This window comes from Phlebotomus papatasi, chromosome 3 (genome assembly GCF_024763615.1).
Source record: "Phlebotomus papatasi isolate M1 chromosome 3, Ppap_2.1, whole genome shotgun sequence".
Lineage (NCBI taxonomy): Eukaryota > Metazoa > Arthropoda > Insecta > Diptera > Psychodidae > Phlebotomus > Phlebotomus papatasi.
Window position 1 is genome coordinate 85566995 of NC_077224.1, and position 121896 is coordinate 85688890.

Consider the following 121896-nt stretch of genomic DNA (forward strand, 5'->3'; position numbering starts at 1 on the left):
TGAATAGCATTTTTTTTATTTGTGCCTTTCGACGAGGGCTTTTAGGTGGCAAAACTTCAAGTTCAAAACTTTGCCACAGGTGGCGCTGCAATAACGTAAATATTTAAACTACAGTAGACTCTCTCTCAATTGGACATTTGGGGCAAAATGTCATCCAGTTTATCGATAGATTTGGGCGTCAAAGCCTTTGTAAATTCCACAAAAAGTGCTCAATTATAAAGAATCACGATAAAATAGGAAGAAATACAGTGAATTTGAGCAAATTAGCTTCATAATTAAACGTGAAAATTGTCAACAAAATGAAGTCAATGTGGGAAATTCGGTCTTATTTTGTGTTCTTCAATTTGACTTTATTTTGCCAACGTTTGATCCTGGATGGGATCTTCTTCAGGGCCTATTACATACAATAATATAGCACTAGATTGTCAACAAAATTTTTCACCCGATTGAAAAAGAGCCAATTGAGCGAGAGTCTACTGTAATTTTTCTCGAAAACTCGATTGTGCTATTTAATCAAATTTTAGAATGTTTTAGTATATGCTATTAAGTTTACAAAAAATAGCGTGAGTTCGCGGTGGTTACAATAGAACTGGTGATATGTAGGGTCAAAGTTTACGAAATTCAAATCACCACATCTTCGGTGCTCTTTGACCGAATTTGATAAGGCTCAAATGAAAAATCTCACAAAGTGCTACAACTTTCTAGAATATTTGAACTTCGTGGGACCAACACCAGGGGCGCCACAACCGAAAAACCAATTTCAATATCACATAACCTTAATTATCTCGACTGTCGCTTTTTTTTAATAACTCCCTCATTTTTATTACAATCTGTATTATATACAATAAGTAATTTTTTTGACAATATTAGAATGAAATGACATGAAAAGCACATACCCATTGGTATGCCTTCAACAAAAAACGCGACTTTACAAAAAAAAAATCCCACATGTTGGCAAAATCAAGTACTGTCGCTAAACCGATTTTGATGATTACTACGACATAATTGTAGACTACATTTGTGTCTATGCATTTCGTGCATACATTATTTTCCGCTCAGACTACACTATCTCCCCAATTTTGACGTTTTAGTGTAAAAAAAAAGATTCTTTTCAATACAGGTGCTGAGAAAGTACATAGGTACTGTTATGATCGCTTTTATTCAACTATTTCATTTAAAGTGAGGTTAAAATGAAAGGTTTCACAAAATACAATAATTCTCTGACATAATCGAAGTTCGTCGTATGGACACTAGGGGCGCTAGAATCAAAAAATAAGTTCAAACACAAATAACCTTATTTATCTCCGGCAAAATTATAGGGAACATTCCTCTTGTTCAGTAATAACAAGCTTCCCAATTTGAGAACTCTCTCCGGTAGAGGTTTTTCCTTTACCAATTCGAAGATATAACAGATAGAACTTACCTAAAACAGTGTGCAAAAGTTTGCTGCAAAAAGTGAATTTTATGCAGTTTTGTGGAATTTCAGGATGGCAGAACGTTTTAATTACAATTTTATTAAGATAAATGTCCATTTCATGAACTTACTCACTTTTGTGTAACTCGTCGATTTACAACGTGCACGTTCGAACTTTCAACGGGTTTTTAGGTAAGTTCTCTCTGATATACCTTCGAATCGGTAAAGGAAAAACCTCAACCGGAGAGAATTCTCAAATCGGGAAGGTTATTAGATTACTGAACGAGAGGATTCTGGTCTATATTTCACTTATATATCACTTTTCTGTCAGTCCACCTAAATTGTAGATATTTTGGTTTAAATAAAAAAGTATAATTTCACGAATTTGATTCAAGATAACTGAACGGCGTCCCCCAACTTTAGCTCTAAATCGAATTTACATGCATTCTGAGTTAGCTCACGTTAAGAATCTGACCTACAATAAGCTGATCTAGGCTTATCACTAGCTTGGAAGGTTGTTAGAGGATAACGCCAATTGCTAACAAATTGCCAATTGTTACGCCAATTGCTGATCCAACCGACGTAATGTGACTTATCGTACTAATATTTTAAAAACTAAGGGAAAGTGTCAAGTTTTTAAAATATATTGCGGAGTCACATTTATTCAGGAATTATATAGGAAAAATTTAGTCATTACAATGCTTGAGATCGTACGAAGCATGAGCAGGGCCACGGATTACTGTATTCCTGGACAGTAGGTAGACATTTCTGTGTCCCATAGTAGTGCAAACAAAGTGAATAAAAGTACGAATAAAGACGTCGTACCCTTGCTTCTTGATATTCTCGAGACTGAAAGTCACTTAAATCCTATATTTTCATTCCTCAGCATCAAATCGCATCATTCCTGGGTGTACTTTTATTTGGTTTGTTTGCACTACTGTGAGACACGAAAATCTCTACCTACTATCCAGGAATATAGTAATCCGTGGCTTGGAACTTTCCCTATCACTGTTATTTAACATATCACCGTGTTAAATTCATCTAATTTACAACGTCATCGAATAGAGAAAAGCAGAAAGAAGAATAAAATGAAGTGAAAATTTCCATATGGTAATTTTTATTGTAATAACTACCTCATAATAATATAAACATTTTCACCACTTCAAATAATTGTTGTAATAATTGTGGCGCCCAAATAATTACTATAAAGACTATGAATGACCATACGATATAACGTTAAGCTGACTTCACTTTGTTACTCGGTTAGTTAAGACTTTGCAAGCTTATTTAGACAGTATGTATACATGTATAACTACAACTATAAAAAGAAAAATAAAAAAAAATAATTATTATCTTGTGTTTATCTACATATAATAATCATTTCCAGAAACAGTAAAGTTTTACTACACCTATTTTAATGTATTTCGAGCCGGTTCCTATTTCTCGTATTTGCGAAAGTCAATTAAAATAAACTTTCAATATAAACTAAATAGATTAAGTTATATTCTGAGAATAAAATTATTCTCATAATATTATTATTTTTAATTCAATTAATGAGTTGACTACCGTTCCACTAAATAATCAATTCGAACGTCCTGTAATTTCAAAGAAGAGCTTTAAAAATATTTTAAAAATAATAATTACGTCGGATTAGAATTGAGGGGTACGTTGATTAATTGCAAAAGGGTGTTAAGTTAAATAGGTAATGGATGGATAATCCGTTTGATATCAAAGCTATAAAATCAAGATGTTCCATTGTTCATTTTCCAAGAGTTGAAGTAATAGAAAAATCTTGCATCAATGACCATTAGAAAGTCAATTGATATTAAGAAAAATTTATTATGACACAATTAGAGAAAATAAGTGACATATTTGAGTACATTAAATCCGAAGGTGTTTCAACCACGCATTATCTGTCAGGTAGACAAGTCATTCACGTCAATTACCGATATAATATCTGCTCAATGGAACACATTTCTTCACACTTCTAAACCATCTTAAATCGTACAATAAGAATTCTTTCCAATTTATACTTCAACTTCTTTCGCATTTCTTACTCAAAAATTATTAATCACGAAGGCAAATTAAGTTATCATGAAGTTATTCCATTTGCCCAGAGAGACGCTGTTGCAATATATCATCAATTAAAGTGGTGCTTATTGTGAATTTATGGGAATTTTGTAAGATGGTGGATTAAGTTAAATAAAATAGTGAAGTGAGAAATGGGTGAAAATATCTTAGCCTTAATCAGTGCTGAAGATCAGGTGAAAACCGCAACATTGCAATTGAAATGCAAACATCAATTTTGCACATCATCCATTAACATTGCACTTCTTTAGGTGTGAAATTTTACATCTTAAGTGCTTGTTGGAGGTCGCATTGATGCAAAAATTGGAGCATTTCTTTTCATCAAACAACTCGCGATTGAATGCCAAACAAATGTATCAATTGCAAAAAAACACAAGAAGTTAATTAAGGACAAGTCATACATTCATCCGCAGAAGCATAAAACGACGAAAAATATGACTGATATTGGTTAGAAAACAGTTCAATGACTTAATGATATTCGATGACTACATATTTCTCATATTATTTATTCAACAATCATTGAATTTTCTTAAAAGGCACAGCCAGGGAGACCTTTTCTCACCACATTTACTCTCTACACTGATTACGGACAAAAATTCACATGGGACAATTGCGAGAAAAGTACCTTAAAACACGGAAAAATATTTGATAATCATACATAATAGTGCTGTTCCAGAAAATGAACATGTTTTTTAGCACTTCAGCCTTCTCAAGTGCTTCTGCATTATCGACTTTTCGAAAAGTCGATAATGCAGAGGCACTAAATAACAGTCATGTGCAAAAAATGATCAGAAGAAAGATTTCCTCTTTTCATTTTTCATTGGAATAGCACCATGATGGTGCTATTCATGTTTTTTTTTAGAATATAGTCGAATATGGTTTAGAACAGTCGATAATACAGAAGCACTAATGACTGAATTACTAAATTGATGACGTAATGACTAAATTTTTCATATGTTTCTCAATAAATGCGACTCATGGCAGCAATATTTTAAAAACTAGGTGACAGTTCTCAGTTTTTAAAATAAATCGCAATAAATAGAAAAATTTAGTCATTATGAATCTTGAGATCATGCAAAGAACGAGCGATTTCCCCTACTATGTTTTTTAAGGGTCCCGGTCAAAATCCCGAAAACCAAAATCCCGAATTCTTGAAAAATCACCCACGATTGCACCCACAATTGCTGAAGGCAAAGGGAAATGTTCTGTGTCTTGGGAAATTATTCTACACATTTTCCGCCATATAATTTCATCCCTTTCAGGTTTTTGAACATTCGGGATTTTGGCTTTCGGGATTTCCGGGATTTTAGCTTTTCGGGATTTTGGCTATTCGGGATCTTAGCTTTCCGGGATTTTAGGTTTTCGGGATTTAAGCTTGTCGAGATTTTGGTATTTTGACTTTTAGGGATACTAGCTGTTTCAGGTATTTTGATTTCCAGGATTTTAGATATTCGGATTTTCGGGATTTTGGCTTTTCGGAATTTTAGCTTTCCGTGTTTTTGGTTTTTCGGGATTTAAGCTCTTTGGGATTTTGGCTTCAGGATTTTGGCTTTCTGGATTTAGACATTTCGGGATTCTAGCTTTTTTAGGTATTTTGATTTACAGGATTTTAGACGTCGGGATTTGGGTCTTCCGACTTTTTGCTTTTCGGGATTTTGACTTTTCGGAATTTTGGCTTTCGGGTTTTAGCTTTTCGGGATTTTCGCTTTTCGGGATTTAAACTCTCCAGGATTTTGGCTTTGGCGATTTTGGCCCTCGGAATTTAAGTTTTCTGGATTTTGACTTTTCGGGATTCTAGCTTTTTAGGTATTATGATTTCAAGTATTTTAGATATCGGGATTTGGCTCTTCGGAATGTTGATTTTCCGGGATTTTGGCTTTCTGGATTTTTAGCTTGCGGGATTTTCGTTTTTCCGGATTTTGGCTTTTGAGATTTTGGATTTTCGGGATTTTGCTTTTTTGTAATTTTCGTTTTTCTGGATTTTCACTTTTCGAGATATAAGCTTCTCGGGATCTTGGCGTTTAGAGTTTTGATTTACGGGATTTTTGATTTTCGGGACATAAACTGTCGGGATTTTGGATTTCCGAATTTTGAATTTCTGGTTTTAGGTTTCAAGATTTTGGCTTTCAGGATTTGACTTTTAGGGATTTTCATCGGGATCCAATAAAAGTGTTCAACAATTTAGAGTCTTTTATTTATTTTTTTCAAGGTTTATTAAATTAGCGAATTATCAATCAAATAATTTTTCCCGAAATATTGATTGAAATTAAATACCAGATTTACCATTAAACTAGTTAAATAAACTATTAAGTGACAAATTTGTCTATATACATATTTGTAAAATCAACTGTGCAGTGTTCGTTTCAACAAATTTTTTGATAATATAATGTATAAAATTTTAAGAGGGCCGAATTAGTTTTGTTTCTTTTAATTATAGAATCTCTTGATTTTAATAAATACTTTGGTAGAAACAATAATTATTGGATAATTTAAAATTGTAGAATCAAATAGGTTAATTTGTATAAACTATCATCTCAATTTTTTTAGTGCATATTTATGCAATTGAAGTGCAGACAAAACAAGATAAAATTGCATAATGTTTTGCAGATAGAGAGAGGAGAATAAAAGGAAATTCAACAAATTAATGAGAAAGGCCATCCACATAGAATTCCCGATCGATTTGCCATATAATCCAGAAGGATTCTTTTTGCCCTAAACACAACAAAGTATCATTAGACTACCAAGGCAATTAAGAACTATTTGCAATCAGTACGAGATCAAAATCAATTTGTAGCAATGTAACCCAAGCAATAAAGTATTGACTCATTGCCAACGAAGAATAATGTTTTATGAGCGTACGAGAAATTGTCTAAGAAGGTAAAATACGAAAAAGAAACTATTGTATCAATAATCGGGATAAGCACAACAGGTTTCTTATAATGCTGCCTTCTTGCACATTATAGAAAAATCTTCAAAGATGATGATTGCAGATTTTACAACTTTTTTCCACACTCCCTCTGTGCTCTCATCTAACATTGTTGGTGTATAAATTAACCACGCAGAAGACTTAGCTTTTATACCATTTAATCGGTATTTGAATATCACGCGTGAAAATATGAGAAATATCTGATTGAAAAATAATATTTTCAATTGAAGAGAAAATTCCTAACTCATTCCCAGCTCTTTTATCCCTTCATTTCACCTCAATTGACTTGGTGCGAAGAAATTGCTGAAGCACCAAGAGAAAAGAGATTGAAACCCGTGAAGAATACCAATTCAGCATTTAATGCTAATACATAATTTTTTTTTCTACAATCAATCCAATGTGAATTAACACACGCACTACGGTTAAATCTATAACTGTTCGGGGTTAAAAGTCGTGAGGAATTTACCATCTGGACCTTTTTTCAATCTTTGCCATATATTTCATCTCAAATCCAACATTTTCCATCCAATTTCATCCCAGTCTTTCTTGGAAAACAAAAATAAATAAAAGGAGAAGACTTAAAGACTCTGGCAGCAATTATGAGATATTCCAGCAATTTTCACGGCCACTCTGAAATGCACTTAATTTGTCTTGGAACCTACCATCGAGATACAATTATGGACAAACGATTAAATTGATATAGCTCAACGTAGAAATACCACTGCATACACTTTCGATTATTTAAAAGAATATTTCAATTATTTGATGAATGGTTTTTCGCTAAAATTAGCTTTTTTTCATTTTGTTTTAGTCAATAAATAGCATTTCTAAATTATTACACTATCTTGATACTATAAAGTCTATGGAGAGGATAAAGGCATTTACACATTGTGAGCAATTTTCGTAAAAAACTGAATTTTTGACAGCATTTTGACATTTCCACCTACAGAACTGCATGCAATTTCCTTCAAAAGAGCAATTTTGAATAAAAATTGCTCCCAATGTGTAGTTGCCTTAAAGAATTAAGCCAAAGAAAAATTTCTACATGAAAATCATTTAATTATTTAAGATATTTCGAAAACTCAACCTCACATATTCATAACCTCAAATCCTTTCCAGTTATGTAAAACCTATGATATAACTTTCAAAGATTTTTGTTTTGTAACACTGAGAAAAAAAGAGGCTGCAATTAACTTTTTTTCGTCATAACTTTAACACTTTTTAGGTGTAAAAATATATCAACAGTTTTTAATGTTAATGTTACACCTTTCAAGGGTAAAATCAAAATGGAAGAAGGGTAACTTTAACCTATAATACACCTAAAAAGGGTAATATTTACACCGTTTTCGGATCAATACTGCAGGGTAAAATTAACATTTCCGGAATGTTATTTTAACTTTTTCGGATTTCTCTCAGTCAGTGAACATACAAATAAAAAAGGCGACTATGCACATTTTTGTGACCTAAAAAAACCCGCGAAATGGCATTATGCATCGAAAAAATTTGCATACCTGCAGGGGCTTTCTTTTGAATAAAGCGTGTCCACGATAAAATTGTTCCCAAGAATAATGCTTTAAATAAAAAGTCGACATGAATTAAAAAAAAAGAAAAAATATTCTTTGAAACTTTAATTCATTGTAGATTTATTAAATATATTAGTTTTGTTATTCAAGTATTTGATTGACAAAATCTCGAATCTTCTTCTTGAGTCCTCCCATCGGGATATGGCAACTTCATATTTTACATTTCGTATTTTACATGTTCGTATTGCACATTTCGTATTGCGAAAACTTCGTATTCTATTACATTTCGTATTTTACCACTTCGTATTTCACATTTCGTCTTTCATAAATTTTGTACAAAAATTGAATATTCGCTACTGATAACTTTCCAAAGCACAGAAAATTTCCCTTATGCCCTAGACACACTTACGACTTAAGCCGAGAAACGACTTAGTGGAAAATGATGGAAATGCACTTTAACAATTAAGTATATTTCTAATATAATTACGCTAAGCTGTCTCTCAGCTAATTCTCATGTCTGTCAAGGCCCTTAGCCTCAACAGGTGCTACGGATATCTTCCCAAAACACAGAAAATTTCCCTTTGCCAGATTTTTTCCCAATTCCCCTTTGCAGATCTAGAAATTATTCTAGATCCAGAATTTATTCTAGGATTTTTTAGATACGTGTACACGATCAGTTCCCTTCTCTTTTCCATTATTTTTTCGTATCTCAGTGAAAAATGAACAGAATTTGATGAGAGTTATACCAAAAGAAAGGTAAAAACACGTGTTAAAATGATTACATACAACGAAAATGCGGAGCTAGTGACATTTGTCTTAAAAATATCAAATCATTTGGTACAAACTTAACGTGGACACGCTTTCAGCAGCAGTCAGAATTTTTTCTTTTGATCCTAATAGCCAAAATTTTAGCTGAAATTTTGCAATAAGTTGATAGACTCCCTTTGGAAGTTTAGAAAGATACTTTGCAACTTCACAAAAAAAGTAATCTCACTAAAACCTAATTAACTTTTGGGCCAATTTTGATCTGAATTTATTAAGATGGTGTTAATAGTCTAAACTTTAGCTTCAATTCCAATTCCGCCTTCTGGATTAAATTTGTCCCAGAAACCTTCAAAGCATACTAAATGATTTCGGAATAACATTTGACGTTTAACGTAACCTCACTTTGTTGATTTAACGGTGAAATCGGCGAATTGATTAATAGAACCAATAATTTCTGATTTTTTATACCTATTTTGAGAAACCTAAAGGGAAGAACTGCATTTATCTATTTCTGTTGTTAATAAACCGTATTATATAATTACATACGATACCAATTTGAGGTTATAGTAAAACCTAACCTAGAAATTTAATTTCTATAAATTCCCAATTAAAAAACCATTAAAAAATATTATTTTCAATAAAATTCATTTTTTTGCAGAATTCTTATTAATCATTTTCTTTGCTGTCTAATTATCCTTCAAAAAAAAATTTCTAGGAAGTCCCTGCACTAAGAATTTAAGTCTTGCTCAGATAATTCATGTTGTGAATTCCAAGCTCACGCAAAATTCAAATATTCGCACAAGATAAAACTATACAAAAAAATCGACAAAAGAATTCTAACACGGAATTTCTGCAACACACTTAAATTAAGAATGGCAAGAAAAATAGTAAATTAATTTTTTACACGTTGTTTTTTTCTGCTAATTTCCCTCATTTTACATCACTAAAGCGCATTGAAAGTCTACACAATAAATAATGGCAGAGTGTATAATTAAATATTTAAAAAGGTATGTTGGCATAAATGAAAACACAAATGGCTTAATTTTTATTATTCACCCATCATTCACATTTGCGATTATTTCTTTTTCTAATTAAGTTATACTTTTTTTTTGTTGTATTTTGCACTAGCATCCCATTGTCAGATGTTTGATGGGAGAAATTCACATTGTCATCAATCTCTTGGGCTTAGGGATAAGGTGCTAAGCAAAAGAGTATGAATGATACGGTATGAAAATTCCGCAATGTGAAATATTTCTTTAAAGAGGCAACTCATTCACAGATCTGTATGGTTTTTGAGAAGCCTTCAATTGCCTACACAGAAAAACAAATCGTGAAATCGTTCGTAAATGTTTGTAAATTCCAACTGTAGACTTCCGAAATGTCCATAAATCGTACAACCTACACACATGTACGTAATTGTTTGTATTTTTTCGCAAACATTGTTCGTAAAATCATCATTTGGCGAGCATTTTTTGCAGTTCTATAAACATTTATTTCCAAATTTTCGTAAACAAATAGAAAAGGTTTCATAAAATTTTGTCATTTTTTCGTAAAATTTTGCCCAACCAGAAAAACAATAACCTACGAACAAATTTTTGTTAAAGAACAAAAAAATGTGCTTTTAGTAATCAGCCCACGAACAAAGTTTAAAAAAAAGTATAAATATTTACGAACATTTTAATGGATTATATGTAGGATAAGTGTGTCGAATTCCGGCCAGCTTGCAATTCCGGCCACCTTTTATGTTCCTCGAATTTCCATCAATTTTTAGTTATAACAAAAAATGTGGCTTCGACAAACGATATGACGTGAAAAAGATATTGGAAGAATTCCCGAAGGGCAAGGAACTATGAGAATGAAGGTGGCCGAAATAGGGCACCAAAGCTATGTCTATATTTTTATTCATTTTAAAATGTATTAAGAATGATTTTAAAGTAAATAAAAACGATAAACTGTCTACAAGGATCTAAGCAACACTCCTTAAGTAGAAGGAATGAAAAAAATCAATTTCTATTAAAAATATTACATTTCAATCTTGAGACTTTGGCGCTTGCATGCAACTATGTCGAAATTTGGCACACTTACCCTACGCTTTACGAAGCTTTCGTAATGCTCCCGTAAGAGTTCACAAACATTTGACAAACAATTTTTTGAAATATTTTTTCTGTACAAGAAACGTTTTTCGAAACGTTTTCCGAGAATTTCATGAAGTGTTACAAAAAAGAGCCTGAAGGGACGAGCATGAGGGGCGCCCCAGAAAACGATGGAAAGAAGTATTGGACAATGTCCTTAAACAGTTGGGGATGCTGAAGGGAGCTGGCAGAGAGTCGCCAGGACTGGAGGAGATTAGTGCAAGAAGCCCAGTCCCAAGAAAATATTTTGGGTTTCCCGGAAAGCGTTTTCTGAAGGTTTCTTGTGTTTCGCAAAGCGTTCTCAAGGTAGTAATATTTTTTTAGCTCTTCAAAATCTTCCTGAAGTAGGATGATCTGACAAGGGAATACTTAATAGTGAGGTAACTTCTTGGGTTCGGGATTCTGATCCTTTCAGAGACCAAACAATAGTGTTCTCTCGCCAAAGCTTTCTCAGAATATCTTTAAGTCACTGAAGAAGGCGCACCGCGCCGCGCCGAAAGCTCTGGCGAAAAAACTTTGTTGTTTGGTCTCTGAAAGGATCAGCACCTTTGATGGATTCGGAAGGAGATAATCTCCCTATCACACTATCAATATTCCCTTGCTATTTTTCCTATATAGAGGAGACTGGGGCAAAAAGTCACAAATCGAAAAATTCAAAATTCAATATCTTCCAAGGTAAAAAAGATAGCAGCTCAAATTTTTTTCTATAGATAGCCTCCATAGACCTTCTTCAATGTCGTATGTTTCTTAGAATTCGAACAAGGAATTTAGAAATTAAAAAATATCGAAATTTTTTGCCCTATTTTTGAAATACTTTCCTTGCAGAAAATAACAATTATTAGGATCGGAGGAACGTCTATTCGACAGTGAACCCCTACATTTTTGCCAAAATGTTGAAAATTATTTAATGTATCTAGTAAAATATAAGCAATATAATGTTTTTTCTGTAATATACCTTTTACTATAAACAGAGATGTTCAAATTTCATATTCCAAACTGTACAGAGTAGGGTGTCAATAGGTGCTGACACAAGTTCTTAAAGTGTCAATAGACGTTCCTTTCACCCTACCTACTTATTTTTCAAAATTGATGCACTAGTGAATATTTTTTAAATAATTTGGATTTTTTGAATACGCTCTTCAGTTTCTTTCGGTGTTCGTCAGAGGATTGCCTTCTTCTCAAATCAAAGACTAAATGTTTCTCCAAAGCTTTTAACCCTCGGAACCTTTGGAAACTTTGGAACAAAACCACTCTTAACACTACACATAGCCACAAAACTTACTTTTCTTTCTTATATATGGGAAGTTTTGCTATTAATTTTTTATTAATTTAGTTTTATTCTTTGTCTGCTGCTTCCTCTTCAGTGGTTTTGTTCCAAAGTTTCCAAAGGTTCCGAGGGTTGAAAGCTTTGGAGAAACATTTAGTCTTTGTTTTGAGAAGAAGGCAATCCTCTGACGAACACCGAAAGAAACTGAAGAGAATATACAACTGCGTCTATTTTAGAATTTCACAAAAGTTCTTTTCTCCAGAAATCCTTTTATTAAAAATGGCCACTTGGGGTAAAAAGTAACAAAACGTATAGAGCAAAAAGTAACAAAAAAGCGAAGCAATTTCTGATGTTTCACGGCGAAAAGAAACGTCATTATCATGTCTCGCAGATTTTTGTTTGCATTGATCAAACGATTTGCAGTCTTTTGTGTTTTTTTTTCTAAAATAGACTGAAAAGCGCTTTTCTCGTAGAGAAAACGGTGTTTTACAAAGGTGTAGATGAATAAATTTTCTATTAAAATATGTCCTCTAGGTATTTTTTCAAATTTACGGAAGCCCATAATGAAGCGAATCAAAATATGATAATACCCCATGTCTGGTACTATTTGCCCCAGCATTTTTGAGAATAGTCACAAAATTACCTTTTAGAAATTGGTTCGATAAACGTATTTCCTTACAAAATAGGGGAAAATTACTTTCACAAAGTTGTCGAGCGGTAAATTTCCTATAAAACTGCGCTAATTAGAAATTTTTGAAGCGTTCGATTAACTTGTAAAAAAATAAAATATCCGTTTTGTAACTTTTTGTCCCAGTCTCCCCTACTTCAAAAATATTGTTCAGAGCTAAAAAATTTTACTGTCCTTAAACATTTGCCAAGAATTCTTATTAATCCAGATCCTGAATCGCATCCAGTATCCGGAAAATCATCCGAAAGAGGTTACCTCCGTATTGCACCATAAATACATCTGAATACTCTCTCGAGTTTCACGAAAATCTGATACTTCAGTGAAATTTAAATTCTAGTGATATTTTTTGTAGTCCGTTTACTAGGAACCTGAAACCTTAATAAGGATTCTCGGCCAATTTCTTGAGTGTCTATACCTTCATGAAACCTTATTAAGTTTCTTTCCTTCTACTTTTCACTAAATTTTTCTGATTTTTCTTATTTCCTAAAACGATTTTCCATTAATTGTGCCTGGTTTCTATACATGAGTCACCTTTTGATCTCTATTGCAAATAGAATAAACAATTGATGAATAGGTTAGTAATGTAGAGGCAAGAGGAATTTTTTATTTAAGAAAGAAAATTCTGATTCATTTGTTCTCCCTGAAAAGCGTCTGTCTTTGGGGAACGTGAGAAATTGACGAAGAGATAATTTGTAACATTACACACCGCGTTGAGCACATTAATGATACGTATTTTGAGCAAATACTTAGAGGAAGCTTATTATTTAGTGGAGGGCAATTCCCGGACCAGCCCAGCAAATAAATCAGTCTCGTGTTGAAGCCATTGGGCAAATATCCCGGCAGCAAACAAGAGTTGGCACAAGGTGCAATAATGACCAGTAGCTGAGAACGCTGTGACGCTTTGAAATGCGTTGGCAAAGGAGCATCTTGACCACGGTTTAGCGGCAAACTTAAGAAGACACACTTTGCAACACACTCATCAATTAACTCCAATCAACTATAATTATTATTCACTTTATTTCCCATGTGTTCTTGGCCAGGGAATCCAACCAACATTTACCATTTTCAAGTTCTTTCTCCCGCAAAGACTTTCATTTATTGCACCCAACTCCTCCAACGGAGTGAAATTTTCATTCTATAGTACCTCCCACCACCCTCTTGGGATAATCACACCGTACCGCGTGATATTGACTTAATTTTCACGTGAGAGATGGCGAGGGCACGAGATGAAGGTCCATTGAGATCATTGTTGGGGACTATTAAGACGGATTACGGTGCAAAATTGACATGGACATATCTGAAGAAACTTCAGCACCACAGGAGGGAAATGCCAATTCACTCTGGCTCCATTTGATGACCACTGATGAATGGCACATCGTCATCTTCCACCGGCATTTTCATCTTTGGGCCACAGAGCTAGGGAGCTGAGAGAGATTCAAGATTGGAAGCTACGGATGTCAAGAAATATTCATTCAATGAGATCTTCACTGCATTGAAACAGAGTTGAAACTATCAGGTGAATTCGGAAATCTAGTTTACGATAAAATTTCAAACCAATAACTGGGTCTAAATGCAGGTTTTCAGGATCTAAATATCTTTCTTACAGTGCTCGAGACTTACGAGGTCTCGGCATATTCGGGGATCTAGAATTTACAAGATCTCTGGATATTCTGTATTCAGGTATACTCGAACTTCCGGGTTTTACGGGATTTTCAGGATATTTAGGATCCCGGAATTTGAAAGATCCCGAGATTTTCGGGGTCCTGTGATATTCAAGTCATTCAGATACGCGGATTTCCGAAATTTACCGTGTCCGGGACGTACAAGATCTCGGCATATTCGGGGATCTAGAATTTACTAGGAGTCTGGATATTTGATATTCCGGTTTACTCGGAGTTCCGGGTTTTACGGGATTCCCGGGATATTTGATATCTCGGAATTTAAAAGGTCTCGAGATTTTTAGAGTTTTGATATATGTAGAACCTCGGTATACTCAGGTTTCCGGAATTTACAGTGTCATGGGCTTCCGAGATCTTGGCATATTCAGAGATTAGGAATTTCCAAGGTCTAGGATATTCGGTATTCCAGTATTCCGAGATTTCCGAGATATTTGGGATCCCGGAATTTATACTTTCCCGAGATTTTCAGACTACTGGGATTTTCAAGATCTTTGAATTTTCAGGATCTTGGAATATTCAAAATCACGGGATACGCAGAATTCCGGAATTTACTGTAGCAGGGACTTAGGAAGTCTCTGCATATTCGGGGTTCTAAAAATTATGGGGTATAACGATATTTGGTATTCCAGGGTATTCGGAATTCCAGGACTTACTGGACCCGGGACATCTAGGGTTCCGGAATTTATAAGTATATATAGATAAAATTTTATAAAAAAAAACTGTGTTCAATTCAGATGACCACATCTGAATTGAACACATTGGCCGGAATCCTGAAATTTTACTATTGCATAATCCAAGTTTTTTAGATTGAAGCACTAAAAGAAAATGAGAGCCTAAAACCCAGATTTCCAAGATCTTTCGATATCCGGGGTCCTTGGATATTCAGGGCTTCGATATGTGCGATGTTTCAGAATCTACTGTGCCCAGGACTTAAAATATTTGGGGTTCTAGGATTAGCGGGGTCCGAGAGTATTCGTCATTCCGGGATACTCAGATTTTCAAGATCCTGGGACATTCAGAACTTCGGTTTGTGTGATTTTTCAAGATCTACTGTGCCCAGGAATATTCGGGGTTTCTAGGATTAACTGAGTCCGGGGGTATTCGTCATTCCAGGATACTCAGATTTTTGGGGTCCTGGGATATTCAGGACTTCAGTATGTGCGATGTTTCAGGATCTACTGTGCCAGGGCTTGACTTATTCGGGGTTATAATATTAAAGGGGTCCTGGGATATTGGTCATCAAGATCTCGAGATATGCGATGTTTCAGAATTTACTTTGCCCAGGGCTTTTAGGATTAAATTAGGATTAAATAGGATATTTGTCATTCTGGGAAATTCGGAGTTTCTTGATTTACTGGACCCAAAATATTTGGGACCCCGGAATTTATAGGATCTCAGGATTTTCAAAATATCGAAATTTTCAGGATCTCGGGATATTCAGAACCCGGAATTTTTGTAGTCTTAGGATTTTACGAATCCCAGTATATCCCAGATTCCCAGATTTACAAAGTCCCAGGATATTCAGGTTCTCAGGATTTCCAAAATCCTTAAAATCCAAATGGCAAACGACTCGTGCAACCGTTTATACTTTGGATATGGATCATCGACGCTAAGATCACGGTGTCCGATTTTACTCAAACGTGGATTTCTGTAAAACCTCTTGAAGGAGCCAAACCTGATGGGATAAAAAGAAGAACTAATTAGCGATTCGGTGAGGAGTGACCAAAAATGAAGGAGCCAAACCGATCAGCTGATCAATTCTTGAGGGTGGCTGGAGGTCAATAGACGTCGATATGGTCCTCTTCTCCCTTTAGACGCCAAGGGAGTTCGGTGTAATTGCTGGATTGTGGTGGTAAAAGTCTCGTGGGAGTCACAACTAAGGAGGAATTCTCTTTCAGGCGAAAATAAAACCACTGACCACTTCACTAGACTGTTTTCTTATTTAAATATTCTATTTACAAAAATTAGAATCACATTTTTTAAAAAACTTAATTAAATTGACATCTGCTGCTTGTGATAACGAAGGAAATACGACTAAATGATTTGCGCATTGCGCTTATAATGCAAAAAGACCTAACGGGTCCTTGGCTTCGGGAGCCGAAATTGCTCGAATATTGTGCTGCATTATCTGCAGACAGATTGAAAAAACTGAGCAATTATAGATTAAGATAAAGATTTAATTTTAAGATAGCAATGATTTTAAATAAATTGAATTAAATGTTTTTTCGCAACTGAAGGGCTCAACTGATGCGCGAACATCCTCCCCGGGCTGGACTATGATATCTTAAGATGGATATAGTCCAGAAGAAACTTTAAAATTGAAGAATATTTTTTGTTTTTTAAGAATTAAAGATAAGCAAGAATTTTAGTTAGAGGATATTCAGAAATTTTGATACTTAATAGAAATTGAAAGCTTGATAATGCAATTGTTGAAATTCAATATTTTCTAAAGTCAAATTCGATATGATACTCCCCGGATGACCTACTTTTTAATCTCAATTCCGTTTGCTCTACTCTCAAATATAAATAAGACGAAAATATCTTCAAAAATGGTTTCTTTGAGAGTTTAAGTATTGAAGTTAAAAGAATTGAAAAACTGAGATTTGTATGGGCCACGTAATTTTTAAGATTGGACCTAGGTTGGGAATGTGGCATTGTTTGAAAGTTTTAATCCGAGAAATGAAGTCCATAATGGGAGCTGATGGCACTCGAAGATTAATGATAAGATGGAATAAACCGGAACTCCTCTGAAGATGTAGGTAGCAAATTGAAGTCTAATGTGGAGTCCGATGAATATGAAAATCCAATGTATTTGTGATTGATTAATAATGATCCAACGTTGACTGTTTAAGCATTTGAAGAGTTTTAACTGATTATTGAAGACCTCTGATGAATCGATGAATTCAGGAATTTGGCTAAGATGGCAGATCCAAGTGCAAGAAGAGGCTTCAATGCGATGGGTTTGAATAAACCTTGTAATTTTTCGTTGATTAAAAATTCTGGATGCCTTGGTCTCGGAAATTCTATGTCCTTTGAAGCATCCTCGAAAATTGAATTGGAACTCGTGGATACATTGTGTATGAGTTTCTTCCGAGTCCACTTGAAGGTAGAGGACAGCTTCCGGAATTTACAGTTCAAGAAGGCGTGGAACTTCACGAGGTGATTCAGGACTTTGAACAATGGATGCATGAAAATATGTTCCTAAAACTTGTTTTGGAAGATCCAGCAAGGCATGAACGATGTGAAAGCTTTGAAAATATCCGCAGGATCTTGGAAATGGAATTAGCATTCATCAAGTGAAAGGATAAAGGATTTGCAGGGAACAAGAAAAGAGATAGAATGTGTTCTCCAACAGTTTGAAACTCGATGTCTTCCACAAATAAGAAAGATTGTCCAAGATCCATGTGAAGCTTTAAATTTGATGTTTCGTTCCAGAAATCATTCTCTGCAACTGGTTGTTTGGAGTGTCTTTGAATGTCCAAATGACAGTAGGTTAGCTTGACATCAGAGAATGATTGATTGGCATTGGGGTCCAATGTCCCGACAGGAAAATTACCCAGGATTGAGGGTTTCCAATTGTAGTCAAGATTGTAAGTCTTGACAAGAAAACGTTGAAATCTTACGCCCATTAAGATGATCAACTTTTGTAGTAGAATTTCTAGGTCCTGGATCGGATTGACTGAACAGTAATTTAGCTCGTCAAGAAGAAGCGCATTACGCAAGAGATCCTTGGCATTCCCAGTGATGGAGGATACTACCACTGTAGTCCATGAAAGGAAGCATGATGATAAGTGGACCCTGACAGAGGTAGTAGAAGTAAGCATGACAATCAGTGAATGCCGAATCCAAGCGATGAGCGAACCACCAGGAACTAGAGCAGAATTGGCGTTAGCAAGGCGGTTTGGTGATGAAGGAAATGGAGCCTGCAGATAGGCAAGAACATCACCGATGAATTTGGCCAAGTGGTATTGGAATCTGTCACCCATTAAGCAGGTTGGCCTTGAAATCGGAGGCTGCAATTCTTGGATCGGAGTGACGATAAAAACGTCGTAGTATAACGTAGTGCCAATTGGATCCTTTAACAAGTTCCCAGTGAATGAGAATGCTACCAGAGCTATCACCATGAAGAGGCAAGAGGAATAGTGGTGAATAGCAAAGGTAGAAACAGGTAGAAAAGTCACCAGTGAACTCTGATTCCAAATGACTAACGGACCACCAAGAATTGTAGCAGAGTGGGTGTAGATTGAGCAGCTCGATGATGACGAAGAAGGCATATTTAAATTGGATGGAACATCATCGAAGAAATTGGCCAAGCTTGACATCGCGTAGGCAGGAACACTTCCTCGGTCTCCAGTGAAGAAATAGCCCACTACAGCTGTTGCGAGGAACACAAAGCATGTGGATAAAGGATCGCATCTAGCATGTGCGGGAAGGGAGGAAAGAGTCACTGGGAGACTCGGGAATTTAATGGAGGGCGGATTGTCAAAAGCTTGATAAAGTTGATTGTAGTCCACAGGAGTCGTAGATGGCAAAAATGGCGCCGGCAGGTTGGCAAGACCGTCATCCACGAACTTGTGGTAAAAGCAGTTGTGTCGTGCCTGGCATAGTCTGCACATGAGAAGCGTGCAAGTGTCTGATTGGCAAGAGGGTAGGCAATATTGACACAAGTTGAGTATCCTCGAATTTTCATGTGCATAGGATAATGGCGTAAGAGATCTTCTATGCAATGAATGTGTATCTTTGCACCATCGTCCAACTGATGGTGCATTTGAATGGAGAGCAGCAGATGATTTTTTGGAGGTATTGAATTGAATCAATTGAATGGTTTGATATGATTCTGACCGAGGAGTGGATGAGGTATCCAGGTGTGAAGTGTACGCATAAGAGTTGAAGTGGTTTAAGAACCCGTAAGACTTCGCCACGATAAGAAGATTAGAGCCACTATTCTTCCCCCCAGGGACCCTACATTCTGAGTCTAAAAAGTCCACCGTGTAATGCTTGAGGGTATGATAAATTCTAAACACGTGGATAGTATAAGCAAGTTCTTTAGATGACCCAGAAGGGGTATAGTAATGTCGCTTAAGAGCGAGTGGGATGGAAGACGTGACTATCGACAAATATATTTTAGGCAACTCAAACCAAAGGGCAGTAGTGTCAAGTACATTTGTAAAACTACTACTTGCGATTATTGAGAACGTTGGTATTGGCGGATGTACTTGAAGAAGTCTCTGCTGCACGTGGTCATCAATCTCTGGCACAGCATGAGGCATGAAATTGGACTTAGGTGGCGGAAATTGCGCAGGATGGTCGCGATAATCTCCTTGAAGAGCACAATGGGATGCATTCTGAAGATCTTGACTTGACTCGTTGTCATTGGATGCTGCTATTGGTCCCAGAATGGATCTCAAATTGGTGCACATGGTTATCAAAAGATGCATGAGGTTGGAGATATCATAGCCCATAATGCTAAATTCATCGTTGACGACGCCACTGGACAGATAATTGCCCTTTGTCCAGGCTGGCCATTTGATTGCAAAACCCATTGTGTTGAGGAGTTGAGTTGCTGTTGGTACCGTTGCGAGCACCGTTGGAATTGAAGCACTTCGATAAGGACTGAAGCTGAAGATGAAGTACTGGCCCGTCCACTGAGGCTCGAGTGGACCAAAAATGAAGGAGCCAAACCTGATGGGATAAAAAGAAGAACTAATTAGCGATTCGGTGAGGAGTGACCAAAAATGAAGGAGCCAAACCTGATGGGATAAAAAGAAGAACTAATTAGCGATTCGGTGAGGAGTGACCAAAAATGAAGGAGCCAAACCGATCAGCTGATCAATTCTTGAGGGTGGCTGGAGGTCAATAGACGTCGATATGGTCCTCTTCTCCCTTTAGACGCCAAGGGAGTTCGGTGTAATTGCTGGATTGTGGTGGTAAAAGTCTCGTGGGAGTCACAACTAAGGAGGAATTCTCTTTCAGGCGAAAATAAAACCACTGACCACTTCACTAGACTGTTTTCTTATTTAAATATTCTATTTACAAAAATTAGAATCACATTTTTTAAAAAACTTAATTAAATTGACATCTGCTGCTTGTGATAACGAAGGAAATACGACTAAATGATTTGCGCATTGCGCTTATAATGCAAAAAGACCTAACGGGTCCTTGGCTTCGGGAGCCGAAATTGCTCGAATATTGTGCTGCATTATCTGCAGACAGATTGAAAAAACTGAGCAATTATAGATTAAGATAAAGATTTAATTTTAAGATAGCAATGATTTTAAATAAATTGAATTAAATGTTTTTTCGCAACTGAAGGGCTCAACTGATGCGCGAACACCTCTATTTCAAATTTTATTCTTTAATCTATAATTTACGCAACTCAATTAAGTAGGATGAAAAGAGCTTCTGTATCTCTCTTCCCCTGACCTCTGCCTGGTTAATCCATGTTCTAAACAATATAATAAATAGGTATAAGAATAGAGTAAATGACTAAATAGGCGCCTAATTATCGCTGGGGATCAGATTGGATTCCTTTGGGTCCAGATGGCGGAAGATGGACTTTTTCCTCGGCTTTATAGCACGTTCGAATGAAACGACAAAAAAATTGTTTGATTTATAAAGAAAAAAAAAGGTTATTCTCCACCACTGGGAGTGATAATAAAGTGAATAGTGAAAAAAAGGTTAATTAACTTATTTTACACGAAACCTACGGATAATGACGATATATATGGCTTGAAGAGAACTGAAACCACTTGGTGATGTTAATGGTGTATAGAAAAAAGGAAAACGTCGTTTTTCTTTCAACAACCATGGCAAACACAAGAGTTGAGAATGGCATGAGAAGAACAGCAGAATTCTGAACATTCTTCACTTGTTTCGATCGATTCAATTAAGAAGCTGCCAAAGTGAAATACTGATTACACGACACTTTTAACACTTCTTCCACAATTCAATTGCCGCTGTACTTTCCTATATATACCTTTGTGCCCAAGATAACGCAACATCTTACTCCATTTGCCATTGACTTCTTTTCCAATTAGAAAAAATCGACAAAGTGTCTCACCTTTACAGAATGCTCGAATTCGTAAGTACAAACAATTTGAACACATTTTTCCATCTATCGTTACATTTTTTTCCCGCTCAAAATTGAAGAAGAAGCGTTTAAAACAGAAGAATTAGAAGTGGATAAAAAATCGTTATCGGTCCGCAACCAATTGGATTAGATTTAAATTTGTTAGAGTTTCAACGAATTCAAAGACCTTTCAAATGATTCTAAACTTGTATCAATCGGATGAGACATATGAATTAGAAGATTAAAAAAACCCTCTACTTTTTCTTAACCGTTGAAAAGGTATTGGGATTCCTAAGAATCCTGAACCGATCCCAATCGGTTCTGAACCGGTAATGATAGTTTCATAACTAATATCTCATTTTTATCCAAAATTCAATTAACTTACTCCTGAAGTTTATTATAGGCAATGTTTTGAATGACTCATAAATCGGTTCAAATCGGTTGTGAATCGGTAATGACCCGTTATGAACCGATAAATAATTTTTGTCCAAAAATCGATTGTATTACTCCTTAAACAATTTTGTAGGATCTTCTGAGTGATTTATGAATCGGTTCAAATCGAGTTAGAACCGGTAAACGGTAAATGATGCAAAAGTACTTTTGAGTTATAGCATCTACGTCACGAATTCGAACACTTCGGTTAAGCCTGGAACGCTTTACCACCCCGTTTTAAATTTGTTATCGTCCTGAACCGTAAACCGTAAGAGATATCGATTTTCGGTCTTCGGTGACCCTCCCAGAATTGAACATTATCTCCAGGATTTTTAACTTTTTCCTCGCACCATCCCTCTTTCCCCTCAAAAATCATACCTTTATGGTTTATTTCTTAAAAGCGTTTACGTTTATGCAGTATTCATGACATTGTAGACGATTGAACTGTCAAGAATACCGAAATTCGAAATGTCAGAACAATCAGCGCTAAAGCGGCGGATATGTAGATTTTCGAATTGGCTTTGGAGTTCCTTTGTCTCTTCGAAAGATTACTACTGAACGCTGTAAGACTTTTGGATTCTTTAAGTATCCCTAATTTGCTTACCGAGATTGCATTCAAAACATAAATTTTAATGAAAAGTTTTTAGTAGGGGAGACCGGGGCAGATTTAGCCACGCATGGTATTAGACAGTTGAATGTTATAGCCTGCCTTAGAAGGAATATTGAGGGAACCACTGCTTATTCGAAGTAAACAGATCCCTTTCTATTCATTGAAATATTTTTCAGCATGGTACAAACATTTTTTGAACAAATTATACGCAATCAAAAATTTCATTTGATGGCTAATTCTGCCCCGGTGTCGCCTACATTATTATTATGGGGTCAATTAAATTCTAACAAGGAAGTAAATTAAGATATACGAGTGATGATCAAATTAATGTACCCAGCGTACAAGTCCCGATTTTCTCCAATTTGACACTATAAGGGAAAGCTGGGGCACTTTCACGCAACTAAACTTCTTTTCAGAACTCATTTTCAACCGCTTACCCCTATTGACATCTAATTTAGCAGTCTACTTTTAGAAGATGTTCAGGTTCGATCCCAAGGCGCTCTAAGGCAAGATTATGAATTTGATACAGCCACTTTGTTCTAGGTCTGCGTTGAGGTCGATGCCTACTCACAATGGCTTGCATAGCTTTTCCGGGGAATCTTTTTCTTTGCTACAGGAATATAAGTCACATTCAAACTATGTTTATTCAGGTAACTTTTTTTTTGAGTATTTACTATTTGAAAGTATGCAGACCAATGCGAAAGTAATGCATGCGTGAAACTACCTCACCAACGACCTACGACCTTGAAACCGCAAGGTAGTTTGAAAGACATAAGAATTACTTATTCCTTCACACTAAACGGTCAAATTGACCGGTTTAAAATTACCACATATTTAAACGGTACAATGTCGCTATCAAACTTTATGAATTTATTAAAAGATATATGTAATATATTTTTCAGTGTTTCAATTTTAATTTCTTGCTCTTTTCCAAGACAAATTTTTGAGTATCCTACCGATCCTACCCTACCGCGGTTTATCATTTGACCGAAAAATGACCAAAAATGGTCGGTAGGTTTAGTGTTAATTAAATTTTCTAATTTTAACTTAATATTATAATTTCTATTATTAAGAATATTAATAATACGAAGTTCAACTTCAAAGGGGTCCCATGAAGGTCCTAGATGGTTTATACACAGCAACCGTTTGACCTCTCCTTCTTAGTAACGGAAAGATAGACAGAAGTGCATCGCTACTTTATTTCTCGGAATTTCATTTTCTGGATACTTCAAGTTTAGTAAAACGAGGAATAATATATAAATATATAACTCCCCCTCTATGTGGAGTTCGAGCAATGAAAGAAAAGAATGAAGGCTTCCAACTGAGGCAAAGGAGTAATTTGTGACTTAGAACGTCTCTATCGATAATCAGTAAATTCACTGAAAGTACTTTGGTTGTAAATTTAGACCTCCTCAAGGTGTAAATAACAATTAGCACATGGTTTGCACTATGGAAGATCCTGTCGGAGACTTCTGTAGCAACTAATAAATTTTAAATAGACTCAGAAGAATAAAAAATATCTAATTTGTTAATATTGTTTTCCAATGGAATTTTCACGAGATGCTCCCAGCATCGAAATTGCTCACTAAATGCAAATGTACAACAATAAAAAGGTGCAATTAAATTTTAAAATGACGCACACTCACATGGCTTTTTCCCCCCCCGAACTGTTTGGGGTTGTGGACTACAAGAAAAGAGAGAAATTGTTGCTGTTTTCAGAGTTAAGGTCTTCCTGCACATTTAATCGTACAACAACAATCAGCACCCAAGAGCACTGCACTTGTAACTTGAGATGTTATGCTTCTGTTGCAGGGAGTCCTCCTTGTCTTTTTTGTCCACACGCTCATACAACTATTATTGCTTAACATGTGACACTACTGTTAAACTCCTCCAATATACCTTTTGCATATACATTTTCCACATGGGCAACATATAGGGGGAGACTTGGACATTCACTAAACATCAAGTGCGATCCACTTCTCTCTGCTTTGAATTCTTACAATTATGTACAACTGCATTTGGATTTTGTCTACCATGGGATTTATAACACGATTAAATTCTTCACCATTGGACAAAACAACCAAGACTTTGCCAGCAAATGTTTCTAATCACACAAATTCTCCATCCTATTTCACTCACCGGTCGACTTAATCTTAAGTAAAATGACCAAGAAGAATAGAGGCCGTTGCGAATATTACAAAAACGGGTTTGAATACCTCAATCACCTACAACCTACAACTCATTTCTTTCAAAAATCTCAATGTCAAAGCCTTATCTCTATACAGTAGACTCTAGCTAATTCGGTTCTTTCAGGCCGGATTCAGACCTGAGATTCATGTAAGTTCCTCGCTAAGATGGCTCTGTTGGTGACTAAGGCTGAGCCAGAAAACCTTTCAGACCTACATAAATTAAGACGTGCTTAGATTCTGACAACATTGGAATCTGGCGGGCTGTCAAATGGCACTTTCCGAAAACATAAACCAAGTACGTTTTCCGAATTTCTCCGTAATTCAGATGACATTTCGGTCACAAAGGCCTAAATTTGAGAGAGTCTACTGTACTTTAATCTACAAGGTCTTCTCTTTGATAGTAGAGATATACAGAGGTCCCGGGATTATGCACTTAACCCTTTAAGGACGAGAAGGTCAAAAATCGAGGGTCAGAAAAAATCTTTTTTTTTCTAACTTTTTAGAGCAAAATACAGCTTTAGAAGGCAGTAGGAAAAATTTCATTTTTTGGGTCACGAGTGACCCAATCGTCCTTAAAGGATTAAGGATTATGCATATGACGGGTTTTATGCAAGTTTGCCTACCATTGGGAGCTAATTTGTCAAATCATTCTTAAAAGATCCCTAAATGTATGCAATTTGTGAACTTGTGAGAAATCGAGAGAAATCTCGCGAGAATCGATTCGAGAGAAATCTCCTACGCGTATGCAAATTTTCTGTTTATATAACACCATTGCACGAGGTTTTCTTCATTTCCGAAAATGTCCATTATCCCGGGACATCCTGCAAATACGTGTATGCGTTTCGAAACCGATATAAATATAGTCATCTCGCTCATTTTGACAGGCAGTTTCGAAAACATGTTTTCGAAACTAAATATTAGAGTGAGAGAAACAAAAGGAATTATACGGGTTTCATATCATTTGGCTTAACTTTTCTAATTTCTTCTAGAGCAAAGTTTTTGAAAAAAATGACTTAGGATTAAATAGTAAGGACAAATGATAAATTAGATTTTTTTAAAGCCACTAAAATTGTTTATTATTTGGGATTTCGTGATCTTAAGATAGTCCACATCGGGACCGAAAGCTCTGGACAAGACCAAAAAAGTGTTTTTCTCTTAGAGAGACAACTTTTTTTGCTACTTGGGAGCTCTATATGACAACATAAAATAAATAAAGAAGAAAATTGTCCAGTGTGTAGGCAATTATTGCAATATTTGTTTCAATATGGAGCATTTTTTTTCAATATTTCATTTCATTATTTTGAATGACTTCATACTAGGTCAAATAATGTCAATAAAAATTTTGAAAGTCACATTGAAATAAAATTTCAAAGAAATTCTAAATATCAAATTGATTTGGTATTTCCTTCAATATTTTTTAATGGTCAGGAATCTTCTTCGTTCAGAACATCACAGAACTGTGGGAATTTCCTTGTTCATGAATGAAAACTCATGCAAGATTAAAATCCAAGTCAGGACACATCTCTTTCTGTTTCCTCCAGAAAATCCCAGATTATTGGAATTTCGCTGTACATTTTGTCAAATCTTTTCAAAGCTTGAAAAGATTCTCTTCTTTCAGCTTGGTTAGCACGTTTCACCTGTTTCCTCCAGAAATCACAGTTCTTCTGGAATATTGTTGTGCACTTGGTCGAATACACCCGAGATACTCAAGTTTGTCAGAAGATTTCTCATGGTTCCTCGAGAAAATCACAGATCTTCAGGGATTTTCTACTGTGTTTGGTCTAGGACACCCAAAATACCCAACTTGGTCAGAAGATTTCTCCTGGTTTCTCCAAGAAATCACAGATCTTCTGATATTTTCCTATATCTTTTGACAATTACGTCCAGAATGCTCAAGTTGGTCAGAAGATTTCTCTTGGTTCCGTAGATCCCACAAGATCTATGATTTTCTGGAGAAACCAGGAGAAATCTTTCGACCAACTTGGGTATTTTTTGTGTTTTTGACAAAATACAGAAGAAAATCGCAGAAGATCTGTGATTTCCTGGAGGAACCATGAGAAATTTTCTGACCAACATGAGTATTCCGGGCGTACTTGACAAAAGATACAATAAAATCCCATAAGATCTGAGATTTTCTGGAGGAAGTAGAACAAAAATCCTGACAAAGATGAATTTCTGGGAAGAATTGAGCAGGATATACAGCAGAATCTCTGGTCCTGTCTCCGACGATATTCTGAGATGTCTTCCTTGTTCACAAACATGCTAATTCCAAGAGTTGTTCGATGTTTAAAAGGAACTGAATCTCTGATTAGAATGGTATTTTAGTAAGTTGTAATATTGAAGTCAATTTGTTCAGTGTGTAGGCGAATATTGAAATATAGGTTTCAATATTCTCTTCAATATTCAAGTTTTATTTCAATGTCACTTTGAAATTTTATTATTGCAATAATTTGCCTAGTGTGTAGACAGCTTAAGATAAAATTTAAATCAATATTGTGGACGTGAAAAAACGTGAATGTTTTCAGGATGCAGTGTTAACTCATTGAAATCGATGTGTACGTTCCGTTTTATTCCAAACAATATTCGCTTTTAAGAAACTACAAATAGAGTCAAAGCCTTAATTGTTTTTATTAAATTAATTAATGTGCAGATCATATCAATTTGCTATCAATCAACCATAATTTTGTGAAGAATTCATGGATAGTCGTGGACAACTTTATTCCATGGTGAGACGAAAATTAAACATCATGAGAGCCGAATTGGCTTAATACGGCCTTCAGACCTAAGACTTAGCCATCTGGCTTAACTCTTCTAATTCCTAATTAGGCACGATTTTTTAGAAAATTGTTGTTTAGGATTAGATTATAAGGGCAAATGATTCATTAGATTTTGAAAAATCAATAAAATTCCTTGTTATTTAGATTTTTGGGACCTTCGGGAACTGGGCTAAACCTCCAGTCTGAAGCTGGCATAAGCGTTAATGCACTGTTTACATTTACGAAATTTCACGTTGAAGCATTACAAAACGGAAGAGATTATCTACGGATAATCTTTAGGCTTCATCTCAATATTCAGCTAAAATTTCTGCTAAAAAAAGTAAGAGTAAAATTGTCAACTAGACAAATTAACCGTAAAATATTGAGTGTGTAAGTTATTGATTTGACGTATTCGGGCGTCGACTGGGCTAACAAATGTTGAATAGGCCGCACCCTACGAATATCGACGGCTTAGAATATAAAATGCATAAGTTGCGAATGGTCAATTTTGCAAGAGAGCCGATTTGAAGCTAAGAGTTTAAATGCTAAATATAGGATTTTTAAGATTTGAAACCCCTATAACTTTGGAAATAATTAACTTTCCGGTATAATATTCACAAGTACAGTAGAGGGTATCAAGGAGTACCCGAAGAGCAAAAAACGTATTTTGCAAAAAATGGGCTTATGATCAACGCACAATACCTTTTGTTTTGTAAACATGTTTTTCACATTTCGATGGGAGTGAATGAGACCTATATCTAATCATCTCGCTCACTCTCTTTGGAACAGTCGAAAACATGTTTACAAACAAAAGTTATTGTGCGCTGGACATTATTCAACTTATTATTCTGAGAAGCCGATATGATCAAAAAATCATAGCTGTGTTATTTAAGTGAATATAAGATAACTTTTCTTTAAAATCTTCGATTTACCCGAGATACACACCATACAACACTGGTGGTGATGGTTTCACTTTCTTTCTGCACCAATGAGACTTTTCCAGTTGAAAATTGTAAGTTTTAAATAAAAGAATCTTATCAAGTTCTTAGAAAAAATAAAAAAAAAGTATATTAATTAGTATTCCTCCCATCTGGTAATTCGACAGGGGAAGGCTTTTAGGCTTCGCACACACCCTGGCTTCAAATACTTCATATTTTTCAAATATGCTACTTAAGACTACCAACTAAAATATGTTTCCAGATTCATTAAAGGAATATTGGAAAATTATCAGGCGTTCGAAGCCAGAATGTGTGCGAAGCCTAAATTTCCATTTTTGAATTTTTCAAAAATCCACTTGTTTTGTAATTTTCGATAAAGTCTTTGAGTCAACAGAATGCTTTCCATGCAACAATTTCTTCAACTATCCATTTCTACATTTCTTCTTTGGTGTGTCACAGACAAGAAGCCCAGTGAAAAAAATGGGGGTACATTAAAAATTCGACAGTCTTATTAATTATTTAGAACAGTGGGAGCAGAAAAAAACGAGACATCCGAATAAATTAAATACAATGTGTTTGGGGCACAACATAAATTGAGATCACACGTTTAATGATGGAAAAACTTGCTCACCCAAAAATTATACGTTTCGGAAAAGTTTCTCAATTGTCCCCCTGTGGCTCAATTAACACAATATATCTTCTCAACCATTTAGCATCACTACTTCTTTTTTTTTCATCACACAGATCTTCATTAAACACTTGTTGAGACTCTTTTTTTTCTTAAGAACAATTTTCACTGGTGGGATTGTAAAACTATAATTGAGATTTTATTCCACGTGAAGTTTTTGGGAAGTTATCTTCACAAAACACCGCTCTTCTATTTTCTGCTAAGTCACACTGTTAAATCCTCAACACTTGTTTGTTTATCCTGCACTTCTTGCACAATCATCTCCTAAATAACCACAAATTCTGTGAGAAACATCTCTCAAGCACAGTGCCGTGGATTCATTGGAAAATCCTGGGAGATCCTGGAAAAATTGCCACTGCACGGAAGGACTCGTAAAAAAAGCCGCGTGATTCAAAATAACCGACAATAATCCACAAGAAAACCATTGAAGACGTCCAACCAAAGCGGAGTCCGAAGACTGTCTGATTTTATAATTCCTCCTCTTTGATTTCTTCAGTTTGAGTTGAACATTGTGTATTTGTAGGCAGAGAGTCGCACATATATAGTGGTATATCGTATGAAATATAAGTCTTGTTGAAAATGCTTTTCGCTGTATCTTGTGACTTTAGCTTCTTCAGCTGCTTCCAACTTCTTTCCAACTCTTGCCACTTTTTTTTCGGTCTTAAAACTCCTTCTCCCCAGCATAAAAAAAAACTTTTCTTTTTCTACCAATGCCACCAACAATTCACATCAATCCCGCAAACATCATTTCAACAATCGTCAACGAATTTTTCATTGTCTTGTTATTTTTTCCCCGGGCTGGAGATTTTGCCGCGAAGGAAAGCCTTCACAATGAAATTTGAAGTCTTCTTTGACGAAAAATTTTAACAACACTTATTATAATTAAAGTTTTTTTTCACATAATTAAGACATGACAAATAAATAAGTTGAAAGAACTTGTTTATGGAAGCCTATTCGGGTGAATGATATTTGTTCAAAAGTATCAACACATCATTTAGAAAAATATATAATTATTAAATTAAAAAAAATCAAAGTTTGATAAGGATATATGGCAAAGTGCCCAGTTTTCAAAATAAATTACATCTATTAGAAAAAAAAATAATCATTACGAAGCTTGGGATCGCACAAAGGATGAGCACTGAACTGACTGAGAACAATCGCCAGCGCCACTCGTGGGAATAAACAACGCCCTCATGCGGAGAAAAAAGTTGTCAGTTCAAAGTCTTCTCGTAAAATTATCTCTTTTCATTTATGTGTTTGTAATTTTTCTTTTATAAAAAGAAAGCTATTAAATATGTAAGTTTATCTCCCTGAATTCTAATAATGCAGAACGATTTAAAAAAAAAACAAACAAATGTCAGCGATATGTCAAAAAAATCAAAAATTAATTTCTTTTAGAAATCATTTAGAAATTAAGAAGTAGTTAAAACTTTGCCTTGTTGTATATAGAGACGATAAAACAAATAATTGTGAGACAAAAATTAAAAAACGAATCAATAAAGACACTTGATTTCCTGCATTAGTCTGCTCTCATCAGTTAAAATCCTAATGACAACTGGTTTAAAAGAGTTAGCTGTACGTATTTTATAATTTTGAGTAAGTTTCACAAATGTGTCAAGAAAATTTTGACCGATGAAAAATTAACAAACTTTTGGAAAACAATTTTTTTTATATGAAATAAAATTAATTAATTGTTTTGAAACACATAAATACACGACAAGAAAATTATTTGCAAGAAGAAAAATTTAAAAAAAAACTTTTTTCTGTAATTTTTTCCATCTTTTTTCTCGGACGGAAATTTGTCAAGAAATTTTTGGGTTACACTGTGTAATTGCAAAGATACGTGTAACTTAACTTCAAAAATACCAAAAATACGAAACCAGTTCAAAGAAAAAACATCAAAATTTCTTCAAACTTATTGAGTGATTTGTTATAAACATAATTATTGCACTATGAAATGATGGATAAGAAAGAAAGTATCTTAAATGTAACCAAAAATTAATAATTGCCCTGATTTCGTAAGTTAGACGAAATTTTAGAAGTAAAACTATAATTAAAATTATTCTACCTTTAAAGCACTATGAATCCACAAAAAAATTATGAGTAACTCAATCCCTAAGGAGTGATATTTTAGTAAAATTTTGAAAATTTAATGAATTCTCAAAGCTAGAGGCCAAACGGTAACAAATAGCGCCTTGCAGTCTTGAGGGGACCCCTACCCGCAATACCGGCTTAAGACTGGAAGTTTAGCACAGTTCCTGAAGGTCTCAAAAATCTCAATAAGAAGCAATTTTATCGATTTTTCAAAATCTAATGGATCATTTGTCTTTAATATTCATTCCAAAACAACAATTACTCTCTCTTAACACTAAAAGAGACTAACTCTTACTCTTTTTGTCCTAAAATTTACATAAAAAACGAGTTATAACTTCTCTTTTTAAGGGTTAAAACAATTCATTTTAAGGATTAAAATAACACGTTTAAAGTGTTAAATTAATTTTTTTTTAAGAGTTAAAATACCTTTTTTTCAAAATCGCAAAATGTTGATAAACTTTGCTATATTATGTTTATTTTTAGTTTTCTTTTATTTTATTATTTCCTTAATTTTTTTCAATCTCTAGGTTTTTATGATACGAGATACTCGCATATGATGCGCTATACATGTCTTCTTGAGACTCTGTAAAGCATATTTCTATTTGACATTCCATATACCAAAAGAAAATTATCTTGACTGAACTACATTCTTAAATCAAAAACAATTAAAGCATATACTTCAGCCGAGATAAAATTTTCCATTGAAAAAGAGTAATAAGATCATCGATATCCTTACAGTTAATTCAACTCAGCGATAGAATTGTTTCAACTCTGCAGGCTTTTTCTGAGAGTAGATTAATGCCCTTAATACATAGAATATTTAAAATAATTTTGTTTGCAAATGATTTTATTACGGTTTTCAACTGTAAGCACACTGAGAAAAAAACGGGGGTGCGATTAACATTTTTTCCTCATAACTTTAACACTTTTTAGGTGTAAAAATATATCAATATTTTTTAATGTTAATTTTACACCTTTTCTAGGGTAAAATTAACATGAAAAAGGGTAACTTTAACACCTAATACACCTAAAAAACATAATAGGGGAAATTGGGGCACCACCAAACACGGGGTACCACCAAACACTGCAATTTTTTAATAGGATATTCGACTTCAGAGGAAGAGACCTATAGGAATTTATAGGAACTATAGGGATGCTTGTCCACTGAAAGAATGGTCGAGATAGTCCAAGTAGTTTAGAAATAAAAATTAGTGTTTGGTGGTACCCCGTGTTTGGTGGTGCCCCAGTTTCCCCTATATACACCAATTTCGGATCAATACTTCAGGGTTAAATAAACATTTTCGGAGTGTTACTTTAACTTTTTCGGATTTCTCTCAAGTGCACACTGAGGTGGTGGACATAACTAAGCCTTTTCACACAAAATATGATACTTTTATAACAAATATTCTACACTACAAGGTTTTTAAATTGATGAATTTATCAAGTTCAAAAGGTTATTACACCTAATAAACCAATTGACTTCATTTAAATTAACCAATTTATTCTACTTCTGAAGAAGAAATGCAGAACCGTTAAACCTTGTCCTCAGCCGTTTTCGCATGATTGAATTAGAAAACTTAAGATTTTGACTTGAAAGATGCTCCGAAAACATTATCTCGCTATCTCTTACCGTTTATCCTCTATCAATTGATTAGCAATAAAGCTGGACAACAAAACTGTCATCAAAACTTCCAGGCCTAACTAAATATTTTTTTTAATTGGCTAAACCATCGCGTGATTGAGACATTTGTTTGACATTAATTCAGCTCATTTATGCAAATCTCCCTGCTCATTTCGTTCAAGAGATTGTTCCAATATTGATTGACAGCATCTGCCCAGAAATGGTCAAGGAATATTTATCACACCATTCCCATTATTCCACTCATAAAAGACTCTGGCCATTTGCACTAATCACTCTTGGGCCTCTGAATTGGTATAGAAATCGATAAGTCTATACAAAGTTATGATAAAATTTTAATGAATACAATATTGAAGGAATAGTGTGTAAACATCACCCCATAAGTCTAGGATTGCGTGTCCATCCAATCAAGCCCCAAAGTCTCAATCATGGATATTTGGACATTGAGGAGGAAGAGTATCCTAGTTCAATTATATGATTGTTGAATTGTACATAACACAGAAAATCCCAGGGTATATTATTTGACTCTCCCTCCTTTTTTGGAAGTTTCTTGGTGAAGACTTCAAGTGAAATTCACTTTCACCCTCTGTGGTCAGTCACTTCTTCAGTTTCCAACAAGTTTCAATTCAATTCCGTGTTGAACTTGAAAGTTTCAAACTAATCAAAAGCATATACAACTACTTTTCTTCGCCACTTTGACCTCTAACTACTTTCCACCCTTTTTGGTAAGTTAATTGCCTCATTTAATGATCAAAAATTAATCATTTTTCAGCATTGGTGTATACTCTTTAAAAAAAACCAATTCATCTACCAACAAAAAAACACCTCACTTGAATTGAGAAAAAGTTGTCCAAAAGTAAAATTGCGTCTTCAAGAGCTAACCTTCGAGAGGAATGAGAAAATTTTCATAAAAGATTAATGTTGGATCAATTTGTAGTATAACAACTGTCAATCTGTTTTTTTTTTTTGTTTTCAAGAGGCCCTCCAGTGAAAAAGAGATCAGCAAAAATTTCACAGACTTATTTTGTGGGCGATTGCTCAAAGAAAATTTTTAATACTAGGTTATTAAGTCTAAAATGTCGTAAAAGTAGTCCTTTGGCAATGAAAGGTATAATGGAAAGTATTGAGCTAATTCGGTAGTGATGATATCCATAGTTTCTTTATAATTTAAACATCTACTGCAAGATTCAAAATTTCAAATCCTAATGCCCTAGATACACTTACGTCTTAAGCCGAGAGACGGCTTAATGTAATTATAATCAAACTAATTATTTGACTAAATTCAAATCGCTTTATCGCTAATTAAGCCGTTTCTCGGCTTAAGTCGAGAGACAGATTAGTCAGAAACTGATGGGAATTTGGTCAAACGTCAAACCAAAATTTTGATTATACTTACGTTAAGCCGTCTCTCGGCTTAAGTCGTAAGTGTGTCTATCCTAGTTTTCTTATTCTTCCTATCCAGAGCTGAAGTTTCATCAATAGGGTCTCGGATAAAATGTAAAAAGATCTCTATTTGCACAAAAAATCCTTGATATTCGAAAAATCCGAACGCACTTTCGAATTGTTAAACTAAATTTTCGCACATTGTGGTGAAATTTATGAAATATCAAACTAAAGGCCTCTACACATTGAAAACAATTTTTCATCAAAAAATCCATTTTCGATAGAATCCTTGATATTCGAAAAATCTGAACGCACTTTAGAATTGTTAAACTAAATTTTCGCACATTGTGGTAAAATTTTTGAAATATCACACTAAAGCCCTCTAAACATTGAAAGCAATTTTCGTCAAAAATTCCATTTTTAATAGAATTTTGAGGTTTTCACTTGCAGCAGTGCAGGAAAATTTCTTCAAAAAGCATTTTTTGACGAAAATTGCTACCAATACGTAGAGGCCTTAATGATTCTCTTCAATAATAACCTTTCGAATAGACAAAGCCATTTCAAGACAAAACCAAACCTATGCGGAAATCGACGGGAAGTTTAAACTGCAAGTTCACATATTCGCCGCTTCAGCGCTGGCTGTTTTTTCATTTCGAATTTTCGGTATTCTTTACTTTTCAATCGTCAACAAGTTCAATAATATTGTGCAAGTGTAAACTTTTACTGTAAAAATTGAACTCTTTAACTCTTTTGAGGAATTTCAGAATGACAGAACGTTTGAATTGCAATGTCATTAAAATAAATGTCCACTTCATGAGTTTAATCGCTTATGGTGACTACACACTAAAAGCAATTTTCGTCAAAAATAGCCTTTTTAAAAAATTCTGACGTTTCCACCTACAAGGATATGGGAAATTTTCTTAAAAAAGGCATTTTTGAAAATTCGAAAGTGAATTTTGATTTCTTTGAGCATCAGCGACATTTTGTGGAAGAAAGAGCTTTATCTTTCATCTTTTTTCGGTGAATCGAACTCCAGTTGTGAATTTAAAGAGTAACCCTTTACACAATTTAAATTTTTGCAAGTTCGAAATTCAATTTCAATTTTCGAACTTAGGCCATATTTTGTAGAAATAGAGTGCTATTTACCTTATAGCCGATGAACTTTGAGAAGATCAAAACAAAATTAATAATACGAACTTCAGATTTAAAACTTAGCCGTATGACTTAACTTTTCTAATGGTTTCGGCATACCTTTTAGATCAGGAAAACTTCATGAAGTCGAAATTCAATTCCCTTTCTTTCTCACATGTTTTGCATATCTCTGTCTCATTCTTTCGTACACTTCTTCTTCTTCTTCTTTCAAACATCACAAAAAATTAAATTTAGCTCAATCGAATTTCAAGTGCGAAAGAATGAGATAGGCATGTGCAAAAGGTTTGAGAAAGAAAGGGATGTGAATTTTGATTTTATGAAATTCTTTTGATTTGAGGTGTGCCGAACATATAAATTCTCATCAACCAAATTTTTGAAAATTTGGACTTAGGATCAGATATTAAGAACAAATAATCCCCTAGATTCTGAAGAACAGACAGCATTTCTTTTACTCTGAATTTTAAAACCTTCGGAAACTGGGAAAAACCTCTGGTCTGAAGATCGTTTAACATTGACGACATTGACCCTAAAAAATTGATTATTAGGAAACGTTTTAAGACTTAAAATTATCTTCCAAATAGCCTTGAAATTGTAGAAATATTAGACCGAATTTAAAGAAATGGTTGCCTGTACGCCTTACACTTGAAAATTCTGGCATAAGAGTTCAAGGTTATTTTGAGGTCATATATCTTTTAGAACGTTTATACCGAAACGATTTTTGCGAACTTTTGTTTTAGAGTCTTAAGCTCTCAAACAGTTTGAATATCTCTTGAGAATAAATACTTTGTATTCTGTTTATTAGAAACTCGATGCTCGATTAGAACCTTTGTCTTGAAATGCGTTGTTACGACGTTTTGAATTCAATAGCCTACTAGATACAACAAAATTACCTTTCCAATAGCCTTGAAGTTGTAAAAATAGTAGATAGAATTAGAAAAATGGTTGTCTGTACGTGTAACACTTGACAACTATAATCAAAAAGTTCAAGGTTATTTTGATGTCATTTGACACCAAGAACGCTTAAGAATACATATTTCTAAACCAATTTGAGCGAAATTTGGTTTTTGAGAATATAAACATATTGATACGACGAAGTTATCTTTCTAATAAGCTTTAAATTGCAAAAATAAATATTAGACTGAAAGAAGAAATGGTTGTCTGCCCGTTTTACACTTGACAACTTTGACACAAGAGTTCAAGGTTATTTTGAGGTCATTTGTCCTCTAAAACGACTATTTCTAAACCACTTACTGGGTTAAATATTCTGTTTATTAGAACCATTGTTTTGAAATATCTTGTTGCGACATTTTAAGTCCAATAACCTAATAGATACGACAAACAAAAAACATCCACTGAGGATTAACTTTTAATCCAATCTGACACTGTTCGTCTCCACTGGTCCAAAGAAGTAGAAAAAAAAGACAGAGAACTAAATAAGCAACAACCAGAGATGAAAGAGAATCTTCTTATGCGATACAAAATATGTCATACGAGAGACTTTTATCTATAAATTTCATGCTTCGTGTAGGTGAAACACCTGAATTTATCTCTTTCCCTTTTGCTTCACCACATTCTGATTATTATTCAATAATCTCCTGAATATTTTCATTCGTTGTGACAAAGAAGCTTCTGGGTGTCTGTGAAAAATCTTTTCATCTCTTAAATTGTTCCTTCTTGATATTCCAAAACTGATACTAAATCTCATTGATTTAGAAATGCATCTAGTTTAAATGGCAAATCAAAGGGAATATCATAAAAGAATGAGACATTGTCACGCAACTGAGTTGAGATGGGAATTTCTGTAGATTGCAATAACTTGCAAACTTTAAAATTAAATAGGCTCCTCCCCTAAATGATTAGGCCACGCCCATTGGAAGACTTAAAGAAAAACCTCTTTGTTATAATACAATTGATAGAAATTTCAAAAATATTAAATATTGAAAACGAGGCGGAGTATACAATTCGAAAAATTGGCCACGCCCACTTCTTTGAATTGTCTCCGCCCAGAGCTGCTAATTTCCAAAAGAGTGCTAAAATAATTCAAGAAATTCTATGAATATGCATTATTTTCGATATTTATTTAAATTCAATCGAGGGTAGATCACAATTGCCAAAGGGGGCGTGGCTTAAAATGTGTTCAAAAAATCCAAAGCTATTTTCAAGCGAAGTATGACATTCAAATTCATCTTTTGCACTGAATATAATTCATAAAATTCAATCCTTAAATCCATGCTCATCGCAACTCTACCATCAGCACTTTGAGATATCTCCTGAGAATCTTTTCCACATTCTAAAGTCATTTAATATAAATTCGCAGAAAGAGTAAAATTCCAAGCGAATGCAAATTCTCTGTGGTATTTTTTTTTAAAAGATTATGATCAAAATTTTCATCCTCGCGCGCAAATTGATTGATTTAGAAAATCTTTCGCCACACAAACACTGAGATTATTTATCATCTGGGAAGAATTTTTGATTAGTTCAATAGAACAGATCTGGCAACAGGTGCTAAAGACATGAATTTAAATACAATGCAGTGATTAATGATGAATCTAGGTACATTTCTAGACACCTCCCAGAGATTTTTCTTCGCTCTGGTCATCATAATAATTGTCTCTAAGCCCCCACATGGAAGATGCAACTGAGATTATTGTAAAAGTGACTATCTGTAACTTCTTAGACGCATCACCAAGTCTAAAAGAGGAAGTTGTGAGTTGACTGGAAACATTGTTCTCTGCCACTTTCTGGGGCTTCTTTTTTATCGCCATTTCGAACAAGTATTTAGGTGTTCAGCGAAGCGCGAAAAACAAATATAAGACAGTCAAATCGGAACTGAATCTCCATCGAGACCAAATAAACTCCGATGAACAGGCACATCCCACAACATAACTATTTACTCACACGACATACCGATTAATTATCCGCAGGAGAAAAGACCGAATGGAAAAATGCATTTATCGTACAGTTGCTATAGAACGGGCACAACTGAATTTGAAAAAATTTACCACAGACAAAAGATACACAGAATTTAGCAGAAAAAGCGAAATTTATATCGAAAACTAATTTCTTTCTATGAAAATGGCATTTTTCAGAAAATTACCCTTAATGACCTTGAATAATTTGTTCATATAATTTCTCAAGGTCAAAGATACCACTGTTCTGAAATGTATATTTCTCAGTCCATTTTAATCTAAAATACGATTAAAGAGCATAGGGGAAAGCTCTCTCCCTTCGAACGTTTATACCTTCGAATAACGTGAATTGCTTTTGTTTCTCGTAAGAGATTTACACTAAATTATCACAGAATTATCAACAATTGATGATAACCCAACTAATATTTAATAGAAATTTGCCAGTGTCTTAGGAAAAATAAAAGAAAATTCACATTATTCAAAGCATTCGAAGGCATGAACGTTCGAAAGGAGAGTAGTTTCCCCTATTGCAAGTGTAAAATATTTATAGTCAAAAGTAGTTTAGAGCTAAATGAAAGTCAACGGAAATTTCAAGCTTAGACAGTGGAAATGGGTCCTTCTTTTAATATTTAAGACCTTAATATTTAGGACCTTAAATAAGTTTTTCAATATTCCGTGGATTTAAGATAACTGAAGCTTTTTTAACGCGTTATATTTAAATTTGGACAACAAATTAATTGCACATAATACTGCTAAATTAAAAAAAAAACAAAATAACTTAATATTTTAACTTAGTTAAGAGAAAGGTCATGCGAGAATTTGGACATTAGAATAATTACTGTAAGTTTAAAGACCATCGTGTTTTATGCTATGAGCTTTCGTGGTGATAGATTATCGCCTTCCTTTAAAAATTTTGGACTGTGACATCAAAATGAATGGCAATATTCAAATCAATTCAATTCAATTCAAACAACAGTAAAATATTGCAATATGTATCAGAAAATTATCCTGAAAGATATTTTGAAAACTTCAGTAAAAAATATTGGAAATTCCAACAAGGCTCGACGTCGTTTCAAAAATCGTGTGTAAAACAAAATTGGCTAAAAATAACGTTTCTGTTCTTCATTTTGAGAACTCATTGGCTTTTTAAAGATGAATAACTCCTAAAGTAATAGAGATATCGACTTGCGGTTTTCTGCAAAAGTTATCAGGTGAAAATTGCAACTTTGTACATACACCACCCACTCCCTACACTTCCTTCTGCCATTTTTGATACGCCACATTTACTATGTTCTAAATACTTCAGCCCCCATGGCATCGATCGGGCTCAAATTTTAGTATATTATAGCTGGGCCTGAGATCCTTCTATTAAAAAAAAACTCAAGGCCTCCTGACCCAGGCTATAAGAGGTCAAATTTGTTTTTAAATGGATAATTGTCAGTATTTGACAAAATGAGGACGTTTTGGAAAGCTCTCGTAAAATTCCACATTTGCTTGTGCATCGAAAGTTCGTAAAATGCTGCTATTATTAAAAAGAAAATTTCCTAAGTTAATTAGCTGCGGACTTATGGCACGAATCGGGTTGAAATTTTAGTATGTTATAGCTGCACTTTATAACTATCAAACAGAAAAAGGCAAAAAACAAACGAGCAGTAAAAAAATCAAAATGGGCAGTTAAAAAAATTAAAAATGAGCAGTAAAATATCTAATAATGGTCAGTAAAAAACTTAAATCTTTACAAAAATGGGTCTAATTTGTTTGTCTAAAATTTATCTAAAATTGTTGCCGGTAGATTGAAAAGCCTTTTATTTTCTCTTAGCCAAAATTTGGACGATAATATCACTGTCTCAAATATTTTTTGTTACTGCTCAATTTTAACTTTTTACTGATCATTTTTACAATGCCACAGAAAAATACCTTAAGTCACTCGATAACCCCTGACCAGAGATATAAGGAATCAAATTTGAAAAATTTACCGGCCTATATTTTTAGTTCTATAATTATGATTTTGAGCTACTTTGAGCTATTTTGATTTGTGCGTCTTTATGATAACTTTAAGATGAGAGTTCAAAAAGTCACCACATGTGGCGCTGGGATAGCGTCAAAATTCAAACTCATTATTCTCAAAAACGCCATTGGACATTTTGATCAAATTTTAGAGTGTTGTAGCCTAGACTATGAAGTTTCCAAAAGTGGCATAGGTCCGCTGTCGTTACAATAGAATCCCTAGTCAGTTCATTTACATCTTAGATCAGACGCGTGCAAGAACCGTTGAAACCGAATAAACGTCAAATGAAACATGTACGTCAATGCCCGTCAAATAATATCTGCAGATATCTTTAAGATTTCTGTAGAGAAAATCTACACCTCTACAGAATATCTGCAGATAATATCTGTAGATATTCTTACGAATTTTATTTGGGCTTGGGACAAAATTCTTCAGAATATTTCGGCAGATCTTCTGACGAATTTCTGTAGATATTCTGCCGATTTTCTGTAGATTTTTTCTACATTTCAGACTTTCCAGACAAGATGTGTCAGAAGAGATGGAAAAATTTTTCACTGAAGGTTTGCAAAATTCAATAGAGTTATTTTTTGTGATATCACGCCGGTGTTTATATAAAATAAAGAATTCTGCGACGCCGTGTTACAAGTAGAGAAAAGTGAAGTGAAAACTTTAAACAGAGTGTCGACTAAAATTTCGTGTTTTTGTATCATTCGATTGGCGATTTTTAAGAAATTAGTATTTTTGCTCGCAGTTTTTTTACTTATCTAAAATGTGTACTCGGTAATGCTTGTTAAGCAGAGCATACAATTTTCTTTATAACTTCTACAGTTTCTTCATAAATCAACAATATTTTTGTGAAGTAATGGAGGTTATGCAGATTTTCTAGGGAGAAATTCTGCCGAGAATCTGCAGATTTTCTCTGAATGTACTAGAATATACCGTTAAAATTCAAAAAAACCTCCGAGTAAAATCGGCAGGTAGAGCAATGATTTGACGGGTGCTTAAAACGCCAATATAACAAACTTATTTTGACGTTACTTCGGTTTCAACGGTTTTTACACATATCTGTCTTAAGTCTTAGATATTTTGAAGTGAAGTTCAAAATTTGCATTCGTTTCAAAATTTGATTTCAAATTGCTGTATAATATGTACCATCCCAAGTTCTACTCCAAGTTCAATCCAAGTTAGTTCACGTCAAGATGCACGTGAAAGTCTAACCAACCTATAATAAACTGATTTAGGTTTATCTGTCCATTTTTGAAATATGTTCGAATTTAGAAGACTGTATTCAAAATCAACGAATCCACTAAAAAATGTTATGTACCATTTCCATTGCAAATGTACGATATGTAAAATTGTTCACATACCTCAAGAGGATGGTCGATCTGACGATAAGTCCATTCCATCTTAGCTCATCATCTGCGAGAATTGTGGGAGAGATTTCGTGGCTAAACGGTCTCTTTCGCTCTTTAGAAGATTTCCCCATCGTGTTTTTCCTGCATTGAGATTTTAGAATGGTAACATTAATATTCTCGCATTTTGCTGGTGGGATAAGAAACGAAGGAAAAAAGGCAAGTGATAGATGATTCCAATGCAGTCTATGTAAATTTTCTTTCGATCTCTCTTTTGCTTCTAAATTCTATTCCATGGCTCTTCTTCACCTAACGATTCACATCTATCCTCCAACATTTATCTATCGACATGGCGGAAATCACAAAAAGAATTTATTTAAAAAAAAAATCAATATCAGCGAAATCCAAACTCCCTGAGAAATGCCGCGATTAATTCAAAATAATTTTTTTTTTATTATTCCTTCACCCGTCCCATTAACTTCTTAACAACCAAAATCACTCACATGCCATTTAAATCTTCAGTTAAAATCCTTGAAGATAAAGGAGGTTAAAAATACCATAACCATTGGCTATTTTTCTTCTAAAAATTCCCAGTGAAAGTGACTTTTTAGATATTTTTGTTTTGGCTGAAGAATTTTAATGAGTGCCGATTGACAAAGTAGATTTCACGACATATCCATTTGATAATTAATATCTAAATGGAATATATTAATAATGTTGTCAATACTGGTTTACCACCAACATCCAGCAAATATTGCTCGAAATTCAGGTGGAAAAATGCAAAGACAAACTATTGGATATTTTCCGCAAAAAAAAATTGCGGGAAATGTTTCACAACGCTAAGTGCAAAATCATTAGATAATATCGGCACGTTTTAATGCACGATAAATGTGGGGGTCAGGATTAAATTTAATTTGCAGCAACATTGTAGAAAAATTATATGTGACACCGCATAAACATTGCAAGAAATGTTAAGAAAAAATACTTAATAAAAATTAAGAATGCCAATAAAATTCAAGTTATATGAGTGAATTAAGATAAAAATAACTGTTTTAATGAGCTAATTAATTTACTTAAGAAATTTAATGTGATTTTTTTTATATAACCTTCCAGTATTGTCTGTTGCACAAAGTAATAATCAGGCTTTTATGATACAAACAAGTGATTCATTGATAATTATTTTGACTTGGAATTTGTGAAGCGAATTAAACATTGTGGAAGATGGAAATTCTCTGAAAACACCACCAGAGGCGCTCATGTCACAGTATGGAAATTATTCGACTTCAACAATTTCCAAAGTACACTCGACTCTTCGTTATCCGGCTGACTGGGGGACAAAATGGCATTTAGGTTTTTTGAATGATCAACGGTTTTTCTATTTTGTGCTGTGTGAATTTATTTTCTGTCTGACAAATAACAAGAGAATTTTCTTCATGGTATGCTTGTGTTTAATTTTTTATCACAATTATGTATTAAAAACTTCGATACAATGATAATAATACTTTAATTCAACTTTATGTTTAGTAAAAATAATTTTGAATACATCAACCGCCAGTGTTTGGCAGCTGTCACCCGGATAACGAAGTGCCGGATAACGAAGAGCTGAGTGTAATATTTTGGCGACGTAACGAAAATTTAACAAACTTCCATGTCAATGGTAGTGATTCCAAATAACCGGGTTTTTAGGATTGACGGTTAACCGGTTTTGGATGGCTCTGAAACCGGTTAACCGGTTTTAAACCGGTTTCAAATTCAGAATTAGATTGTGGAATTTTGAGCAAATTTTTCTCAGTTTATTATAGTTCTCTATTCTTTTCTCAGATAGTTTAGAACGTATTAATTTTATTGCTTTATTTTATATTTAAAATAATTCAAAAAATTTCAGAATGCCGGAAAATTACTGGGAGTTTTTGCAATAATATTATACTCTAAAGAAGCTAATGAAAAGTAGATTTCCGTAAAAATAACTATTTTTTCATACAATTTAATTTTCTAATAAATTGGTTATAAACGTTGTCATGTTTGACAACCTTTAATTATGTCTAAGCACTAGAAGCAATTTTCGTCAAATATTGCCTTTTTTTTTTTAAAAAATTCTGACGTTTCTGCCTACAATGATAGGGGAAATTTTCTTTGAAAAGGCATTTTTTTAAAGAAATTTCTACTAGTGTGTAGAGGCCATAATAAGGAAGTACTTAAAAAATTTATTATTAGATCTTTATTTTTGAAATCCTATAACTTATTAAATGACTTATTAAATTTAAGCTTAGAAAATTTGGATCATGAAAGAAAAATAATATTCGCAAAAATATAAAAAAAAGAATATTGGAAAGAATATCAAAATTTATCGCTACTTTATATTCGCTATAGTTTTTTTTTTGTAATATTTATTTATATTTTTGTAACATTTACGAACAAATGACAAAATTTTACGAACATTTTTTTGTGTTTACGAACATTTACGAACAAATGTTTGTAGAAGTACAAAAAATACTCATCAAGTGATCATGTTACGAACAATGTTTGTGAAAAAAGTAAAAACTTTTACGAACTTGTTTGTGAGTTATACGATTCACGAACATTTCGTAACTCCCCAATAGGAATTCACAAACATTTACGAACATTTTTACGAAATATTTTTTCTGTGTAGTCAAAACTTCCTTTTAGCTCTTGATTCCTGAATTTAATCTAAGAGTTTTATTTTTAAATTTCAATAAATCCCCTTCAGTCCCACCAAAGCATAATCCTGGAGTATAAAGTGCCCCAAAGAGTATCGAACTCTAATATTTCTTCCCTCAAGCCCCATACAGTTGTATTTCTGGAGTATAATGTTATTAGTTTTCCATATTATTTTTTAATCTATAATATCTTATTGATTTTCTTGTTCCAGAGACGTCTGAAATGTCTGCAGAGAAATTTTAGAAGCTCATCCGGAACCAGTTGAAGGTACCTCAAACAGAGTGTGCGTCTGATCCAACAGAACTTAGAGAATCATGTTGATTATGACAAGGAGACAAGTGTATGAAAGCGCTTTTTCTAAAAATAAACTAAAAGTAAGTACACTTTGAGAGAAATCCGAAAAAGTTAAAATAACATTCCGAAAATGTTTATTTAACCCTGCAGTATTGATCGGAAATCGGTGTAAATATTACGCTTTCTAGGTATATTAGGTGTTAAAGTAACCCTTTTCATGTTATTTTTACCCTTAACACTTGGAAGGACCCTAGTGACAGCCGCTGCCAATTTAGTTTTCAATTTAATTTTTTATAGTGAATAATATATCATTTCGCCTGGACACCTGATTGAATGCGTGCAGAATTTATCTGGCTATCTTTTCGTTATAAAATTTTTAATAAAAATTAAATATTAATGTAAATATTTAGCAAAAACAAAAAACTGCACTCGGAAGGACCAAGTGGCAGTTGCTGCCATTTGCATTTTATATGGGAGTTTGACGTTCTGCAGATGTAATTTTCTTGATTGTTAGTGTATAAAAGCCTTAAAAGAACAAATTGAAAGTGTTTTTGCAAATTATTGAGAAGAATTATGGGAGAAAATGACATGTCTTTGAATGCGTCAGTTTTTGAATACCTCAATTTTTCTCTTATTTCCCAAAGCTAAAAATCCATTTTGTTAAGCGAAGTTAATAGAAAATAGTTAATAGTATTAACTATTGTTCATAAAGTAGAATTTTTGCTTTGAAAAATAAGAGAAAAATTGAAACATTCAAAGGCTGCCGCATTCAAAGGCAGACCACTTTCCCTTACTCCATGATTCTGATAAAGATGAAAACATCGAATGGTTAAAAATCTTTAGATACAGTACCCAAGGAGGTGAAATTTCTGATTCAGACAACAGAAAAGAACTGACTAAAGCTCCGAATGTTTAAATATAAGTAAAAATATCAAAATATTATGTAAAATTCGATAAATGGCAGCGGCTGCCACTTGGTCCTTCCGTGACACTTTTAGTTAGGGTTCTACGAAGTGTTAATAAGGTGTAAAATTAATATTAAAAAATGGTGATAATTTTTTACACCTAAAAAGTCTTAAAGTAGATGAGAAAAAAAGTTAATCGCACCCCCTTTTTTTCTCAGTGTATAAATTAAGTACTTAAAAAGTGATTAATCGAAAGTCCTTAATTAAGTACTTAGTATTAAGGCTAAGTCATGCTATATTATTTTCGCTATTCGCGAACAAGACCTATCGTTTTTCATTTATTTTTTTTAATAATTGAATGTTCAACAACGCCTTAAAATTAAGTCATAAATTAAGGACTTATTAAATACTTAGCGAGGTACTGACTAATTTTTCATACACTGTAAAAGTGATAGATGTGGTGCACAGATTTATAAGCATGATATCTCCCCCTTGTTTTTTTATCAATTTCCCAACAGAAATTGCTGTTTGAAATCGATAAGCCAGCTGTTGAGCTTTGAAAGTCACAGCTATTGCCTAACATAGGGCGTTAAACTTACGTTGATGTCGATAAAGCAGAATTCACCTGTTTGCTACGCATTTATATGTATTTGTGAGGGGCTTTAGAGTGGGGATTGAGCTTCAGAGCCCCAACAAAATCCTCTCCAACACTCTCATTCAGTTCAAGTTGATCCTTAGTCGTGTGAGTGTGAAACTTTGAGTTAAATTCTTCTTTCGCATCGAATATCTCACATGTTTTGGCGCCTAAACTGTCATCTGTGGTGGTGATTGATATAGCGTGCGTTACCCAAAAAAAAAACATCTTGCAGAAAATCTCTTATGTGTTTTCCACGATTATTTTTCGGAAAAAAAATAAATAAATAAAAGAAAAACAGTGGCAAAAATATCCCGGTGATTGTGAAAATTCTAGGCCTTTCGATTCCTTCAGAATTATCTATCGGTTCGGTTGAAAATTTCGTATTAGTCATCATTCCTTTTTGTGTGTCCACCAAAACTGGATCAATCATTTTTCTTGGCGTTCAATCTGTGCGACTTTTTGGCGCACATCCGTTTCAAGTCACACACATTTTTAGTGCTCTAAATTATAGCATTTTGATCAAGTGATGTATTAAACTGTTGTGGAGTATTACCTACATCATATGGATTTAATTGCGGAAAATATGGTGAAATCTGTATGTTTTCTTTTTATTCTCTCTCCTTCTTTTGCTTTTCACCCCATAAAATATAGTCACAAAATATTTCATGTTTATTTGGTCTCTAACATATCCCTCTCGACTTAATTGCCCCCCTTCAAAAAAAAAAGTCAATAACACTGGATATAATAGCTTTTGTCTTCATGTGGTCAAAGTACCGAAAATTTTTCTCCGGTCCAAATTGAAATAGGGTAAGTGTGCCAAATTTCGGCATAGTTGCATGCAAGCGTCGAAGTCTCAAGTTTGAAATGTAATATTTTAAATACAAATTGATTTGTTTTTATTTTTTCTTCTGAAAGAGTGTTTCTTGGAACCTTGTAAAGAGTTTACCGTCTCGATTTACTCTAAAATCATTCTTAATACATTTTAAAATGAATAAAAATATAGACATAGCTTTGGTGCCCTATTTCGGCCACCTTCATTCCCATAGTTCCTTGCCCTTCGGGAATTCTTCCAATATCTTTTTCACGTCATCTCGTTTGTCGAAGCTGCATTTTTTGTTATTCTTTTGCATTGTATAATCTCTAGAGTACGTAAAATCGAAAAGTTCATGGAAATTCGGGGAAGAAATAAGGTGGCCGAAATTGCAAGCTGGCCGGAATTTGACACACTTACCCTAATTCCAGAAATTGAATTTGCTGAACAACAGAGAATATTCCTTAAACCCGTTTTTTTTCTTAAAGGATTAATAATATTTTCTGACCTACAAAATGTAATTTTTGCATGTGAATAATTGAGGACTAAGAAAAGTCCAATTAATTTTCATTTGTGGCATTATTTTGAGGGTCGTGCTCACGTCACAATCACATTTTCCAACCATAGAATTTTCTGCGTTGGTACAAATTGAATTAAATTCGCGAAATAACCTATGGAGATGGGTTAGAACAAGAAAATGAGGAGTGCCTTTTCCGTTTTTCTCATACAGTTTTTTTTTTGTTCTTCATTGGGTTTGTAACGGAAAATGGGGAAAAATAACCACAAGAGACAGAAAAGGATGGGTGTTTAGTCCATTTTCGTGCAAGTCTTTTTGCTATTTAAGATGGAAAAACTCAATACAAGTAACATACTACACTGCCCTAATTTAATACGTCAAGGTTTTCCCACCTATTGACTCCTTTTTCTCCAGCAAAATCACCCATTCGCACGCCCCATGTCAACCCCCTCACTGAAAATTTTCTCCGTCAAATGAGGGAGACTCCACAGCTTTGAATTCAGCCGCCGCGACGTCGTTTTTCCACCCATTTTTCCCACCCACAAGAGAGGAAAACCAATAACACTTCACACAAACAATCCACATTTTCTCTAACACAATCTCACCACATTTTTCCTCATCCCTCTTCCCATTTTCCATCTTCCATAACTCACCATACCAGACAATAGAACCATACTATCTTCTTTAATTCACTTTTTCCCATCCATGATATTTTCCAGCTAAAGCGTCGTCGTAAGAACCAATATGAAATTATTCGTTTTGTTAACACACCCAAAATCCTAATACAAAATCCCAAGAAATGCTATCAAAATAACGATGATTTACCGACTAGAACACACAATATCCAATATCATAAATGGAAATTTTCTGTCGTGGCAAAATTCTGGGAAAACTAAAGGGATTGCATAACACTAAAGTAGATCTTCAAATAATGATAAGAGTGCATTTTCCCACGCGTAGTATTTTCTTGAAAAATTGTATTACATGTTTATGCTTATAGTGCTATCATAAAACCTTGTGGGAATATTATTAGACAATGAACTGAAAATCTGTTATTCAAAGTTTTAAAAGTGACATCTGTCAAAATGACAGTTAAATGACAATGCTACCTAAATGTCAGAATTGATTGCAGGCTGTGTCACTTACCCAAATCTCTCAAGTTCGAACAAGAGACTGTAAGTCCAATAGGAGAATTCTATAACAATATGATAATGTCATATGACAAATTCTTGTACTTAAGTTCAGCAGGACAAAATTAAAGGCCGTTAGTATCGAACGGCTTTACAAGTAGCTCTTTGAACTTCTCAATCATTCATATGAGTCACATTTTCTCACATTTTCGCCGATTTTATAACATAAAAAATTCAAAATTTGTCATATGACATTGTCATACTGTTACAGAATTCCCCAACAGATGGAGCTTACCTAAATAATATTATAAACATGTACAGTAGACTCTCTCAAATGCGGGCATTTAGGACCAAAATGTCACCCGAATTAGAGAGAAATTCGGGCGACAATTTTATTGAAATGCAACGATTTTTTATTCATCTGCATACACATACACAGTAAAAAAATTTTTGGCTGCTTTACCATGATTTTCATTGTAAATTTTACATTAAACATGTAATCGTGTGTACTAATACACATTTGTGTAATTTGTACACATTTTGTCTGAAAACTGTGTAATTTGTACACCTTTTATTTGAAAACTATGTAATTTTACACAAAATATGTAAGAAAATATACAAAACTGTGTAATCATTTCCAGTTGATTACACGGTTTACAATTACATAAAATTTAAATTACACATTTTCAGATTACACGTTTTGTTGAAATACATAATTTGTGTAACTTTACAAGAATAATCATGGTAAGAAAGCAAACCAACGATTATCCTTGTAATTTTTTTTAATGTGTAGGGTAAGTGTGGCAAATTTCGGCCAGCTTGCAATTTCGGCCACCTTTTTTGTTCCTCGAATTTCCACGAATTTTTAGTTTTTACACACTCTAGAGATTATACAATGCAAATTAATAACAAAAAATGTGGCTCCGGGAATAATTCCTGGAGAGCAAGGAACTATGAGAATGAAGGTGGCCGAAATAGGGGACCAAAGATATGTTTACATTTTTATTTATTTTAAGAAGAATTAAAAATGGTTTTAGAGTAAATAATGACGATAAACTGTATACAAAGTTCCAAGCAATACTCCTTAAGAAGGAATAAAAAAATCAATTTGTTTTAAAAATATTACATTTCAAACTTGAGACTTTGGCGCTTGCATGCAACTATGCCGAAATTTGACACATTTACCCTATTGAGTTTACATACTCATATTTATGGTAAACTTCATGAAAATCCCTGAATTATGCAAAAACACATCAGAACTAAGACAAACCATGGCAAATTTGAGCATATTTGCTTGATTTGATAATCATAATAATTAAACCTGAAAAATGTCAACAAACTTTTTTCAAATTTAACTGCTGCCCGAAATGAAAAGTACAGTAGAGTCCCGCTATAGGCCATCGCTCTATAGTCCACAATTTATCGACCGTTGATTTCAAAACACTGATTTTAAGTTAGGTTATGTTTTTTAGTATGCGACATGCATAATTATTTTAATATTTTGGCAAACTTTATTGAGTAGTTGTGATAATTGTGATCCATAATGAAGAGAGAGAGGACAAGTACCACAATCGCAAAGAAAATGGAAGCCGTCAAACAATTTCTATACTAAAAGTCGTTGATAATTTAAAAAAAAATTACATGGACTATAGTGCGACCCACCCAAGAAACAATTTTTTCTTAATATAGTCTTGTAGAATACCATAAGTGAGGCACTATAGAACAAAAAATCTTTTTATTTACTTATAACGCTCTTGGTTTCATCACTGAGATGACTATAAGTAAAGTGCCGCACTCTTAAGGATCTTAAAGGCTTCTACAGGAATTTCAATAGAAAATTCGCTCTTTAAGTCTTTTAAAAGTGCACTAAAAGACTTGTTTAATACTTGGTTCTATAAGGCAGCTATTTTGCTTCTTGGGCAAGTGTCAAATCCGGAACCAAATATGGACTATAGCGAGACTCTACTGTATAGTGTCAGTCATAATTTTCTTGACAAATCTATGTTCGGGAAACCAAGTGGAAAATATTTTAGAAAAAATACATTGACCCTTAATACTGAAAATTATTCTTATTTAGACTTCACGCCAAACTTTCTTGACATAACCCCAAATTTTACATTTTAAATCCAATCGTCGGCGATTAATATTTAAGAGTGAAACAGGACTGTATAATCTAATTTCAGATCACAATCTACAGGTGCTATTAATTTTATTAAAAAGCTCGCATGCTGATACCTTAAATTGACAATTAAAATAAACACCTGTCAATGTACTAAATTAATTAAATGAAAGTTTTTACAATTTTTGTTTACTCTCTTAAGATTAATAGAATCTAAATCTAATTTTATCTTTGATAAAATGTCACCTTAATTTTTATGACGACAGTTTCGCATCATTGTTTTTATTTAGCAACAGTAATAAAATTGTACAATAAAATTCTTTAGACTTTTTATAAGCATAGTCGGAGTGTAAAACTTTTTTTTCCCAGCTTACATAAAAATAATGAACAAAAGAAAGAATAAAAAATTGCGCAAACTTTAATTTTAATATTTTAATCAGGGGGGTGACATTAGCTCTCAAAAATGCGACCGGTTTTAGGGTTAATTTTTCCCTGTTTTTGTACACATTTCACGAGATATCTCAAAAACTACGTAGTTTGCTAATTTAGGGTTTTTGGTTGCATTTTCGTTATTAAATTGGCTTTTATTTTGTATTTTAGCAGTTTTTGCCAATTCATTCTACAATGACAGAAAACAGCTAATAAACTCAGAAGCTTTTTCGGCTCGCTAGAAACATATGGGAAACATAGGAAATGTCATAATATTTCTATTGTCTTATACTTAGTTTTTCTTTAATTAAAAAAAAATTATAAAGGTGTTAAAGAACTTAATGTACTTCCTAGATCTCGGGATTTTTGAAATCGTAAAGACCTATACATGATGATTTATTCAGAAATTATAACTTCACAAACCAAGAACAACCAAATTACTAAGAGAAATAAGCGTATAATTTAATTTAAGAGTGACAGCTGTCAGAATTATCTGTAAACTTGACAGATATGTCAAATTCAAAAGCTTTTTAGATACTTTTTTCTTATTTAAATCATCTTCTCATGAATTTTTCAAAGTGTCAAAAGCAATTATCCCACATTTAGGATGAAGATCAAGTGCAAGCAAGCTGGTGTAAATTATTTTGTGGTCTCACTTTCATTCCCTGGCTCCATGATTATGTAATCATGAGGAAAGAGAAAGAAGGAATGGCTGAAAGTAATAACGTCACGCAATTTTCATTACGTGTTGCCTCGCGAGACACAGAAAAATGTGGGTGGCTTTTCACCATGGTGTCTCTATGTAATTGTGTGGTGTCCATTTCCACCCTGTTGCGTGTGCAAAAATAAGGAAAATATGAGAGAGAGAGAGGAAGAGAGAGTAAAATGGAACAAAGGAGAACATAAAAACTCCATGCGTAATGTCATTTTCCTTGGACAAATTTTCTCTTGGTAATTTCAAACTCACCCTCAATAAACTTGTATATTTGTCTCTCAATGTCACACCAAATTTTATTGGTGGAAATTACTTCTTTTTTTTTGTACTATTTCCACATCATAAATTTATTATTGACTATGATAAGTCATTCATATATCCTATTGCTTATTCTATATTATCATTGAAGCCCATAGTGCTTAATCACACGTGTTAGTCATTCTTTATTTTTATTTATGTCTACCCTCTTTAACAATACTCAAGTATTATTTTTATAGGAAACTATAGAAAGCCATTCAGACTCTTATACACTTATTATTGCTCGGACTTCACGGGCCAGCAATATATAAAATCCCACTGTCAAAAATGTCATGACATATTTCAATAAATACGTAACGTTATTTAGAAGAGTTGGAGATAGCGGTTTAGGGTTTTTAAAGGACCCCCTCATAAGTCGATTCTAGATCCAGTAATTATTTTTCTAAACCAAGTTTTTCGCGATCATAATAGCTCCGGTACACCTTTTAGATCAGGAAAATTACATTAAATCGAAATTCGAGTCCCTTTCTCACACGCTTTGCATAAGTATATCCCACTCTTTCCCACTCTTTCGGAATCAAAATTGGATTGAACTAAATTGAATTTGCTATGACATTCAAAACAAGAAGAACAAGAAACAGTGGGATAGCCAAAATACGAAGAAATGGGAATTTCGTTAAGTCGAAATTCGAATCCTTATCTTTCTCATACGCTTTGCATATGTCCATCTCATTCTTTTGCACTCTTCTTCTTTTGACCATCACTCCAAATTCAATTCAGCTCAATCGAATTTGGTATGCAAAAATTGAAATAGACTTATGCAAAGCATGTGAGAAAGAAATGAATTCGAACTTCGGCTTCATGAAATTTTCCTGATCTAAAAGGTGTACCGGAGCCATAAGAAAACGATTCCAACAAAAGAAATACCTGTTAGACCTATTACTTAAATTGATGTAACTGTCATTTTGACAGGTGTCTCTTTTACCTGTCAATTAAAATGTTGACTTACAAATTCTACTGTCATTTTAATTATAGTGAAAATTTTATAACCTTAAATTTTTGGCTATGGACTCAAGTGAATCCGACAGCCAGAACATAATATAGAAGAAGAAGAAGAAGAATTCAAATTTTAACTGTTTTCCGCAACATTTTGGCAAACTTTAGTAATAAAAATTTAAAAAGTCAATAAATAATGGTCATTTGAATTGTTTTAATTCTCTAATAGAATAAGACCTGATAGGGCTTAGTTAAATAATGTTATAAACGGCGATTTATGCTCACTCACTGAAGACTCATGATAATTAACCTAAAAAATAAGAGTCCAAAAGCAACCTTTCAGCAACCCAGGAACTAAGTTAGGAACTAAGTTTTCTCACTATTGTCCTCAAAAAACCTTTTGAGTGATTGATATTTTGCCCATATAGCCCAAGAATACTGAATACAGTAGAACAGTGATGAGCAAGAACCGTTTCAAATCGAATAAACGTCAAAATAAATTCGTCCAGATTGCGTTTTAACCATTGACGTAGAATTTTCATTTGACGTTTGTTCGGTTTCAAACAGTTCTTGTTCACTTCTGCGGTACAGTCTATTAAATCGGAATATCTCAAATTCCGCTTCCGATTTTCGAAAAAGGGAAATGTCAAATGTTGGAAGATTTTACTGTAATTCCTTAAATCCCTTTGTTTTGTTTTTTGGTTTTTTTTTTCAAGATAAAAGATTATAAAGGCTACACTGGTAAAAATAAAAGGATCAAATTGATCCTTTTGCAAAGGATGGATCAAATTAGTATGTTCCATTATAATAAATGTGCGTGCAGAGTTCGAAATTTGATCCATTTTTTGCAAAAGGATCAAATTTAGATCAATTTGATCCCTTTATTTTTACCAATGTATGGAGACCGTTTTCCTCAACCGATTGGAGCAAATTTTAAATCATTTGAAAGGTCTTTGAATCCTATAAAAACCTGAACTTGTGCTGCATCGGTAATGAACCGATGAATTGATTCTTCGCAGGAAATTTCAAACAGAACCGGTCTAAACCGATTGTGAATCGGTAAGGACTTGGGTAAGGATATAAAGAAATAATTGGCAAATCGATAAGAATTTTACGAAGTACTTGAACTCGTAATTTTTTTTCGAGCATTCCTCAAAGTCGACGATCCTCTACCACCCCTTTTCCTTATCAACAAATTTTTTTTCACCAACGACATTTGTATCTAATTTCTTCGTAAGTGTTGTTTGTGAGTGTATCGTGTAATTTTCACTATTTACCTCCCAATGCAGAGCAATATAAATAACAAACATTAGTATTTTGGGAGAGAGAGAGAAGCATAACGTTAACCTTGTCGTTAAACCTTTCGTGGGCGAAAGTGGCATTTACTCACCGAAATTGACAAGGAAATTTCCTCCAATTTTCCCAATTTATCCCAAGTTGAAGATAAACACCGAAAGGAAACCCAAAAGTTCAAAGGGGTTGAAAATAGAAATCACAGAATTAGACAATCAATGATGGATTTTTCTCTGAGAGCCTCAAAATAATTCATTGATGTTGTAAATTGAATCATACAGTGGTTGACCTTAAGACACTGACTAAGCGCTATTCACTGAAATCACTTAATTCCAATTCGCCCGAAACTCCTGTATATCGTCATTTATTCTTCCATTTGAGAACATCATGAAATAACAAATACCCAAGTATGACTCAGTCTCCCATTTTTGAACTAAACAGTGAGGTCAGAGGTTATTTCGTCAATATAGAAGAGATTCCACTGTCGTTTTCTTTGTACATTTCCACCACTAAATTAAATAAAAGGAAAAAAAACGTCATGAGACAGATGTGGAACAGAGATATTTTATACATTAACAGCATTCACTTTTTGCATCGTTGTTCACGACAATCGAAATCAATTGAAAATTTCTTGTCAGAGTTGATAAACCTCAGTATAATAGTTTGTAATTGAACTCGAAAAGAAATTATAGATCATCTAAGAAGAGTTTGCGTGTAGAGATTGTCCAAAAGCTCTTGGTACTGATTCGGACTCGTCCGGTATTCCAAGACCTTTCAAATGATTCTAAATTTATCCATATCGATTAATAAATACGTTGTCTAGAGCCTTTGAAACCTTTATCCTTAAAATTATGTTTGAAAAAGGCTTTAGTTTACATTTATAATACTTTTTATAATTTTATAAAATTTTAGTTTGCGTTAGCTAGTAACGGTCATGTCATTTTGACATTTGACTTATAGTAGACTCTCGCAAATTCGGCTCTTTTAAGATCGGGCTACTTTTTAATTCGGGCAGCGGTTACATTTGAAAAAAGTTTGTTTTCATTGTTCAAGTTTGATTATGATTATCAAATGAATCAAATATGCTCAAATTTGGCATGGTTTGTCTTAGTTTTGATGTGATTTTGCATTATTGAAGGATTTTTACGCAATTTACGATATATATGAGTGTGTAAACTCAATATCTATATGCACATGAATAAAAAATCGTTGCATTTCAAAATGTTTGTCGCCCGAATTTCTGTCTAATTCGGCTGACATTTCGGTCCCATATGCCCGAATTTGAGAAAGTCTACTGCAATTGATCTTAGCCATTGTCTTTAGATCCAAAGACAATGTCTTAACCAACATTTATAATATTTTGACAGCTTTTAACCGTCATTCATTGTTAGTCTTTTTAATATTTTATTCTGGTTATATGAACCTGATTGAGTCCGACAGCCAAAACGTAGACAGGAAGAAGAAGAAGAAGAATATTTTATTTTGACAAATAAGAACTAGCCACATTATCATATTAGAAGGAAGATATCAGTACTATTTAGTATTATCATATTACCAAGTTTGAATTTCCTATTAGGGGAAAGTGCCCACGCTTTGCACGGTTTTAAGCTGTATAGTGACTACATTTTTCCTATGTTTTTCAGCAAATATGACTCATCGCACCTAAATTTTAAAAACTAGGGGAAAGTGTCCTGTTTTAAAATATATTGCGTAGTCATATTTATTGAGGAACATAGGAAAAATTTAGTCATTATAAAGCTTGGGCACTTTCCCCTACTTTGACAGCTGTCACTGTCAAACAGAACTGTCAGTTGATTTTACCAATACAATCTCTAATTTTAAACTGAGAGGTTAATTCAAATCTAATTAATTTATTTAAGGGGTTGTAAAGTCACTTCAATTGTCATCCAAACCGATAGATTTTATGATTTATCTATGACACTCTCAACTCTGTCAATAAGCGAGACAAATGAAATTATACTGTCGCGTGTGATTTCATTTGAAACTTTTCACTTCAGTCTCGCCATAAAAGACATGGAGTACTTTTCTCTTTATGCCTGGATGTCTGCCAAAGGGGTTGATATCAACATCAATCGTATTACCAATTTTCCATTCATTTTTAATTATGCTTACGTCAGTATCTCTGGAGACGGTGCAAAAAAAGATAATGACGTATCACAGAAAGTAATCCTACAAATGGAATAAAATCGTTACTGAAGTAAAAATCAATAGAATTTTTAATTAATTGACAATTGATTATTAGCCTTATCATATCCAAAGAACATCAAATACCATTATCTCACTATGCACACAATCTATAAAGAAATTTTATCAGTTTGACGACGAAAAAAAAGGAATTCTGATTAAACTTTCTGCACATCGGTAGAATTTCAAGATAACAGACTATCAGTCTCGAATTCAGGAGAAGACTTTAGGGACATTTTTTTAAAAAAAAAATTGAGGAATTATTCAGGGTTAAAACTTCAACATTTAAAATATTGCTGGAAATATTTTCTTGGAAACATTTCCTCCAGGAAATTCTCAAACTTCGCCCTGAATATGTCCAGTTGAGGAAATTCACTAAACCCCAAAATCCGACACTCTCTTCTAAAATTTATTATCTTTTCCACAAAGTGCTTTCGTGTTGGATATTTTACTGCTGATTTCTCGTTTATTTGGTTTAGTATTAACACGAGAATTTATAAAATAACCAACAGTGACATTTTTGCCATAAAAAACTTAAGGAAAACACGAGTTTTCTGCATTAGAACAAATGTGAAAATTCCCAAACACGAATTAAAAGAAAAATTATCTCATATGAAAATTATACATTGTGTTTCCTTAAAGGTATAATTCATCAATATTCCACTCCTCGACTAGTACAGTACTTTGAAAAATTAGACTAGACTTGAAAATTTCCACAAAAAAAATTCTTAAAAAGAAAAGTGAGAGTACCTTCGTGTAAAATCAGCATCACAATGACAATCCAAAACAGAGACAAAGAGGTAAGTCTTTTCTTTCACTAAATAATTCAAACATTTCACTCTGAAAATTCATTAAAATACCAAAAGTTGAATTGTTGGAAGAAAAAATATATTTCACGAAAATTAAAGAGACAGAGAAAACAAACTTTCCCGCCAAGGTCTCATTACTCCAATTACTAACTTTACCTCATACAAAATTCATTGTTAAACTTGAAATGAAAAAAATTAAACTTACAAAAAACTTCCTCCGAAATATTGCAAGACTCTTTACATCAATTTTGTTGATTTATTATTTTGACAATCATATCGGATTATGGCAATTTTCTAACGATAAATCAACTATTCTAAAGACAATTCAGCTTATTGCCAGCAATTATCTAATCGCACCTCTCAAAATATCACCTACAACACTCTCTTATCGATTTACGTGTGATATTTATTGAGGGTAACGATATTGCCAACAATCACAATTATCATTCTTTATTGAACCAAATTGTGATGAGTTCGAATATTGCCCCGAAAAAAAAGTCCAATGCCGTTCTTGTACTTCAAAAAATGTGTCCATATTTGAACTAAGTCAGCTGCGTACTTCAATTTGATAAGAGAAAAATTAATATTACACGGAATACTTGAAAGTTTAACAATGTTCTTTAAAGTGTACAAAGTGGGTTGATAAGAATGTTCGCAACGAAATCTGTGACAATAGTAGTGTTAAAGTTATTTTGCAAAACTTGAATTTAATTTTAGACTAAACTTCAGCATATTTTTGCTGAAACGATCAGCTGACCGGTTAGCAGTTCTCGAACAAAAAGTGCTAACCAAATACAGTACAACTCCAATAGAGTCAACGAATTTGATTTTTATATTTCCGCAATATTCTAGGTTATTATACACAGAAAAAAAAATATTTTGTAAAAATGTTCGTAAATGTTTGTGAACTCCTATGGGGGAGTTACGAAATGCTCGTGAATCGTATAATCCACAAACAAGTTCGTAAAAGTTTATATTTTTTTCACAAACATTGTTCGCAAAATGATCATTTGACGAACATTTTTTGTACTTTTACAAACATTTGTTCGTAAATGTTCGTTAACACACAAAAAATGTTCGTAAAATTTTGTCATTTGTTCGTAAATGTTCGAGAGGAAAACAAACATTTACGAACAAATGTCAAATGATCATGTTACGAACAATGTTTGTGAAAAAAGTAAAAACTTTTACGAACTTGTTTGTGGATTATACGATTCACGAGCATTTCGTAACTCCCCAATGGGAATTCACAAACATTTACAAAATAATTTTTTCTGTGTAGTAAGGTGGGGTAACTGAATCGTTTTCCGTAAAGTGCTACTTAAACGCTTGTTTTTGGACTGATGAAATTCTTTTTCACTTCTTCTAAATCCATAGAATTATTCACTGTTTCATTCAGAAACATAATACAAAAAAAAATTATCAAAAAGATTAAAGAAAATTTGTAAAATAATGATAATTCTGAAATAAGTTAGCATGCACTAAGTGGGTCACCTTTTCGCTAATTGGATGAAATGGTCTTTTAATTGGATCACTCAATTTACAAGGAACAAGTTTGTACAAGTTTGAAATGAGTCGATTGCACACAGTAAAAAATTTTTGGCTGCTTTACCATGATTTTCATTGTAAATTTTACATTAAACATGTAATCGGGTGTACTAATACACATTTATGTAATTTGTACACATTTTGTCTGAAAACTGTGTAATTTGTACACCTTTTACTTGAAAACTGTGTAATTTTACACGAAATATGTAAGACAATATATAAAACTGTGTAATCATTCCCAGATGATTACACGGCTTACAATTACATAAAATTTAAATAACACATTTTCGGATTACACGTTTTGTTGAAATACATAATTTGTGTAACTTTACAAGAATAATCGTGGTAAAAAAGCAAACCAACGATTATCCTTATAATGTTTTTACTGTGTTTTTTTTTTACTTATTTAATGCACAAAAATATTATTTTTGCTTTTTCGCAAAGTTGAATAGTCATTTTATGATACTCTAGTGATTATATTACGGAAATAAAAATAAAAGTATTATTTTAAGTCGATTATCTAGTTAGCGTAGTCATAAACGATCCAGATAGCGAAGCGCTCGGATTAGCACACTTGACTATAATTGTAGTAGTCACTATTTCACTTGTTAAAAATTGACTCAGGTTTTTATTTAAGAAAAGTATAGTTCAAAAATTTGCCAATAAACCTGAAATTTTACATAAATATTCCACGGTCTTTAAACATTTTAGGGATTGACTCTATCGGGGTCGTACTGTATATGGAAATGGCACTGCCTCACGACTGTTATTTTAAGGTTAGCAGAATTTGGTACTCGCTGGGTTATTCAGCATTTCTGACACCAATTCTTAAGAAACAAAAAAATATATTTTAGGGTTAGTTAGGGTACTTAAGAACAATGTTATTTAATATTAGCAAAAATAAATCAGTAAGGGGAGGTGGGGCTACATTGTTATACGATTTTTTCTCATATTTCTAATAACAACTGAGTATTAAGATGATGTAATTTGGATGCACAAAATAATTGTAGTTCTAAATAAAATAATTGTAAGGCCCAGCTTCATTTAGAAGTAGGCGAAAAAGTCGTATAACAATCTAGCCCTACAGCTCAAAGTAGCCCCACCTCCCCCTAATGGTTCAGGCATACCTTTTAGATCAAGAAAATTTCATGAAATCAAAATTCATTTCCTGTTCTTACTCAAATGTTTTGCATCTGTCTTTCCCATTCTTTTGCACTCTTCTTCTTCTTTTGGACATCACAACATATTCAATTTACTTTAATCCAATTTTGAATGAGAAAAAAATGGAATAGACATATACTAAACTTTTAAGAAAAAAAGCTGTGTAAATTTCGATTTCATGAAATTTTCTTGATCTAAAAGGTGTGTCAGAGCAATTACTGAATAAATTTTTTAATGTTTATTTTTACAGGCTCTTTAATATTCTTTTAGAGACTAACTCATGCCAGACAGTTGAAAAATGAGGGGATGTGAATTTTGATCTAATGAAATTTTCCTGATCTAAAAAGTATGCCAAAATTTGGTCATTAAGTGGCGCTGAGACACCTTATCAATTTAGTGAAATTCAATTGATTGAAATCATTTTTCTCTTTCTTTCAAATTGAAATTGAATTTTCACTTTCAATTTCGAATTCAATTTCCATTTGACAGAAAGAGACAATTATACCTGAATTCAGTTTAAAAAAGTAAGAGGTAAAATTTCAATCTATTGAATTTTCCTTAATTGCAGACATGTATCAGTAATATAAAAAATCAAATTTGGTTAACAAAATTAGTAATGGAATTGGCAAACTTTTTCACTTAAGTAAATTCCAATCAATTGAAATGTTATCTGTTACGTTATCTGTTTCTGGCAAATAAAGATTGAAATTGAAAATGAAATTGAATGGCTCCAACACACCTTCAAGATCAGGAAAATTTCGTAAAATCAAAATTCAGTTCTCCTTCTTTCTCTAACGGTGTCATATGTCTATCCCTCTCTTTCACATTCTTAATAAACTCAAATTAGTTTGATAAAATTTTGAGTGCAAAAGAGTTTGACAAATGTATTTAAAATTTGAGAAAGAACGACATGTTAATTTTGATTTTTGTGAAATTTTCTTGATCTGAAAGGTGTGCCAGAAGTAGAATTTTTAAATTGTATTTGACAGAAAGAGACAATTACAGGGAGTTCCGCTTTGAAAAAAATTTTCGAAACTGAAAAAAAATCTGCGGATTACCTTCAGTGACACAGTAAAATTGCATATTTGCAGGATATGCATACTGGCTAACTCTCGATTAAATTGATCCATAAATTAAAAAAAAAAACATTCCGAAATAAAAAAAATGCTTAAGAAAAACGCATTTTATTATCTTTTAGTATGAATAATAAGCTTATGGACAACTAAAAAGGCAAATTCGGGAAAGATACATTAATTACGGGTAATTTACTGATTAAGTCCTATGCAGCCGGATTTGAAATTTCAAGATTATTCAAAAAGAAATCGAAATTCACATTTAGGAAATTTGTTGAAATATAGGCCTTCCAAAAATGATCAATTGGACTCACGAAAATTCTATATCGAAATGATTTTCGAACATGGGCGTCTAAGGACGAAATATTCACCTTGACTAACTCCAACTGGCTATATGGACCCGAATGAGTTCAACAGCCTAACATAAAATAGAAAAGGAAGAAGACTAACTCCAAAAACACACTCGGAAATGAAAAAAAAAACAGGTAAAAAATGAGAAAAACGTCTGGAGATAATGTTTACTGACAGAGGGGGGATCATTGAAGATCAGAAGTCGATATCTCTTACCGTTTGTGCTTCAGGTCAGTAATAAGTTGACAAAAAATGGTTTATATAAGTACTCTCTCTCTCTCTCTCTCTTTTGGAGTTGAAGGATAAGCATATTACGTTCCCTTTGTAAATGACTTCTATGGTTAGAAATTTCCTTCTTTAATTCACTGATTAGAAATTTCTAAATTAAGTAGGGGAAAGTGCCCATGCTTTGAACGGTCACAAGCTTTATAATGACTAACTTTTTCGTATGTTTTTCAATAAATGCGGCTCTGCAATATATTTTAAAAACAAGACACTTTTCCCTAGTTTTTAAAATATGGATGATATGAGTCACATTTATTGAAAAACACACGACAAATTTAGACATTAGCTTGGTACCGTGTAGCTAAAGCATGGGCACTTTCCCCTATTGATCACATTTGATTTTTTGTTGATTATTATTTTTTAATTACTCTTTTTACGGTCTCTTTATTATTCTTTTTAGGATTAATTTATAAGTAGGCGAAGTTCTTCTCAATATCTTGCCAGAAACACTTTTCATAACAATACCTTTTTACATTAGATTACAATATGATGCTCCCTGCTTTTTTTATCAGTGAATAGAATAGAAAGAGAATTACTTACAACTAATATCATCTGAAGACTAAGAATAATACAATTTCCTTTACTTTCGGATTACACTTGATAGTCCCAAAACTTATCCTTGATAAGAACATTCACACACTGATAACACAAAATAAGAATTTTGTTTCAGATATAACTGACCATCTTCTTTAAAGAAAAACTGCTTTCACTTAATTGCTTTTTAGACTTCAAAGAAACTGAAAATTCAAGTAGATAGAAACTTTGTTTGAAAAATTGGCATCTATGATTTCGCTAAATATATTCAATAATTATTTTACACTCGGTTACTAAAACACGAAAATGAAAGTCAAAGTGTGGGAAATAGTGAAGGTTTTCTCTATTTAACACAATGAGTGCTCAAATTTCATTTAGGACACAGCTATCAGGGTCTTAAATGTATATATTAGCCCTATTACACAAAAAAAATTATAAAGAAAACGTAGTTAATAAAATTCCCTCAAAAATTTCCAAAAATTTAAATATAATGCGAATATTTGTTTGCGTTTTCCATATATTTTTACTAAAATTTGCTAAAAAAAAAAAACTGTAATTTTTGTTGTGTTCTGGCATAAATACAAGCCCTACAAGCCTATACAGAACCTCTTATTATAAGAACAAATTGTAATTAAAATAATAAAATAAACATTTCCATAAATAATAGACTTTTTCTATTATTGTACGATAAAAGACTTGCCTACAACTATAACTACAATTAACTTCTCGTGACTGAAGATCTTTTCATTTCTGCGAATATATTTTTTTTGCATACTTCCGGACTAAATTTGATAGTCCTAATAAAATAGCCTTGATAAGAACACTCTCTCATTTCTGACTACAGAAAAATTGCGTCTGAAATAAAACCATGGATAAAACTATCTTCTTGTTTTTAAGAAAAATAAAATGCAATGGAAGAGATTTCAGATGGAAGAAGAATAACAGATAATTTTAGATGAGAATAAATTAAAAATAAATATATCTTAAATGTTTCTTTTGACGATTATAAAAATAAACAAAGATGTAATTTTACGGCGTTGGTACACCTTATCAGTTGAGTGAAATTCAATAGTTTGAAATTTTATCTTTTGCTCTTTCCAACTGAATTCAGATATAACTGTCTCTTTCTGTCAAATGGAAATTTAATTTAAAATAAAAAAATTGAAAATAAAGAATAAGAGTTGGGAAAATCTTAGGCACTTTAAAATTGAATAAAGAAATATACATATTCCTTTGTATCTAACATCGGACACTAAGTTCTTTGACATCCCTTCCCTTTCCGGAACCTTTGAAGGTTTTTTCTATGACATTTCGTTTTTAAAGGTGATGGTTTATTTTGCATATAAAAATCTGCATTCAACATCTAAAAATTTAAAAACTATTAAAAAACTAAGAAAAACTTATTTAAAAACTAAGAAAAAAACATGTCTAATATTGAGAACTGTCCGAAATATGATGCAGTTCTTTCGCTTATATTTCCTTTTTGTTTTAATTTTTTAAATAGGTATAGGAAGTGCAAGAAGTTCAGGAAGTATTGACAGATTTTTTAAGCACTTCCAAAACATTGGAAGTATTATGAATATTTTATACAAATTGTGGAAAGGTTGGAAGTTCTGTGTAGATTTACAACTATACCCACGATCTACGATATAAACTTAGTGTATAAGTAATCATGCAAGAGAGTATAAAAACGTTATCATTTAACAAACTCAGAACTTACTGTATTTAAAATTGCGTATTAAAAGAAGTTCTGGCAGTATTAGGAGTGTGATAAAAATATTTAACCATAATCACTACGTTCAGAAGCAATCATTCGAAGAGACAAAACCACTCCAAAGGCAACCTTAACCTATTCGAAAATCAACCGAAAGTCTAAAGTACAAGTTCACGTACTCACCGCTTTAACGCTGACTGTTTTACTATTTGGAATTTTCGGTGTTCTTGGGACTTCATAGCAAAACATTTAATTTCAATTGCTTTACAATAAATGAACTTGGCACCTGGAAAATTCTGCAGAATTCTGTAGTCAGTCGTTAGATTTAAAAATTTAATTGCCGAAAGTTTTGCAGAATATCTGTAGAAAATTTCATGAATTTTCGGCACTTCTTTCAAGATAACGTTCTGTCAAATGATTTTCTTTAAAGGTTCTTTGGTCACCATGCATACGAGACAAGAATTATAAATGCGGTTCTTTGGTTTTCGAAATAATCGAAACCGATCTTCGAATTTTTTAAATTCTGTCTGTGAACCAGAATGGGTGCAAACATAAATGGATTTTGGTTCTCCAATAGCGTCTTGGATAAAAGATAAATGGGACTCTATTTGCACAAAAAGTCGTTGATGTCCGAAGAATTCAAATTCAATTTCGAATTTTCATACTAAATTTTCGAAGAAGGTGGAGAATATTTATGAAATATTGCACTAAAAAGCTCGCAAAAGAGTTACTCAGTGATTATGAAGTGATTAAATAGTGGGACAGAAACAATAAACGTCGTTGCTTTGAGTATTTCCTCACAACAAAGCAAAACCTTAGACATTTTGAGACTTGAGCACTTCGAAATTCGAACAGGATGTGACTTTCGAATAAATGTTCGAATTTTTCAAGATCTACTTGTGAATGATAAGCCAAACCTTTTCGAAAAATTTGTTGACGATTGAAGTGTCAAGAATACCGAAATTCGAAATTGCAGAGCAATCAGCGCTAAAGCAGCGAGTAGTAGATTTTCGAATGGTTCGGCTTGGCTTTGGAGTGACTTTGCCTCTTCGAAAGGTTCTTACTGAACGAGAACGGAATAAGTTTTTGTGAATGAAGCAAATATCTCCCCCTTTGGTTTACACACATTTCCTGCCTTCACCATGATACCTCTGCACACAATTTTATTTTCTAAATTCTAGATAACGCTCCCTAATCCCAAGAAGTTCAAATGATTTAAGACTCTCGACAGTTTAAATTGGTGTTTAGAGAAATTTGATTACAATTTCCCTCCAAACAGTTCACAATAAAGCTCCCATACTACCAAATGCATTATTGAAGAATCTCTCTCAGCTCCAACATTCCCCGGCAATTGACTGAAGTTTACTCTCTCATCTACGTTAACATTGGAGATACATCAATGTGTTGGTTAGCTCCCCAAACTCCAATACATATTCACATAAAATACATAGAACTCGTGAAAATATTCCCAACACAATTCAGTCAGTTGGAAGACATTGAACGTAACAAACGTATTTTCTAAAGAGCTAGTTTTCCCAACATCTGTAGCATTTGTCAAGTTCTTTTTTTTTGTGTTCGGGAAACATCTGAAAAACGCCCTCGAGACGCAATTTTGTGATGTCAAAATCAAATCTCACATTTCAGAAGTGAGAAAATCAGTTTTTCTTGCCAGAAATTTTGTGCGTAGTGAACAAGAATAATGCATAGGAAAGAGTTAAGACTAGCATAAAAGACTGAGACCAAAGTGACTGACCAGTGTTTGAGTGATCTGACAAGTTCATAGGCAAAAAAAGAAAACGAAAAGCTCACCAAAAGTGTGAGTAAAGTGTCTTTGTTCCGTGGAAAATAGGAGAAACATCTCCAGAAAATTTTGAGAGAGTGGAAAATGGCTGTCAATGGAATGCTATCGCAAGGACTAACCAGACTAAATAAACCTTTCTGCAATTATTCTTCTTGGATGCGAAGAAGACAGTACGAAGTAGGTTTTTTTACGCTCAAATTCTCCGCTGAAAATCACTTTGCAAAAAATAATTAAATCCACCTGATGTTGACTTTCATACTCTCAATACCACAAGCAATTTTTACCTTTTTTTTTTAATTTCATTTTCTACAGTTTGTCTCACTTTTCACACCACATCGTTACAATTTTGCACGGTTAATATCAAGGGGGTGACGTTAGAGCTGTTTTCTATACAAATTGAGCGCGCCGATTTCCTCATATATTTGTCTCGTTCCAACAGTATGTCCCTGTCTCTCCGCGAAATACGGCAAGTCAGTCTTTTTTCAATAGCCAAAAAACAAGTGAATAATTAAATAATTTGTTGTTTTTTTGATAAATATGTTGTCTGTAGTGCCTAAATATGCCTAAATTGCGTTGTGCTGTAAAGGAATGTGGGAGTTTTCCGCATAAAACGGGGGAGAAAGTGAGCTTTCACAGGTGAGTACAATTTTCATGAAATAAGCTCTTTTAAAGTGAATTAGCGAATTTTAGTGCTAAAAGGTGAAAGCTTTGATAAGAACGTATAATCAACCGAAGAGTTTGGAAAGGCAACCGTGCTATTTTAAGAGAAAATGCAAAAAAAAGACAGACAGAAGAAAAAAATTGTATCATGGTGAACTTTTTACTTGATTCCAGACAGTTTACTTAAATTCAAAATGTCCGTTACTACACTCTTTTCAATTTTGGGAAATATATTTTTTCGGTGTATCTTTATCAGATTCCCCGCGAACAGAGGATGTTGTGTATCGTCAGGAAGTATGTGCGTCCTACGTGAAAAGCACTTCGCAAAGAAGATGCAGTTACAATGGTGAGATTAAAATAAGTTACGAGCATTCAAAACATTCCATATTGATTTCTTAATTAATGAAGTTATCTAGGTTATCTATAATATTATTTCAGTTTCACATATATTGTTCTATTTGTTATTAACTTTAATGACTAGATTAATTCATAAATAACGCAAAATGAATGAGATAACATCAAAATTTATAATAATAATAATATTAGACTAACTATACAAAAACTAGACTGTTAATATCTATCTAAAACTAGCAATATTGAATGTTCTCATTTTATAAAATTTACTATTATGTTATTGGAGTTTCCTATACTTATGATTCTATTCTTAGAGTAAAATTATTCAAAGTAGATTTGCAATATGGAATAAAGAAGTTTATAAAATGTGCTATAATAAGATTTTTTATAAATAAATTCATGTTTATCTCAATTATATTTATAATGTATACCTCTGTAATAAAAATTATGTCTTGTTTAATTAACTATTAGTTAAATAATAAGGGAAGTCTACCACGGATCGGAATGTTAAGAGTCATGCTTCATATTTAGCTGAAAATATGAGCCCCAAAACACTATTTGGTAGTTTTTCGTATGCCAAATTGATACATTAGTTATCCATTTAACTATTTCCGTATATTTACGCTTTTATTATTTGCGGAAATTAATAATATATAGGTTTGTTTAAATGCAAGGATGCAGTGTGTTCCGCGGATCGGAAGGGACTTAATCAGGTGTTCCACGGATTGGAAGGGAGTGAGCCAAGGATCGGCAGACGTTTTTGATGAGGATTCATCTGCTTTCTTGGCATTCAAATCACTCTACAAGGCTTCATTGAACTTTTTCGTCACTATTGCACTGTGTACTGTATATTCACACGAAAAAACTTCTAAAATTGTTAAATTGAATACAGAAGACTCTCGCTAATTCGGCTCTTTTAACATCGGGCTACTTTTTAATTCGAGTTTTCAAGTTTGATTATGATTATCAAATGAAGCAAATACAGTAGGCTCTCGCTCAATCAGCTCTTTTTCAATCGGCCGACAAATTTTGTTGACAATTTTCACGTTTAATTTTAAAGCTAATTTGCTCAAATTCGCTGCATGATCTTCCTATTTTATCGTTATTCTTTATAATTGAGCGTTTTTTGTAGAATTTACAAAGGCTTTGACGCCCAAATCTATCGATAAACCGGATGACATTTCGCCCCATATTTCCGATTGAGAGAGAGTCTACTGTATTTTAATAGTTAATCTTAAGTTACACATTTCCTGAAAAACTTAGGTCAGATTTATTAAAGAAATATGGGAAAAGTAAGAAAAGAAGTGTTCGAAACCAGACCATGTTTGAAATTATGTTTTCACACTGTGCACTCAATCCCGGGATTATGCACATTTTCGGGACCGAAGAAAAAGCGCGAATTTGTGATTTTACATTATTTAAGAATTTTCATGATATTTACAATATATTTGAGTACGTAAACTCAATATATCTAGGCAGATGAATTTAAAATCGATGTATTTCAAAAAGTTTGTCGCCCGAATTTCTTTCTAATTCGGGTGACATTTTGGTCCCAAATGCCCAAATTTGAGAGAGTCTACTGTAACACTTTCACTGGTAAAGTGTCTCTTCACAACAAAAACATCCTATAATGGCCGTGATGATGACAGTTGAGTGCAATTTTCCACGAAAACACGTGTGCCGATCTGAGAAACAAGTGAAGCAGAATGTACTTGTTTGCAAAAAATAATTTATTTTAAATATTTCTTGTCGAAACAATTAAAATAGTGCATCGATATTGAAATTAGAATCACTGAGTATTCATTTTTCAATTAACATAGATTTGTAAATCATTTTAATCCGTCATAATTCCTCATATTCTGTCAGACAAATTCTCGTGTAAAATTTTAAGAAAGTGATGAATGGCGGTTGTCTGGCTAAGACGTTGATACAGTGATTCAAAAATGAGGTAAATAATAACAATTTTGTTAGAAACTCAACGCGAAAATCGTTTCTATAGATTGAATGTGAACCAATATAATCCATTTAGCTAAAAGGCATTGCTAAAATACAGCGAGTAATTTACAAAAATACATTTTATTTTGGGGTTCCGATACGCGGAACAATCTTCCGATCCGAGGAACACTGACGATCTCTGGTACATTTCCCTTATATATTCTGAAGTACAACACATTTTTTAATACAATAAAATCAAAATATATTGGTTGAATAAGTTTGTTTTTTTTACCACTAGTACCATTTTAATCTCTATGCGTTTACTTTTACACCAGTATTGAAAAAACTATGAATTTCTCATAAACTAATCAGTATATAATATTTACGACGATTTTTTTCATCCTACTGTGTTTTACCATTCCGTTTTTTTCAGTGTACTTTGGTAAAATTTTTTCAAGTAATTACTTTTTGTTGCACGAAATAATTAGAATCGACGTGAAAGAGACAGAAAATAAGTGGGAGAGAGTACACTATATCAAAAGTAGTCGCACTGATAACAGCTAATGTCACCCCCTAGGTTAATATCCACAAGAAATGCCCTCTAGAATCACATGATATTCCCCCCCAAGTGAGACATTTTATGCATGGAAATTAAATGCAAAAACGGACAAGTGTTTTTTGGTGACCTGGGTTTTCTGATGAACCACCAGAAACTTGTTTTTTTCTACTGCCAAACATGATACAAAGTTTCTTGCCAAATTTTCAAGAATTCAAATAAAAAATCCCGCCAATTTTCACACGAAATTTTCCCTTTTACACCCAGCTCAATGAAAGTGCAATTTGGAGTGAAAATAGTATAGAAAGAAAAAGTGATAGCCAAGTAAATAAGACTTTGCGGAATACTTGAACTTTTGTGTTGGAATGCATGAAGAAAATAAATTGTGAAAATTTTACTTTGGAAGGCTTTCAGGCTTCGCACTGTACTCTGGCTTCGAACACTTCATATTTTTCTCACATTCCCTTAAGGCAGATGTGAGCAAGAACCGTTTGAAAACGGACAAACGTCAAATGAAAATTTTACGTCAATTGTCAATTGTCAAAATAAGTTTGTCACCTGGACAAACTTATTTTGACATTTATTCGGTTTGAAACCGTTCTTGCTCACCACTGCTTTAAGGAATCTCACATATTTTTTTCAGGATACGTGACTTAAGACTGACCATTAAAATGTTGCTATTAGATCAGATTAATTGAAGGAATATGTGAAAAATATCAAATGTTCAAAACCAGAGTCTGTGCGAAGCCTAAAAGCCTTCTTTTACATAATTTAAGAACTAAATCCTCTCGTTCAGTAATAACCTTCCCAATTTGAGAGCTCTCTCCGGTTGAAGTTTTTTCCTTACCGATTCAAAGGTACATCAGAGAGAACTCTGAAAAAAATATCTCGTAAACAATCTCGTAAAAAATTTGTAAAATAAGTCAATTTATATGGAAAAGTAACAAGATTTTTGGTTACCCCTGTCGCCATAGGGATTCTCGTAAAATCTTTTCATTTTCAACAAGATTTCTTGTTAAAACCGAATCCACCAAAATTAATTAACAAAATTCTTGTAAAAGTTTTGTCAAAATCTGGTTTTCATGGGAATTTCTCAATAGATGGCGTTGCAAAATATATCGTTTTCTCTTTCATTTTTATCCCTTTCATTAAAATGTGTCATTCTGAAATACTTCAATACTACACAGTACACAAGTATTCACATTTACCGCAAACGGTTATGCACTGTTATTGACGATTGAAGTATCAGGAATACCGAAATTCGAAATTTCTGCGTCAAACCGTCCAAATGATGACATCGTCCCAGAAAGTGTTTTATGAAGTCCAAGTGTATGTAATTGTTCAAGTGATTCCCCAGAAACCTGATAAGAGCTTCCCCATACCTGAGGAAGGAGACAACCAATCTCCGAAACGTCGTAGCAGGAGGAAATAGAGAAGTTTTTAAAAAGGTCTATACCGTGTTTCTTGACTCAAAATTATCCACAAAAGTCCGAGAATACAATTCGAAATTCGAAACGCTCGATTTTCCAGACGATTTTCGAATAGACTGGGCTTGAACAATTGACCATCAAACATTCAAAAATTAAACTGATCGACTTGAGGGCACTTTACCTTATCAAAATACATAAAATATTTTTAATTTTGAAATTTCTCAGAAACATTTTGAGGCCAAAACATAAGTTTTTCCAAGGAGCCCATAAATAAATACAGGCCACAAGTAAATGCCGCCACACTATTCCCTTCAATAAAAATCAAATTTACTTAACAAGTCACTGCGATACCGCGGATACCGCATTTTTCAAGTATTATCAAGGATAATTTACGAGAGAAAGAGATATTTTTCGCAAACCAAGAATGGTAGGCTGATTTAAAATAGCTTGACTGTCAAAAAATTCGAACAAGGATATTTAATACGTCGAAAGATAGACAAAAATGCCCCAGGAGGGGAATTCTGTAACGCTCTGGCAATGCCATATGACAAATTGAGTTTGAATCTAAGGAGAGCTTTTTCGAAAATTCGAACACGTTTTCGAAACCAATCTTCGAATGCATTTGTGTTCGTAAAAAGTTTATTAATACTTTCCAAGCTTAATTATGACTCAAATGATGAAAATTCTGAAATTTACCAATAGTTTTTCGTAATAATGTTGTGATTTTTCATTATTGAGTGTTTTTCGAAGAATTTTAAAATTTATGAGCAGGAACAAGTGCGATACCTTCAGACGACTCGAATTTCGAACAACTATTTTTTTCAATATATTTTTAATAAATTTTAACCATTATAATAAGGGAAAGCACGCTGCCTTCGGACGACTCAAGCTTCGGACAATTCATTTTTTTTTCTCTATGTTCCTTATAGATTTCATTCATAGCTCTTTTCTGAAAATTTGACGCATTGGACTAGCTATTAAGATACTGCTATTAAGATATTGTGTGAATCATAAATGATTCGAAGGTAGCACGCTTTCTCCTATTACATTTTAAAGGCTAGTCCTATGCCTCAAATTTTCAGAAAAGAACTACGGGTGAAATCCATTTAATAACATAGAAAAAATGTCTTGTCCGGAGCTTAAGTCGTCCGAAGGTAGCGTAAATTTAATAAAAGGTTTGACGACCAAGTTTTTCTGTAATTCGGATGACATTTCGGTTGAAAATGCACAAATTTGAAGGAGTCTACTGTAATACCGAAACAGTGTGAGACTTGTCAAAAATTTCGAAGCTAGTACAAAGGCTCTCATGCGGCTGATCTGTGAACTTCTGTTTAATTTTCGAACGCATTTTGATTTCGAATAAATACTTGTGACCGTGAATATAAAAAATTTAATCTTTTAGTTGTTGACCTTGAATATTCTCAAGTATAATCAAATGAGAGATGTCGATATGTACATGAATGAAAAATATATACTGCTATCACTGCAGAGTTAGAGCAATAAACAGCATGACTGTGAGAGTAACGCAATCAAAACTTCCGCCTTCTTCAGGTACTTGATCATGTGGAAATATGCAGACAATTTAACAATAATGAAATGAGGATAGAAAACTAGCTGTAAGATTAATCATGACACAATTACATAATGCAAAATGCAATTTATATTGATCATTAGACTAATCTTTTTCCCATACGTTAAACTTCTTATCAACATCTCCCTGACACTCTTTCACAAAGATATAACCCCAAAGAAAAAAAACCACAAAATAAAATTTTCCTCAAGCTAATTTAAGCATTTTATCTCAATTGCTCATACGATGGTGTTTCAAGCTTCACATCTCAGTTTTTGTATTTTTTCTTCTTCTATCTAAAATGATCTGCGTCTTTCGCAAATTGATATTAAAGAAGTGGGGAGACAAACAAGTCACATAGACTCTTACATACCATCAACCTCGTAGCATAAGCGAGTGCACGTGAACCTAAAATACTTCTTTTTTTTTTAATTCCCAGATAGGTATTTACACAAAAATCTCCTTACAACCACATCGCATCGTTATGAATTCCAATGTAAATACTTTTCTGTTGGTATAGTATTTCGATATCAAGATTTTGTCATTGGATGCACAACTACATAATCAGACAAATTTACATTTAAAAATACACCTGACGCCGAAATTATTGCAAAATGCAATAATTTGATAATTTTACTTAATAAAGTGGTTTAGTGTTGATCAATTTGAAGTTAGATGGCGCTTGATGTAATGTACTAAAAGTTTGTAGAACATTTACACAGATCATAACAAAGTGCGAGGTTATGTTATTGTTTTAGAATATAACCTACAATAATGGTGCTATTCCAATGAAAAAATGAGCATGTTTTTTTTAGCACATTACTGTTCTCAAGTACTAAAATAGACCATGACTGTTCCCACATGTTATTTCACAAAGAAAAATTGGTGCTAAAAGTGTTTTCAATAAAAATGAATAGAAATATGCAGACAAAAGACGAGGACTTGGGAAAATATGAAGATTTTGTACGGAGAGAAGAACCTATCATCATGTCTTTCATAATAAAGAAAATGTAAAAAACACTATGAGAATAAAAATATTAAATTAATGTTGATGATTAATGCCATTTAACATTCATTGAAATAACATGGGAACAGTCATGATCTTTTTTAGTACTTGAAAACAGAAATGTGCTAAAAAAAACATGCTCATTTTTCATTGGAATAGCATCATAATTCATGCTCAAAATTTTCGTTCAAGTGTACTAAGAAATTATAAAAGTTCTTAGCTCCATCGGGGAGTAAAGTACAAGTACCAGAAGCTTTGTAGCATAACCTCAAAAATTCTGTTCTCTTTAATTGTATTCATTGCTAAAGTTAAAGCATTTGTGCTTTTCTGAAAGCCTTCAAAACATTCACATTTCGAAAAAGTAGCATCAGAAGCACAAAAGTTGTCTAAACTTAACCTCAAAAGAACATTTCCTAATTCGAACCAGTTTTAAATACTTGATTTTATTCCTTTTATTCGAAAAGTAGAAAAAGTCGTGCTTGGTTAAAAAATTTCATAGTGTTTAAAGTTTTTCAGAGATGCTTTAGATTCGCAATCATTAGCAAAACATAACCTAAACAAAAAAGAATAACCTAAAAACCCAACACAGTTTTTTGCATAACTTTTTTATTCTGTTCTGTTTCTTTTTATTTGTTAAAAAAATAGAGCATCTGTACTTGTCTAAAAGCTTTCAAAACGTTCGGATTTTAGAAAAGTAGCATCAGAAGCACAAAAGTTGTCTAAATATAACCTCAAAAGAATATTTCCTTTCGAATTCGAAACAGTTTCAAATGCTTGATTTTGCTCTTTTTATACGAAAATTAAAAAAAAAATAGTTGTGCTTGGTTAAAAACTTTCATAGTATTCAGGTTTTGTCAGAGAAGCTCTAGAAGTGCAATCATCACTAAAACATAACCTAAGCAAAAAAATAACCTAAAACCCCAACTTGGCTTTCTAGATAACTGTTTTATAATCTACCATATTTTATTAATTTTCAAGTAAGAAGTTGAAGTTTTTATGTAATTCTGAGTCAATATAAAACATTGATAGTCTTTCATTAGAAAAACATAACCTAAACAAGAAAAATAACCTAAAAACCCAACTTGTTGTTTTGCAAAAGTCTTTTATTATCAATTTCATTTCATTTCATTTCATTTCAAGTAAAGTAAAAGATTTTATGGTATTCTGATTACTTATAAAATATTGATAATCTTTCATTAGAAAAACATAACCTTTAAAAACATAACTTGGCTTTTTGGATAATTTTTTTTATTATCTATCATATTAAATTTGAAGTAATTAGAAGCTTTTATGATATTCTGAATACACATAAAGTTTACACATAAAATGAAGTTTTCATTATCTTTCTTTATAAGAATGTTACCGTAAAAATTGCTAATATTCCTATTAAAGCTATTTTAATTGCCGAGGGTGTTCCACATAACCTCACATTCTGCATTCTTCTAATTCTCATAATTGCAAAATATTTGTATAGAATTCAGATTTTTCATGAGAAATGCAACTTGTAAGAAATTTGCAAAATATTTCTGATTTGCCATCATAGCGTAATGTCACGTTTTAGCCATTAAATAGTTTAAAAATAACCTCGAAGGTATATTCCATGCAGAACTTTTCTTTTAGCTAATAATTTTTATTTACTTCAAGATTAAGTAAATTTTGCATTTTGCACTAAAAGATTACAGAACGTTGCTGGATTAATTTGATCAGAATCACTAAATGTAATGTACACAAACAACTCTGATCATAACCTCAAATTTGAAACTGACAAACTATTGCCACTTCAAGACTGGTATTCTAATGCAACTTAATTAATTTTAAGAATATATTTAAATCGAATCAAAACACTGCTAACTTGATATTGAATTGTTTAAATTGTTTAGTCAATGAATTTTCTTTTAACATAACCTCAAAAAAAAACTTACTACTTAATATGTATTATTTGCTTTCATTGTAAACTATTTAAAGTATGCCAGAACATTTAAGGTTAGGCAGAGTAGTAAAAGGCGCTAAAATCATCGAAACCAATAAACATAACCTCACTTTGAGTAAAAAATTCTGTAATATTCCATTTTTTCCTGTGTATAAAAAACAGATACATTGCGACGTATTGATTACGTATTACTGTTTTTCTCATCAATACACCATTTATCTTATGAAAAGTTTTCACTGCACTTTGCATATTAATGTGCTAATGAAGGCTATCAACACTTTCCAGCAATATAAGAAAAATGCAGAAGAAATCATGGAAAAAAAATACGACAAATGGTATTCCAAGCACGTTTCCAACAACAACAACAATGGAAAAAATGTGCCAATTCATCACAAAAAAAGCATCAAGAGGGAACTAAATAAAGTATAATAAAAAAAAGTTCGGGAAATAGCATATTAGTGATGCTAAAAATACGTAAAAAGTGAAAGAGGACAGTGACTTGGCCCAAATAGTTCGTTTTTTCAGGAAAATTTTCCGTAAATGATAAAGAGATATTTTCCATAGAGCAATTTGTTGGGATCTTTAGTAAACTGTAGATAAGCTCCATTACCATCCGAGAGATACTAATTATAAAACAATTGACTTCGTTATTTCAAGGTTTCATCCAGCACGAAACTATTTTGAGTTTCATCTGAATGGTAGAAAAGTAAGCTAATAAAAAAAAACAAATCTAAACAAAGTGAAAAATAATTTGCAATTGCCAAAAGAAACACTAAACACATTTCTCAATATATTTACGTTGACGTGAAGTGAAATAGAGATACGCTAATTGACTTTGGCTTTTGTAAGTGAAGAAAACATCATCCTGAAGAGCATTTGAGTCAAACAATTCCACTGTACTGATAGAAAGAAAAGGTCTTAATAAGAAAATTCCAATAAGTCAATCTTCAAGAATAATTAATTTGATTTTTCAGGGAGAAATTTTCGTGTTAAATAAATCAATAAGTGGAAAATTATGCCTAATGTATGTGTTTTGAGTATGGACATAACGTTTTGTGTCTGTTTCAAACATGTGAACACACCCTCAAAATTATAGGGAAGCCCCTAATTTCAAAGAATTCCTTTTTGCCTTAGGGCATGGGGAAGCCTTGGAATGAATTGTTTAAGACGCTAAAATTCCAACCTCGTAAATACCTGGCTGCATAGTCACCTGTGGTCTTATCAATAAGCTCGTTTATATGCTAAAAATGAGTTGGATTTATTTCAAAATACGAATAATTTCATCGGACTTGACTACTCTGAATCATGTCCCCTTACTCGCCGTGACTATTTACATTTTCGCCGCCGTGGCCGCAACTGTTCTCAAATTCGCCGCGATTGTCATTATTGTCATGATTGTCATTATTTCTGTTCTTGTTTATTAATAAGTTTACAATTTCCCCTATTCGCCGCGACTGTTCTCATTTCCGCCGCAGCTGTTCTTCAACTCGCCGTAAGAGTCGCTCACTGCACCATCGTGTCAATTACTTATATAAGTCTTTTCTAAATTGCTTACTTTGGGGCTCAAAAGTAATTATTTATACGAAAATTTAATAAAATAAATTATTAAACCATGTTATTACTGCAAGTTTTTACTGTTTTCTATTCAATTTTTTTTTAAGGAAGGAGCCATAAAATTCCGAAACGTCGTTTGTGTAGTAATAAAAGAGGATAAGTCCAGATCAAAATCCGTGTTCCGTGTTAAATTTTTTTTAAACATTATGTTCTTGAAGAAAAGTTTGTCATCTTCTGACTGTTATTATTTCCCCAGTTCCGCGACTGTTCCCATTTTCGCTGATTTTGTTCTAAAATTCGCCACGAGAATCGCTCACTACGCAATGCTGTCAATTACTTATTTTAAGTTTTTGTAGAGCTTTTAATTAAGCCGTAAAAGTAATTAATTTTCCGAAAATTTAATAAAAAACATTTTGTTTTAGGGCAAAAACTTGACATTCTTTAGCTCTTAGATTTCTGTTCTTGTTTATAGTTTACTTTACAATTTCCCCTATTCGCCACGACTGTTTCATTTTCGCCGCAGCTGTTCGCAAACTCGCCGCAAGAGTCGTTTACTGCACCATGTTGTCAATTAGTTGTTTTAATTTTTTAGTAAAGTACCAAATTAGGCCTTAATAGTAATTAATTTTACGAAAATTTGATAAAAAACATTTCTTTTTAGAGCAAAAACTTGACATTCTTTGGCTGTCAGATTTCTGTTCTTGCTTATTAATAGTTTACAATTATTATTATTTTACAATTTCCCCTATTCGCCACGACTGTTCTCATTTTTGCCGAAACTGTTCGCAAACTCGCCGAAAGAGACTATCACTGCGCCATGCTGTTAATTACTTATATAAATCTTTTTTTTTTCTAAATTGCTTACTTTAGGCTTCGAAGGTAATTAACCCTCTAACAGTTGCTACGTGTCAAGGCTCGCATCGAAAACACACTTTTATTTAGTTTAAATTTACATTTACTGCGTTTATTTGCATTTACTATTAGAAGAAATATCAGTAAGATTATAACTAAATAGGCAAAAACAATTTTAAATGAATAAAAATTTTGTAATCGAAGTAAATGTGATTCTTGTGATGACGGTCTTGAGACGGTCTTACCTGATAGAGGGTTAATTTTACAAAAATTTGATAAAATAAGTTATTACTCCATGTTACTACTGCAAGTTATTACAATTTTCTATTCATAATCTCTTTAAAAAATTTGTTTTTTGGAGGAAAGGTTGCCATCTGCTGGCTGTCATTATTTCTGTTCTTGTTTGCTAATAGTTTACAATTTCCCTATTTGCCGGGACAGTTCTCATTTTCGCCGCAACTGTTGCCAAATTCGCCCAAGAGCCGCGCCTTACACTAGGCTGTCAATTACTTCCTTTAATTTTTGTTCATTGTTTAATTAGACTTTAAAAGTGATTTATTTTACGGAAATTTCATAAAATAAACTATTACTGCAAGATAATACTCATTTCTACTGAAAATCTTTTTAAATACTTTATCCTTGAACAAAAGCGTGACATCTTTTAGCTGGTATTATTTCTATTCTTGATTGTTAGTTTGCAATTTCCCCTATTCGCCGCGTATGTTTCAAACTCGCCGTAAGAGTCATGTATGACCCCATGCTCTCAGTACTAATTAATTTATTTATTTTTTTGTAAATTGTTTAATTAGGTTTTGAGCAAGATTTATTTTACAAAAAAATTAACACTCCGAGTTATTACTGTTTTCTTCTCATTATCTTTTTAAATCATTTTGATTTTGAGTAAAAGCTTGCCATTCTTTAGCTGTTGTCCTTTAATAGCTCACAATTGTTTATAGTTTCCATTGTCTTCCCTATTCGCTGCGACTGTTCCAAATTCGCCGCCCAAATTGATCACAGCGTCAAGCTATCAAATGATTGTTTTATTTTACACGTAATTTATGCCATTGATATCTTAATATTCATATTTTGTTCTAATTAAAAATTGTGCAAAAATTTAACTTCTTTTCAAATTTGTAATACCAACTATTGTGATTTGAGTATATCTCGTAAATAAAAATGATATTTGCTAATGAGAACAATCAGTTTGCAACTTCTCCTATTCGCCGCGTCTGTTCCTGAATTCGCCGCGGCTGTTCTTAAATCCGCCGTACAAATAAATCGCAACGCCCCTCTTTCCAGAGCTTTTTGTTTTCTAACTGTTTTATTGCAAAACGCGCTTCGGATTAAAATTTAATCCAGAAACACTCTTGAGATGTTTTTTTTAGCGTATAAACCTAGTCAATTTATTGCTGGAAACTTATCTCTTGCACCCACAACTCTAGTTCACTCCGATATCGCAATGATTGCGTAAATCGTAAATGATATTTAGTTCGAAATCTCCCCTTATCATCCACCACTATCTAATGGAGTAAAACATATTAAAAATTCACATCTAAACCACTTCAACAAAAAATAATGATGAATCATCGTGAATATGACGAATTCTTCAACGGCTCCGGATCTTACGATTCGCTCATTATTATTACCTATCTCGTGGGATTTTCTTTTTTCTTTCACTGCCAAATAATTTTCTGAATCACGAAAAAATTCATACACTTGATAAGAGAAATGTTTTCAGAGTCTGATAAAGGCGCAATAGGCACACAAATTTGCTATCGAAGCTTTAATTATTAGTTGGTTCACCTTAGAAGTGATCGAATCATTTGAGATATTTAGTGAGTTTTTGTTGATAATTTCCTGGAATTTTTGCTAAATTGACGTTAAAGTAGTGATGTTGAATAAATAACTAAGTTTGTTTTTATAAATACTGTTCATTTAAGCTGTGTTAATGTTGAAAAGTAAAAGAAAAAAGAACTTTTACTTGACACTTAAAGTTTGTAGAACATTGGAGTTTTGTTTGTGGAGTGATAGTTGGCGCTGGTGTCACTAGTTTAGAAGAGAACCTTCTTAATTTCTTAATGTTCTTTTACTTATTATTAATGTCTATTCAATTTGGTTATATTTTACGTGATACATGACAAAAAGCATTATTCTCTAACGCAGAAGTGAGCCAGAACCGTTTGAAACCAACCAAACGTCAAATAGAAATTATACAGTAGAGTCTCCTAAATTCGAACGCTCGGGGGGTATTTTTGACATTTCTCACCTCCCAAATTCGAACGATTTTTTCAAAACTAACGAAATTTGTGTGAGATTAAATTGTACTTTGAATCAAATTATCGTATTTTCTCGCAAGTTTTAGTGATAACATACTTCCTTTTCATTTTATACGATAATAATGTATGTAAACATTCAGGAAGAAGCACATATATATGATTTTCATTCACCTAGAATACGAACTTTGTAACATAACCTCACAATTGACATTTTGAATCCAAACGGCGTTCGAATTTAAGAGATTCAGATTTGAGAGACTCTACTGTACAGTAGAGTTTCTCAAATATGAACGACCGTTGAATTCAAAATGTAAAATTTGAGGTTATGCGAAGAAAGTTTTGCGTGGATTCTGAATCAGGAAAATTTTTTTCTATTATTTCCTCAATATTATCGTATTATTGTTAACTTCTGCAACAACTTCCATTTATTTCACAATAAAAGAGATTGATATATTCTTTAAAGTTATTTTTCTTAATTTAGGAATAGTGAATTTCACATCAATTCCGTTACGTTTTTCAAAATATTGTTCAAATTTGGGGAACTCTACTGTACGTCAATGGTCAAAACGCTACCAGGACATACTTTTTTTTATGTTTGTTCGGTTTCAAATGGTTCTTGTTGACCCCTGGCCTAACGTAATCAGCTTGTTCGAAGTATATTACTTTGAGGTTATGTGTGATCGCAGCTTAAATTTTCAACATAACTTCTTTCTTTGTAAGAGGAATTGCCTGTAGATAAGCATTTTCTCACTAAAATTTGATGTTAAAGTTTATGAAGTTCAACTGTATGTTACTAGAGATAGGATTTACTCTTCTTCAAATATTTCAATCATAACCTCAAATACCTTAATCGTTTATTCGTTTCATTCTCTTCAATTTCAAGTTTTATTTAGAATATACGGCGGCCCTTTTGACCATTTCATGATTGTTAGGGAAACGTTAGACATACTTTTACACTTTTTTTTAATATAAAGTATCAGACATAACCTCAAAAACTATATTTGTTATTATTTTCCTTTCAATCCACATAATATAAATATTTCAGTGTTAAAATACTGCCATAGGAAATTTTCTCTTTTTTACCAATTTTAATTTAGTTTTATAATTTTTTTCATACATTCTGTATTAAAATTTTCCAAACATAACCTCAAAGATTCAAATAGATCATGTCTTCCATTTTGTCAGTAGACTAAAGCTTATTTAGCGTTTATTAAAAGAATTTATTAAATTTTACAAAGCTCTAGAATATTTCATTTTTGTTTTAAAGCCAAATAAAAAATATTTTGAACATAACCTAAAATAATAGGAGTAAATTTTACTGTAATTTTATGTGAAATCACCTACAGTTAGTTTTGCTTGTATTTAAGATTTTCTAGAATTTATCAACCAGAATATTTTATTCTTATCAAAGGTGTTATTCAAGAAACACAACAATCAAAATATTTTAAGCATAACCTCACAAAACTAATTTTAGCATAATTCGTTTGAAATATTACATTTTATCCTTATTTTTGAAATAAAGCCATTAGATTAGAGCTTTGCACAATTTTCCTGAACATTTTAACACCAAAGTAAAAATTATTTACAACTCAATTCCAAAAATCATACATAACCTCAAAAGTTCAATTTTAGCAAATATTTTGGTCAACGAAACTGACGTAGTGATATTGAATTTTTTAAGAAAATACATAACTAGATTCTAAAATCATCGTTTATTATTGAATATTTTCGAAATGTGAATTATAAAGACTGATTTATTGGTTATAAAATTTGTAAAAAAAAAAAACTTTGTAAAGCTTGTTAAATAAAGTTCCTACGTTTTTAACAAAATACAATGTAGTAAATCTTTTCCTTCTGACCAGATTTAAAAAACAAAAAAACGATTTCAGCCGAATTGAAGCTTCCAAAATTCTTAAGGTTCATTTCTTTTTAAAAATTAGCAAAGATTTCAAATAAAATCTTTTATTTATTTTTGTTTTTGTAAATAAAATCGCGACAAAGAATAACTTTTTGAATTATAATAAACCCGAAACAATACTTCCTAAATCAATTTAGATAGGGAAAATTCTTAATAAACTTAATACAACATTTAAAAAATCCGCTAGATGGCGTAGCCCTCAAAGTCTCCAAAATCTCTTATACTTTTCCAGAAAAAAAAACAAATAAATACGAAAAGAGCAAGAAAATATGTCGTTTTCTCAATCTTTTCAGGAAGTACCTGACGAATTTGAGTTGCCTTACCACAATAACCATCAAAGTGAAATATTGGATTCATCTGGACAACCTGTTATGATTAAAATTGACGTTCCAGTGCCTTTACGTGATGAACCACGGTTCCCAAAGGAAAAGTGGAAAACCTTCTACTGTAAGTTTTAATTGAATTTTATACGTCCTAGACCTTCAAACATTATAAAATTTATACTGTGCAAGCATCACTTAACAATATTGCCTGTTTTTTATCATAAATCAAACATTCAAATGAACTTCCTGTTTTCATTTCTTTGCATGAGGGTATGACAATCAAAACATTATTGTGTAACGAACAAGAACTCTTTATTTGTAGCTATTAAATTAGTAGTAGTGTTTTGATTGGTTCATTTGATACAATTTGTTCCAATACTCGTTGATTTTATAAATTGGAGTAAGTAACAACTTGTGGAAATTTTTATCAACTATTTATTCGAAATGAATAGTAAGTCTGTTGCAATCTTAGGAAAGTCTCAAGTTGACCTCAATTTTGTATTGGTATTTGTAAAGTTCAATAATTAGTGACTTTGTGTGAATATTCTTCCTGATTTATCTCATTTGCCAGAGGCTATAAAATCAAACCAAATAATTTCGATTTTGCTGAACATTCGCAGTTATTTTAGTGCAAAAAAATCAACAATCGCTTTTCTGTATACATTACTGAGGTTCTAAATAACCTCAAGTGACTACAACTGCAACAAAATTTCATATCCTCAGATTGGGCTAAAACTTTATTGAAGTGTTTCTCACAACTCGAAAGATTTTGCAAAGTATTTCATCTTTCTAGAACATATTTACTTTGTGGAATCGACACTGGGGGCGCTATAGTAGCAAGAACCAATTTCTACAACACATAACCTCAAATATTTTAATTCTTAGTAGCTAATAATTGCAGGGGATATTTAAGATAAGATGTGGTAATTCGGAATCATATCTATTTTGGAAGAAAACCATGATAGCCATGATAGGGTACAAGGCTTCCAAATTATCTCATCTTACACTATGATCGTATTTGGTTCATATCATTTTTAATAAATTTACTCCTTTTGACCAATTTTGTGGTTTTAATATGAAAAATTAAACCGTTCTTCTCCCATAAATGGCTGCAAAGCACTCAGATGCGATCTTTATTTATTAAAACAAATGTTTTTTTTTAATTTTTCAAATTAAAGAACAATTTTCCCAAATACATCAAGTTTGTCAGATCAACAATTCAGACAGTTTTATTGCATTAAAATAAATTTAATTACACTTAACCTCAAATATCTTGAATCCTTAGAAACCGATAAGGTTATGTACTTTGGGCATGAAGAGAATGTTCATAATTGCGAGCATATTCCGCTAATGGAACGAATTGTCTAATTTAGTTCACGAGTAATATCACAGCCTGAAATTTTGCTGAACATAGCCTCCAGAAAGAAGTTTGGGCTTGAAACTTTGAAAAAACAAATATTTACAGTAGTCTCTCAAACCTGAATCTCTCAAATTCGAACGACGTTTGGATTTAAAATGTCAATTGTGAGGTTATGTTAAAAAATTCCTATTTTGGAGGAAAATTCAAATTATTCGAAGGCATGAACGTTCGAGGGCAGTGTACTTTCCCCTAATAAGCACAATTTTCATTTAATCCAAGGGGTAGATAACTGTGTCGCTCACGGATCTCAGAAAGTCGGCAAATTGTGCCGATTTGCCGATTTCGTACGAATTTTATCGACCTCGTTCCGGTCTGCCGAATAAGTCTACAAGATTAGTGTTTCCAGTACAGTATATCAAAATTTACCACTGCACTGGAATTTTCTGTAGGAAATTTATGATGTTATGCAAGTTGAAATGAACGCTGTACTTTATAAGAACTAAGTGACATTTAAATCTGCCGATTCTTCGCTAAAATCGTGCAGATCTGCCGAGTTTTGCTAATGAAAATGATGAATTGTCGCTTTCTGGCCAAATTGTGCCAATGTGTTGAATTCTTGGCAAAATAGTACCGATCTGACGATTTTTGGCTCCAGATCGGCACAATATTGCCGATAAACGCTCACGGTTCACTCTTAAAACCACTTATTCACCTATGTATTTAATCTATTGCGTTTAATGTTCTTATACTTAAATAAGAAGTTACTTCGAAATGTCAGATAATGCTAGACATAACCTCTAAAATAAATTGTAGTATGACAAGACTAGTACAAGAACCTTGGAACATTAGCAATCGTTATCACAAATTAATCAATTTACTATACAAATTAAAAAGCTTCTTTTCCTGTTCCAAAGATATCAGATCCTAACCTCAATAGTTTAAATTAATGACGGAATTAGTGTGTTAATAGTATTATGCTAACCCTATTTGATTTTTGTACAACGTACTGAATTACAACGTCTCATTTTATTATTTTAACAGGGTTTTGAAATTTTAGGTTATGTTGAGAATAATTCACATAACCTCAAAAATCTTTGAAGCAAGGTCTCTTAATATTGCGTCCTGATGCCACTTTTAACTGTAATTTAACTTAAAAAGAAGACGATCTGACTAAAATTACTGAATTAATGATTTGTGAAAAATATTGAACTTATATCCCTATTTCTTTTTTGTGGTTAGAAATCTTAAGATTTACTTAAGACCTGAATAAACAAAACCAAGATCTATCGTTTTATTTAACATTCTGACCCTTTAATGATCATCAAATTTCATTTAAACTTAGAAACTTTATTTTTTTCAATGTAAAGCTAAACATAACCTCAAATTTTGTAATAATATCTATTAGAAATAATAGAATTAGGCTCTAGAATTGGAAAATTTCTGCAGAATGTCCCTCAAATTCAGCTCAAAATCGATTTTTCACACATTTAGACGTGACTTTCAGCATGAATCTCAAAGGAAATAAGCTGATCAAGTCTTAATAGCTGCATTTGCATCTGTGTTTGCTTTTCTGAAATGCTTTATCGTCTAATTCTTGTTTACACAAATACTAATATCGCTCAAGCCATCAGTTGAGATGCGGAAGAAAATTTTAATTTTCAATCTAGACACAACTTTTGTGAGAAAATCAATTTATACAACTTATTCATTCTGAAATTCAATATGCTTGCAGAAAATTTCTACAGCTTCATTTTGCACTCAGTTTAGTTGGAAAATGAGGAAAGAGCATTTGTGGAATTCCCACAATCTAACTGATGAGTTGCTTAGAGACTTATTGATTTTTCCCACATTAAAATTTTAAGTGAAAAAAAGTGCCAGTACTTCTTGACAAAATACTATCAAACACTCAACACAGAAATTCACGCGACGTTCGCAAGACGGAGAAAAAATTAATGATAAATTCATGGAGACATTTTCCAATCTCTTTATCCTATTAATTAAAAGTATCAAAAGGTTTACCATTGGGTCAGGACAGAGAGTCACATTAAATATTACAGATTTCCTTGAAAAAGTTCATCAAAAGATAAAACTGTTAATCATTTAATTCAATTGAAAGTTTTTCCTGGAATGTGAGGTTAATGCAGGTTCCTTTTTAGGTTAGAAACACCATAACCTAACTTTTCCAAAAAAAATTTGATCAAATAATAGAATTAAAAGTATTAGATTTTTCATGATACAATGTACCTTGAAAAATAATCTGTTTATACCAAGCCATTCCTGTTATTTGTCTACTTAAAAAAAATTCTAGGTTATGTCATTATTAACACAACTGAGCTTAGCATCCTTCGTAAAGCATTCAAAAAAGAATTCGACCATTTATAAAAATCAAACTTAAACCTTAGGAATTTCAAGAGCTCTCATACAAAATTGTGACCTAATTTGTGGTTCAAAAAATGTTACTTTCATTTTACAATGAAATAAATTCTAACCTCAAACACATCCCTTTCTCAATTAAAAATTTTCATACATTAATAATTCAGAAGAAAACAACTTCTACCAAAAAAATGTACATTGGAATGAATCAGAATTCTTGCAATTTAATTATTTTTATTAGGTTTTAGGTTAGATTTAATCTAACCTCATTTTTAGTAAGAACAAGAAAATCAGTCTAATAAAATACAATAGCTTTAGAAGTTTGTGACCAAGTTTTATTTACAGTTAGTTATAATTTAAGTTCTATCACCCTGAATTATCATTTCTAACCCTATATTATCTGTTCTAAGAGTTCTAAAATGTTCTAACCTCAAATCGTACAATTTTTTCATAATAAAGCTCATTATATTTGAAATACAGAAGTATTTAAAATACTCAATAAAATGGATTGAGTGGAAAGTGTTTAAATTATTGTGAAATACAAAATACGGTTAGATTTTTCCGGTTAGGTTACACCTAACCTCACTTTTTTTTTAAATATCCTCTAACCCGATGAAACAAATTAATTAAGATATTTTGAGGCAAAAAGGCTGATTTAAGATGTGTACTATGCATTCTATAAAAAAATGAATATTTAAGTGCAGTGAATTCTAACCTCAAACCGGCCAAGTGTCCCAGTTTAAAATTTAATACATTCTAAAGAAGCATAGAAATAATTTTTAGTAGGTTTATGATAATATTTCATAAGTTTTTACAATTGAGGTTATATTCGACATAACCTAAAACATGACAGTAGCATTTTTTTTAAATATCTTAATTTTTTTAAATAACCTCTAATTCGAATTAAAAATCGCGTTCAAGTATTGATTTTCCTCATTATTCGCCTAATTTAAATATTTTAAGGCTAAAATGCTGGTATAAAATGTGTGCTACTCATTCTAATCAAGAAAATGATTTTTTAAATGCAGTGAATTTTAACCTCAAACCGGCCAAGTGCCCCAGTTTAATTTTTAATTCATTCTAATAAAGCATAGAAATAATTTTTGAGAGGTTAATGCTAATATTTCAGAAGTTTTTCAAATTGAGGTTATATTCAACATAACCTAAAACAAGACAGAAGCATTTTTTTAAATACTTTAATTTTTTTAAATAACCTAATCCGAATAAACAAATCCTGTTTCCTCATTTTCCGCTCAATTTAGATATTTTGAGGTTAGAAAATCAATTTTGAAGTGCATTGAATTCTAACCTCAAACCAGCAAGTGTCCGAGTTTAAAATTTAATGTATTTGGGAGACAGAAAGTTAAAAAAAAACCACTGGGAGCATACAGAAAAAATAACCCAAAAGCTTTTAAAGATTGAATATTCTTTTATATTTTTGGTTATGTTCAACATAACCTCACAATTTCAAATTCCTCTAACCGTTGCCTTTCTATTGCAGCATTTGTGATATTAGTCGTCAACTTTATATTAGCCACAGTATCACTATCCCTCGTCCATGAAAGACTACCTGATAGAGAAAAATATGCACCACTTCCGGACGTCGTCCTGGACAATATTCAGGATATGGATTGGGCTCTCAATGTCAGTGAAATTCTCATAATGATCGGCGTCAATTCATGCATCATTCTCATCATTTTCCACAAACACAGGTTTGCTTATCTCAATTACCAAATTTTTCTTATCAAAAATATGACTAAAACGATATCTCTTCCTCCCCACCAAACGCATTTTCCCCCGTCAGATTCATCGTAATGCGTCGGGTTTTCCTACTGATGGCCCTGCTCTACCTAATGCGATCTGTGACGATGTACGTGACAGTTTTGCCTGTTCCTAGTACAACTTACTATTGCAGTCCCAAGTCAAACTCAACAACTCCCCTCTTGATTGCCAAACGCGTCTTTCAACTCTTGTCCGGCTTCGGACTGTCCATCAACGGCAAGCACACCTTCTGCGGTGACTACATCTACAGTGGACATACGGTCATGCTGGTTCTTGCCTATCTAATCATCAGCGAATGTAAGTCAATCACTTAACCTTGCCTTTCTCAGACTCAATGATGGATGAATTTCGAGATTTTTAAGATAAACAAAATTCATAAAAATAGCAACATCCAAAATATTCAAAGAGAAATTCTTTAGTTTTAATAGAAATCTATCGAAAGTAAAATTATGCAAATTGAGTTCAATAACAAATTCCCCTGAGTTTTGTAATCGATTAGTAAACAACAAATTGAGGTAATGATACTGAGAAAAAATGAACACAAAAAAGAAATTCTCTGAAGAAAACAAAATAGTTAATTCTACTCGACAAAAATTGTAAGGTTAGAGTTGGAACTCTCCTAACCTCAAAAAGTTAAATTTTCAGGTTAGAATTTGATTCAATTAGATAACAAGGTTAGAACAAACTTAATCAGTCCTAAATCAGGATTGTATCAAATTCTAACCTCAAATTTGACTTTTTTGAGGTTAGAACTCATGATTTAACCACGCAAAATTTTTATGGTTTTGATTTAAAATGCAAAAAAAATCTACGAATTATTTCGGCATTTTGCAATTTAAAATGTGTCCTTTGAGGTTAAGCTTAACATAACCATACTTTCAGAAGTATCCTTTTTGTTGTCTAAAGAGAAAATGCATACGAAACTTAACTATTAATAAACTTCCTTTCTAAACTTTTTCTTCTGATAATTCAGCTATTTTCTCTTAATTTTTACTCTCTGTTTATATCTACAAGTACGGTAAAACATAACCTCAAACTTGCTAAGAATCCTAGGATAGAATTAGTTGCATTTGGAATACAAAACCGATTAGAATGAAGAAAAAAACTCGCCATATAAAAAGGTTAAAGTTTCTTAAATTCGAAATATTACCAGATTTTTGTGGTTATGTCTGAACCTTACGACTTAACCTCAATTTTCTGAAGATCTCAGTGGCGTAATAGTCAAAAGCGTTGTGTCTTGGGCGAATGAGATCTCTGGCTCAACTCTCACAAATGTGAGTTCGAGTCCCGTCCGGTGCAAAGATCCGAATGTCTGATTTAAATAATTTTCACATGTAATAATGACGTAATATAATGCACTGCCTTCGCCCAACAACTTTAGGAGCTTAGCAGATTCTTAGCAGATTTTTCCACTACGAGAATTGACATTGTAAAAATTATTACCTTGTGGTACAATATCTCGATACGATTAGTAATAACTTCAATTTTCTAAATAGCTTCTATTATAAACAAGAAAATAACCCCAAAAAGCAAAAAATTCCCGAGCCCGTTATCCTTTCTTACGAAAAGTATCGGATTTGACATATTTCTCATTAGTTTGTGAGATCTTTAGTGAATTTCGATATGCAGCAAATCCTAACCTCAAACCTCTCAAACTTTTCAGCTAGATTTTTTTTTATTTAATCAAATCAGAAATGTTTGAAAATTGACTGGAAATATGTATATGATAGGAAAATTCGGAAGATTCTCTGATGGAAGACTTACCTTGTGATGTTGCACATAACCTCACAATCTAAACTCCAGAATTACAGATAGAATCTTATACGATTGGAATACTTAAGCATTTAGAAGGATTAGAATAAACAAGAAATGCATCACATAAAATTCTAAGGTATTAAAGTTCAAAGTATAGCAAGATTTTTTTGGTTATGGTTAAACGTTATGACTTAACCTCAATTTTCTAATTAGCTTTTAATACAAATAAGAAAATAACCCGAAAAAAACAAAAAAAATCCCGAGTTCGAGGTCTTTTCTTAGAAGGAAAACTAGATTTGTCATATTTCCAATTCGGTTTTGAGACGTTAAGTAAATTTCGAAATGTAGGAAATCCTAACCTCAAACCTTCTAACATTTCCAAGGTTTTCCCATTTTTAAAAATTGATTTGAAGCTTTGGAAGTATATGTACCCTAGAACAGTCATGAAGATTTTTTAATGGGAAATTTACCTTGTAATATTCTACATAACCTCAAAATTTCATTGTGATCTTTTAACCCTTTTGATATAGGAATCAATAAATATTTAAAATTAATCGCAATGTAAACACAATTTCCATAACAAACTTTGCTAAATAAGGTGCAGAATCAAAAATTCTATCATTCTTCAAAGGTTAGGAGTGCCATAACCTCACTTTAAAACGCGATCTCTTGTCTATTCAACAAAATTTCGCTGCTAGCGATTAAAATTGCTTGGAAATGTTGCACAAATAAAAATAGATCCAAAATTTTCCATATTTAAAGTGAAAATCAAAAATACACGTTGACCTTCGATAAGAGCATCTGAGCTCACTCTTTGAGCTGCGTTCAAAAATTTTTGGTGTAATTTTCATCTGGATATTTATATTCTTGCGATAATGACGCTAATCAAATCTATTTTAGCTGCAAATTCAATTCGAAACCTATAAAATCTTTCATACGACGCATAGACGTTCTGAGACAAAAATAAATACTGAATAAAATTATTTGGCGGTTAAATTTTCTGAGTGTACCAAATACTCAAGGGCTGTAATTCTCAATCGCAATCCCCAATTCAATCGCTGGAAATAAATAATTCTCATGGGCTATTTTCATGCAAAGGATACCATTACATTATCTTCGTTCGAAGAATAACTTTGCTGTGACTCTTTCATCGTCACAGCTATTGCAGTGCTTCTAATGAAGCACAAAAATCAAGTTTTTACAATTGAGGTTATATTAGTACATAACCTAAAACATGAAAGGGGCATTTTAGTTAGTAACGGAACCTTTTGAATTTAACAGAACTTGGATTTGCAAAAAGTGATCAGGATTTCCAATTTTAACTACTAAGAAAGCTAGAGGAAATCCTAACCTAAAAACTTTATCTATTTTTAGGATTTTTAAAATTAAAATTGAATGCTTTTCAAAAAGAAGGAATAACCTGAAGATCTTGCAATTTGTTTTATATTATCAGATTACTGCATTTTTTTTTAAATTAAAGGTATTTCGTCTCACAAAATATATCAGCATTTTGAGGTTATGTTTGTATCCCATTCTTATTTTATTTGAAAAACTCTTCCCCATGTGACGCAAATTACGCAATGTAAAAAGTTTTTATGCTAAGAAAAGAATGGACATAATTATTAACTCAATTTTTTAAATTGTACTGCACATAACCTATAAAAGAATAAAAACACAATTTGGATATACTTCAAAGTTGTAAAAGAAACTAGAAGATTTACATAAAATTAAAGTAGTCTTTCAAAATCATAAAATATCTAGAAATAAGATCTAATCCTCTTATTTAACAAAGAAAGTGGTTAAAAATATAAGGTTATGTTGAACATAACCTACAAATATTCCATGGAACAGACGCTGTAGCAATGATTCTCATAAATTTAGGACTTTTTGAAGAAAAAAAGTGAAGAGATTTCGATATAAATCTCTAAGTGTTCAATATCAAAACCGATTTTTTAATGCTTATTCGATTTTTCAATGAAGATCTTTAATTTTAAAGTATCAAATTGCTTGAAGGCTTTTAAACCTTTGATTCAGAATAGGAAATCTTTAATTTGAACATTAAATATTTAACTTAAATCTTTAAGCATATTTTATCATAGAATTGACAGCATTATCAGGATTGAGAAAAGGTTATGTTGAGCATAACCTACAAATATTCCATGGAACAGACGCTGTAGCAATAATTCTCTTAAATTTAGGACTCTTTGAAAGAAAAAGTGAACAGATTTTGATATAAATCTTTAAACATTCAATATCAAAACCGATATTTAATGCTAATTCGATTTTTCAATGAAGATCTTTAATTTTAAAGCATCAAATTGCTTTAAGGCTTTTAAACCTTTGATTCAGAATAGGAAATCTTTAATTTGAACATTAAATATTTAACTCAAATCTTAAGCATATTTTTTATCTTAGAGTTGACAGCACTATCAAATCGGGATTAAGAAGAGGTTATGTTGCACATAACACTAAAATATTCCATGGACAAAACAATATAGTGATTTATTTGATAAAAGTTTTTGACAATTTGAAAGAAAAGTAGAACGATTTTGATATTTACGGTCTCATTATCTCATTATTATATCTCAAAAGATTATATCGATGTTTTAGGTTATGTTGGTCTTTACTTTAAAATTTCTCAAAGAAGCCCTTATCCTGCAATTGGAACTTTGTATTTTGACCACGACTAAATAAATATAATCTGAAAGTTATTGAAAATCTAATTGTGCAGAATCCTAACCTTAAAACGTACCAGATCCTGTTCATTTAACAAAGAAGTATTTGTTGAATTCAGAGATAAACAGATTGTAGAAAAATTGCAAGTTGCATTTAATAGGGAAGTTTCTGCTATGAAATGACCTTTTTTCAGGTTAAATGATACTTAACCTCAAATTCTAGAATAACCTCTTAACTAAAAGAGTAACTTAGACCAATTTGCAATCAAAAGAATCAGAGTTTCCATAACCTCAAACAAGCTTATCACTACCTTTTTGCCTCTTTGACAAATTATGCAAATACCTCTCCAATTAGGCGGAGAAATGCCAAGAAGTAATTCTATTTAAAAAAAAAATCATCCTTTCTCATGCGATACGAAACCGCATCATTAATTTATTTGAACTCAAATTGCAGATTCACCAAAACGCTTCTATGCCATTCACTGGGCCGCCTGGCTGAATGCTCTTGTCGGAATCATTATGGTAAGTTGTAGATTGTAGCTTGATCCCTTTGGATTAACTTTATCACCTTTATCACTATTTTTGCCATTTTCCATCTTTGCTCTTTACTCTGGCTGAACTGGGTGATAAGAATTTTTTTCGAGAGGGAACTAAAACAAAAAAAATCGAGCATTTTCATTCGATTCGATGGAAATTATTTGCTCGTGGATTATTTCAATGAAAACAAAGCACTTGAAGTTAGAAAATGCAGAAGTTGCCAAGAGAAAAGTGAAAATTAACTCTGAATAATCCATTAGAGGAAGCATTTCTGGCCTTCAATTCAAAATAGAAAATCTTTAATTCAAATCTTTAAGCTTATTTTTATCTTAGAATTGAAAGAAGTGTTTGCAAAATCTAATTTTTTACATTTTCTTCCGCATTTTCATACGATAAACATTGTTTGCAGAACCTTGTTTTAACTTTGCACTTTGCAAAATACTTTTGAAAAGTAAATGTGCCATGGGAAAAAAATGTTCCTAATAAAATATATAAATATCGGTTTGCGGAATCTTTGTTTTTTGGAAACTTTGTCTTGGTAAATTGTGTCTTTCATATATTTTAAACAAGTAATATTTTATTAAATAATGAAATTACAACAGTGTTTTGGGAAGTTTTTGGTTTCGTCTTTTGGGGCAAAGGGAAATTTTCTGCGTTTTGGGAAGTTTTTAGTTTTGTCCTTTAGAGCTAAGGGAAATTTTTTGTGATTTGGGAAGTTTTTGGTCTCGTCCTTTGAGGAAAAGGGAAATTTTCTGCGTTTTAGGAAGTTTTTAGTTTTTTCCTTTGGGGCGAAGGGAAATTTTCTGCGTTTTGGGAAGTTTTGAGTTTCATCCTTTGGGGCAAAGGGAAATTCTCTTTTGGGAAGTTTTTACTTTCGTAATTTGGCGCAAAGGGAAATTTTCTGTATGACAGACAAAATTTCCGACACTTGCACAAAATGCATGAAAGACAAGATTTCCAAAGACAAAGTTTCCAAAAAACAAAAATTACCGAAGACAAAGATTCCAAAGACAAACTGGGAAAAACAAAATGGAGAAAATAAAAATTCCGAATCCCATAAATATCAAATTCATATTTTTGTAGTTCATTTCCCAAATTTAAATTGTTTGACTTTGCAATTTGTTTTGTAAATAATTGCAAATAGAATTAAAATAAACCCTTTACACTTTGCATTTTAGGCAAAAATTTTACTAAAAGAAATAAATGCAAAGTGAGGAGATTATCGTCAATTTTTAAGGAATTCTCAAACCTAATGTATTTAAATTGAAAAGTTTAAAAAGAAATACCAAAATAGATTCTTTTTCATAATTTTGCAAAACTTAAACGAAACAGAAACTTTGCAAAATACGTTGCAAAGGCAAATTTCAGAAACCAAAAACAAATGGAATTTGATTTTAAAGACCTTTTCATTCTAAATATTTCTTCGGAAAAGAGATTTTAGAGACAGCATTTGTGTAAAGAAAATAGATAATACACTTTACAATTGACAAATTATTTTTAACCTTGCATTTTGATCGAATACATATTTTTTATCATTTTTTTTGTTTTATTTTATAAAAATTAAAAAATAAAAGAGACAATGGACAATATGCTTTGTGAATGCAAAATGGGTTTGGACTTTGCACTTTATACTTTTCACTTTACAAAAATTAAAAAAAAAAATAATATTTTAAGTTATTATTTTCCATAATAATTAAAGCAAATTGAAGGGATTTTAACGACAAATAGTTAAAAGAAAATAGAAAATTTTCTACTAAAATTGACAAATTTCTAACACCTTTGCACTTTGCGCTTTTCATAATTAAATAAAATATAATTTTCTAAAAAAAATTTACTTAGTTCTTAATGCAAAGTGCTGGGATATAGTAAACAAGATTTATTTTTAAATAATGAAAATTACACTTTGCAGTTTAAAAATTTCCTTAAACTTTGCTCTTTCACTTTTCACTTTGCATAATTTTTCAAAATTTTCTAAGAAAGATCCATGATTTTTGTTTGATTTTCAGTGTACAATTCAGAGATTTTGGAAAAAAAATGTGTTGAGAATTCGCTTTGCAATTGACAAGACAAATTGCTTTCAACTTACATATTGCATAATTAAACAAAAAAGAATTTTTTAAACATTTTTTTGTATGATTTTCAATGCAAAGTGCAAGGATGCAAAGTTTTCGCAAAGAAGATTTTAAAAAAAAATAATAAAAAGCACTTTTGTCGATTAGGCAATTAGGATATTGCCTTAAAGTTTGCATTTTCCACTTTGCGTAAATTAACAAAAATATTTTTTGCCGAATTTTTAATGCAAAATGCTGGGATAACGCAAACAAACTCTTTAAAATTATTAAAATTACACTTTGCAAATTAAGAAATTGCCTTAAGCATTACAATTTTCACTTTGCATAATTTTTCAAAAATTAAAAAAAAAATAAAGATCCATGACCATGATTTTTGACCATGATCGTGTGTGCGAGGAGCACAGGGGACCACCACCGGTGTTTCGTAGTAAGCGCCAATTTAAGGGGATTTTCGCATTCCGGAAGTCCGGGAAGATATCAGAGCGCTTCATAACGATTTTTCAAAGCAAAATGATTAAAAGGCTCTAGATGGCACATTCCTGAACCAATTGGTATCATGTTTGGGATCGTTGGAAAGGTATTGGAATTCTTGGCAAGCCTAAATCGGTTTAAATCGGTTATGAACCGGTAATATACTGATTTATACCCGGCGACAAGTGATTTTTATCAGAAATTCAATTGTATCACTCCTAAGTTATTTTGGGCAATGTTTTGAGTGATTTATAGATCGGTTTAAATCGGTTGTGAACCGTTAAACGGTAAATGATGCGAAAGTGCTTTTCAGGTATAGCATCTAAGTAAGTCACGATTTCGAGTATTTCGCAAAGCCTAAAACGCTTTGTCATCCCCCTTTCATTGTAAAATACAGACATTTTGAGGATTTATTTTTTTTTTCAATGAAGACTCCGTTTTACTATTAAAAAAATGCTTTAAACTTTACACTTTGCACTTATCATCGAGCTTTTTAATACAAAAGAGATTTTGAAGAATCAACTTGAGACTTTGCAATTACTTTGCAATTACAACTTTGCACTTTGCACTCTATACTTTGCACTTTGCAATTAAATGAAAAGTTTGCAAATTTTTCAATTTTTTTCCCTTTTCATTAATTTTGTTTGTTTTGCAGGTACTTCTGGCACATGGTCACTATACAATTGACGTACTTATTGCGTACTACGTAACAACTCGTCTATTCTGGACTTATCACACTTTGGCCAACAATCAAATGCTCCTCAAGCAATCATCCAACAACTACTTGTCACGTGAATGGTGGTTCATGTATTTCCGATATTTTGAAAAAAATATCCGTGGCCCCGTTCCACGTCAATACGACTGTCCCATTTCGTGGCCAAGACGCTTCTTCAGCAAACTCCCGAGTCGCGAAAGTTAACACGTTGCTGTTTCACGATTTTGAAGACCATTCGCGGGTGATTTGTGTGAAGGAATTCAGAGGACAATTGAAATTATTTCATTGTTCTTTTCACGCAGAAACAAATGCCACAAAAAAATTTTGTAAATAGAATTAATTTAGTAATGGAAAAATGAGAAATTTCCCTGATTTATTTTCTTTTTACTACGAGGAAAAATGAGAAAGAATTTGTTTTTAATTTTCTTTCTCTCTCAAAAAAAAAATTTAGAAATTTATACCTTCGATTGAGATTTATATTAAAACAAAAATGAGGCAAAATTGAAAGGGAAATTTCTGGTGATTTTGGAAGATATTTTGGCAGGGAAAAATTTAAGATGAAAAAAATAAAATGGAGCAAAGAGGGATCCTTGTAAGAATCCACAAAGTCTGAATTTATTGTTTCTAGTTTTTTTTTGCATTAGGTTTTTAAATATAAAACTCTAGCTCTAAGTAGTGATTAATGAATATTTGTTTAAAAAATGAAAAAAACAAGAAAAAAAATTAAGAGGATTTATCTTTTAAGAGAAAATAAGACAGAAAGCATCACTTTTTATAGGAATTCACGAAAAAAAATAGAAAGAGAGAAGATAGGAGAGAAATTATTAAGGAAAAATCTTCAAAAATTCAGTGATAGAAAAGTGATAACAAGAAAAATTCCTTTGGAGAGAAAGTTATGAAACAGCCTTAATAACAAAGACAAGAAAAAAAAACGAAATGAGCTAAAGATAGCTCGTGATTAAACAACCAAATTTGACCAAAAACTTCATCTATATTTTCTATACTACTTTTCTTTCCTAAATATACAACCTTTACTGTCAAGGAAAAGAGAAAACATCAAAATTTCACGTGAAATAATTGCTCGAGAAAAAAAGGAAAAAAAGTGCAATTAGAGATTGAGGAATGGAATTGAAGAACCAAAAAAAATAATGTCATATCAACCAAGAAAAACCCTAAATTTTCTTATCAACCATTTCACTATCTCTTCAAGTACCATTTTTTTTGTCAAGAAACAAGAAAGAAAATGTGAAAAAGATATAGGGAAGGCGTTATAGACAGGTAGATTAAGAGAAATAAAATTGAGTTATCAGAAAAAAATGATTTACCTCTTTTTGGTGTCGTCTGCAAAATGTCTCTTCCTCCTAAATTAACTCCGGAATCTCATCATCAACATCTTGGTTGTCCTTCACAATGTTCCGATAATCAACACATTGGCTTTCTTCGTCGTTTCTGCGGAAGAAAATGCAGGTAACAGAATGATCAGAATATGAGGTTATGTTGAACTTAACCTCAAAAAAGCTAAAATAAATTTTATGAAGATTAATTTTGTCCTTGTAATTAATAAGAAATCTTTTTATTAACCTCATTAATTTTAGAAACTTCAGGTTTTTCTTATTAATTACTTTGCAGTTTTTCTTTCTCTATAATTTGCATTTTCTTTTGGGCAAAACAAATTAACCTCATTTTCTCAAAAAACTTCAAAGATGTCGCATAACCTTTTTAAACTACAGTGCCCGCTCTCTAATCCGGATCAGCGTAATCCGGACGAGTTCTCGACGGTTACATATAAAATAATTTTGAGGTTATTTATGCTTGTCTGTTCACCAATGAAAGATGGATTATCTTGTGAAGTTTTTGTTTAATAAATGAAGTATAATAGCATAACGAATTCTCTAACTATGTCTTTTCAATTTTCTTTAAAACTTTTATACTAATTCTACAAAAAAAATCTTGTATTATATTTTCGAGACGTTGAACAAATTCAAAAAATCCATCCGGATAACGAAGCGGACATTTGTCATATTGTCTCCCAATCATCCGGATTACAAAGCGGGCACTGTATTTGAAAATTTTTACATAATAAAGAAAATTATTTTCTTGGTAACTAATTTTCTTGTTTTTAATTTTCTTAATTTTATTTTTCCTGTCACATATTATATTTAAAATAACACGGGAAATTCTAGAACAATAAAAAATGATAATTTATTAAAAGAAAGAAAAAAAACCGTTGGGAATTTCAAAAAAAGTTGTGCATATTCAGAGAGAGAACTGTGAAAAAAAGTACCCAAACTGTGCATATAGAGAGACAGCACTGTATTAGTCAGGAACATCCCCTATGGGAGAGTTTTGAGTTAATTTGTAATCTCAATATTTAGGGTTTGTCAAGACCTTTCGATTGAATATCCAGTGATTAAGATCGGTTAATAAATCTCGGAGATATGAACAATCAAAATTTTCTTTTTAAATTTTGAACCCTTCGGTGGCAACAAAAGTTCCGATCCGAACGGCAATACCCTGAAAGTGTCTAAATCCCGAAAGCTAAAATCCCGAACGCCAAAATCTTCAAAACCAACATCCCGAATAGTCAAAGTCCTGAAAGGAACGAAATTATAAAGAGGACAATGTGTGAAATAAGTTCCCAAAACACAGAAAATATCCCTTTGCCTTCAGAAAGCGCATGCGCAGTCATAAAAGTAGCTATAACAAAAATTCGGAATTTTGATGTTTGGGATTTTGGCCCTGCGGAGATTTTGGTCTTCGGGAATTCGACCACACTGAGAGATCCGAAAAAGTTAAAATAACATTCCGGAAATGTTAATTTTACCCTGCAGTATTAATCCAAAATCGGTGTAAATATTACCCTTTTTAAGTGTATTTGGGGTTAAAGTTACCTTTTTTCATGTTAATTTTACCCTTAAAAAGGTGTAAAATTAACATTAAAAAATGTTGATATATTTTTACACCTAAAGATGTTAAAATTATGAGGAAATAAAGTTAATCGTATCCTCTTTTTTTCTCAGTGCAGGAGCCGAACTCTTATATCTGTATAGATGACATCTCACTCCTCAAATTTGAACAGTATTTTCAAAAACGTAACGGAATTCATGCAAAATACACTATCCCTAATTAAAGAAAAAACAACTTTAAATGTTATTAATGTAATTTATTGTTGAATAAATTAAATTTGTTGAGGAAGTTTAATGTTAATGTAATAAGATAATATTGAGGAAACATCGGGCAAAAGTGGTTCTAATTCAGACTACACACTATACTTTCTTCACATAACCTCAAATTCTACATTTTGAATTCAACCGTAGTTCAAATTTGAGGAGGGAGTTCGTATTTGAGGAACTTGACTGTATATCGGTCAGCCAAGTTTAGAAATTATATTTTTAAGACAGCTTTGGGACTGTGGTATCTTTTAAAAAACCATTATGAATACGCACATTTCGTAAAAAAAATCATTTTTCTCCCAGAAAATGATTCTACGCTGTAGAGCACTTCCCCATTTCTTGGTTCCAGAGCAAAATTTCTAACCATTCTAACCTATGCCAATGCCGGTTTGGAATTTTGGACAAGCCTATTAAAACTCCGGTCTTCCGAATCTATCCGAAATTTCAAACCTACCTTAGATTATATTAATACCAAATTAGCCGAAACTTGAACTAAATTTAGTCATTTAAGCCTGAGAATAGAATATTCATATTTTGGAATTAATTCCTTGCAGATTAATAGACGATTTTTTTAAAGAATTTTTTTATATATTATGAGATCGCGGGCAGTCGCTGTCAAACATACGTCTTAACAGTCACTGAATTTAAATTCTTCAATTTAATTCAACACAAACTTCATTGATTTAAATAGGGTAACTATTCACGAAAACAAATTGGCAACAAGAATTCAAATCATGAAAAAGAATTCAGGAAAATATGATCAAAAGCAGTGCGATGTCAAATATTCCATGCGGCGATTCGAGCAGAAACTTTGCATAACTTTCCGCGAAGCGAGAAAAGAATAGCAAAATGTATTTCCATCTTTGTTTGGCTATTTTTCCCAAGTACTCTATAGGACTAAAGAGTAACTAAAAATTCATTCCGGACAACCATTTGGATATCAGTTACAGTAGAGTCCCGCTATAGGCCATCGCTCTATAGTCCACAATTTATCGACCGTTGATTTTAAAATACTGATTTTAAGTTAGGTTATGTTTTTTAGTATGCGACATGCATAATTATTTTAATATTTTTGGCAAACTTTATTGAGTAGTTGTGATAATTGTGATCCATAATGAAGAGAGCGAGGACAAGTACCACAATCGCAAAGAAAGTGGAAGCCGTTGAGCAATTTCAATACTAAAAGTCGTTGATAATTTTAAAAAATGACATGGACTAGTGCGACAGAAGTGTCAAATCGCTAACCAAATATGACCTATAGCGAGACTCTACTGTATGTACAACAACCATAAAATATACGACTTTAGAAAGGATTTTTCATCGTTTTCATTCAGAGATACGTCCGGCCCCTACAAAAACTTTAAAGAAATGAGATGGAATCAACGGTAAGACGGTGATGAACGCACGGGGGGTTGACCAAAAAGAAAACAGAAAGATGATAAAAAATTAAATAATAGAAATTGTTTTATAGAAATGTTCATTTCTTTCGAACCTTTCTTTTTAAACGTATTTCGTTTGCGCCTTTATCAAATTCGGTCAAATAGGACCAGAGAAGATAAAATTTTGAATTTCGTGAACTTTGCCCCTGTATCTCTGGTTCTATTGATACCATGGAACCCATGTGCGGCTATAACATACTAAAGATTTTCCTTATTAACGGCTATGTGCTGGTTTTACGAACTTCTGATGATAATGCAATATCCTTGCATTAGTGCTTCTAATTAATTTTTCAATATCAAAAACTAAGTTAGCTCCAGGGTGCATATTTCTAAACCAATTAGGATAAATCTGGACTCATTCGAAAGGTCTTGGAATCCTGAGCAAGTATACATCAGTTTCAATCGGTAATAAACCTGTAAGGAACCAATAATGATCCAATTGTATTTATAGTGCAGTTCAAACTGTTCGAAATCGTTATGAAATAATACACATAGGGTAAAGTGGTACAAGTAGGACAATGCAATGGTACAATTTGGACAGGGCTTTTGGTCTTGATAAATTTAGTACTTCATTTTTGTTTGTATATTTTTAATGCCTTAGTTTTAAAATTTGGTTCCTTGTGCTTAAAAACAAATTTTGTACTGTATTTATCAAGGAAAAAGCCATGTCCAACTTGTAACACTAATTCCAAATTATATCAATTTACTCTAGTTTCTTTTGGGAGGCTTAAATCACGAGTTCGATCATTTCACGAAGCCGAGAGACATCTCGTTACTTCTTTTACAATTATATTTATTAAAAAAATGACACAATTATTATTCAAAAATTAATTTTAATGGTTCTTTTTTCATTATGCTTTATTTGCACTCATTTGCACAGAGGTTGGTCTTTTGCAAAAAAAAAATTATGGTTTTATTATATAAATTCACAAATCCGTTTCATACCTCAGTTATCATTTAACATTAAGTAATAATGGAAGTCAAGAGGAGAAATTCGATTTTCCTCACAGATTTTGAGGAATTTACAAACTTTAAAGTTAATGATTATTGTTTAAACGTTGATATTAGATATTTAAGTGATAAAAGTAAAAAGAAAGCAGAAGAAACGCTCAATGAGACTGACGAAATTAAAGAAAAGGCACTGAAGAAATTCAGCGAATTAATTCAAAGTAATTAGCTTTTTTTTTTTAAATATAATTCTTAATTTTTAATCATTGTATTGTGAAATTTTAGATGACAAAAATCTTTTTGTGCCATGTGATAATCGACATTTCTTGCTGAAATTCTTGAGAGCACGAAAATTTGATGTGAATGAGGCATTCAAGCTCATGAAGGAATACTTTAAATTCAAAGTGGATTTTCCGGAAATTTTCCAAAATATTGTTCCATCGGAATGTGCCAGGATTTATGCCATGAACGCAGGAATAATTTCTCCGGTTAAAGATCAATATGGACAAAGAGTAATAATGGGACGTGCAGGTTATTAAAATGTGTTTGAGGACATTCATGACAAAAATTTAGAATATCTTTTAAACTTTTAGAACTTTTTGATCCCGATTTGGTCACTCCAATGGAATTTATTGCGGCATTCTGGGTGATTGGGGAAATTCTTTTGATGGAACCAGAAAGTCAAGTTAATGGATTCGTTGGAGTTGTAGACTGCAAAGGATTTTCCTATCGACATTCCAAGAAAATCTCCCTCACTTTGATAAAACTCGGAATACGTCTGGCCAAAGTAATAAAGATTTAATCAGCCTGAGCACAGCTGTAGTTCCTCCATGAGAAAAGAAATCCCAAGATCGGTTTTAAAACCAAGGAATTGAGGGGTAACTCATTGCAGAAACACAAGCCATTTAGTCGAGAAACGTTTCAAGAATTTAAGAAACGGTTCGAAGAAACATGTAAATGTTTCAAGAATTCCAAGGATGCAATCAAGAAACACGAAAATGTTTCTAAAATCCAGGAAAGGCATTCAAGTAAACCGGAAACATTTCTATAGTTGCAAGAAAAAAAATCAAACCCGAGAAATAAAGAAATGTTTCTAGAAACCCTGAAACGCAGTAAATAAACTCGGTAGCATTTCTAAAATTACGAAAAATCATTCACAGAACTCGGAAACATTATTATAATTGCAAAGAACGCATCCAAGAAACATAGAAACGTTTCTATGATAGTATCATGGATACGTATTCAAGAAACACGGACACAGAAACATTTTCAAAAATCCGGAAGTGCATTCTGCAATCGCAAATCTTTCTGGAACCAAACATAGATTTAACATTTCTATAATCGGAAAGACGCATCCAAAACAAAAACAAAGAAACGTTTCTTAAACCCGAAAAGCGCATAAATAGATATAATAGCGTTTCAAAGCTTCGTAGGAGTCCGGTCATCCAAATAAAAATAGGAAAACATTTCTAGAATCACGGTAACCTACAGATTTAAGGAACACGAAAACATTCCTATAATCGCAAGGACTATCCAAAAAAAAAATAAAGAAACGTTTCTAAAAACCCAAAAACGCACCAAAAAGATACGAAAACGTTTCAAAGCTTCATCGAAGTCCGGTATTCCCAATAAAAATAGAAAAACTTTTCTAGAATCTTGGTAACCTGGTAACCTTCAAGTAATACTAAATCGTTCTGGTGTTCTGACTGGCGTCAGAATATAAAACTTCAGTCTTATTTCTGTTCTTCAATGTATTTTTCTTGTGCACGAACGATTACAAAAACAGGCAACTGTTTCTAAAATTGTAAAAACTTATTCAGTAAAGACGAAACACGTTTGAGAATTCTCAGTAACTTATTCAAGAAACAAGAAAATATTCGTAGAAATCCAGAAACTCCAGAAACATACCTAGAAATACGAAAACGATTTTAGAATCATCGTTACCACTTAATAAACACATAAATATTTTTATAATGTTGAAAATTCATCTAGGAAAGAAAACATCGTTCGTGGAAATCCGGAAATTTAACTAAAAAACGAGAGAACGTTTCTAGAAACACTGTAACCCTGTAATGCCTGTAATTTATTCAAACAACACGGAAAGGCTTCTACAATTGAAAAACGCATCCAATAAAAGCAAAACCGTTTTAAAATCCTCAGAAACGTATTCATGGAACAACGTTTATAGGAACTCGGAAATACATCTAGAAATACAACTGTGGTAAAGTGATATAATTTGGAATTAATGTCACAAGTTAGACAATTCGTCGGTACAAGTTGGACATGGCTGTTTTCTTGATAAATACAGTACAAAATTTGTTTTTAAGCACAAGGAACCAAATTATAAAACTAAAGCATTAAAAATATACAAATAAAAATAAAGTACTAAATTTATCAAGGTAAAAAGCCCTGTCCAAATTGTACCATTGTCCAACTTATACCACTTTACCCTACGTGTATTTTTTTAGAATAACAACTGTAACTAGTTTACTAAACATTTAAATTTAATTTATTACATTTCAAATGTTTATTATTAATTAATTAATTAATTAAAATTAAAATCTAAATTTAAAGAATGCTGAATATATATCCAAGAAACAAGAACACCTTTTTAGAAACGCGTTAAGCGTGTTCAGGAAACACGCAAGCGTTTCTGATATTGCGGATAATGTTTAAGAAACAGACAATGAGGATCGACCTTATACGCATCCAACAAACACTGAAACGTTCCTGAAATGGCGAAAACGCATGGAAAAAATACGAGAATGCTTTTTAAAAACATATAAATGTACCCTCAGAAACAACGAAATGTTCTGATATTGTAGAAAAATATATTTAAAAAATGTTTTTAGAGTCGACCATACGCAAGAGACACTGAAACATTCCTAGAATCGCGAAAAACGAATTGATAAAATACAAGAACACTTATTAGAAACATTAGAAACATAGAAACGTAACCTCAGAAATAACAAAACATTGGAAAATATGAAGAAAAATTTCCAATTATCAAATAATCTTGATTCCCATCACAAATCAAAAGGAAGAAAAAAATACCATGTTCACAAAAAAAGGAAATTTCATGTATATTTTTGTCTATTATGAGTTACCCCTCATGTGACTTTTAGCCAAGACACTTTCAACTAAGAGGAGACACAGAACTGCATCTGTGAACAGGCGAAATGTTGAATTTTTTAAGGCTTTTCTATTTTAAATTGTTTTTCAGAATGTTGTTCCAGCCATGCCGAAGAGATTGCACTTGATTAATCAAAATCACTTCACGACTGTCCTGTACAAAATCATAAAACCTTTTCTTCCTCGAGAATATGCCGAAATGATTCATTTTCACGGAGATAATCTCGAGGAACTCCATGAATTTGTGCCAAGAGAATGCCTTCTCGAATGTTTTGGGGGCACTATAAGGGATCCTCAAATAACTGAAGAACAATACAGAGACCTAATGCTGAAATTTGATGCTGAATATAAAGCATTAAATGACCTTGGGTATAGGACAAACCTCACTTCTAGGAAAACTTAAAGGAGATACTACCAGCAGAAGTGATCAAGAGGAGAAGTTGCATTACTGGTGAAATGGGATAGAATTGTGATAAGTTATATCGATTACAATAAAATAAATATAATAAATAGACGCCTAATACCCTATTTTGTAAAGAGGTTATTCTAGAAAATGAGGTTATATTTACCTAACCTTAAAAATTTACCTAACATTGAGGTTATCTAATCTTGAAAAAGATCTTTTAATCTTCAAAAAATCTACAAATTCTTCTAGGACTTTAACAAATCGAATAAACCAATAATTCACAAATGAACATAATCGGTTATAGCCTTTAGGTTAAAATTTGATGATACATAAAAATCAGAGAACTAGGAAATTACTTTTTTATCAAATATTCTTCTACACCGCAGATGAAGAGATTACAAGCCCGATTTTCATTAATTAAATAATATATTTCGTAATTTAAGGTTATGTTTAACGTAACCTAACTTCATAACCCCTCTAAAAACATTTTTAAATGAGCAAAATTTATCAAAATTCTTAGGTTAGAATTTGATACATTCGGAATTCAGAGAATTTAAATATTGTTTTTTTATTCAAAAATTCTTCTACGCGATAGAAGTAGAATTTGTTGCCCTAATTTTTATTTCTAACAAAGAATTTATACCACAATTTAAGGTTATATATGACCTAACCTCGAAACAGAATGTTTTTTTTTAACAACACATTTCAAAATTCAAAATAAAATACATTTTAGTCCTAGAACTCAAAGAATCTACAAGTTTATCCATTACTTCAGAAACGCTTCAAAAATATTTTTAAATGGGCAAGATGTGTCATAAATCTTAGATGGAATTTTATTAATTACAAATTCAGATAATTTAAGAATTTCGTTTTTTGTTCAAAAATTCTTCTACATGGCAGATAAAAAATTTTCAAGCCTGACTCAGTTATAAGGCGAAAAAATACTTTACAATAAGGTTACGTATGCCCTAACCTCGAGATATGATGTTTTTTTAACAACAAATTTCAAACAACAACATTTTTATATGGGCAAAAGCTGTCATATAATAGATTATAATTTGATACATTCAATATTCAGAGGATTTAAGAATTATTTATTTGTCCAAAAAATCTTCTACAGAATAGAAAAGGAGTTTGCGAGCCTGATTCTTATATAAAGTGAAAAAAAAATCTCCATGATTAAGGTTATGTATGATCTAACCTCGAAAAGTTTTTTTCTTCATTGCGACAAATTTCAAAATAAATTCTAAGATGGCATCTAAATGGAAGGAGGGGGGGTTGGTAAGGCGACACATAGCCTTTTCTCCTCAATTTCTATGTTCATCTCCAAGCGGGCTAGATACCTGGTAGGCCCCGGTACACTCAGATGAGTGATAGAAGTTTGGGTAACCAACTCCAGTGGGAAAACACGAACCTAAGGCTAACGAACAACGGTCCTTTAGGGTTGGGCGAGGGGTAACAACCCCTCCCCGTAAAGCAAGATTGTTACGAAAACTCACAAGGAGTTTAGTGTGAGAGGCCCGGTTCTTTAATCTTTAAAGGAACGTTGTAGCCACCTAAGTACATAAGTTAAAATCTTATTCCATTATTTAGGTTATTTTAGTCTTAACCTCTAATTTTAAGATACAATGATTAAAAACTTGAAATATTTTCCCTGCGTAATAGTGTAAGATAATTTTATGATCCATACCCATGATAGAAGAAAAGAAAACTGGTATAAAATGTTTTAATTCTTTTTATTTTAAATTTTAAATTATAACCTCAAAAATGGTATAAATCCTTGGTGATTTGTGGAACTATGAGGTATTTTATTAAAATTAGTAAAACAGGGTTTGTGAATCCCAATTTTTTAAGAAAATTGCTTCGAGGTTAGGTCATACATTACCTAAAAACTAAATCATAGACTTCTCTTGATTTGTTTTTCTCTTGATTTCTTCACTACGTTTCGAGGATGAATATAATTTCACTCGGGTTTTGAATTTGCAGGAAGAATCACGTACAGGTGGGAAGATTTGCTGCTGTTGAGTTTGAGACCCAGCGGTACGTTTTTTTTTCCTTAAAATTCAAAACCTGATGAAGAGGACATATCTGGACATCCATTCCCGAAACGCCGTGAATAATTAGAAAGAACGAATCAAGAAATGTCTATTTTTTCGTGCACTGATCTGCTACATCTACATTCCATCAGAGACCGCAAATTTATTCATAACCTAACATTTTTATATTAACTCTTTGGTTAATTAAGAGAGTAATGTTCCACGAATGGCTTTAAAAGGAAACTCTTTAGTTACGTTTAGTCAACTTTATCTTTGAGAAAAGTTTTGCCCTCTATAAAAATTTCTTTTTTCTTGGATTTTTGAGGTTAGGCTTAATATAACCTTTAAAAAAGAGCATTAATATTTATCAAGTGCACTCAATGGGTCAAGTGGTAGAGCACTTGCTCTATGATGCGAGTGTCCCGGGTTCGAATCCCCTTTAGGTCACCAGGAATTTTTCTGGCGTTAAAGGTATTCGGATTGCATCCAGTGAGCTTCACTGTACTTGATTCCACCGGGAGTGGGATTGACAACCTCATCCCGTGCAAGATAAAATAAAAATGCATGTCTAGAAATCCCCTGTAGGCCTTGTTCCTTCATAAAATGTTGTGCTAGCAATATTATTATTAATAGTTATCAAAATTTTTACCATTTTTCCGGACCGTAACATATCCAGGGAACCAATTTTAGTAAAACAACTCACTTTTTTGTAACTGTTAGTGGTCAAATATGATACTTTTGAAGAGAAAGAATTTTTCCTCCTCTGGGAAATTGGAAAATTCTTCGGTATTCTCGTCGCCAAAAGAACGAAAATGGATGAGACGATGAGACAAACTTCAATTTTTCCAGTCAATTATCGAGTTTGTGAACTATTTTTCCGGGTCAAAGGACTCCTTTACGATGTTGATCACTAAAACAAGAAGAACTATTGACCAGTATCTTTTGGGATGTCCAGGAAGTGTTCAAGAAGACACCAAACTCCTGCTTGCCAACATAGTCCTTATATTTCACACAATAACACTTTAAAACGCACTTTTTTCTACACGATGTTACTGTAGACACATTAAGCGTTCTCAAGAGTCAAAGAGACACTTCCTGGACAATCAGAATTCACCAAAAACCGGAAAGATACCTCTTGAATGCAATCTCCCGCGTTGCCAAGAGTGGCAAAAATCGGCCATACTGTCAAAAATGGCGTTTCCCGCTTGGAATTTTGTTAGGTTAGTGTCCTTTTTGGGGACGAAAATGTACTCAAAAACTTTGAACAAGGTTTTTTGAAAATTTAAGAAAGATTTATTTTCCAAATTTATGCAATTTGTAATTCTAAGTTATCATATTTATTGGCCCCGAGAGGTTTTCCCTTCTTCTGGTCTAGAAATATGAAAAAAGTCACAATGTCTGCAAGGAAGCAGAAATGCAAAAATTCACAATTTTTGACCAGAAATATCCTAGCTCAGGAGTCAAGTAGGATCCTGCAAAAAATATCCTAGATTTGAACTTCCTTATAGTTTGTAATAATCCACAAGAATCGGATTTTTATCGATGCTAAATAGTCCAAAAAAATCTTTTTTTCATGGGTACTTTTTAACTCTTTCCGGACCGCAGCGCTGCAAGCCAATTTCACAATTTTTTTAATCAAAAATATCTAAGCTCAGGAATTAATTGAGGTCCTACAAAAAATATTTGACACCCTTATAGTTTGTAATCATCCAAAAGAATTGAATTTTTCTCAGTTCTGAATGATCAAAAAACACTGTTTTTCACTCAATGCTGCTTTGGGTACTCAGAGTCCCAAAAGAGACGAAAGAGAATGCTTTTTCATGCCTTTTCTAGCATTTCTGGGCTTGTTTTTAGAAAAGTAATTTGAAACACAGAAAAATGTTAAATTTAAAAAATAAACTTACTCGGTATTCTTTTGGGATTCACTGGCATTTGGAAGCTCTCGGGAAGGATTCTCAGGGTTCTTCTTCGAGATCTTCCCGTGCAATTTGGGCATTTTGACGAGAAGATGTCCTGTAATCTCTGACCTTTGAGTAACGGACTCTTCACACTTGACCTCCTCGTCCAGAGCCAACTGGAAGATCTTCTTCTTCACGCCAACCCTCACGTAATTCGGCTGGACATCCACTGAGAGATGAGCAGTGTCCAGGAATTTGTAAACCAGAAGTTCCAGTTCGAATCTATCTGGTTCATCGTGGAAATGGAAGTCAATCTTGGGCTCGTTGATGCAGAAAGGTCGTCCGGAAGCTGAGAAGAGTTTGGGGGCTCTCTTTGGTGGAGCCAGGGGATCAGTAGTTGGAGGATTCTGTTGGGATTTTGAATGTTTCTTGGCTATTTCGACTCTAACTTCTGGGCTGTGTTCACTCTTCTGATCCCAGAAGTGCTTCGTTTGCTCCTCTTCCGGCAGATGTTCTCTGGCTTTTGCATCTTCCTGGAGTTGCTGCAGGACTCTCAGCTTCTGCTCATCTCTGCGGATTTTGTACTGAGCTTGGCGCTGGATTATGGTCTGTCGGATGGATTGGAAGTCCTTCATGGCTAGGATTCGGTCAGAGCGGGAAATTTCAGAGCAGTCCAGTTGGGTGATTTGAGGCAGGACAGTTATGACGAATTCCCGGTATCCTGGGAACTCTGTGCAAGGATTCCCGGTCAGAATCAATTCTCTGAGATTGTAGTTGTCCTTCAGGGACTCAACACTAGTCAACTGGCCGATAAAATTCAAGGTCAGATCGAGTTTCTTCAGGGATTCCAGCTGATGGAGATTCTCAATGATTTCTATGTTATTTATGGCCAGATTGAGATACTCCAGCTTCTTGAGCTTCCACAGGTTCTCAATCTTGCTGATCAGATTGCTCTGGAGCAGGAGAATCCTCAAATCCCTGCACCAATTCTGCAAATGCTCAATTTTCTCGATATTCTCCTGATGCAGCGAAAGCTCCTCTAGTGTCCCAATCATCCGCTCATTGTGCTCAGATCTCTTCCGAATCAGCTCTTCAGTGACTTCATCCACAGAAAACACCAATTTAGCTTTGCTCTGGCTTTTATTTTCAACAGAAAATACTTACTCCTGACCATTTTCCGGATCTTTCTTTACAAATTTATTGATTAAACAAATTCCCAATTTACATTGCTATGACTCCCTGACCAAATTCAAATTGTATCGTCAAAGTACTCCTCCTCGAATCTCTTGAAGTCCTCCTCAGTGAACACGGACTCAGGCTCAACCGTTTCCTTCTTGGGAGGCAGGACGTAGTGTCCGGATTTCGCTCTCCTGGCAAGCTCTTCGGCGTCTTCCTCTTCCAGCGGGGAAGAATGAAGCTTCAACAGTTTGTCCACAGTCTTCTCAACTCTCTCTTTTGAGGTTTTCAGGTGGTTCTGGACGTCAGCAATTGTAATTTTCCTCCCACTGCCCTCGATTTGATTCTGTTTATCTGCAAGAAATTCAAGTGTTTCCGGAAACTCTATTTTTAGGATAATTTCGCTACTTACACATCTTGCCTTTCTTCTTGACCATCCGCATGATCTTATGAGACTCGGGGATGAGGTTTTTGGGCTTTTTCTTGGTGGAATTCCCTGAAAATTAACACAATTCTGAACTCCCATCCAAAAAGTGAGGTTAGTTTTTGAAAAACTTACTTTTACAACTCCCACTGTCGACAATTTCTAAACTTTTCTTCAACAGGGCTGATGACATGTTACTTAGTGATTTTCTAGGTAGGTATTTCACAAATAAATTAGTTAAATTATGCAAAATTTAACAATTTTTAATGAAAAACTAAGGTTTGTTTTTGTTTTGGTTCGTGTGGTGTTCTTGCTCTAGCGGTGGGGATTGGAATTACTTCTATTCGAATCAAGCAACCCTAGTCCCTCCAAAATTTCCTTTTTCGCTCTCTTCCAATCAATTTTTATCCTTTTTGAACCTTCTTTCTTTTCATTTTCCTAAGAAGATTGTTTGTTCTAAAGATTATTGTTATTTTTTAGTTTATAACAATAATATAAATATAACAAACACGACAAATTCAGTAACTGATTTTTTTAAATGACGTTAAAATTTTCAACTTGTCGATCTCAGCGCCCTCTGCGGTAAACTGCTGTTTTTTTGACAGTTTTCGGTGCAGGAAATTTTTTATTGCTCAAAAAATAGTTTACGTCTTTTTAAAAGTAAATAAATACGGAGGATGGATAGTAAAGGCCGCAATGTTATTGTTTGTGATAATGGAACTGGGGTAAGTGTCTGGGGATGATGAGAAAGCCTGCCGGAAGGTAATCGGCTAAGAGAAATCCGTGATGACACATTGGGTTGGGCTCTCTGTGGGAGATAAGAATTTCCCGTACCCCTTCTCTCTGGCTCGATATCTATGATTTCTGACCACTTAATGCTTCCTGAGTATTTTCAAGAGTCCCTGGGATACAAAAACATAAAGAATTCATGAGAATTCTCCGTATTTCCTGGAGATTTCTCTGCCAAAAATCCCCAATTGAGGTTATGTTTGTTGGGGCTCCATTAATCCCCTTCCTGCTGTTTTTCCTTCCAGTTCGTCAAATGCGGATATGCCGGAAGCAACTTTCCTGCCCACATCTTTCCCTCAATGGTCGGGAGGCCCATAATCCGGGCTGTAAATAAAATAGGAGACATCGAAGTTAAGGTAAGTTCCAAAAGAACCAAATCCCTCAAGACTCCCCGAAAAGGGGCTCAGAATCCCAAAAACAAAATAAAAAAAAAACAATCAGAAAATGTTGATAAAGATCCTTAAATGGAGCGTCAGTTGGTTTGATTACAATAGTTTTTATTTTGCAGGATTTACATGTCGATGTAAGTCTTTATTTTTTAAATCTTTCAATTAGAAACAAATTCCCCCCAAAAAAAAACACAAAGTTACACGCATTTCTTGTTTTTTACATTATTTTGTTAATTTGTTGTTTTACCAGTTGATGCCTCTTTTGTCTTGTTTCCTTCTCTAGTAATTTCTTCCTTCTCAGACACTCTTTTTTTCATCTCTTAAATGCCTTTTTAATCTAAAAAACAACAAACTTTTCTGATGTTTTTTTTGGATAACTCGAAAAATTACTTATTTGAAACAAACATAGTCAGTGGAAATTTATAAATATTTTTTAAAAGATGAACTTAAGGTGGAAACACATTAATATAGACAATATAGAACTTTACCGATTCATAAAAATTTTGAACCGATTCATAATCACCTGAAAAACATGTTCAAGTGGCACAAAGGTGAAGTTTTGCATTTCTACTAAACATAAATTAATTTACCGGTTCATTACCGATTCATAACCGGGTTGAACCGGGTTAAACCGGACTGAACTTGCCCCAGGATTCAAGGCCTTTCAAATGAATCCATAATTATCCTAATCGGTTAAGAAATACACTCTTCAGCGACTTTTTAACCTTCAGATTTTGAAAAAAAATATGAAATTAAAAAGAATGGCAAAGCATCCAAGGCTTTGCGAAGTGCTCGAACCTGTGGCTTAGGTGCTATACCTCAAAAGTACTATCCATCATCTACTTTCTACTGTTTACCGGTTGTCAACCGATTTAAACCGATTCATAAACCATTTTCGTGCAAAAATTACTTATCGGTTTATAACCGGTTCATTAAGGCTGATCAGGTCTCTTACCTAAAAGTGCAATGTACTATGCATGAGATCCCTCATAAACAGATAGAGAACACCCTGATGGTTTTACCCTACCTAAAAGTACAACGGATTGCTCATAAGATCTCAATAAAGACAAATCAGAAATGCCCTGATGGCTCTAGCGTACCTACAAAGAGAAAAACTACCCAAGAAGCAAAATAGCTGCCTTATAGAACCAAGTATTAAACAAGTCTTTTAGTGCACTTTTAGAGGACTTAAAGTGAGAATTTTCTGTAGAAATTCCTATAGGAGCTCTTAAGATCCTAAAGAATGCGCCACTTTACTTATAGTAATCTCAGTAATGGGACCAAGAGCGTTATAAGCAAATAAAAAGATTTATGGTTCTACAGTGCCTTACTTAAAGAATTCTACAACACTATATTAAGAAAAAATTGTTTCTTGGTAGTCTTTATCCTGGCGAAAAAGGACCACCTTCTTATCTCTCCTTGTTCTGTCGATGACAAACACTTATTGGTTTCAAACAGAACTAATTTATTTATAAAAATTCAACAGATTAAATAGATATTCTCGGAAACTTCTGTAATGATTTTTGATAAATTTTCCTTCATGAACAAAGGGTGATGTTGACTTTCGACGATTGGGTTGCCTCTGATGAACATTTATAAACTTGTTATAAGCGATAGGTGGCGACTTATGTCGTACCAATGGGTTCAGAACCGATTGGAATCGATTTATAAATCACTCAAAATAGTGCCCAAAATACATCTCAAGAGCAATATAATAAAAAATTTCGATTAAAAATAGTTATCGGTTAACAACTGGTTCTTTACAAATTCATAACCGATTGGAACCCGTTCAGTTTTGTAGGGAATTCTAAGACCTTTCCAACGAGTCTAAAAATGACCCCATTCGCTTGATAAATGCGCCCTCTAGTACCCTTTAAATCTTTGACCTTGAAAAACCGTTATTAGGAATTATTATTAATAATCGTGTCGATGATCGACGTTGCATGGGACCCCTATGGGTCTCCTGATTACAAAGAACATCACATTTATATTTTACACAAACATCGAAAAGAAGATCTTCTTTTCTCGTCGACAGGCCCTCAATATTCATTGAAATGCTACTAAGGTAAGATTAATCAAGCTAGGCAGACCGTTTTCCGGCCAAATGCCATTAAAAAGGGCAGTTTTGTCCTTGATTATCCTTCATTAGACGACATATCGTTTGATGTTTTTTTTATATCATTTATTATAATTCCAACTACAGAGCTCTTTACAATGGAATTTCAAGAGAAAGAGATAGAGTCATTGACTCCTACAACAATAAAGTGAACACTGGTGGTAATGCTAAAGAATAAAGTATGGAAAATGTAATAAGAATGAAAACATTAATTGTTATATAGAAGAAAAAAAAAGTGAAAAAAGAGAAAAATTAAAAAAAAAGAGATTTTTTTTGTAGATTTAAACAAAATCCTGGGTCGGTAACGCAGGAGTTAAGTTCCGAATAAGAGGGTTTGAACTCTTTTAAAAAATCTAGCTTTCAATTTATTGACCTCTTTAGACAAAGGGGAGACCTTAGCCAAACACTGCATATCGTTTAATGTTACGCATCTGTATTTCCACCATCCACAATTTCATTGCATCTTCTGCATATTCATTGGCACTCATTTGATACCCATCCTACTTCGATATTTATACACCACCGTTTCTTATTCATCTGGGCCCTGAATAACAGTTTGAAGGTTTGGGTACGCGACAATCTTGTATTTGGTATCCGTTTTCAAAATCCCATGATTTTTCAAATTTAAATATTGAGAGATTTAAATACTTCCAATATTTCACTAATCCTGAATTTCGGAATACCGGAACACCGAAAATCTAGGATTGTATAATTCTGGTTTTCGGGATCCTGACTCCAAAAAGCATGCGGTATCCCAGGATTTTGGGTTTGCAAAATTTGAAATTTCGGAATAACATGGTCTCGTTGTTTTCAATGTTGCCATCCTAGGATTAATCCCAATCCTAAAGTGTCGAAATTCCGGGATTTCCGGATCCTGGAAAACCTTTTAGCCCTTTAAGGACAATTAAAACACCGGTGTTTCATAAAGAAAATAGTTTTTCCTGACCACCTAAAGTAATTTTTTTCTTATGTTTGTACGTAAATGCAAAGTAGAAGGTTGAAGGAATCTAGGATATTTTTTGCAAGTCTCCAGCTATTCGCTATATAGTACATTTTTAACCTAAAAAATTACGAATTTTTACATTCTCGTAATGAAAAGTAGTTTTAATTATTTTATATACTTTCAATTTTTATTTAAGCAAAACCATTTTATTAAAAGAAACTGCAGTTATTCAAACATGATATTTTTCATTAGAGTGAAAATTATCAGTTATTGGTATCGCAAGAAAAATTACTTAAATTTTTGGGCTATTTTTGCGCTTATCGTTCATGGAGACAAAAAAATACACCAAATCAGACTTTGTTGGATTTTGGAAGCTTAAATATAAGAACTTTTGCTGATTTTTTTAACGGTTTCATTTTTATTGCTGATTTTCTGAGGAAGCAGTAAAAGTAAAAGGTCAAGTATAGAACCCGAGCCAATTCCTGCCAACAGTGATATGACCTCTGCGAAAGTAAACAAATTATTATTGATCAAGTGAAAAGAGATTTGCTCATGATCTAGAAATTCAAATGCTTTTGAAAGTTAAGGTAGTAGGCTACTAGGCCTTAGATCAGGCGGAAACAGACGCAAAGTTAGAAAATTTAGTGATTGAAAACATCAGTGAGCTCTGGGAGGAGTACCGGAAGAATAATTTTAAAATTGTGAAGATTTTCCTCTTAAATGGCTAGGAGTACTGAAAAATCCACAATAGCCCCCTTTCTAGGTCCACAGTGCGCCCTTGGGCTTCCTCTTGGGTGCTCCACAATCACATATGCCCATTTAGGGCTTAAAATTCCAATATTTTCACTTAGGTGTATTTTTACACTTAAGCATATACTTTGGGAGGGCAACACATATGTCTTTGAAAGACAAGCGGGCAATGATTGTGGAAGAGACAGAGAGAAATAAAAGAAGAGCCGATACTCCCCTGCACGGTATAAGGTATACAGATACAGACTAGTCTGCCGTGTATGCAACAGTCTACGGTGAGCATTATTGCCTGCTGTTTGCCCATTAGAGCTTTGCAAAATCTGATAATAATTTTTATGACAAAAATCTCTCTATGCTATGCTTTCACAGGACTTTCAAGTGTTTCCACCTTAACGATTTTATCGTTTTTCTTATCTAAGATATATTTTGTAATTATAGAAAATAAGCAAACTGATAAATTTTCACTGACTGGAGTCAAAACTATTTATTGACTTTGAAATAAGTTCATAAAAAAAAATTAACTCAAAGAGATTTTGAGTGCAAGAACCTCTCTATTAACTTTTTCTCTCAATTTTCTTTGCGTTCTTTTTGCACGCATTTCCAATTTGAAACTCAAAAAAAAAACCCAAAAACCTTAAAACACACGAAATTATTCAAAATGTAAAAAAAACATCAAATATGTTGCAAAAAAAATGTGTAAAAAAAGGACGTGGGTTCGACGAACCTTCCCGTAAGTAAAAGGAATAGTTTTCACTCTACTTTTCACAATATTTTTCCTAAAATTGATCTTTGATTTATACCCTTCCACGGTTAATATTTCTGTTGAACTGTTTTTTAATTATTTATTTATTTGTACTACAAAACCAGCTGAAAAAAATGTTGCCTATTAATCGCATTTAGAGTTGAAAGTTTATTGGATTGAAGATTGATAGATGAAATTTCTAGATTTTATGAGGTTATGTAAAGTTTTATTCGAGGAGATCATAACCATACTTATTTCTCTCGAAGTTTTTACTGTTTTTAGGTTATGTTAAACATAACCTCACATTACTAAATTAACGATCTCTCTCCTTGTAAATATATTCGTAAAATTGAGATTTCCGGTTTGATTTATGTAATCAAGGGCCCTTCAAACCTAATAAAAAATGAAGCTATTTTTCACTTTTCCTTGTAAAAATTTTGCAGCTATTGCACCGCGACTTAAACACATTTGCTCGTAGCTCTTGTACAATTTTGGCGAGCATTATGAAATATGTATTTTTAGATAGCTTTTAATGCAAGATTTCGAAATCTATCAGACTGATAAGTCAATTCTCTTTGGGAAAAAACTTGCCAATGGTCTTCAGTGCCTCTGTGCAAAAACATATGGAAAAATGAAATGTCGAGAGACCCCTGATGTAATTAAAATTTTATGGTTAAGAAGAACATAACCTCATATTCTAATAATTTCCTTAAATGTTCAATTTTCAATCCAATTTCAACTGCCCAGCACAGATTTGTTTGTAGTTATGATTCCTTTTTTTTTCTTAATTTTGTCTGCATCCTCTTGTGGCCACAGAGGGTATCGTTTGTTCTTTTTCTTTATAACCTTTTTGCAATTTTTCAATTCCAAAAAAAACTATTTAAATAAAAAGAAGAAAACTTTCGAAGAAATATTTGCAAATGGCTTGATTTGTGGTTGTGTTCCCGGATAACCTTTGCAGGATCTAATGGTGGGCGATGAAGCGAGTCAATTGCGTTCTCTGCTTGAGGTGTCGTATCCGATGGAGAATGGTGTGGTTAGGAATTGGGAGGATATGTGTCATGTGTGGGATTATACATTTGGTCCCAAAAAGATGAATATTGATCCCACAAATACCAAGATTCTCCTCACTGAACCCCCAATGAATCCCACAAAGAATCGCGAAAAGATGATTGAGGTTATGTTTGAGCAATATGGCTTCGATTCCACCTACATTGCCATTCAGGCAGTACTGACTCTGTATGCACAGGGTCTGATTTCGGGTGTGGTGATTGATTCGGGAGATGGGGTTACGCACATTTGTCCGGTTTATGAGGAATTTGCTCTGCCTCATCTGACGAGACGCCTGGACATTGCTGGACGAGATATTACGCGGTATCTCATCAAATTGCTCCTACTCAGGGGATATGCCTTCAATCATTCGGCGGACTTTGAAACTGTGCGGATGATGAAGGAGAAACTATGCTACATCGGGTAGGTTCTTAAGATATTCCTTTTTTGGGTTTCCCTTTGTCTCAAAATCTTTTGTTCCGGAAGCTATGACATCGAGATGGAGCAACGTCTGGCACTAGAGACGACTGTTCTGGTGGAGTCTTATACTCTACCAGATGGGCGGGTGATTAAGGTTGGTGGGGAGCGTTTTGAGGCACCAGAAGCTCTCTTTCAGCCACATTTGATCAATGTTGAGGGTCAGGGTATTGCCGAATTGGTCTTTTCCACAATTCAAGCAGCAGATATCGACATGCGATCTGAACTCTATAAACACATTGTCCTATCTGGAGGTTCAACAATGTATCCCGGACTTCCCAGTCGTCTGGAGCGCGAGATCAAGCAGCTCTATCTCGAGAGAGTTCTCAAGAATGACATCGACAAGCTTTCTGTGAGTAACTTTCATTTTTTCCCCGTTTTTTTAGTGCAAAAAGCTACCCATTTATGTGATTGATTATTTTTAAATGTTGTGATGTTTTTTGAATCCTAATAATTTTTTTTGTAATATATTTATCCCATTTCCCAGTCGCGTGGAAAAATGGTAATGAATATTTAGAAAAATCATAGTTTATAGCTCTTTACCATTCCCCAAGTGTTTATTTTTGTATGAAATTCTAACCTCAAATATTATTGAAAATAAGGATCATTAAAACATTATTCAAAAAAGGTTATTAAACAATTATTTATTGAATCAATTTTGAAAAATCGACCGAATCTATATTATAAAAACATTTTTATTCTCAAATTTGTGTTATATTGGGCCTTATTCTTTAATTCCGTTTATTAAATAACAAGTTGTTAGGTTGTGATATTTTGGACCCCATAAAAAAGGTGAAATTGCCCTATTGATTCTTTGGGAAAATTTCACCATGTACCCAGTGAATTTTCACACAAAATTTTCGTACACTTCCCAAGTTGGGAAATTCTTGAGAAATTACCCTAAAGAGCTGTGAAAATTTCCGAAGGAAATCACAAGTAATTTTTTATAAATTTTCAGTCTTGAAAAATTCGTTAATTTCTTAGGGAATTCCAAGAGAATTCCCAGAGAAATTTCTATGGGTTATTTCCTCTGAAATTTCTTAAGATTTGCCGTAGAAATGTCAATGTTTGCGTAGTGAATTTCCCTCCAAATATCTTGAAGAATTCCCTTATTGGAAATTTGAGGGGAATAACTGAAGAAATTACCCTTTTGGGATGTGGGAATTTCGCAGAAAATTCTGTTAGAATTTTCGTAATTAGAATTCCAACGAAATTCCTAAAGAATTCCTAAAGAATTCCTTGAGAATTTTCTATTAATTATTTCCTGTGATATTCCTTAGGATTTTCAATAGAAATTTCATTATTTATGTAAGGAATTTTGTCATAGAAATCCTCGAAGATTGTATCCATGGGAATACGTATTAAATCGCTGGAGAAATTACCTCGCTTAGAGGAATAAATTTCCCAAGGAGATCGCAGGTATTTCCCAAGATTATTTTCAGCTTCGAAAAAATGGGTAACTTCCTAGAGAAGTTTTGATGATTTCTTGTAGAAATTTTCTCAGGTAATTTCTTAAATAATTCCCTGGACTTTCCCCTTAATATTCTACAAACATTTTCTATCATAGGAATTTAGGTGGAATCAGTATTAAAATGTCCTTGGTTAACTTTGGAAATTTCTTAAGAAGGTCCACGAGGATTTACATGGGAAATATTCCTTTCGCTTTTCCGGATTTTCCAAAGTTTTCTCAAGATTTCTTGGGGAAATCTTTAGAAAATTTCCTACGGAGGAGATATGAAAGATTCACTAGCTTGTCTCTGGAAAATTTATTTAATTTCATGGAAAATTTCATAGAAAATAATTTTTCACTTAAGAATATACTTCAGTTGAGGTGTTTTTATAAGAAAAAAATATATAGAACGTCGAATACCCAAATGAAAATAGTAAAATTTGTAGATAAAAGTGTGGGAAGATTCATAGAAAATTCCCAACAGAGACAGGGAAAATTCAATAGGATTTCTCAGAGAAATCCATATGAAATTAATTTTAATTTAAGGATATACTTCAGTCGATATGCTTTTCTTGGAAGAAATTTATATAGAAAATCGAAGAGTAATATATGGATATAATATTTCAAGTAAAGAATTTATGTTATCAATGTATGTATTTAAGTTATCAATGTAAAATGTCAATTTCTCCTATTATTAAAAAGTCGCAATGTTTTTATTTAAAGAATTTAAGAAGAAAACATTAAAGAAACATTGTAAAAATCGGAATTTGATAATCTTGAAGTAAGGATTTTTGATTTATTTGAAACTTAAAGAAGTTTTAGGTTATTTTCTTTTTGTTGACGCTATAATCTGCATCAAAAGTTCTTCTTTGTGGTAAAATAATAGATTTTCCTACAGAAAATATATCTCGTAATTTTAAGGTTAGGTCTTACATAACCTAAAAGTTTTCCAAAACCTTTTTTCGGGTTATTGGAAAAAGAATAAGGTCCAATATTTACTCCAGAAAAGATAACATTAAAAAGCAGTAAAGATCATTAGAAAAAAATCCTTCATCTTTATCTTTATCTATACACATTCTTCAATCAGTTCCTGAAAGCTAATTGAAAATCAAATATTCATTCATGAATTTCACAGTCAGTGTTCAAAAAATCTTCATTGTCCCTTTGAAAAGAAAAAAGACATCAAAGAAAATCATGATTTAAAAAAAATCTTTAATTTTTATCTACAAATTTCTCAATCGGGGATGATATTCTCTTTGTAGAAATTCAAAATTCGCATTGAAGATCCTCCGAGGCGAAAAGACATGGTTTTTATTGGGGGCGCCGTTTTGGCGGATGTGACAAAGGACCGAGATGTATTTTGGATGTCGAAGCAGGAGTACCAAGAGCAGGGACTCAATGTCCTCAAGAAGCTCAGCAAAAAGCAGTGAAGAGGGAAATTGATAAATAATTTCTCTCAATTTTCTTCGCCAAAAACGCATCTTCGTTCTATCAAAAAAAAACGTGTTCTCTTCAGCCCTATTTCAGTCAGCATTTCAGCGAGAGAGTTTTATTGAAAAAAAATATATATTATATATAAAAAAGTTAATTTATTTTCCAGTGAATCATTAAAAATTATCACAAAATCAAGCAAAGATCAATTGTAAAGAAAATATTACTGTAAAATCATTCCGACTGGAAAAAACTACTGTAAGATTTTAATTTTAAATAAAGAAAAATGTATTAATTAAATTATTTACTTATTTTTTGGAATTTTTATTCCAATTTTCGAGACAACATTTTAAAATTTCAGGATTTTTATGTTGTGATTGTGATTGAAAAGGCTATAAGAGTAAATCCAAGGGGGAGATATTGTCGAAAAATTGTGTACACCACTTCCAGCACTTCCCAAATTTGTATGGAAAACGTCAGAAATTTCCGCACTTCCGGAAGTGCCATAGGTGATTTCCATCACTTCTTACACAAGAAAATCTCTCCAAAAAATCATATTTCCGGGGTTTCCTATTAAAACATTTGCAGACACTTCAGAAAAACCCTTTTTATTCACGAAATAGGTAATTATTTCATTTGAAAACTTCACGTACCGTCAACAAGAAAGATTAGCACTTAATTTAACTAAAATTAGCCAGAAATATGACATAAATGTTAAACAAAACTAATAAATAACAGTCACCTTATTGTGTTTTTCATTGCAAAACCTGGTCGATCGACGAAAAATACGATGGGGAAAAAGTGTACTTTTAATTTTTCTGAGAAATTAACAAATTAAAATTTGTGAATATGAATGAATTTTTGCTTTATTTGGAGCAAAATTAGCTAAATAATGAAAATGAGATAAAAAAAAATATAAATATATTAATTTAGTACTGTATTTATCATGAAAACAATGACGTTTCCATTTGAAGCAGGTTTCAAATTAGCTTAATTTACCCTATTTTTCATTTTGTTTTAATTCTTAATTTTTTTTCGGAAAGTTGTAGGATAAATTA

At 32.8% G+C, this 121896-nt stretch overlaps 5 protein-coding genes across 10 annotated transcripts; 3 read left to right on the forward strand and 2 right to left on the reverse strand.

Annotated features, from left to right (window-relative positions):
* The first annotated feature begins 46290 nt into the window (after positions 1–46290).
* Positions 46291–97386, forward strand: LOC129806154 (phosphatidylcholine:ceramide cholinephosphotransferase 1-like). 5 transcript variants are annotated; one of them, XM_055854534.1, is made up of 7 exons: positions 46291–46811; positions 57332–57489; positions 82300–82453; positions 87564–87774; positions 87867–88141; positions 92729–92796; positions 96010–97386. In XM_055854534.1, exons 2-7 carry the CDS (start codon positions 57463–57465, stop codon positions 96271–96273), a joined length of 999 nt encoding a protein of 332 aa, XP_055710509.1. In that variant the 5' UTR covers positions 46291–46811; positions 57332–57462; the 3' UTR covers positions 96274–97386. The 5 variants fall into 5 exon arrangements, with proteins under 5 accessions (XP_055710509.1, XP_055710508.1, XP_055710507.1 ...); XM_055854533.1 differs by having other exon boundaries at positions 46291–46417; XM_055854532.1 differs by lacking the exon at positions 57332–57489.
* Positions 97387–102147: 4761 nt separating this feature from the next.
* Positions 102148–105164, forward strand: LOC129806790 (clavesin-1-like). Its single transcript, XM_055855564.1, has 3 exons — positions 102148–102160; positions 102223–102416; positions 104853–105164. Exons 1-3 carry the CDS (start codon positions 102148–102150, stop codon positions 105162–105164), a joined length of 519 nt encoding a protein of 172 aa, XP_055711539.1.
* Positions 105165–109103: 3939 nt separating this feature from the next.
* LOC129806791 (protein tilB) lies at positions 109104–110275 on the reverse strand. Its single transcript, XM_055855565.1, has 2 exons — positions 110266–110275; positions 109104–110200 (listed from the first exon to the last, which is right to left on the reverse strand). Exons 1-2 carry the CDS (start codon positions 110273–110275, stop codon positions 109104–109106), a joined length of 1107 nt encoding a protein of 368 aa, XP_055711540.1.
* LOC129806156 (active regulator of SIRT1-like) lies at positions 110223–111021 on the reverse strand. The gene is made up of 3 exons (XM_055854536.1): positions 110837–111021; positions 110690–110773; positions 110223–110631 (listed from the first exon to the last, which is right to left on the reverse strand). Exons 1-3 carry the CDS (start codon positions 110892–110894, stop codon positions 110351–110353), a joined length of 423 nt encoding a protein of 140 aa, XP_055710511.1. The 5' UTR covers positions 110895–111021; the 3' UTR covers positions 110223–110350.
* Positions 111022–111263: 242 nt separating this feature from the next.
* On the forward strand, positions 111264–121138 carry LOC129806157 (actin-related protein 2). 2 transcript variants are annotated; one of them, XM_055854537.1, is made up of 6 exons: positions 111281–111426; positions 111736–111846; positions 111999–112013; positions 117392–117903; positions 117967–118309; positions 120670–121138. In XM_055854537.1, exons 1-6 carry the CDS (start codon positions 111379–111381, stop codon positions 120835–120837), a joined length of 1197 nt encoding a protein of 398 aa, XP_055710512.1. In that variant the 5' UTR covers positions 111281–111378; the 3' UTR covers positions 120838–121138. The 2 variants fall into 2 exon arrangements, with proteins under 2 accessions (XP_055710513.1, XP_055710512.1); XM_055854538.1 differs by lacking the exon at positions 111999–112013 and having other exon boundaries at positions 111264–111426.
* The last annotated feature ends 758 nt before the right edge of the window (positions 121139–121896 follow it).

Bases quoted from the DNA above. Each gene is read 5' to 3' on its own strand.
- LOC129806156 (XM_055854536.1), bottom strand. From the start codon at position 110,894: ATGTCATCAGCCCTGTTGAAGAAAAGTTTAGAAATTGTCGACAGTGGG. The intron at 110,774-110,836 runs GTAAGTTTTTCA...GTTAATTTTCAG, and splicing joins CGACAGTGGGAGTTGTAAAA to GGAATTCCACCAAGAAAAAG. The intron at 110,632-110,689 runs GTAAGTAGCGAA...AATTTCTTGCAG, and splicing joins CAAGAAGAAAGGCAAGATGT to ATAAACAGAATCAAATCGAG.
- LOC129806154 (XM_055854531.1), top strand. From the start codon at position 66,050: ATGGCTGTCAATGGAATGCTATCGCAAGGACTAACCAGACTAAATAAA. The intron at 82,454-87,563 runs GTAAGTTTTAAT...TTTCTATTGCAG, and splicing joins AAAGTGGAAAACCTTCTACT to CATTTGTGATATTAGTCGTC. The intron at 92,797-96,009 runs GTAAGTTGTAGA...TTTGTTTTGCAG, and splicing joins CTCTTGTCGGAATCATTATG to GTACTTCTGGCACATGGTCA.
- LOC129806790 (XM_055855564.1), top strand. The intron at 102,417-104,852 runs GTAATAAAGATT...ATTGTTTTTCAG, and splicing joins TCGGAATACGTCTGGCCAAA to AATGTTGTTCCAGCCATGCC.
- LOC129806157 (XM_055854537.1), top strand. From the start codon at position 111,379: ATGGATAGTAAAGGCCGCAATGTTATTGTTTGTGATAATGGAACTGGG. The intron at 111,427-111,735 runs GTAAGTGTCTGG...TTTTCCTTCCAG, and splicing joins TTTGTGATAATGGAACTGGG to TTCGTCAAATGCGGATATGC. The intron at 117,904-117,966 runs GTAGGTTCTTAA...TTGTTCCGGAAG, and splicing joins GAGAAACTATGCTACATCGG to CTATGACATCGAGATGGAGC.